At 37.8% G+C, this 144179-nt stretch overlaps 1 protein-coding gene, 1 non-coding gene and 1 pseudogene across 4 annotated transcripts; 2 read left to right on the top strand and 1 right to left on the bottom strand.

The window, feature by feature from the left end:
• Positions 1–23662: 23662 nt before the first annotated feature.
• UACA (uveal autoantigen with coiled-coil domains and ankyrin repeats) lies at positions 23663–143599 on the top strand. 3 transcript variants are annotated; one of them, XM_036274187.1, is made up of 19 exons: positions 23663–23806; positions 82429–82562; positions 86788–86876; positions 89015–89079; positions 89874–89931; positions 102073–102143; positions 102247–102353; positions 105175–105356; positions 106397–106434; positions 109177–109245; positions 111038–111145; positions 111693–111725; positions 112237–112335; positions 125139–125175; positions 125986–126038; positions 127737–130475; positions 134816–134968; positions 136747–136812; positions 143412–143599. In XM_036274187.1, the coding sequence occupies exons 1-19, from the start codon at positions 23732–23734 to the stop codon at positions 143481–143483; spliced, it is 4248 nt and encodes a 1415-aa protein (XP_036130080.1). In that variant the 5' UTR covers positions 23663–23731; the 3' UTR covers positions 143484–143599. The 3 variants fall into 3 exon arrangements, with proteins under 3 accessions (XP_036130080.1, XP_036130090.1, XP_036130101.1); XM_036274197.1 differs by lacking the exon at positions 23663–23806 and adding an exon at positions 80317–80375 and having other exon boundaries at positions 143412–143549; XM_036274208.1 differs by lacking the exons at positions 23663–23806; positions 82429–82562; positions 86788–86876; ... (4 more) ...; positions 105175–105356; positions 106397–106434 and adding an exon at positions 108613–108640 and having other exon boundaries at positions 143412–143549.
• Positions 100077–101123, bottom strand: LOC118638305 (annotated as a pseudogene).
• Positions 104052–104113, top strand: LOC118621968. The gene has a single exon (XR_004957855.1). It is a non-coding gene; the product is annotated as a U7 small nuclear RNA (small nuclear RNA).
• Positions 143600–144179: the final 580 nt, after the last annotated feature.

Genomic DNA, 144179 nt, shown 5'->3' with positions numbered 1-144179 from the left:
GTTCTTTCCACTATCTTCTACCCTGGAATTCCCTGACTTTTACTGAATGTGTCTAAAATGAGTTTGCCTGAGGCTAAGCCTTCCCACCACCTTCTTATTCTGATCAAATGCTAGGCTGGCCTTTCTTCTCTTGCTATGTAAACATGCCCTAATTAGAAATTAGAAGCAACTGCTGGGCCCAGGCCAATGCTTCAAAGAGACTGTGTATTGGCATCTGTTGTGCCAAAACCATCTTAATAAAGGAAAAACTGTTAATTACAAAATCCAAACCATTGCTTTGTGGGTTGTGGGACTCTCATAAATGTGGTGGGTAATGGGAGTCGTTTTGGAGGGGTCCTCTCCACTGCCATTAGTTTTCACCCACAACAAAGAGCTGCCTCCTTGGATACTATAATTAGGTTGGGACCCTTCCAGAGAAGCTGCCACTGTCTGGTGAATATCTGGGCAGCCTGGGTGATCTGAAGAGTCGGTGGGTGGGCACTGGGATACACAGACATGCCTTCCGACCAAGAAGGCTGAAGTCTCAGGAACCTAGAAAGCAAATGCCCAACCCCCTCCCCAGCCCCTGGCCATCTGTGGGCTGAAGTCAAGCTATTGGTTTATCCTGTTCCACTGTGACATAACTGGCCAATTCTTCGCTAAGAGGTCTTGGCCTCTCCTGTGTACTTTTCTTATCTTTGTGACAACTTTCTTCCTCACTGTCGTAGGTTCCCGGGCCTTTCCCAACAGATCCCTGCTCTCAGAACCTTCATTCATCAATCCATTCACATGACACCTACCTATCGTGCAGGGTTAACACAGTGTAGTCACTGCTTACCTTGACCATTGAGTGATGTGACTTCGCCTCTGATTCTGTGCTCACTAGTATGACCTGGGCAAGGCATTTCTTTCTCTGGTCCGTCTCCTGGTCTCTCCGGTCCAATCTACTCAACTATGAAGTGAGAGAGCTGCATGAAATGATCCCATTTTATTCTATCTGTATTATTCAAGGTCCAGTTAGGAGAAACCACACAATACTTGAACCGGAAGTTTAATATGAGAAAATTATTAACTAGTACAGAGAACTAGCTACTCAGGGGTAAAGTGAACTCTGAAGAATATTTGAATAGCAGATAGAGAGGACAACCCTAGGGCTGGGGCAGAGTACTCAAGGAAGGGACACATTTGGAGAGTCCCCACCCCAAGACCGACTTAAAGACCTTATAACCCTAACCCAACAACCGCATAGCCATTGCTGGAAGTGTTGCAGGCTGGGGCTGGCAGGCAAGGAGTCATCCACCGGGGCGCCAGAAAGACTCGTTGAGAAGCTGCCCATGGGGGTGCTGCTGCTCTCACTGGAAGGCAGCAGAAGCCCTTGTGGAACTCCACAGACTGCCTGGGGGCCCCCACCTTGTCCTCTGGCACAGGAGTAAGAAGCAAGCAAAGCACACCAGAATCAGGAAGACTGTCCTTTTCTCCTGCTGTCCTGCAGTAGCCCTCCAGACCCTGTACTGACAAAGCTTCACGTCATGCCACCAGGTGCACAGAACTGTTTACAGGGTCCAGCTCTAGTACCACACACTGAGCAATGCAGGGTAGGTTTGGAGATGAGAAGCAATAGGTCAATAATTGGCATGTTATCAATCTATAATATATGGTTTTTTGATTCATTCAATTTTAACATTAAAATTAAAATAGGTGAGCCCTGGCCAGTTTGGCTCAGTGGTTAGAGCATCAGCCTGCAGTCCAGAGAGACCCAGGTTCAGTTCCCGCTAAGGGCACGTACCTTGGTTGCAGTTTGTCCCCAGCCCTGGTTGGGTTGTGCGGGTGGCAGCCGCTCGATGTGTCCCTTTCACATCGATGTTTTTTTTCTCTCTCTCTCTCTCCCTCCCAATCTATCTGAACAAAATATGGAAAAATGTTCTCGGGTGAGGATAGAAAAAAAAAATTAAAATAGGTGAATATGAAATAACTGAATCACTTATATTGTACCTCGCCTAGACATTATCTTAGCCTATTTTTCTATGCCTTCCTCACTTCTATTCCTCAATAATTAACAAATTGTTTCAGAATGAAACATGCCATAATCATGTTTATATATGATTATAAATATGTCCATTTTTCATATATCATTACATAATTAGTAATTAATTATTAGTAACACCTGTGCCAAGGACAGAGGCGAATCTGAGCTTCCAGGGAAATGAGTAAAATATATCAAGTCTTTGAATATCCTCCCTAATGACAGCAAGAACTCAGAGGAAAAATAAGATCAAGAATGAGGTTAATCTCAAACCAGATATTACCGAGAACTAGATATGTGGCAGGAAATGTGATAAAAATGCAAAGGAAGGAAAAAGATCCATAGGCTGAAATGGTCGAGGAAAGCTTTGTGATGGCAGCCAGATCTGAGAAGAATGTTGAAGAACAGGCAGAAGTTGTATATCAGGTACAAAGGGAAGTGGCCAAGGTGTGGCTCAGAATGAGAAACGAACTAACTGGTCCCTTGACCCCAAATTCGCTAACCTAAGGTTTGAGCTGAGCCAGTCAGTGGCCAATGGATATGTAATGCACCTGGACAGGTGAGCCCAGCACAAAGGGCCTCCGAGGGTCACCGGATCCCACCTGGCCTCATTTGAGAAAACACCATTACACACAGCTTATCATTTAGATAAACCTGTGGTTCTCATATCAGGGGATTGAGCATTTCTTAGTATAGAGGATTTACTGCTATCATAATCGACTTCTCTGCACATTGTTTAATTGAAATATTTAATAACCAAGAATGAAGAACAAATAAATGTCCTAAGTAATTGTGATCAACTCTACAAATACCGCATTGCATTGGTGTGTTGGGTGCCTCACATTTATTTGCTCTCTCATGAATGAAGATTGAGCAGAGGTGTGGCTCAGAGTGTTTTGAGTTTTGGACAAGCTGTGCTCTGTGTGAGGATGATAGTTAGAAGGAAACTGGCTGTTGACTGTCAATGTCACTGCACTTGATATTTACTGACATTTAGCCTGTGATCCTAGAGTTTGCTGGCCTGTGCCTCCACCCATCCTCCAAAAGCTGCTGTTCTTCAGGCTCTGTCCTAGGCTTGAACCACTTCACACGCCTCCTGGGCCTTCTTGTCCATTCCTACGCTAAATTCTGTTTCTGCGTACTGACAGCATTCGACTTGCTATCTCTAGCTCCAGGCTGGAATCCCTCCTTGCTGCTGGATGTGGGCACATTACAGGCGACACCAGCTCAACATCCTCCAAGCTGCACAAGTGCTTACCTACAAGCCTGCTGCTGCTCCCATGTGCCCTTGCAGTGAAAGGCAACGTTGTGCCACTCAGGTGTGCACATTCAAGACCAGGACGTCATCCTCAACTGTCCACTCCGTCACCTACCGCCTCCAAATCAGCCATCGAAGCCTACTGATTATCCCTCCAAAATCTAAATTCAGCTCCTAGTTTCCACCCCACCCTAGTTCCTGTTTCAGACCTCTAACCTGGACTACCACAGCCTCTTAAATGGTTTTTAATCATGCAAATAGTTTACTTACTAAATAGATATATATGTTAAAAGGAATCCTGTCAGACCTAAGCTGAGGGAGTGTCCTCTGAATTGGTTTTGGTTTGCTTTTGCCAGGGGTGTTTGTGGCTTAAGAACAATTTTTAGTGCAGATTTCTTGGCTTCAAGGTGCCTAGTCCACGCAATTAGTATAGTTTCAATCCCCTCAAATGATGTGAGGCCAGACATGGGCTTAAAAATCCTTGGGGAAAACTTTCTTCTCCCCACCTGAAGCCGGCTAACTTTGACACACTTCCCTGCATCTCTTTGCTGGTGACTGGGGACCTTCCAGTACACCTGTCCATGAAGATCCAGCTTTCCGAGGGCTTTCCAGTTCCAGCTCCTAGCCCTTTGTTTTCCCCCAATATATTTGTTTTTCATTATAGAAAATGCTAGCAAAACTGGGGGAAATTTTTGTTGTTAAACCTCACTGAGGATAATTTTTCATTGGTTTTTAGAGAGAATGGGTGGGATGGGGGTGGGGGGAGGGAGAGAGAGAGAGAAACATTGATGTGAGAGAGACACATCGATTGGTGTCTCCTGCACATGCCCTGACCAAGGCCGGGGATCAAATCTGCAATCCAGGTACGTGCCCTGGACCAGAAATTGAACCCTCGAATTCTTCAGTGATGCTCTAACTGCTGAGCCATGCCGGCCAGGACAAAAACTGGAAAATGTGTTATGTTATAAAGTACAATCTTGTCTTTTGGTTGGATTTTAGATTCTGCCACAACTGCGCTTTACCTTAGTACAAAGGTTGTCAAGAGTCTCCTGTTTTCATAAAAGCAGCCACACTGATGACATCTTAAAGCACACAAATAGGAAGCAGGGCATCTCCCTCAGCCTTCCTGCACTGAGGACAGTCCGCTGCTCCCTCGGGACCCTCACAGCACATGGCCTGGGGCTCTGACCCAGAACACAAAGGATGTCACCTGTATCAGTCCACATATTAAACACAAGTGAAACTTAACTTTTTTCTTATTTAAAAAAAAATAGAAATACAAATTTCAATATTTTCTTCCTTTTCTTCAAAGGCTTATCCAGTGTACTCTGCAGTGTTCTCACCCCACTTTGTAGATCACTGCTTTATAGGAGGGTGGTACAGGTTGAGCTAGTTCCCCTTGATTTTGAACTTCCAGCCTCTAGAACCATGAGACAATACATTCCTGCAGTTTCTAGCCATGAAATTCGTGGTACTTGTTACAGAAACCCTAGATAACTAATACAAAAGGGGGTCCAGAGAAAAATCAAAGAAAGTTTAGAGATATAGCAGGAATAGCAGTCGGCCAGGTGACGCGGGAACTTGGGCAGGTGAGAGCTCAGGAAGGAGGGTGTGGCCAATGATTTCAAACGCATCCGGGAAAGTGGGAGGATGTGAGCAAAGCTCCAGGAATGTGCTTGGGAGGGGCGGGAGCTGGGAGCGGAGATGCACCTGCTCCAAGGGCTGGAGACTGGAGGCAAGTGCAGGAAGATGCACCTGTAAGGGTTGGGTGGGGACAGGCTGCCAAGGTCCCTGAATGCCTATTCCTTCTGCGGTCTTGGGCTTCCGTCTTTCAGCATTCGAATTTCTTCAGCTGCCTCCTGACAGTTGCAACCCTCTCTGCACTGCTTTTCTTAAGAGTTGCTTGTGACCCCTGTCCGGCTTCCAAGTCCCTCATCTACACCACAGTCCCCACCATTCCCTTTCCACACACAAGATCAGTCGCTTCACTCTGCCTTGAATGCCTGAAATTCTATCACATTCGAGTCACTGCTTTAGGGCCCTGGATATAAAGGTTTAATAAGTTGTTGAAGCTCTACTTAATAACATACTAAGCAGCTGTTGGGAAAAAGAAAACAAGGAGCAGGAAAGTTTGTCTTAGGATGCTTCTGCTGATATATAAAAGAGTTGTCTATGCATAGAGTTAGAATATACATAATTCTGTTAGATTAAACATAAGGGAAGGCAAGGAAAATAAACGGACCCTGCTCCCAGAGAGGGAGTCCTATTTCCCTCAAAGGGATCAGATATTATCTGTTGTGCTCAGAGAAGAGATTTCTCCCATAGCAGCTCACTTGAAAGAATAGGTGTATAGTTTTATTTATTCATTTAGTCATTCAGCAAATATTAATTAAGCACTTACTACACCCTGGGCTAAGTGCTCAGACTAGAGTGAAGAAGAAAAGTGAAACAGTTTCTGCTCTAAGAAAGAGTACAATCTTTTAGGGAACTCAGGCAATATAATGAATATCAAAAAGAGAGATGCGCCCTGGCCAGTTTGGCTCAGCAGTTGGAGCGTTGGCCTGTGGACCAGAGAGACCCGGGTTTGGTTCCTGCTAGGGGCACGTACCAAAAAAGAAATAAAATTGCATATGTTTATATTCTCAATGCTTATTCATCTACGTGTCAGTCACCGCATGTAATAGGCAGAATAATGACCTGGACAGATGTCTATGTCTTACTCCTCAGAACCTGTGAATATATTACTTTACATAGCAGAGGGATCTTTGTAGATGTGATTAAACTAAAGACTCGGAAATGAAGATGTTGTCCTGGATAGTCTGGGAGGGCCTGATGTAATTCCGGGCCTCCTTATATCAGAGAGCCTTTCAGGGTTGGTTTCTGAGTCAGAGGGAGATGTGACTATGGAGCAGGGTTGGAGAGATGCAGTGGTGCTGGCTCCGAAGATGGAGAAAGGGGCCACAAGCCAAGAAATGTGGGCTGCTCTGGAAGCTGGGAAAAAAGCAAAGAAACAAACGTGCTGCTGACACCTTAATTTTAGCCGAGTGACCTGCGTCAGACTTCTAGTTTACAGAACTGTGTTGTTGTAAACCACTAAGTTTGTGGTAATTTGTTGCAGCAGTGATAGAAAACCAATATACTGGATTAGCCTATGTGCATGTTAAGTTGAATAAAACAGGTCCCTGTCTTCAAGAAACTCTCAGCTTATTGGGGGAGAGAGATATGTAAAGAGTATAATAAAATTGCAAAGATTGGAGTGTGTACATGGAGCTATATATATAAAATTAATTTGGAGACATCCTGTCAGCCTCTACTCTCCAAGAAAAACTTTTCTTGATTTTATTTTCTCCACCAGCTAATGCCCCGTTTCCTAACTCCCCTTGGCACCCAAATTCCTTCATGGAATTATCATGTATCGTAGTTTCCAATTCTTCTCCTCCCATTTCCTCTGCAGTTAGACCTTTGTACATACTATCCCCTCATCTGCTTGTCTATGGTCCAGGTCACCAACGACCTCCATGATGCTAAACCCAGTGGGGATTTTTGGTCTTCACAGGTACAACTAACTAGCAGCATTGACATGGCTGGCCATGTTCTCCTCCTGGACACATTTCCTTTATTTGGTTTCCGGGACTCCACACTCTTGGTTTTCCTCTTTCACTGGATGCCACTTCTCCCAACCTGTTAATATTGGAGTGCCCCAGAGCTCAGTCTTTGGTCCTCTTTTCTTTACATTTCCTCTTTAGATGACCTCATAGAGTCTTGTACCAACTACATGCTGATGACCCATGTGTATCTTTCCATCCCTGACTTCTCTCTTGGACTCTAGTTGCATAAATCCAACCTCCTACTTGTCACCTCCACTTGGATATATGATAGATATCTCATACAAAACATGTCCAATACTGAACTCCTGATTTTCTCTAATCAGCCCACTCTACCCACAGCCTTCCCCACCTCAGTGGATGACAATCAATCCTTCCAGGTACTTGATTCATAATTGACTTTCTGACATTTTTCATATCAATCCATCAGGAATTTTTATTGGCTCAACCTTTAAAATATATCCTGAATCTGACCATTTCTCTACTTCTGCTATCCTGGTCTGGTCACCATTGCTTCTTGCCTGGGCTACAAAAAACCCTGATGTATTTTCCCATATCCCTCAGAGAACAGTCTTGTGTTCTTACAATATGCTACCAGGCACTATGTGATCTAGATCCCTGCTCCTCTTACTTCTCTCAGGTCATCTCCTTCATCTCTTGCCCTTTCTTATTCTGTTCCAGCCACACTGGCACTTATCATTTCTGATCTTTGTCCTTTAGGAACAATGATTAATCTCAACAAGTCTGAAAAATGCCTACCACTTAATAGGTATTCAAAAATTAATGAATGAATAAAATTTCTCAATCATAAGCACTCATGTTGCTTAATTTTCCCTTTTTAAATAATGCTGTTACTTCACTTGTTTTTTGGAGATATTTATCTCGAATCTCACTTTGCGATAGCATTAAATAGATTTTTATTTAAAATGACTGAAGAATTTAGTGTTCCTATAATAGCAGGTATATTGACATTAAAAAAAAAATCTAGTCATAATGTCTGAAAGAAAATTTGATTCCACCCTGTTTCAACCCTGGACTCTAAAACCATACTTGTTCTGACATGAATCAAAAATGGAACTGAAAGATATAATTCTGAAACTTCACATGACAATCAACCATGACTTTGTAATTGTACCACTTTGGTGAGTATTCATAATCTTAAACCTGAAACTAGAAGGTCAATGAATCCTTTGTTTAAGATGGCATTAAGCTAAATCTCTGTATGTGAATTGTTTTCATACAGAAAACTCAGTCACTTACATTATCCAATAAATCAACACCAACTTCTCAGGCACTTATTTGAGTAAGCGTATAACTACTGCTTAAGAACATAGGCCTGGAATTACACAGACGTGCTGCAACATGAGAAGTGACCACTCTGGATGTCTGGTGATTATGTCTTATTCCCTTAAGCTTTTCAATATTTTGGGAGAAAATACAAACACTTATCTATAACCTTAATGCCAAAAATACATTAACATCAGTACAATTTATGGCTGGAGTTCCTTTTTTATTTATTTTTATTTTCTATTTTTTTGGCCCATAGGAAGGGGGCTACGAGCTCGGATCAACTGAAGTTCTGAGATCTCACAGTTGTCCTTGCTGGACATACCTGAGGGAACAAGAAGTCTGGTGGTACCAGAAGGGGTCATGCCAGTTTCTTCCAGTGGTGTGCTGGAGCTCACACACAAGAGCAAAACAAAATTTGATTTTTTTTTATCCTTACCCGAGGACATTTTTCCATTTTTTGTTCAGATAGAGTGGGGAGGGAGAGAGAGAGAAACATCGGCGTGAAAGGGACACATCGAGTGGTTGCCACCCGCATGACCCAACCGGGGCAGAGGACAAACTGCAACGGAGGTACATGCCCGTAGCGGGAACAAACCTGGGTCTCTCTGGACCTCAGGCCGACCCTCTAACTGCTGAGCCAAACCAGCCAGGGCCAAATTTTTTTTTTTAAATCTGCACCCGAGGATATTTTTCCACTTACCCTCGGAGCGGAGTGGGGGAAAAACACTGATGCAAGAGAGACACATCGATTGGTTGGTTGCTTCCCTCAAGACCCCTTCCAGGGCCGGGGACTAAACCACAACCAAGGTATGTGTCCTTGACTGGAATTGAACCCAAGATTCTTTGGTCCATAGGCCAATGCTCCAACCGCTGAGCCAAACCAACCAGGGCAAGAGCAAATTTTTAAATATTTTAAAAATAACTTATGTGAGCTGATTGATGTCACATTGTTAGCTTGAACACCAGGATGGAAGTATTTACACCTCAGAATATGGGAATTACTACAAACAGGAATCCCCCTGCTACCTCTCAAAAGCCAGCTGTTAAACACTTTACCAATATATCAATGATTGAATCTCTCCTTCAATGGACTTTATGTCAATAGGGGTTTGTTTCTAAATTCCCATTTTTAAGTTTTAGATTTTCTATCTGAAGTATTTTAGCTTTCTATAGTAAATCATTTATAGGTATATGTCATCTCATTTAAGTTTTGGCCTTATAGTTTTTTTTTTTTCCTATGGGGAAATTATTTATAAGCATGAATACCTTATTAAGTTGTGGCTTTACGTTTATTTATATAACTCCATTCATAAGTACATGGTATGATTAATAATTGCTGACTCTCTGTCCTTCCCATCTCATGGACCACTTTATGAGCTCTAATATTGCTATAATTTAGCCTTTGTAAGCTTCAGCTTCATCATTTATAAAACTGGAATAATAGTAGTACATGCTGCTCATTTAGTTGCTGGCAGTATTAAAAGAAATAAGATATGTGAAGGACTTAGCACAGAATTTGGCATATAGTAACATCTCAATCAATTTTAGTTATTACATAGTAACATTAGCAGTCATACTTTGTGCTATGGGGTATGTACAAACAAAAGAGTGAGACTTGGTGCTTCAGTGCACAACTTTGTTAACCAATCCCTGTATAGTTAGGAACACGAGTTAACCAATGCTTGTTATTTGCATTAGATTAGATTTTTGGGGTCCCTGTCTGACCTGATCCCTTTGCTGATAGAAAGATATAAATTAAGAAATTGTTTCATGTTCTCAAAATAACACTGGGGATTTACTAGCTCAGGCATACTAGTTGACATTTTATTTTTTATTTTTTTTAATCCTCACCTGAGGACATTTTTCCATTTTTTGTACAGATAGAGTGGGAGGGAGAGAGAGGAAGAGAGAGAGAGAGGGAAACATCGATGTGAAAGGGACACATCGAGTGGCTGCCACCCGCACTACCAACCAGGGCCGGGGACAAACTGCAACCGAGGTACATGCCCTTAGCGGGAACCAAACCCGGGTCTCTCCGGACCGCAGGCGGACGCTCTAACCGCTGAGCCAAACCGGCCAGGGCCTAGTTGACATTTTAAAGTTGAAAGACTGAAAATATTGGCTATTTATTGCCTTCTCATTTCTCCTCAAACTTCCAAAAGCCCTGTTTCCTCACTGACCATCTTACTTTTAACTTATGATCATGATTCCTGAGAAAATAGAAGCCACCCAGTTGAGACCTTTTTCTTTTCTTTCCACTATATACACAAATTTATATGCAGCTGTACCTGTATTTTTTTTTTTTTTTTTTGCCTTTCTTCCTGTTACTACAGAAGGTGGGTCCAAGCTCTTATCTCAGGGAGCACATCCCTTTTACCTGCTCAAGGGCTCAACTCCTTTAGATGTCCCCTTCTCTACTTCACCAGTCCTTTCCCTCTGCTGGATCATTCTCCCCCTAGCTTATAACAAATGTTAATAGCTCACAACTTAAAATAAATAGATTTCTGGCCTCTTGTTGCCCTCCAGCCACTACCCCCATTTCCCTGCTCTCCTTCACACCACATTGGTCATAGTCTCCATTCCCATTCCCTTTCATTCTCTCTTGAACTTACTTTAGCCAGACCTTTCTCCCCAAGCTGATGGAAGCTGTTTTGCTAAGGCTATTAGCAGCATCAATGATGCTGAACACAATAGTCGCTCGTCTGCCTTTATGCTTCTCCATCTTTCAGCAGTATTTGGCAGAGCTAACCTTAGGAAAAACATCCTCGCTGGCTGCTGCATCAACACACTCCAGCTTCTGCCTGCTCTCTAACTGTTTCCAACCAGGCTCCTTTGCTGGTTCTGACTCCTCTGCTTGTTTCCTAAATGTTGCAGTACTCACATCTGGGCCATCGGCCCTCTTCTTTCATAACAGGTCTCTTCTGGTCTCGTGGCCTTCAATTCCATTTATTTGCTGTTAAGTCCCAAATCTGTGTCTCCATTTCCACCTCTCCAGTGAGTTTCGCTCTTGCTATTTAGACCGTCTTCTTCCTATAGTCCCACTTGGATGCTCAATGAGAAGTTCAAACTAGCATGACCAAATTAAGAATCTCGATTTCCCTTCAAAATGTAGCTCCCATAGTCACCCCCACCTAATAAATGGCACCACCATCCATTTAGTTGCTTAATATCTTACTCTGTATCCAATCTACCAGCAAGTTAGTTCTATTTCTAGACAACAGCCCAATCTCGTTCATGCCCTCCTGCGTTCCTTCTTTGTCATTTATGATCAATTCTCTCCCCAAATGCAGAAAAAAAATATAGTATATAAATAAGATCCCATTATGCCCTGGTTAATTAGGTTCTCATTAGAAAAATTAATTAGCTTCCTATCAGAAAATAATCCAAAATCCTTACTTTGGCCCATAGACTCTGTCTGTGTTGGCTCCAGCCTGCTTCTTCAAACTCATCTAGCTCATGTTCTTCTCCCACTGTGCTCCAGCCACACCGGCCTTCAGTCTGCTCCTGTGACATGCCAAGCTGAACCTTCCCTCAGGGCCTCTGCATTTGTTTTCCCTCTGCCTGGAGTGTTCTGCCACCCCATCTGTACTCGGCAGGCAGGCTCCTTTCCCATTCTGAGCTTAGTTCAAAGTCTCTTCTCCAGAATGACCTTCCTTGACCACCCAATCTACTTTAACTCCCTCCCTCTTTGGTTTCTAGCACATTACTTGTTTTTGTTTGTTTTTTTTTATCCTCACCTGAGGACACTTTTTGCATTTATCTTCAGACAGAGCAGGAGGGAGAGAGGGAGGAAGAGAAGCATAGATGTAAGAGACACATTGACTGGTTGCCACCTGCACAACCCCAACCGGGCCAGGGACGAACCACAACAAGGTACGTGCCCTTAGCAGAACCGAACCTGGACTCTCTGGTCCATAGACCGATGCTCTAACTGCTGAGACAAAACCGGCCAGGGCACACATTACTTGTTTTATTTTCCTCAAGTTCACTCTCTGAATTTATCTTAGTTACTTATTTGTTTACTTTGTTTCCTCCCTCCCACTACTCTTGCTGGAATAAAATCCTTGAGAGCAGACCTTTTGTCTGTCTTGTTCTCTGCTATTTTCCCAGTATTTACATATAAATTATATACAAATGTATTTACATATACATTTGCATATAAAAGATTTACATATAACTCATATATTACATACATCTCACAATCATTTGTGACTAACCAACAATTGCGGTAAGAATAAATAAATATTGTGGACACCTAACGAAGATGGTTTTAAATACTATGATGGCAAATGTAGTTGAGATTGTCTACTACATTACTCGCTGTCTTGTATGTAAAGCTTCACCCATATGAGAAATTTATTTTAGAATGTAGCACTGGGAAAACTTCATCTCTATTGAGAACTTGCTGTGCCTTCCCTTTTCCAGTGTTAACATTATCACTAATTGTTCCCATTTTTGTTTTGCCTTGCCTATTTGGAAGCTGAAAGCCAAATTTCAAACTCAAGGACAACAGTATAATTGTTCTAATAGTAAACAAAAATTCTTCCTTCCTTAGGTTTATTTCCTACTTTAAAAAAAAATCAGATTTATAATACTAAAATATGTTATGTAACCTCAACTTCTTTTTGGAGACAAATGTGATTTAAATAAAACTAATTGCAGTGTTCACATTCTGGCATAGGCTAGATAGCGTTGACGTGGAACAATGTGCTATTGGATGGGAGCTTTCCGGCTATAAGTGGTGATGTGGTAATATGAGTAATCTTTATTTTTGTAGAAGATTCATATTAGGGAATTCCCCAAGGTTACTTTAGTAGGGTTTACTTGCCTAATGAGATCCCAGCCTTCGGGGTGTTAGGGTTTTCAGGCTTATTTTGTTTACTTGATGAGTGTCACCTCAGAGTTATTAGCTGAAAAGTTGATTGCTCATGAGAGTTTATTATTCTTTCAGAGCGCCATGTCGCAGTAGAAGAAACATGCTTTTTAGTTTAGCCTTGATCTTAGGCAAATTCGAACCTACACCCTTTTAGGTTCAAAGGAACTGTTCTTAATTGCTGTTTAGGTTTGGGCACATTTTTGAAGTTTAAGGAACATAATAAATAATGCCTCTCCCTAGCATGGCAGTATTAAAAGGTAACTCTTTTAAAGTCCAGAATATGTTGGTATTTTAATATTTTAACTATTCTCTATATTTTGCTTGTGGCAACAGCATTCATAAAAAGCACACACTGATCCATTATTATTGAATATATTTTGATACTTGTACTAAATTGATACAGATGATGTAAAAATATATATGTGGTTAATCCATAAAGGCATAACAGTGGACAAATCTCTGTGCATAGTTAAAGTATGCTTTTAAAATAGCCCTGATGGCTTATGTGCAATGTGGAATAATGACTCTGTATTTAAGAATTATACCTTAATTAAAATTTTTCTCTCAAATTAGCATTATAATTAAGGATTATTTAGCAATTTGATACAAAATTATACTTTTATATGTCATTTAACTTTTAATAATAATTTAAACATTGGTGCAAGTAGTTTTGAAGAAGGGGCATGTGGAATTTTTTTCATGAGCTCTTTTTTCCAGAAAGCAAAAGTCTGAGTCATATAAATCATACGTACCTCATATAGACATCCTGTATGATACCATGCAAGAAACTAATTTTTAAGATTAACCTTTAAAAATACACACTTTACACACACACACACATATATATATATATGGGTTCATTTTTTAACATAATAATTAGAACTTGCATAAAGATGTATTAATTTATAAAGATATTTTATGGGGAGTTTCAAGATGTCAGTGAAGTAGGTGGATCTTTCTTACACCTCCTCCCAGAACCAAACTAGAAATAAAACTAAAATGGGGAACATTCACCCTGAATTACCAAGTGAAGACTAGCTGAAGAGGAGACTTTTTAAATAAGGAAGGGCACAGACCACCTTGAGATTATTCCTGTACAACAGCTCACACAACATGGTTGGGCTTGAGCCTCACAATCAGCCAACCTGATGGGTGATCCCATCCACAAATGAGACAACAACAATCAAGACCCAATTATAACAGGGGAACCCAAATAAACCACACAAGGGACATTCCTAGAGCATCCAGTTCAGGAGATCAAAGAGATTGCACCCCTGGGTTGCACAGGATATTTACTACATAAAGCCACCCCACAAACACTAGGAGTCATAGCAGTTCTATCTAATAAATAGAAACAAACACACAGATATAGCTAAAATGGAAAGATAAAGAAACAATCCCTAAGTGATGAAAAAGCAAAAATATACAGAGGGGGAAAAAAGCTAAATGAAACAGAGGTGAGCAATTTATCAGATGTAGAGTTCAGAGCAATGGCTATGAGAATACTCAAGGAGTTTAGGGAGATCTACAAGACACTTAATGGGAACTAAAAGTGAGAACTATATCAGCATGGAAAAAGACATAGAAACCATGAAGAATGACTCATAAATGAAGAATACCATATCTGACATAAGAATACACTGGACGGGACCTGGCCAGTGTGACTCAGTGGTTAGAGCTTTGGCCCCCACACTGAAGGGTCATGGGTTTGATTCCCAGGTCAAGGAAATGTACTGGGGTTGCAGGTTTGATCCCTAGCCCTGGTTGGGGCAGGTGCAGGAGGCAACCAATTGATGCATCTGTCTCACATCAATGTTTCTCTCTCTCTGTCTCTCTATTTCCCTCCTCCCTCCCTTCTACTCTCTCTAAAAATATCCTCAGGTGAGGGTTTAAAAAAAAGAATAAACTAGAAGGAATAAAAAGTAGCCTGGATGAAGCAGAGGAATTAATCAGCAATCTGGAAGACAAAGTAAAAAACAAAAACAAAACAAAAAAAAACACTAAAAAGCAACAAAAAGAAAAAAGAATTAAAAACATTGAGGATAGTTTAAGGGAACTTTGGGACAATATGAAACATAACAATATCCACATCATAGGGGTACCAGAAGGAGAAGAAAGTGAGCAAGGGATTGAAAACCTGTTTGAAGAAATAATGAGAAAACTTCCCTACCTTGGTGAAGGAAAAAGATACAAGATCAGGAAGTACAGAGAGTCTTAAGCAACATGAACACAAAGATACCCAAACCAAGACACATCATACCTAAAATTCCAAGCATTAAAGACAAAGAGATCATCTTAAAAGCAAGAGAGAAACAATTAGTTGCCTACCAGGGAGTTCCCAGAAGTCTATCAGTTGATTGCAACAGAAACACTTTAGGCAAAAAGGGCTGGCATGAAGCATTCAAAGTCATGAAAAGCAAAGGCCTAAAACCAAGACTACTCTATCTAGCAAGGCTATCATTTAAAATTGAAGGTGAAATAAAGAGCTCCCCAGACCAAAAACAAAGGGGGGGGGGGGGTTACTAAACGAGTCCATTGCCACCAAACTAGCATTGGAAGAAATGTTAAAGGGACTGCTTTAAGAATATGAAGAAATAGAGAAACAGAGGGGTGTGGGGTGGGGAACATGTGTATAAAGAGTATGGCAATAAGTAAGTACCTATCAGTAATAACCTTAAATGTAAACAAATTAAATCAAAGGACATAGGGCAGCTTAATGGATAAGAAAACATCATATATATATATATATATATATATATGTATATATATATATATATATATATATATCAAAAGACCCACCTTAGAACAAAAGATTCACACATACTAAAAGTGAAGGAATGGAAAAGAAATATTCCATGTAAATGGAAACAAAAAGAAAGCTGGGGTAGCAATACTCATATTTGACAAAATATGCTTCCAAAGGCCATAACAAGAGACAAAGAAGATCACTACATAATACTAAAAGAATTGATCCAACAAGAGGATATAACCCTTTAAATGTATATGCACTCAATACAGGAGCACCTAAATATATATTAAAAACATTTGCTGGACTTTAAGGGAGTAATCAGCAGCTATACAGTTCTAGTAGGGGACTTTAGCACCCCACTATCATCAATGGATAGATCTTCCAGACAAAGAAATCAACAAGGAAACAGTGACCTTGAAAAATACACTGGATCAGATGGATTTAATTGATATTTACAGAACATTTTCATCCCAAAGCAGCAGAATATACATTTTTCTCAAGTGCACATGTAATATTCTCAAAGATAGACCACATATTAGGACACAAAATAAGTCTTAACAAATTCAAGAAGACTGAAATCATGTCAAGCATCTTCTTGGATTATAAAGGCATGAAAATTAAAATCAACTGCAATAAAAGAAACTCAAAAACACTCACACATGGAGGCTAAATAGCTTGGTTATTAAACAAGGAAAGGGTTACCAGGGAGATCAAAGAAGATATAAAAAATTACCTGGAAATAAATGAAAATGAACACACAAACCCCCAAAATCTAAACTAAAGCAGTTCTGACAGGGAAGGTCATAGCATTACAGGTCTACCTCAAGAAACAAGAAAATCTCAAATAAACAATCTGACTCTACACCTAAAAGAACTAGAAAGAGTACATACAACAAGAAAAGCCCAGACCAGCCGGTGTGGCTCAGTGGATTGAACTTTGTTGTTGATTTGGATAAATGAAAAACAGTTAGCTGGTGACAGCATTTCAGGCGCAATGTGAAAAAGCAAAGATGCTGCAGGCTGACCTCCTGAAAGACAACCTTGAAATGAGTGCTTGAAGTGATTTATTTAAGGTTAGTAAGGGGTGGTTTGATAAATTTAAGAAGTGTTTGCTTATAGATTAAATACTATATTCAACATGTACTGATATATAAGAAAGGTTAAAACAATAAATCATTTGGGGGGTCTGGAAAGAATTAATTCAATTTACATTATTTCTAATGAAAAAAAAAAAAGATTCTGTTTTCAAACAAATTGCTTCTTGAAAAGCCTTCCAGATTGAATTAAGTTTGAGAACCGAGTTTCACTGTAAAGACCTAATACAATGCAACACTGGGAAGACAAACAATCCAATTAAAAAGTGGGCAAAGGACCTGAATAGGCACTTTTCCAAAAAGGACATACAGATGGCCAATAGATATATGAGAAAATGCTCAAGGTCACTAATTAACAGGGTAATGCAAATCAAAACTATAAAGAGATATCACCTCATATCTGTCAGAATGGCTACCATCAATAAATCAATGAACGACAAGTGCTCGTGAGAATGTGGAGAAAAGGGAACCCTAGTGCACTGTTGGAAGGAATGCAGACTGGAGCAGCCACTGTGAAAAACAGTGTGGAGTTTCCTCAAAAAAATTAAAAATGGAACTGCCTTTTGACCTAGATATCCCAGTTCTGGGTATATATCCTAAGAATCCCAAAACACCAATCAGAAATAATATATGCATCCCTATGTTCATAGCAGTGCTATTTATAGTAACCAAGATCTGGAAACAGCCCAAGTGTCCCTCAGTAGATGATTGGATAAAAAAGCTGTGGTACATATACACAGTGGAATTCCACGTGGCTATACAAAGAAGGAACTCTTACCTTTGAGACAGCATGAATGGACCTGGAGATTATTATGTTAAGCAAAATAAGCCAGTCAGAGAAAAGCAAATACCATATGATCTCACTAATATGTGGAATCTAATGAACAAAACAAACTGATGAACAAAACAGAACCAGAGGCATGATACATGGAACAGACTGACACATGTGAAGGGGAGGCTCGTGGCGGGTACTGAATAAAGGAAGGTGAAGTGATCAGCTAAAGAACACGTGTACATGGCCCATGGCATGGATACAGACAATAGTGTGGGGATGCCTAAAGGAGAGTGGGGGCAGGGGTTGGGTTGAGGGGCACAAAAAAGGGACAAATGCAATAGAGTCAACAATAAGACATTTTAAACAAGATTAAATTTTTTATTAAAACTCTTATAATTTGATGTCAGTCCTTATAGTAAACAATATAATATATAATATACATAATAGTCTTTACATATAACTTTATCATAACATCTACATATCCAATATTTTGCCAATTAGCTTCCTTTCAGTATAACTTAAACCCCATAGTAAATAGTAACTATTTTAACTTAGATGACTGTAAGGTCATTGTTAAACGTGCATCATAACAAAGCTTGGGTCATTTACCTAGTGCATTTGAACATGAGATTTACCTTGACTTATTCTGTCTGCAATGTTTTTTCATTAGAATAAATAGCAAAGATTGGCATGGAGAAACAAGAGATATAATTCACTAATTTAATTCAATCAAAAGTATTTACCTTGCCAGAATTTTAAAAGGCCCCTACAGAGCTGGAAGGAAAAAATGATAGGGAGAACAAGTAAAACTATCATTTAAAATCTATAGTGATCATCTTTATTTGCCATATTTTCAATTTAAAAGCAAGAAACTTTCCTATTCAAATTATCTGACAGTGCTAAAGTCTTAAGTCTTTTTGCTCATCGTTTGTGCATATCCTGGTATCCTGGCTAAGATAAGAAAATTCCAAGGTCCAGGAAAGTTTGTTATGGAGTCAGACGGTTACTGAACCCTGAACCAAATTCCTTGCATTTATCTGGGCTCCTGGATGAGTAGCCTGTTTGAAAAGAAGCAATCAAAAACGTCTGCCTTTGAACCATACATACTCAGGACCATCAATCTTTTCATTAAAGGGAAGCCGGCGGTCTTGTATAATCAAGACTTGATAACTAAGGTTAATTTTCACCAAATGAAACGGGTTGGGTTTTCTTGACATTAAACCTGAATTCAAAGAAATAATTATAGATATCTCAACTGCTTTTATGTGTAATGAGCTCAATTTTGCCAGGGAAGTCTAGTTTTATTTCCAACCATGCTTCCCGCTTTTTTGCTCCTTCTTTCAGTATTGAAACTAGTGACACACTTGATGTGAATGGCAGTCCGTACATGGCCAAAGACAGAAAAACAGGTGGAAAGAAACCTCTTAGGGAGATAACTGGTAGGTTCAAAACCGAAATAGCAGAGCATAAAACAACCCTCAGTGCGGGAGATTATAGAAGTTTCTGTACGAGGGAATTGGCATCTCAAGAAATTTTAGTGCTGAGTAACCAAGGAAACTCACACAAGTGTCTGTGGTTATATGGAGCAGAGCTAGCTCCTCTTCCCACTTTTCTTTTTCCTACGTTAGTTTTCCAGGATGGAATCATCAGACAGCTTACTAGAAATGCAGATGGTTTCTCAATTAGTGCCAAAGATGACTGATTTATTTTTTTTCTAAAACTTTCTTATGCAATGTATTTTAGTTTTTATTGTGCAAGAGGAGAGGGTGTGATAACTGTCTCAGGTTTTTATTCTTGGGGCTACCATTTGAGTTGTGGCTGGGGGTGCCCTCACTCATGACCCATGGCCACATGTGGCTCTCCCAGCTATCTGCCTTGGCATCTAAACTAAGAGAGAATGACTGATATCCTGGGCTCCTCCATGGAATTATTGACTGGTTTTGTTGGTCAGGTTAACTGGAGCAATGGAAAGCTCTCTCTGAACACGAAGAGGGAAGTAATTGGATATGAAATTCACAACTCAAACTGGTCTAGAAGGAGATCCTCGTGATTGCAAAGGGATCATTTTATGTGTAAATTTTCTATGTTATATGTTAATTTTTCACTCTCCTTTTTCTAAGGAATGCACTTGTCATCTTGTTGCCATGATCATCACATCATTATCAATGAACATCTCTCAAGGATGCTTTCCTACTTGCTCTCGCTGGTCCCCTGGACAATCTCTGCCTCCCTGACATTCCTTCTCGCCTAAGTGCACTCATGGAAGCTCCATCCAACCTTGACTTATCCTCCCTTCATGCAAACATATTTCTTAATCTTTTCTTTTCGTAAATACTACCCACATCTACTATCCTACCATACAGTTCAGTAAGTAGTTGTTCCTCAGATGAGCTATATGTTAGCTTTGTTCCCCAGTCTAGAATAGAAGTTCTTTGGTGGTAGGGGCCAAAGGATAGAGCTGGTAAGGAGACTAACTCTTACCCTTTTGTATTATTTGATATTTCTTTACATTGTATATACATAATTTGTTAAAACAATTTTTAAAAGGCATTTCCTTCCTGGTTTCATATATTGTAAAACATTAGAATTAAACAAAAAAATTCATGTAGATTCAGAATGGTAACAAGTAAAAACTTATCTAGATTTGGTAAGTGCTTTTTGTTCTAAGGGAAGACAGAAATAAATAATACTGATAGTAGTTTACAATACAAAACCAAACCTGTCTGGCTGAATGCTAATAATAGTGACTTTACTTCATGTAGGGGGCTTGTAGATCAACGTGGAAGAAAGCCTTACTGCATATTCAAACCAGTGCTATTTACTTAGCTGCTCTCAAATGGGAATAAACAGATATCAGCTATCAAGTTTCTAGCCTGGAAAAATCCATCAAGGCCACTGGACACAGACACCATGGGGACATCATGCAGACAGTTCATAAAAATAACTTGTCTAACATTTTTGGAAACTGATGCAAGCTGTACTTGTGGCTCTGTCTGTTGCTTTTGCTTTATCCAGTAACAACCGAAAAGCTCTGAGAACTTGGATACTACATGAGACACGCAGTACAGTAAACCCTCGATTTTGTGGACCTCGATTTAACAGACTTCAGATTTAAGGGACAGAATTTCTGGCTCGTATGTCATATGTGAAAATTAACACCCTGTTTATTTTTAAATGCTTTTAACCAAGATTTGCTTATAATTAAATTAACAGGTTATTTTTTATTATTATCAATTCACTTATTTTTAACAAATTTTAGCAACTAGGCCATATGTGGGAAAAAACACTAGTAATTTTGCTGACATATATAAATACTATATATCTACAACTACAGTCTACATATTTAAATCCAAGAGTCACCGCTCCTAAACAATATTTGGCAAATGATTAGCACGTGATCACACCACATCGCACTGTAATTGGTTCTGTTGTTGCCTGGCTGACTTTCTGCAGCAGTTTTAACGCATGCTGGCTGAAGTTCGGACCTGTGCTAAGCCACCGCCTCGGGTCTGGCTGTGTGCATTTCTTTACTCTCAGTGACTGTTAAATGCATACATTTACTAGACCTATTCTGTATAAATTTAAAATTACAGCAATACATATAGAAAAGTTTTCTGTGAAATTAAACTTTTCATACATACTTAATTTTAATTACATCAATGTGTCTACATAAATAAAAACAGGTAAAGTAACTAATTTGTCAATTTTTAAACATTTGGAAAACTCACTTTATTATATAATGGACTTTCAGTTTTAATGGACACCTTCACCTGAATTAATCCATTATATCAAGGTTTTACTGTATTCACAATAGGGGAAGTACCAATCCTGTGTTACATGAGTACAAAGAATAAACAACCAGGATTCATGCCAATAACCAAAAAGAATGCATCAATCTATTCAGAAGTATCTGTTGAACACCTAACACATGCTAAGCATTTTAGAGAATTCAAACATTATAATTTCCCTAGTTTTATGGAGGAAGAAGTCTTGTAGTAAAATAATGCTTGTTCAGAACAGATGTGTTGGTATCATATGAGAGGTCTAATTTAACCATTCAGGGAATGGAGAGAACACTTCCAGTTGAGTGATCAGAGAAAGCTCTATTAGAGAGGAGGGCATTTGAAATAAATGTACAATTAGAAAAAGACTTTTTGATTAAAGTAGTATATGCACATAAAATTGTATACATCACAAAGACTACAAGCTAACTGAATTTTCACAAGCTGAACACATTAGTTACGTACCAGATGGAATAGTATAACACTCCAGAAGTTCCCTTGTGCCCTCTTCCAGTCATTCTTGGGCAGGGAGTGGGGGGTAGGGAGTGGATAATTTTGTTAGATGAACACAGACAGAAAATTACTGGAGGAGGGATCAGCATGCATAAAGATGTGGAAGTTAAAAGGCAAGACTTGAGTTTGAGGAATGGGCTGAAGAGTAATTTGCTTGGAGTGTCAGCTGGTGGACAGGATTGGGTCCATGTTGTAGCCTTAAATGCCATATAAAAAAGTTAGACTTTATTCATTAACCACTGAAGGTCTTTGAGCAAGAGAAATATTTTGTGAGATTTTTGATGATGGTTGGTAATTTATTGGTAATGGGAGAGGTGAGACTGGAGGTAGGTGACAACTACTTGGGAAGCTTCTATAAAATCTAGGTATGAAAAAATTTGGGCTCTGCACTGGCAGGTGAAGACAGACAGTAACCATCCACAGACAGCCAACAAAAACGAAATGGCCGTGGATCTTGAAGAAGTATGAGAAGTCCAAGAAAATTTCCTTCTATAACTCAAGAGAAAATTGTTATTTACTACTTTGTCAAAGGTTAACACAATCTTTGAATGCTGTCTCTCCAAGAGAATTCGAAAAACTTTCTTACAGTATTTGAATAAAACCTTGAGTTATTCTAAGGAAACTGACCTTCCAGACATAAAGAGTTCTTTGTAGTCAGAAATGCGGATTGCTTGTCTTTTCATATAGGTGCATACTAGAATAAACATTTTGGTGGGAAAAACTCACTCCAAGGAAGACTTTTGAAGATGTCACATTAACAACAAATTATTGAGTGTTGTTCATCTGTTTATTCATTCTTCCTTTAAGTTATTCTCATAATCCAGATTTATAGATAGGATAAATTAATGTCATCATGTGTTTTTTTTTTTTGTTTTTTTTTTTAACCTGTGATGTGTTTCTACAGGAGTAAACATTTTTTGGAAGTAGAGGCCATATTTTTTTCTTTGATGGCTTCTTATATCACTTTGGCTATGTGGATCGTTTTTTATTAAAGGCAACCCCAGCATTCCACTCTTTCCCTTCAAAGCAGAGGGTTCTTGACTTAAATAATTATTGAGCACCTAACCTGTGCTTTGATTTACTATGAGATCTTTCGAAGTCTGTTCTTAACTGTCCCATACAACTGGCACCTTATTCCTGGAGGCTGTTTGTGGGGTCTTTGATACTTGTGGTTGTTCCAGGAACTGGAATTTGTGGAGTAAAACATCAGCAGATGGAAGGGAAGTTGCTGCTGAAAGCCAGTGCGTGTACGGGTAACCTGAAGTCCTTTCTGGGACCAGAGGGCATGAAGGGAACTTGACTTGGGAAGGAGAACGTGGGTGGGAAGAGGAGGGGAGTCCTGAAAGAGGAGAGCTGGCGTAGGCACTCCGCAGACCCGGGGCTCTACCACCCAGGCAGGCGGGCGCCGGTGGTCTGGAGCGGGGCTCTGGGATCGCGCCACGCCAATAGCTCTGCCCGTCTTCCCCGCTCCGCCAGCCGAAGTTCCAAACTTTTCCTCCAGCAGGGAGAGGAAGGGTGTTGAGAGAGTAAGGGAAGTCCCTCCCCCTTCCAGGATTCCGATTGGCCCAGGCCTACCCTACCCCCGGCAGGGCCGCGGGCGGATTGGCTGCGGGGATGCGGGGCCCCGCCGCAGGCCGGGAGCGGTCGGCTGCCGGGGGCCCTCAGGTGGCAGGTGGGGCCGGGACCGCCCGCCCCTCCGCGCGCTGGCGTCCCGCACACTAATTTGAAGTTTGCTGGCGGAGCCGGCGCGCCGCGCTCGCCGGGAGCGGGACTGCCCAGACTTGGCCATGAAGAGCCTCAAGTCCCGCCTGAGAAGGCAGGACACGCCCGGCCCCTCATCGTCCGGCGCCGTCCCCAGCGCGGTGAGTCCCGCCGCCCGCGCGCGTCCCGGGCTCCCGGCGCTCCTCCCGCGGACTCTCCCGGGTGCCGAAGGGCGCTCCTCCCTCGGCTTGGCCGCAGCGCGCCGCTCCGTCGGCCCTGGCGACTCCGCCTCCCTCGGGCTGGGGCTCCGCGTTGGCCCTGAGACCCTGGGGACCCTTAGCATCTACCGCCCTCGGGCCACGCGGGACCCCTTCCCCGCTTCTCTGCCCAAGTGTCCGAGCTCCTGGTGCTTCGGGATCAGATCGCCCTCTCCCCCTCGGGCGTTTCTGGGTTGTTCTCCTTCCCCGGCGACCCCCGGCTCTTGCCCCGCTCCCCAAGGCACTCTGTCCCGCCCCCGCTCCGCAGGGGCCTTGGCGGGTGCCGTGTCCCTGGGCCCCGGGGGGGGGGGTTGTGCCCCGTGTGCAGATGGTCAGGGCAGCGGACCCGGCACCTCCCGGCCCGGACTCCGGACCTTCTGTGAGTCAGAGACTCGGGGGATTGAGCGCTGCTCGGCCGGGTGGGTGTTTTGTTCTGGCCGCAGTCTCCTGTCACTGGGAGAGTGATTTCCCAGCGAGGCAGATGGAATCGGGCGTAGTTGGAAAGACAGAGCCTCAAATGGCTGGTAACTGGCAGTGGTGGTGAAATTGGGAAAGTGGCTGCCCTGTTGGGCCGTGTCTCACCTGTGGCACAGACCTCCACTCGGTGTTGACGTGCAGCCGGCCCTCAGTGCACACGCTAAGAAGTACTTAGGGCCTCTCTTTAGTTGGCAGGAGAACAGAAATCTTGAGAAACAGCCTGTCTGCAGATGTTGGGATTTAGATAATTTGGCAAATTCGAAGAATGGCTGTATCATCAAATTTTATATTACGAAATAAACGTTATTTAAAAGCCTTGAAGAGTTAGAAACGAAAAGGTGATGTGCTTGAACTGCCTAGTTGCCCGTCTGGAGTAATTAAAACGGACTTTTATACTTTATACATAGATTTTACCAAATGATTATGTGCTTTCTGTGAGAATACTAATGAATCTGCTTTTGCTTTTGAGTTAAGTTAGAATTGTGCCTTTCCCTCCACTGATTCATAGGGTGGTTTTTCTTGGACTTAAAGGAAATTGTGGTGAAACTAGGATATTTAATTCCCAATTTTTAAAAAAAGGATAGCTTTAGGTGGTATATTTTATCACTTGATGTTTATTAAAGCATGAATTTGTTTTGTAAACGTATAGGAGAGATTGTTTAACGTTATTTTAAAAAATCATTGTAAGAAATGTCATTTAGTGATGTCACAGGTCACTATAGTTGAGTTAAAGATTCAACTTATTTGTAGTACAGGTTGTGTTTTCAGCTTTAAAGATATACTTTTCTAGGTTTATTCACTATATTCTCCTATTTGATTTGCAGTCAGGATTCACATCCCACTTGAAGTTTATACACCTTAATTTTATCTTTTTTTTTCTTCTAGAAATGCAGAGTGGTTATTGGTACTATCAGCATGCCAGTTTGCATTTTATACATTTGGAACATCAAGTGCATCTCTTTGACCTCAAATCTTTAGCACTTGCTAAACTGAGCATTTTATTATTTTTCTTAATGGCATAAAAATAGAGAGAAACACATGTTATAAAAAGCAGAACCTATCTGATTAGAAAAGGTGAACCATTTCTCAGTCTAAGTTAAATATTAAAAAAGATTTTTAAAGTAATAAATGAAAATAAATGAGTGTGATGACCAATAAAACCAAACCAAGCACTGATAGACAAAAATAAATGTACAGGAGAAATAAGTCCCTTCTGCTTTTTAGTGTATAAACCATAATCCCTAATGTCAGATTTGGTCACATATGGTGCATGTTGTTATGATTGAGCATCTTTCTTTTTCCTTATTGCTTCCAAAAATATTTAAAATTTTATTTATTTGCTTAATAGATAATATAGCATATGGCTTAATATTTGAAAGGAACAGAAATATTTACAGCAAATAGTGCTTTCTTCACCCTTTCCTAAGAGACAACTTGTGTTCAGTTGCTTACATGTCACTCCAGAGAAAGTTTAGCAATTACAAGCAAATATAAATATTTTAATATAGTCTTTATAGAAATGGTAGCACATTCTACTCACTGTTCCATATCTCTCTTTTTATTTAACTGTAAATATCTAGGCCCATCCAGAGCATCTCCATTCATATTTTTTGCTATAATATACAATATTGTGATGAATAAGTGTGTACATTTTAGGATCAGTTCCTGAAAGTAGAATTGCTGGGTTAAAGGATACATGCATTCATATAGAATGTTAAATTTCCTTCCATGCATCATGTACCCAATGGGTGAGAATTATTAGAAATAGATTGAGGTATGTAAATATTTTATGACATAGTATGTGAAAATTAGCATATTAGTTTAATGTGTTAATTTGTAATTATATGCAGATTATGTACAGACAAAAGATATTTAAAATATGTGGAATTGTACCATGGTTATAAATAATGCCAGTGAGTTGAGAGCTTACTAAATGGATGTGTGTTTGCAATTTGTGCGTAAAGTAAATTTGAGAGTCCTTTACTAACCCAATCTGGAGATAGCTGCATCTTTTAATCATAAAATAAGACAATATTTATAGGTTTTTTTTTTTTACATTTATTTTTAATTACTAAAATGGAGCTTTAGTTCAGTTAAAAGGGATAATTAAGTGACTGTAAATGCTATTTTAGATGTAGTCAATTATTTGTACAGTCATTACATGTATAATTATGTTTACAATTAAAGTACAGTGAGAATAAGCATGTTTCATTTTTACCTAGTTCAGATTAGGAAATTTGAGTAATTGAAATTAAGGGATATAATTCCAGAACTAGTAGTAGTAATGCTACAAACCAATATTATAAGCAGACATTTTTGAAGGACTTCCCCTTTATTTTTTTTCTTTATTGATTTTAGAGAGAGAAAGAGAGAGGGAAAGAGAGAAACATCAATGAGAGAGAACATACCTCCTGCATGCCCCCCACTGGGAATTTGGCCCACAACTTTGGCATGTGCCCCAACCAGGAATCGGTTCGGTAACCTTTTGGTACATGGGACGATGCTTAGCTAATGAGACACACTGCCCAGGCAAAGGATTTCTCTTCTCTAAATTGTACTTATGCTCAACATTTGTAGCCAAGTAAATTCTTACTTTAAAGTAGTCTGTGACCTGGGATGTTCTGTAATGATTATTTTGCTGCCCTTTTGCTAGGCTACTTCAGAATAGTGTAATGGAATTTATAAATCAAAAACCAAATATGTTCTAAAGCATCTTATTAATGTCTCAGCACCCTGAAATAATATTGATATTTCTAAAAGCATTTAGAGTTACAAATATTGCAACTGAAAAATCTTCAAAATAACTTCTTTTGGTTCCTTGTAAGAACAGAAGTTTGAGGATGTTTAGAAAGCATACAAGATTAAATATAAGAAAGCATACAAGATTAAATATAAAACAAACCTTATTGTGATGTGAATGAGGGCTTTGTGTTTTCCACTCAGAGATTTAGGTGTGTTTTAAAAGATGCTCATGTTTTATTATTATAATAGTTTTGGGGTAACGTGAATAATTAAGATCACAAATTGTTATGTTTAAACTCATGATACTTTGGCCCTGGCTGGGTAGCTCAGTCGGTTGTAGCCTGTCCAGATACACCAGGGTTGCCATGGATCTCTGGTCAGGGGTCATGCAGGAATCAACCAATGAATGCATGGGTGGATGGAGCAACAGATCTCTCTTTCTCTCTCTCTTCCCCCCCCCCCCACCTTGAATCAATAAAACAAAAAACAAAAAAAACTCATGTTACTTAATTGAACACTGTTTATTCATTTTCATTAAAGATGCCAACCTTTCATTTAAAATGCTTACCTTAATTAAAACCTCATTCAGACAGTTTCTTGAGTTTATCCCTGCATTGTATTTCGTGTGGTTCTTATTTTTTTATTTATTATTATTATTTTTTTTTATCCTCACCCGAGGATATTTTTTTTTTTTCCATTTTTTGTACAGATAGAGTGGGAGGGAGAGAGAGGAAGGGAGAGAGAGTGAGAAACATCGACGTGAAGGGACACATCGAGTGGCTGCCACCCGCACGACCAACCAGGGCCGGGGACAAACTGCAACCAAAGTAGGTGCCCTTAGTGGGAACCGAACCCGGGTCTCTCCGGACCACAGGCCGACACTCTAACCGCTGAGCCATACTGGCCAGGGCTTTCTTGTGGTTCTTGAAGGAAGATCACAATGAAGAGACCCTCTTTTTATACTTTTGGATTTCAACCCAGCTGCAGTTTTGCTCAGGCCCTCATGCTGATTTGAATTGCTGACTTTTATTATAATACCAAAACAAAAAGTTGAGTTGCTTTGATTTGTCTTTTGATAAATGATGAGTAGCTAAGGATTTTAATTACTTCTTTTAATATGAGTGGAGTATTGTGTGTCTTTATTGTGCACATACACATTTTTCAAAGTTAAAATTATTCAAGAATTGGACCTTGCTCAGTAGTGGTCTTATTTAGTTTGAAGACATTTAGGCCATACATAGTTAGGTTCAAAAATGAATGAATAATAAAGTCATCTTTGAAGAAATGAATAATTCCAAGTTGGGCATAGAAAATGTTTTGCAGGATGGGTCTGGAGTCCTTTGTCCTGCTAGAAAGCAAGGAGTATATCAAAGTTTAGGACTTGGGAATCACTTGAAGCAGCTCCCACTTGACCAATGGTGGGACAGTTTGATCACCTGTAAAGATATTGCAGGAGTAGACTGAAATCTTTAAATTCATGAGTTCATAATAATGATTACCAAAAAAGAGAAAGAAAAAAACGTAGTTTTTGAGAATGTTAGGGAACTGATGTGTTTTTATTATCCAGAAAATCAAGAGAAAGAATGAAACATGCTTTATCTCATGGTAACCAAATATTCTTAAAGGCAAAGTTTCTCTTTTATAAAAGCTATTGTATCTTAGCTAATAGATGAAGACCGGATGATAGAATTAGAATATCACAATTTTGCAGCTCCTAATGAATTAATGGATCTGGAGTCTAGACATTGGTTATCAGTGGCTACTGATGTCTCAAAAAGAAAGACAACCAGACATAATTTATCTCCTAATGGAAATTGCATTATTGTTAACAGTCTGTAGATATGTTTATAAAATGTTTTGTCTTTCAGAAAAACATTTAGAAGTATACTATTGACAGGTGAAATGATGTGAAGTCTGGATTTACCTCAGAATAATCGGGGGGTAGTTAAAGTAAGTGGGGAATATATTTGAAATAGGATTGGATATGAGTTAATAATTGTTGTAACTATTGTATTTATTTGTGTGATACTACTGTATTTTTCATATGTTCTAAAATAGGAAAGATCATCATAGCCTTCAAGAATTTTAAGACTAATTAACATTCATTACTTCACTCAGTAAATCAGTTTTTAATTGAAAAAAAAAAAAAAAACTTTAAGAAAACTAGACATAAAATCATGTAATATTTTAAGAGCCATAACAGAGATGTGTATAAAATGCTGTGGGAGCATGGATGGATATGGTAGGGTCGGGGAAAAGGGTAGAAAGGTATAGCTTGAGCTTGGCCAGAAAGACAGTTTGCAGGGCTTTCCAAGCAAAAGCACAGCGAGTACAGTGATGTGGAGCTATGAGCTTATATAGCCCAGGGAGGGAGCACCAGGTATGGAAATGAGGTGTGGTGTTATGGTAGGGGGTGGCACAGATGAGGTGTGGCAAAGTGAATGTAAGGAGTTAGAGGGTGGCCCTGGGGAATACAGTCAAAGCAAGGTTTTCTTTTTTTGTTTTTTAACTTGAATCAAAATTTTGAATTCTTTTCCAAAACCACTGTTTAGAGAGCTCTCTGGCTGGAGCTGTAAAGTTTCATCTTCAGAAATTATCCTGTTAATGAGTTACCAAGTTCATCCTTCTTTTCCCTTTCCTGCCAGAGTTAGCTAATAGCCAACAAAATTTTGTTCTCATCAGCCCTGTTTAACTTGATTTTATCCTTAGTGAAGAAATCTAGATCCAAGGATATTCGATTTAAACATTAGAACTCATGTTTTCTCTTTAATTTCTATCATATGGAAGTCCCGACACCTAAGGGTTATCATAGGAAATTGTTGAAAATTTCCACCTGCATGAGCTTATTCATGCAAAGGAAATCCAACTGATTTCTATAGGAAACTTGCCTAAAAATGGATAGTAGAAATGTACTTCCTGAAATTATAAATGGAATGATAGGATAGTATATGCATATTACCTCATTTTCTTAAATCATAAAACAATTGAAAGCTTTATTTGCTTTCTTCTTCTAGGCTTAAAAATACAGCACAAAAACAAAAGAATAAATTCACATGTTTGTAGTCACAAAGCAGTTTTGTCCTTTGGACTTTTTTATTCTTAGGAATTCTGAATAATATTGACAGTGACTAGTTTATCCAAATGGTATAGTCTCCAGAATGATGTGCAAAAGATGAACTGATATAGTTGCATAACCAAAGCTCTGGGAGAGGATGGGATGTGATGACCTGGCAAGTGCCCTTGAGAGAGAGTAGTGCATGTATGCATGACTGAACCAGTTAGGAGAAATGGCTGTCTGTTGTTTTAAAAATCCTTCCCCCTCCATTAAAGTCATTGCAAAAAACAAAATATAGTTGAAAATAAAGAATAAAACAAGTCAGCCTAAATGCTATTTTCCATGCTATAAACCACTGGTTATATTCTTTTAAAAAATCCCATACTGCCTTTTTGTTATTCAGTTAGCATTTAATTTTGTTGATGCCACAGTAAATAATACATGTATAATTTTTCATCATATTTTATTCTAACAAGCTTTGTACTTCAAATAATTTGAAATGTTTGAGCAAATACAAATGTCCCATTAGGAATACTCAGTAAATGCTAGTGAATTACTTAAAAAGAAATTACTTATGAGAACTCCAATACCAAAAGCCAATATTTATTGAGCGTATAGGTCCCAAACATGTTGTAAGTGCTTTACATTAATTCAGTCCTCATAGCAACCCTAAGAAATGGGTACTGTTGTCATCATTTGGGAATGAAGTTAAATCATTTACTTGCCCAAGATGCCATAACTGATAAGTGAAGACCAGGTAGCCTGACTTTGGGAACCCATGTCCTTAACCATTGTGAACTGATATAATTTAAAATTGAAAGCTGTGGGATTTGTACCTTAACCCATATACCAAAAAATTTGGAGGGAGGGGTGTTTGGGGGAAAGAAGGCCTTTTATTGTAAGTCTGAAAACCAGTTTGTGTTCCTTCCCAGCTATCTATAAAATTGTTGCATTCCTTGTACCCTTAAAATAATGGACAATATTATTTAAAATGTATTTGTCATCCTCATAGAAAAAAATATTGCTTTAGTCCCTTGTTACTGATTTCTAGAGAGTATGAAAATATATCTATGCTTATGGCCACTTTCACTTCTTGTTTTAGGAATTATCTGTTCATGTTCTTTGACCATTATTTCTGTTGATGCCTCTTTGTTCAATAGTGATCTTTAAGAGCTTTACATCTTTATTTTTGCTGCTTGGCTAATTGTGGATAAGAGAGCAGTGTGTCTCTGTCACTATAGTTGTGTTTCTGTCACCTCTTATATTTCAAACAGTTTTTTGATGTACTTAATTTTGTAATAATTGGCAAAGTAAGGTCCATGTTATAAAAGTCTCTGATTTGTCCTAATATAACTGTTCTCTTGAATTTTACAATGTGTGTCATATTACCTGTCATATCTCTTTTGCCGTCTTGCTTTTTGGGTATGTGTATATTTACCTAGTTTATTATTTTATCATCTTTGGTTTTAGATAGATATTTAGAAAAATACTTAAGTAAAATAAGTCCTGAGAATTTGAACTAAAAATTATTGGCTGAGTATCTGGAGGTGTGTGTGTGTCTGTCTATCTTAAGGGTATACACACTTTTTTAGGGGGAAATGATGTTTTAAAATTGACCTTATTGATATGTTTTCAAAGTTTGACATTATCTCTATAGTAAGATTTTTCCCTTACAGGTGCACAAATATATATATTTTTAATCTCAGAGACTTTTGGTTAATTTTTTTCTTACCAGATTGTGACATTATTAAAGAGAGAAGGATGGGGGGAGGACATGTACATACATCATGCTTGCTAAACTAAAAAAGTGAGTGTGTAATTTCTTCCAGCTTGTTTTTGTTACTCCATGTTTTTCTCATCTGCAAGGTACTTACCCTATACAGAGGTTGGGATACTATGAAAATGAGTCTCCAGTGGGGAAGCCACATGGGTATGGTTCTAATGAGGCTAGCACATTCTGATCTTTTCAGCTGTGGATGTTGAGGAGCAGGCCACAAACGCTTGCTGATTTAGTGTTTTTAATGGGAGGGATTTTTTTTTAAATTGGATTTTAGGGAGAGAGGAGGGGAGAGGGAGAGAGACATCATGTGAGAGAGAAACATTCATCACATTCGGGGTATGTGCCCTGACTGGGAATCAAATCCACAACCTTTCGGCGTACGGGATGACACTCCAACCAGGCCACACCGGCCAGGGCAATGGGAGAGCATTTTAATGAGAGGTGTTTAAAATGGGAGATCTTTTTTATGATTTTTCTTTTTTTTAAAAAATAACATTTTGTATTTGAAAAAGTACTTTATGATATATAAACAGCATTCATGGTAATGGGTAGGTAGACAAATGTGGGAAAAGGAGTGTTTTCTCAGCCTTGGAAAAGGCAAATTGTGCCAAAGAATGTCCATTCGGAGTTTTTGAGCAGTGTGAAAGGGCAGGGTGATGTCTTAGTGTTACAGGGTCCAGCTTTGCAGTCTAGGTGACTTGGGTTTGAATCTTGCTGCTCCCAGTAACCAGTTTGTGACCTTAGTCAAGTTACTTAAATATATTTGTTTTCCTATTTGGAAAATGAGGAAGTAGTTAAGAACTCAATAAATGTTCTTACTAGTAACTGGAAAACCTCACCAGAAGTCATTTTATTTTTGTCCTTTATAATCAGATGAACTGCAGCCTTTTCTGATCTTCCTTTCTAATGCATGCCCTCATAGGCTTTTATATAATCTAGATCTTCAAAATGTCATCTGCTATAGCCTCCTGCCCCAAGGGAGATAAGTGGTATTTCTACTTCTTACTTATTAAAAAAAAAAAAATTTCTTGACGGCCTAGGCTAAGCACTGGGAGATGAGAAGATGAGGAAGATAAGAGGCTCAAAGTATTATGGGGGAGCTCTATGAACAATATGCGGTAATAACTATTGTGATAGAGCAATGTGCAAGGTGCTGATTCAGTCTGCTGCTGAGGAATCAGTGAAAGTGTTTTTGCAGGATGAGCTGCTGCTGCTTTCTGAAAAATTGAAAGGAAATTTATACAACATAAAATTAATCATTTCAAAGTGAGTAATTCAGTGACATGTAGTTATATTCACAATTTTGTATAGCCACCATCTCTATCTAATTCCAAAACATTTTTATCAACCCAAAAGGAAACACTCTGCTTCTTAAGCAGTTGCTTCCCAGCTCCCCTTCCTCTAGCCCCTGGCAATCACCAGTCTGCAGGGTACCTTTCTTAATCTAAAGCTAAAAAGAAGTGGGTTGGAGTGATCCAGGAAAGGATGAAGTTCCTTGCACAGAGGGAAGAGCAAGAGCAAAGGCATGCAGCTGAGAAATGGCATGGAGTTGGGGGAAGGAGCAGTTGGATTGCCAGCCCAGCTCTAATAGATTCTAGAATAATGGTCAATGGGATTGGAGTGGGGTGGGGGTGGGGGTGGGGGCTTAAATTTGTCCTTTTTTTTAAAGATTTTTGAACTTTGTTTTGTATATCCAGAAGCTGGGAAGTGCGTGGTCAGAAGTGTTTTATTAGATGTGTTACTGTGGTAGCTCTGTTCAGAATGGATTTGAGGGGTATCAGGCTTGGAGGTGGGTAGATCATTTATAATGCTGCTGCAATAGTAGAAGCAAACATCATTGAGGGCCTGAACCATTACAGTGCTGGAAGGATGGAGAAACATGAGTCATCTAAGGCCCAGAGAAGTTGTGACTTGCCAAAATCACACAGTCAATAAACAGGTTGTGAGAGCCCTTGCCTGCTAGCCCTGAGGGATTCCCACTAAGCCCCTTGGGCTTGATGTAGTGTGCGGAAGTCCCAGTCCCTGACTGGAGGTAATTACATTCTAAGTGAGAGAGGAAGCACTATCTCCATCTTCCTGGTATGCCAGTAACTTAGTGTTGTTGTAAAGTGCACCTATAATCAGCTTGGATGAATAGCTGATGTCCTGATGGTGGTTGAAAAATACTTTTGAAAGTTTAACTTACTATGTTAATAATCATTATAGTCACAGATTATAAGTAGATATCTAATTTGTTTTCTCTAACTTTTTATTATGAAAAATTGAAACATACATACATACATAAAATGAGATCTACCTGCTGACTACTTAGGTTCAAAAGTTAACTTGCTCTACATATGTATATACACATTTTTACTGAACCTTTTGTTTTTGTTTTTTTATCCTCACCCGAGGACATTTTTTCCATTTTTTGTTCAGATAGAGTGGGAGGGAGAGAGAGGAAGAGAGAGAGAGAAACATCGACGTGAAAGGGACACATCGAGCGGCTGCCACCCGCACAACCAACCAGGCCGGGGACTAACTGCAACCGAGGTACATGCCCTTAGCAGGAACCGAACCCGGGTCTCTCCGGACCACAGGCCGACGCTCTAACCGCTGAGCCAAATCAGCCAGGGCTTCACTGAACCTTTTGAAAGTTAGTTGCAGACATTATATTTTACCTCCTTCACTTAAGAATACAACATCTTTTTGCTTTTCTATGGTATAATAGTGATATTTTAAAATGAAACTTGTATTTATAGGTGAGGAAACTTAAGTGTTATATGACTTTTGAGGATGAAACAGATTTGGAAGAAGTAATATTTTCCAGTTCCTCCAAGTGCTGTATCTTATATATTATACATGATAATACGATCTCTCAAACTTAAGTAGTATCTTGATGATTTCTGTCACATTCATGGAACACTGTACTAATTGTTAACATTCTTTTTAAATGACTTACTTAAAAACACTTAAATATGAATATTTATTTAGAAAGGAAACTGTATGAAGAACAGGAAGAAAAGAGGTCCTAGTGGTCCTCTGAGCTGCAGAAATGATCTGTGAGATGAGCATCTCTAAGGAAGGGGCAGTAATACAGGGGTGGGGCAGGCTGGAAGAAGAGGCTAGTGTGCAGGCCTGTGGCTGCAGGCTCTGGGTGAGTACTTGCACTCTGCTGATCCTGTCACTTGGTTGAGAAATGAATCAGGGCTTTAGTTCTGGCTCCTGTTGGGAATTTTTCTTTTATTTCTCACTTCTTGCCCGAGGCCCCACTGCTGTACTTATGCCTGCTACAGGCTGATATTAAATGATCAGAAACCTTCCAAGGGTTGCCAGTAGACTGTGTCACTCACATTTGTTCTTGTGCCAGTGAGGTCTATACATCTGCATACTGGTGTACATACCATACTCTGAGAAATGCTCAATTTCAGTATTCTGCTACTAAGTAAATACTTTCTGTATGGATTGATTTTTTTTAAACTTTGCTTTATTGCTAAGAATTATAATTTATTGAAGTTCTTGATTAAATAATTATTATATAGTCATTTAAATTGGTGAATGTATATTTGTAAAAGTCGGCACATATTCTTTAGGTATATATGCTAGTTACTGTGTTGCCTAGTGAATATCAACAAAAATTTCAGTGTGTAGTCAAGATTATTGAAGTTTATTTTTATTCAATTATTTTTCTCTACACTTCGAATCACCTGAAATTATATTTAAGAATATAGCAAAACCACCCTGGCCAGTTTAGCTCAGCGGTTAGAGCGTCAGCCCATGGACCAAAGAGTGTCGGGTTCGATTCCAGTCAAGGGCATGCACCTTGGTTGTGGTTCAGTCCCTGGCCCTGGTTGGGGTCATGCAGGAGGCAACCAACTGATGTATCTCTCTCACATCGATGTTTCTCTCTCTCCCTCTGTCTCCCTCCCACTCTATAGGAAGAATATTGAAAAAATATCCTTGGGTGAGGATTTAAAAAAAAAAAGAGCCCAGCTGGTGTGGCTCAGTGGTTGAGTGTGGACCCATGCACTAAGAGGTCGTAGGTTCAATTCCTGGTCAGGGCACATGCCCAGGTTGTGGGCCCAGTCCCCAGTGGGGGGCATGCAGGAGGCGGCCAGTCAATGTTCTCTCTCATCAGTGTTTTTATCTTTCTCTTCCTCTCCCTCTAAAATCAATAGAGAAAAATATATTTTAAAAATTTTATATAAAAAAAGAATATAGCAGCACTATTTTTGTTATTTATTTATTTATTTTTTTATCCTCACCCGAGGACATTTTTCCATTTTTTGTACAGATAGAGTGGGAGGGAGAGAGAGGAAGAGAAAGAGAGGGAAACATCGATGTGAAAGGGACACATCGAGTGGCTGCCACCCGCACAACCAACCAGGGCCAGGGACAAACTGCAACCGAGGTACATGCCCTTAGCGGGAACCGAACCCGGGTCTCTCCGGACCGCAGGCTGACGCTCCAACTGCTGAGCCAAACCGGCCAGGGCAGCAGCACCATTTTTGAATAGAATATAAGTTGTTACATATTCATAATAACTTATATGAATGTGGAAATTATCATGTCCAAAATTTTTTTTGAATATACTAAAATATTCTAGTTTAGAGTATTAGATACATGGCCATTTTTGTTTTCCTTTATTGGCTTATTTCATTAGAATTTGTATAAAATCAGTGATTTTTAAAAATATAAACTATTACTTTACTTTTTCCCTGTATAAAGAGATGGAAAAATGTGGTGTAATTTTAAAAGTACCTTTTTTTTTTTCATTTTTATGTCAGCATACCATTTGAGTAGGCAAAATAGGTAAAACGTTCAGGAATGACAAGATATCAGAAAATCTGGTTTGAGTCCATGCACTTTCCACTGAAAAGCTCCATGACCTTGCACAAATCATTTTATCTCAAGAACTTTCAGTTCTTCTTCTTAGAAGATGATGATAGTACCATTTGCCTTTCAACCTTACTAGAGATTTTAGATACTGAAAATAATGAAAGCATTTTAGAAGCTGTAGAACAATACAAATAGAAATTTAAGCAGTAATGATTATCTATCAATTATGCCATTAAATTAGCTTTTATTAGGTGTGCCTAAAGTTGTACTGATCCAGTTCTGAAAATATGGAAAATGTTCTTTCCATCTTTATGAGGTGAAGGATAAAGTTTATTGTTTATATGTAGAATGAAAAGATATTCTGAATTGTAATTTTAATTGCTTTTTATATTGATTGCATGAGTGGGGAATAAGAAGAGTACAACTTCTGTTTCTGTACAAATGAGTTTTGAGTTGGTTAGCTAAATATAGCACAGTTGGGATGGAAAGATCCTTTGTAAGGTGACAAAATACATATTTTTTCCCAATGAATTTTCATTGTAGAAGAGAGCAATGAATGAAGAGTGTTTTGCAAGTTGTGGAAAACATTACCCTTGTGCATTCGATAAAGAGTTGAAGTTGTGGTTAGTGCTTTATAGTTATGGCTTTTATGAGCTTCTCATTCCATGGTATCATTCATAGCTATAAATGTGCTCTTTCTACTTACTGGTTAATACCAATAGGCAGAGACTTGGCTTATTTTCCCGAGAACAAGTCTTTGAGTTCTGTTAAGGGACACTTCTATCTTTGCCATTGTAGAAGTTGTAATTACTAAAAGTTCAGTAAAATTCAGTTCCAGTAATATGTGGCATATATATATATATTTTATCTTAACATTTGTCTGCCCTCATCTCATTTTCTCCTGTGAGTCCTAGGAACTGTTATCCAGCCCCTTGTAGATTGCTGCACCTTAGATCCAATGTCAGCATATCGATAGGCAGGTTGTTGGTAATTTTTGGCCCATTAGTAGCCGAGATTTAGAAAGAGTTCTCTTCTTTGTTTAGGGGGGTTAAGTTCCTAAAGGCTAACAAACATTTATGGTCCATTATATTTTACTTAAATTTAACAAATATTTATTAGGCACCTACTTTATGACCTTTTCTTCATGAGAGGTTATTACTAGAAAATTGCCCCCCCCCCAAAGGGGACAATTTTGCAAAAACATGCCTTTGTGTTTTTTTTAACTAGGAGAAAGTTCGACTCCCTTTTTTTTTTTTTTTTTTAGTCCTCACCTGAGGACATTTTTTGATATTTTGTTCGGATAGAGTGGGAGGGAGAGAGAGAGAGAGAGAAACATCGACGTGAAAGGGACACATCGAGTGGTCGCCACCCACACGACCCAACCAGGGCCGGGGACAAACTGCAACCGAGGTACATGCCCTTAGCGGGAACTGAACCCGGGTCTCTCTGGACCGCAGGCCGATGCTCCAACCGCTGAGCCAAACTGGCCAGGGCAGCCAAACTGGCCAGGGCTGACTCCCTTTTTTATTTAACTAATTTTTAAAATTCATGTAGTTTTATATTCTCTCCAAGCTTTAAAATAACCTTACATTTTATTTCTTTAATGTGTTTAAATATTAGATTTTTAGCATTTTAGGATTGGAAAGGACTTTGGAAGTTTTTAGTCCAGTGGCTAAATGACCTTTAAACTTTATGACTACCACCCACAATTAGAAATGCATTTTCTACTGTGATGCAGAGGTGTGATAGGTAGAATTCTAAAACTGCACACCCCACCCCCTACTCCATGATTTCCCACCCTAATTCCTAGGACTTTGTGATGAGAAAGTATGCCCATGATTATGTTATGTTATATGCTAAATGAGATTTTGTGGATTCAATTAAGGTTATAAACCACTTGAGTTAGCCAAAAAAGGGAGATTGTCCAAGTGGACCGATCCTAATCCACAAACCCTTTAAAAACATTTTTCTCTGGCTTGCAGTGGAATGGGAAAAGCCAGAGAGATTTGAAGGACTTGGGATGTTGTTGCTGGCTTGAGAATGGATGGGGCCAAGTGGCCTTAAGAAACTGAGAGAGAGGCTCTGCTCTGATAGCCACCAAGGAAACAGTCAGGACCTCAGTCCTGCAGGGAACTGAGTTCTACCAACCACCTGAATGAGCCTGGAAATTAATTCTTCCCAGATAAGAACCCAGCCTGGCTGGCACCTTGATTTTGGACTTAAGAGACCCTAAGCAAAGAACCCAGTCCATTTCACCTGGACTAATGACCTACAGAACTGTGAACTAAGTGTTGTTTTAAGCCTTTAAGTTTGCGGTAATTTTTTTACACAGTAATAGAACACTAATATGCAAGACTATTTTGCAACCATATGAAGAAATTCTATAGAAGATATGGAACTCTTATAAGTGAAAAAATCAGAATGAAAAATATAAGTTTTATATATATATGTATGTATATATATGTGTGTGTGTGTGTGTGTATATATATATATATATATATATATTCATGTAAAACATTCAAATGGGAAAAGGCCAGCAGGGGATATACAAAGATAATCATAGTTATGAATTATTAAATTTATATTGTCCATTTCTTTTTTTTTCTTTTTTTTTTTTATCCTCACCCGAGGACATTTTTCCATTTTTTGTTCAGATAGAGTGGGAGGGAGAGAGAGGAACAGAGAGAGAGAGAAACATCGATGTGAAAGGGACACATCGAGTGGCTGCCACCCGCACGACCGACCAGGGCCGGGGACAAACTGCAACCGAGGTACGCGCCCTTAGCGGGAACTGAACCCGGGTCTCTCAGGACCGCAGGCCAGCGCTCCAACCGCTGAGCCAAACCGGCCAGGGCTGTATTGTCCATTTCTTTGTTTTGTTGTTACTTTTTATAATTAAAATAGATTTATATTAATATAATTGATCATAGTAAAATTTAATTTAAACTAAGAACTTAATTTTACTTGGGCATTCATTACTGGAATCATGCATATTCATAGTTCTGAAAGACTCTTGCTGGCAAGTGTTACACATGAAAAACTTACGAGTGTTTTCCCTAAGATTGCTTAATTACTGTATATATCATTAAGGTAATTGATATCAAGAACTGTAGGTAATAAACTCAAAACCCTCTATTTCTTAACACTCACCTACTCACTGATTTGCTGAGGAAATAGCTTTGCTGTCCTGTGTGGAGGAGAATGCACAGGCCTGCATGTTTTTTGAAAAGACACTCTGTATAGAGGTCTAGAGTGGCTGTTGGAAAGATAGATTTAAAGTTGCTTATGTATGTCCTTTAAAATAAAGATGGTAAAGGACTTGTGCCTGTTATTACTTGTCTTCAAAACACTTTAAGTAATTTAGCCTTCTTAAAGAGCTTGTTGCAAGGGGTCCTGTAAGTAAGCTTTATTAATCACACATTGAGGACATAGAACAGCAGTCTTCCTAATTGCCTAGATCTAATTGCATTCCTGCTGTTGAACTGTTTTGATAGCTTGGGAAATGGTGAGTCACAAAGAAGGAAGGAACTATACTTAGGACCCATTCTAAACATTTCTGGGTGTGGTGGTGTGTTTGGGTGAACTTTGAAGATAAGTGAAGTGTTTTCATTTAATGTAATAAGGCTATCATGTAGAGTTTAATTGTTATTAACCTATAGGATAAACTTTTCCTGTGTGTGCTCCTGACTGCTTAGCATTGAAGTTAGACCTTAAAGAGCATCATAAGTAGGTAAGGAATAGTATTGTATTGTGAAGATAAAGCCCTATCCTGTTATTGTTTTTGTATGAAACTGAATTATTAAAACTAACATTCCTAATCACAAGGTGATAGCATTGATTCAGTTAAATAGCAACAATTAGAAAGATTGACTAAAATAACATTTCCATTAAAAATGTGAATACACACACTTAAAAATGATAAACTATTTTAAAACACAAGGCCAACTGTATAAAGGGCAGAGTTTTGGAGTTCCTAGGATGCCCAGTTTTCGACTGTCACAATGAGAAAAACTTTTAAGTGGTCCAATTGAATACGTATAGTGACCCTTTCTTTCTGCTGGGCTCCCCATTCCCTGTTTGGTACTGTTACTGGAGAAATGCATGGATTGCCTTTCTCCATTGCTAGTGGGAGTGGGGTTCTTATGATGTCTTGAGAAAAATAATTTTCTGAGACTCTCATGGGAGAATAAGTGATCTTTATTTGTGTGAAGTTATGTCCCTCAGTTTTAAAGTCCCAGTTTCCTTGAGCCAGTCCTGGAAAAGGGGCAGCTGTTGGTTTAGTAAAGCTAAAAGCAAAGCCAGTGTGTAGTGTTCATTTCCTGGTGGAGTTGAGTTCAGTGTAGCATCAGGCTAATCACAGATCATTAGTCCACTGTGTGAGGTCCACATGGCTGTGGGCCACGTGGATGAATATTCGCAGGAGCGTGAGAGCCTTGCAAGCTAGGATGGAGACACAAGCTGCAAGAGAACAAGAAGGGCCAAGAGGGCCAAGACAGGGAACTTCCTTTGAGCAGGAGCTTAATTATCTCAGGTTTCTGGCTAATAACCCACTCCTAAGTGTGACTGACAGGTAAGCATCTTCCCACATCACCAGACCTCAGTGGGCATTTGTCTATTGTCCAGTCCCTTCCCCCAGCTATCTGCAGGGAACAGACTTGGAGAGTGTAAAATTGCAGCTTTCTGGCAAAGTTGTATAAATGGCATGCCTATATTCTCTAGTCTCCCCTTTGTTCCTTCCTGTTATTAATGAATAACTAGGTTATTACAACAGTATCGGTAACATCACTCTAGCAGGCTAGACAGGCCCTGGGTTTCTTTGAGGGGACATAGAGATGATGATGAGTAAGGTATAAATACCAAGGCTTAATATAGGACAAACCTTGGGGATAAGGAAATCCCAGTGCTGATTTCTGCTGTGAAGTGCAATTCCTGATGGACTGGATGGAGATGGGATTAAAACAGCTGGCTCTTGTCTCATATTTTGGCTCATTGCCTGGCCCTGAGCGTTAGTCTTTCCTTAAATTTGGTGACCTAAGCACTTCACTCCTCTTACCCTGGTCCCAGCTCTGCTCATTTTCTTTTCTTTTCTCTGAAGGAGAAACTTATTTTTCACCCAGAGAATTCATGAGGGTCTGTAAGTGGATTCTTGTATATATGACTTCACTTGGCTGATGCTGTCACAGATTTGTACATTATTGTAACCTAGAAAATACTTAGCTTACAGAGACTCTCAAGATTTTCTGTGCATTTGAAGTTGTTTGATATATGTACCATTTCAAAAAATATAAGTATTGTGAAAACAGTTTAGATCAATCAATATTTCATGACTGTGACTGCTAGTTTTTCCAGTGTTTCCTAGTTTTCTTAGTATTTTGATGTTTCCCTCCTTTTTTAAAAAATTAATGCATTCTACTCCTATTATTTATTACAGAGGTTTTCTGAGGTATGTTTCACATTTATGATTGGTGTTAGAATGAGAGGTGGAATGGGGATGTAATTGCCATTGTCATGAAATGGGAAGAGACGAGGATTGGACATGACTTGTAGTTTTGAGACAGTTTTATATTTGGTGGTTGCAAGAGAAACAACATACTGATATTTATTATTTATTTATTTAAAATCAACCAGTTTGGGGCTTATATATGTACCACCTACCAAATTCTAGAGCCAGTAGTATTAATTTAGTTTAACTTTTGACACAATTACCTTCTGTTATATTGAATTCAAAATATGGTAATATTTTTGGTTAAATTTTATAATTATATAATTATATATTTAGGAAGCAACTTAGGTGTCCATCGATATATGAATGGATAAAAATGATGCAGTATGTATGTGTGTGTGTTTACATACATTTGTATATGTATATACAGTGTATACACAATGTATATTACTCAGCAATAAAAAAGAATGAAATCTTGCCATTTGCAACGAATGGATGGACCTAGAGGGTCCACTTATGCTAAGTGAAATACGTCAGACAGAGAAGACAAATACTCTATGATTTTACTTATATATGGAATCTAAAATAAAACAAATGAATATACAAAATAAACAGGAACAGACCTATAGATAGAACAAGCTGATGGTTGCCAAAGGGGAGGGGGAACGTGGGATAGGTGAAAAGAAAAATATACGTTGCATTTAATATATATTGTTGATTCATTATATGAATTAGCAGGAATCTAAATATTGTCACTGAAATTTAGAATTTTAAATATGTAAACTGTTAAGAATATGCCATACATCTTTTATATCTATAAAATTCTCATTCTGGAATCATTTGAACAGCCTTTTAAAGTAAAATTAGTTTAAATTGTCAGGAATAAGACCAAGTTGTCTTTACTTTAATTATTTCCTTTATAGCAGTGGTTCTCAACTATGGGTGATTTTGTTCCCTAGAGGACATTTGGAAATGGCTAGAAACATTTTTGGTTGTCACAGCTTGAGGGGTACTACTGGCATCTAGCCAGGGATGCTGCTAAACATTCTACAATGCACAGATCAACCCCCTTCCTCAACAAAGAATTATCTGTCCAGGAATGTCAGTTGTGCCAAGGTTGAGAAACCCTGCCTTATAGGATTCATAACAAAGTATGTGTTATGTCATCCTTTGTATTATTTTAATCTCACAGTAGTTAAAGTATATTAATTAATATGGAAACTATTTATTATTCCATGCCAAATTCAATTTATTCTTCATATACAGCTACTTAACTGATGCAAAATATAATGTGAAACATTCAGAATTGTTTTTAAGAATTATTAAATATTTCTAAAACACGAGAGTTAATTAGTTAACCAATTTAGAAATCTGGCAAATTAATTTCCAAACCCAAACAGTGTTTCTCATAGGTATCTATGAGTGCAATATTCATATTATTATCCCCAACGTTAAATTCTAAATTCAACTTCAAGTACTTGAAATAACAAAAATAGAAAAACTATAATATTTGTTATTTATCCCTTAAAAAAGTCTATTTTCTTGGATTATAGAAAATTGTAAATCTTTAGAGATTATTGTTTAGAATGTGGAAAATGTTCATATTTACATATATGTGTGACATGTCAAGATGTCCAAGAAATGTTTTTGTTGTGAAAAAGCAAATGGGAGGACATTTTATTAGTATAATTCCAGATCGTTAATAGAACTTTTTTTTTTCCATTTGTCCTCACAGAGAATATGTTTTATTGATTTGAGAGAGAAGGAAACATCAATTGGTTGCCTCCCATATGCTCCATGACTGGGGACGGAACCTGCTATCTAGGTATATGCCCTGACCAGGAATCAAACCTGAAACCTTTTGGTGTGTGGGATGACACTTTAGCCAACTGAGCCACCTCTCTGGCCAGGGCATGGAGAATTTTTTTTTAGTAGAAAAAATATACACCAAATTCTTCACCAAACTTTTAAAGATAGTTTCCTATGTGTACAGAAATATGGGATCCTCAAACATTCCTGTACCAACTTTGAGAGATGGATTTAGAAGATTGAGAGTGATGTCAATCTGCATTTTGAATAAACACACACACCAAATCATTTTGATGCATATGGTTGCATGCTTCATAATGTCTGAAGGGACCCTACCTTCAACAGAGCAATTCCTCTTTTTTTGTTCATTTCATTTTTTTTTTTTTTAATCCTCACCCGAGGACATTTTTCCATTTTTTGTTCAGATAGAGTGGAGAGGGAGAGAGAGGAAGAGACAGAGAGAAACATCGACGTGAAAGGGACACATCGAGTGGCTGCCTCCTGCATGACCCAACCAGGGCCGGGGACAAATTGCAACCGAGGTATGTGCCCTTAGCAGGAACCAAACCCCAGTTTCTCTGGACCGCAGGCCAATGCTCTTAACTGCTGAGCCAAACCAGCCAGGGCTCTTTGTTCATTTCAAAGAAAAGTAATGACTTATTTGAAGAAAATTTTTGAAATGAAAAAGATTTGAAAACTACCAAATGCAATAACTGTCATATCAAATAGAAGTCCTAGAACAGTTTGAGGTTGTTTAATAATTAAAATTTTAAACATCAATACCTTATGTATATTTGGTGGTTTTAGTTTTTGAGAACTCTTTCTTAATCACTTTTATTTTAGACAATTTTACCTGAGCAGAACCAATGAAAAATATAATGGTAATTAAAATATTTCTACCATGATAGAGTACAGTCGGCCCTTGTTTATGGTGGTTAATCAGTTCCAGACTCTACCGTGATAAATGAATTTCCATGAAGTAGGATTCTTTATTTATATACAGTCGTCCCTCGCCACTTCGCGCTTCAACTTTTGTGGCTTCACTCTATCGTGGTTTTTTAGTATGAAAAAACCCCGATAGAGTGAAACCGCGAAAAACGAAGCGCGAAGTGGCAACGGACAACTATCTGTATTTAAAATAATTTATAAATATGTTGCCAATCTAAATTTATCTGCTCTGTGGACAGTAAAGTTCAGGAAAATGTTTATTAAAATAGAACCAACCAATTAGAGTGCTTCATATTATTTCTATGTTATATGATATCAGATATTTTTAATTTAATTTTATTTTTTAATCCTTACCAGAGGACATTTTTGCATTTATCTTCAGATAGAATGAGAAGGAGAGAGGGGGGAAGAGAGAGAGAGAGAAACATCAATGTTAGAGAGACAAATCGAGTAGTTGCCACCCACACAACCCCAACCGGGGCTTGGGTACAAACTGCAACCAAGGTACGTGTCCTTAGCGGGAACCAAACCCGGGACTCTCCGGTCTGTGGGCCAACGCTCTAACCGCTGAGCCAAACTGGCCAGCGCATGATATCAAATAATTTTAAAGTATGCTATTTGTTTTGATTGTGTACATTTTCTAGTTTTTAAAAATATTTTTTCTTTATTGATTTTAGAGAGAGAGAAAGGGAGAGGGGGAGAGAGAGAGAGAAACATGGATGGGAGAGAACATCCATTGGCCGCCTCCTGCACGCCCCCTACTGGGGATTAGGCTCATAACCTGGGCCTATGCCCTGACTACAATTGAACTGGCAACTTCTTGGTGCATTGGTTGACACTCGACCACTGAGCCACACCAGCTGGGCTACATTTTCTAGTTTTATACAATAATTATTTAGTAATAAAATGAGGAAGAACTTTATAGATATTATGCTTTAAGTAATATATTTATGATTTTTATAAACATAAATCAGATATTTTCCTTTTATAGATTGCTTCTCCATCCCACACAAAAAAAAAATGCCAGGAAAGAAGAGAGAGACTTTCCCTTTTTTTGTTTTTATCCTCACCCGAGGACATTTTTTCATTTTTTGTTCAAATAGAATGGGAGAGAGAGAGAGAAACATTGACATGAAAGGGACACATCGAGTGGCTGCCATCCACACGACCAACCAGGGCCAGGGACAAACTGCAACTGAGGTACGCGCCCTTAGCGGGAACCGAACCGGGTGTCTCCGGACCACAGGCCAACGCTCTAACCGCTAAGCCAAACCGGCCGGGGCGAGACTGTCCCTTTTTATATACCCTTCTCTATACTGTTTGACCTTTCCAAAAACTGTGCATATGTATTCAGTTTGTAATCTAAAAATGTAAAATTCAGTCCTTAAGCAAAGGCTACCTGTTTTTCGGAGACTTCCGGCAAGATGGCGGGTAGGTAAACGCGGTATCGCGTCCTCCCACAAGCAGATCAGAGTTACAACTAAATTACAGAACAACCATCATTCAAAACCGCCTGAAATCAAGCTGACTGGAAGTCCTACAACTACGAAATTAAAGAAGCAGCTGCATTGAGACTGGAAGGAGGGGCGGAGGCAAAGGGGCTGGTCCCACACCCACGTGTGGTGGATAAAAATCAGGAGGATACCTCGGCTGGGAAGGTCTTCTCTGAGGACTGAGGGGTCCCTGTCCTATACCAGGCGCCCTGCTCAGGGTTCCAGTGCCAGGAAGAGAATCCCCATAACCTCTGGCTGGAAAAACCAGCGGGAACTGAGGCTCAGGGAGGCTGAGGCAGCCGGAGCCCCAGGCGGCTCCTCTTAAAGGGCCCACGCACGGATTTATCAGACTCACTCCCTCTAAGCTTGGAGGGGAGGCAGCTGGAGGGGCACCACAGACATACAGGGAAGAACTGAGCTGTTTGGCACTGGAGCGAGGGCTGGAGAGGGGGCTTCGTCGGGGACAAACGTGCTATAAGAGGCCTTTGTTCCTTTGGTGAGCCCTTCCCGGGGGCGGCAGACAGCCCCCATATCTGGGACTCCAGCAACCTGGCTCACACTGGTTGCCCGGCCCTGGTGACTCCCTGAGGCCCCGCCCCACCCAACTTTCAGGCCCACCCAAGCTGTTGCCAGTTGCTTAACCATAGGATTGGCCTGTCTTGGATCCTGCTTCAGGTTTTCCTAAATTCTTTCAAACAAGCAGCATCTGGTCTCAGATAGCCCATACCTCTCGTTAAGTAATACACAGAAACAAACACAGGGAGGCAGCCAAAATGAGGAGACAAAGAAACAGGTTCCAAATGAAAGAACAGAATAAAACCCCAAGAAAAGAACTAAGCGAAATGGAGATAAGCACCCTAATAGATGCTGAGTTCAAAATACTGCTTATAAGGATGCTCAATGAACTTAGTGAGGGCCTCAAGAGCATAAAAAAGGACCAGTCAGATATGATGGATGCAGTCAGAAATGAAGGAGGCATTAACTGAAATAAAGAATAATTTACACAGATTCAATAGTAGAGTACATAAATCCAAGAAGCAAACCATCGATTTGGAATATAAGAAAGCAAAAAACACCCAATCAGAACAGCAAAAAGAAAAAAGAATCCAAAAAAATGAGGATAGTGTAAGGAGCCTCTGGGACAACTTCAAGCGTGCCAACATTCGCATCTTGGGGGTGCCAGAAGGAGAAGAGCGAGAACAAGAAATCGAAAACCTGGTTGAAACAGTAATGGCAGAAAACTTTCCTAACTTGGTGAAGGAAACAGACATACAAGTCCAGGAAGCACAGAGAGTCCCAAACAAGATGAACCCCAAGAGGCCTACACCAACACACACCATCATCAAAATGCAAAAGGTTCAAGACAAAGAGAGAATTTTTTTTTTTTTATCCTCACCCGAGGACATTTTTCCATTTTTTGTTCAGGTAGAGTGGGAGGAAGAGAGAGGAACAGAGAGAGAGAGAGAAACATCGATGTGAAAGGAACACATCGAGTGGCTGCCACCTGCACAACCGACCAGGGCCAGGGACAAACTGCAACCGAGGTACACGCCCTTAGCGGGAACCGAACCCCGGTCTCTCGGGACCGCAGGCCGACACTCTAACCGCTGAGCCAAATCGGCCAGGGCCAAAGAGAGAATCTTAAAAGCAGCAAGAGAAAAGCAGTTAGTTACCTACAAGGGAGTTCCCATAAGGCTGTCAGCTGATTTCTCAAAAGAAACTTTGCAGGCCAGAAGGGAGTGACAAGAAATACTCAGAGTGATGAAAAGCAAGGACCTACAACCAAGATTACTCTATCCTGCAAAGCTGTCATTTAGAATCGATGGCCATATAAAGAGTTTCCCAGACAAGAAAAGTTAAAGGAGTTCATCAGCACCAAACCATTATTATATGAAATGACGAAGGGCCTTTTTGAAGAAAAAGATAAAATATATGAACAAACAAAATGGCAATGAATACATATCTATCGACAATGGAATCTACAAACAAAATGAACAGGCAGAGCAAAAACATTCTCATAGACACAGAGAACATTTTGTTGGTTGCCGGATGGGAGGGGGGTTGGGGCAATGGGTGAAAAAAGTGAGGGGATTAAGAAGTACATATTCATTGCTAGACTGACAAACCTCGAAGGGAAAGAGGTTGGGGGGTGGGAAGAAATAAACCAAAGAACTTATATGCATAACCAATGGACATAGACAATATTGTGGGAAAAGGCAAGAGGAGGGCGGGAGTGGGGAGGAGGGGGGTCAATGGGGGAAAAATGAGGAACATCTGTAATACATTCAACAATAAAGATTTCAAAAAAAAAAAAGCTACCTATTTTTCTAACCTTCTTATACCTGAACCACAGCCTTATACTTAAAATGGAAGAAATGTGGAGTTTAAGATGGAAGCAAAAAAGAATGTATATAGTTGATTATGAGAGTGGAAAGATGTAGATGGACTAGAGATCAGCAGTGTGTTAGGCAGAACATTGTTGGAAAGCTCCCCTTCTACTCTCTTCTTGAGGTTACTAGAACAGAATTCCCTCCAGGACCACCATCTAGCTTCAGACTTTTTAGGGCTCAGCTCAATTGTGGTTCTATTACTTGATTTCTGTGAGATTCCCTAGTGGCCCATTGTATAGCTTTATGATAAACCTGTTTTTTGTTTTTAAGGCAACTCAAAGGATATTTGTTTCTTGCAGGCAAAGACACCCAAATACAACAATATTCATTGCAGAAAATTTAGAAAATATGGAAAGTATAAAGAATCTAGGTCTTCTATAATCCCATTTAACTCTTTATTTCCTTCCAATTTTTTCTTAATGTTTATCCTTAAAATTGTCATCTTATAAACTGGATAAATATTTACATGCCTTTTCATTGTACTGATCTCTGTGATCTTATTTCTAGTTCAGATGAAAATTAAGCTAAGTAGCCCTGGCTGGTTTGGCTCAGCATAGAGCATCGGCCCGTGGACTGAAGGGTTGAGGGTTTGATTCCCTGTCAAGGAAAGGTACCTGGGTTGTAGTTTTTTAAAAACATTTATTTTATTTTTCTTTATTGATTTTAAGGAGAGACGAAGGGAGAGCAAGAAAAGAGATAGAAACATCGATGAGAGAGAACATGGATTGGCTGCCTCTTGCATGTCCCCCACTGGAGATTTGGCCCACAACCTGGGCATGTGCCCTGACCAGGAATCAAACTGGCGACCTTTTGGTGCATGGGTCAACGCTTAACCACTGAGCCACATCAGCTGGGCTGGATTGCAGGTTTGATCCCTGGCCTGGTTTGGGCCCTGTGGGAGGGAACCAAGTCAATGTGTCTCCCTTACATCAGTGTTTCTCTCTCTCTCTCCCCCTCCCTCCCATTATATCTAAAAATTAATGGAAAAATATCCTCTGGTGAGGATTAACAACAACAACAAAAAGCTTAGTAAAAGGAGACACAATTGGAGAAACTATTTAGTGGATATGTACTTTCAAACCTGAATTTTGGAGAGATTTAGTATCATGAAAAGAACAGCTAATAAGCTAATGAGAAAAAAATCAATGCTGTTACAGTTTTCTTTGTGCTGCTCATATATATCTTGTAAAAGTTAGAGTTAAAGTTTTGTTAGGGGAGACCAATTCCCTGTTGCCAGGGGAAGGTGAAGGCCTTTTGTGACCTTGATAAATTCACTTTAGGCTTATTTAAGATGAAATTCAGTGTTGATTGGATTCAAAGATGCTGAGTTACAATGAAAGTTCACTGGGGTATTAAATACCATCTTATTAATGTATAATGAGAACTGATTATCTGACTGATGGGCTGGATACTTCATCCAGTCTCTCCATATAGAAAAGCAAGTTTATCAGGAGCTTACTTGATGAAATCAGTATCAGAACAACGGGAATGAATGATATGACTCAGATGTTTAAAGCCATGGTGTTTTGATGACTTGGTATCCCCATCACCTTCCTTGTGTTGTTCCTGCATGGTCAGTATCAGAATTCCTAAAATGCACCTCTGCTCTCGTTCAGTTATATTCATGGGTACTTCATTTGTGTCCCCACTCTTGATTCCTCTTTCTTGGTTAAATGATAATATAGAAAATATATTTTTGTGTTAGATCCACCTCCATTGAATTTAAGAGATCCTCCTTAAGGTTAGAAGGACATTGTAAAAGTTGAAAGATTTCCATTTCAAACAGGGAGGAGGGATGTTTACCAGTTGTTGGCTGTCTTCTTGCACAACCATTGGCAGCAAACCTTCCCTGTGGCAATGAAAATGACCCTGCTTTTCTTACTTTATTGACTACTGCTTATCTTCAGGGACCAGGAGGTCTGGGGACGTTCTTTTTGGTCAAAAGGGGAATGCTAAGATTGATTTATACATATTTACTATGGAAGTGGCCACATAGAATGTTAAGTATTTGCCATTTCTGGACTGGATGATCCCCTAGGGCAGTGCTTCTCAACCTTCCTCATGCCGCGACCCTTTAATACAGTTTCTCATGTTGTGGTGACCCCCAACTATAAAATTATTTTTGTTGTTACTTCATAACTGTAATTTTGCTACTGTTATGTCTTAGGCGACCCCTGTGAAAGGGTCGTTCCACCCCCAAAGGGGTCACGACCCACAGGTTGAGAACCGCTGCCCTAGGGGCTGGTGTCTATTCTATATGAGATATATTTTAAAATTGAATTTCCTTTAATGTAACAAAGGAAGAAATTAATTTTTAGATTTTTCTATGCAATATAATGCAGCTTTTGGGGAAAATGACAGTTGCTGTTTTGGAGTCATAGGATTTGCTAAAAATCTATCAAAGATAAAATGTATTAAAAAATCTATTAAATATCTTATCAAATAAAGATTTGACTCTAAGAGATGTATTATAAACCTTGTTGCATTTTTTGGTTTTGTAAATGAATAGAGGGAAAGCCATTGGGGCCAAAATATACAGTATACTTGTGAATACTTACTATGTAAAGAATGAGTTTATGCTCTTTTTTTTAAAAATTCTCACCCAAGGATAGTATTTTTCCATCTATTTTCAGACAGAGTAGGAGGGAGGGAGAAAAGGAGGGGAAGAGAGAGAGGGAGAGAATCATCGATGTGAGAGAGACCCATTGATTGGTTGCCTCCCGCACAACGCCTACCTGGGCCAGGGACCAAGCTGCAACTGAGGTACATGCCCTTGATTGGAATCAAACATGTGACTCTTTGGTCCACAGGCTGACACTCTAACCATTGAGCCAAACTGGCCAGAGCTGAGCTTATACTCTTTTAAGTTCACATTCTTTAAGGAATTCATAGCTTTGCTTTGGTTTAAAATAGTGCAGTATGGCCCTGGCTGGTTTGGCTTAGTGGTTAGAGTTCAGCCCTTGAACTGAAGGATTGCAGATTAGATTCCTGGTCAAGGGCATGGTACCTACATTGCAAGTTCCATTCTGGAGGCAACCAATGGCATCTATGTTTCTCTCCCCCCACCCCTTCCCTCCCTCCCTTCCACTGTCTCTAAAAATCAGTGGAAAAAATATCCCTGGTGAGGATTAACAAAAAAATAAAACACAATAGTGCAGTATGCATACTTTCCAAAGAAACCACGGAGCACACCTTTTAGCTCTATTCATTTATTTACCACTGATTTCCTGGAAAAGTAAAACTGTACTATAATATAAAGCACTCAGTTTTAGACCAATTTTTAGTTGAATATTTGTTACAAAAACAAACCACACACATTAAAATTATTAAAAAATTTAAATCAAAAGTGTAAAAAGGACTATCATATATTTAGGTTTTTGTCTTCTTACATATTCTTTTTTGTTGAAGGGCGCAACTTTCAGTGAGTTTATGTGTTAAAGATGTTTCTGTGTATTATTTTTAATCAGATTTTATGAACACTAGCTAGCCTGAGAAACAGTACAAAGCAAAATATTTGTAATATTATTTTACACTTTTATGGCCACCTTTAACTGAAGTAGTCATGTTTAGAAAGAATTCTTTCATTTCAGTATTTGTTAATTTCAGTTTGTTTAGTCATTCTACAGATACTTAAGTGCCCACTCCATTGTACATAAGTGGCTAGCTTGTGAGGATACAGAGTACTCCTTGCTCTTGAGGGATTTGTAGACAGCCAAATGGGGGTGACAGTATTACCATGCTAACACATTTAAAGATAAAACTTCAGCTCTAATTAATAAGCTGTGTAAAGGAGAAGCATACCAGAATATATCCCAGAGAAGGCCTGACTTGGTCTTGGAAATCAGAGAAAGTTTCCCTGAAAAAGTTGAGATTTAAAAAATAGAGTTATTATTAAGTAGCATACAGGAAGGGAATGCTATTCCCAGGCATCCTGTGAGGGAACTCGGTAGTTTTGAAGAACTTCACTATGAAAGAGATTGGATGGCTGGAGGGAGGGTATCCAACTTCAAGACTACACTTCTGAGGTCAATAGGGGCCAGACTGTGAAGAATCTTAGAAGTCATATAAAGATTTTGATCTTGAGAGTAATAGGAAGTTATTAAACAAGTGTAAGTCCAGTTAGTTTATATTTTAAAAGTTCATCTGTTTGATTTTGATAGCTGTATAGTAATTATTTAGTAGTTATACAACCTAACCATAACTCAGCATCTTGGTAGCGGTGTGGTAGTAGTAACGGTAATGCTTAACTGCCGTTTATTTTGCACTTACTTCGTACCAACACTTTGGAGCATACCCAATTATAAATATATTAACTCTAATTCATATAACTAATGAGGTAGTTTATTATAGCTTTATTTTACAGATGTAGAAACTGAAGCTCAAAGAATTAAGTAATTTGACCTGGGTTCTTAGCAAATATGCAATCAAGCTGGGAATTCAGTCCAGGTTTTTCTGATGCCAGATTGTTGCTGGCTAATAGGAATTTATTAAAAAATTGTCCATTGTAAACTGTCCAGCCAAATTGTACATTCAGACAGGTTCTTGAAGATGTTTTTAATGATAAATTAGTGCCTCTCTGAGTTTGATAATTTTTCAAACCACATTGAATTTTTAAAAACCTTCTCTTAGTTGCCAGCAGAGGGAGCTAGAAAGATTATTTTAATAAGCTTTGGAATTCTCCAAGTTGGAAAGTCAGTCATTCATAAGCAATTCTGTTGAACTCATATTAAGCATAATAATTTAAATGAAATATGTATGTGGTATGTTATTTTGATATAAAGTAAATGTGTATCTAGGTATTGAAAAGAAATCTGGAAGGCCGTGTAACAAAATATAGTTATTGTTAAGATTTATGGCAGTTTTGCTATGTTGTCTTTTCCTCCTTTTTTTGAATATGTATTAGTCTTGTCTAATTTTTCTGCTATTAATATTTATTATATAATTAAGAAATAACTTGTATTTGTAGTTTACATGAGCAGTGTAAGTACTATTAAGTGGTTTATAAAATGTTTAAAATTTTTGTTCTTTTAGTCTAAAATGCATCACCCACCAGTTAATGCATTATTACAATACTTGGGAAATATTTTTCATATTGACAAGGTAAATTTAGGTCATTGCTTATTTGAATCTTTAAAATTCTAAAATTTAGAAATAAGAAACATATTTTAGATTCTTGTTTGCCACAATAACAAGAACATTTTAGAGTATAAAAGAAAAATCTATTATGAATAATACCTTTAATAGGAGTCACACTTAGACCTGAATTCATGTTAATCAGCTTTTTCCTACATCTATCTTATAGAATTGGTAAATAGTATAAAATTAAGTTAATTACTTTTATGTAACAATTACTAAAAAAATCTGTACTTTTGTTGACAGCATGATATAGAAAAAAAGTTAAAGTGAAGAATTAGTCTTAAATTTGAATTTTAATTCTGTTACTTGGTAGCTATTTAATGTTGGCAAGTTACTGAACTCTAAGTTTCTTTCTTTTTATATGGAAAATGAAGATGGTAATAAAAGTCTTTTTTTTTAATATAGTTGAGGACTATGTGAAGTGTGTGTTAAATGATTATTATTATTATTTTTAATCCTCACCTGAGGACATGCTTAGAGAGAGGAAGCGGGGGTTAGGGAAGGAGGGAGAGAGAAACATTGATTGGTTGCCTTTCATACATGCTCTGACTGGGTACCAAACCCACAACCCAGGTATGTGCCCTGATCCTGAATTGAACTAGCGCAACCTTTCGGTGCACTGGATGACGCTTAACCAACTGAACCACTCTGGTCCTGCTGAAGTGTTTATTATTAACAAGAAATGTTAAAATATGAGGTTACAACCTTAGATTTATCTTTGTCACAGCATCACCTCCAACACTAACCTGAACTGATTTATCCTTTATAGAATCTTATTTACCCCCACCCAAAGCTGCTATAGAAATGTAGATCCTGTACAAATTGTGCTTATTTATAACCATAGGCATCTCACACTATTTTCAGCAACCCAGATAATAGCTATGCATCATGTAATTTCTCCTTTTTTTTTTTTTTTTTTTACCATTTGTTTCTTCTGATTTCTGTATTAATCAATTTTGCTACAGAAACAAATAACTCTCAGATCTTGGTGGCGTATCACAACATTATATTACGTATGGATTTTGGGCCTCCTTTGCAGATTGGCTCAATTCCACATGTTTTTATTCTAAGACCTAGACTTAAGGAGCAGCCTCTGTCTGGACCTGCCATTTGCTTGGTAGTGAGGATTCAGTGGGCTGGCTGAAACTTGTGATTACCTCTTAAAGCTTTGGCTCAGTTGTGAAGTGCTTCATGATTTCAAAATCATGTCACATGGTTAGGCTGAAAGTCAGTAAGGCACAGGTAGGCATACTCTTCGCACTGGCGGTATAGGCAAGTTATAAATCAATGGGGAGGGATGTATAACCTCTTCCAAGGATGGGGGTGGTAAATAGTGAACAATAACATAATTTACCACAATCTGACCTCTTGATCACAACTATTGACATTTTCCCCTTCTGCATATAAAATGTATTTATCCTTTTCTCGAGGAAAATACCTCAAGAATTTTTCTCAGTCACAGGCTTGAAGTCTAGAACCTCATTAGAATTTCTACATTTATGTATGTAGATTTTTTTTTATCCAAACACCAGTTATCTTATACCTTCCGTGTCTATAAGATATAGTAATGGAGCAGGGACAGGATATCCCTGTTAAGAAAGGGGAAGAATCACCCTGGCTGGTGTGTGTCTGCCCACACACCGAAGGATTTCAGGTTTGATTCCCAGTCAAGGGCATGCATACCTGAGTTGTAGGTTCCATCCATAGCCCCTGTCATGGCACATGCAAGAGGCAGCCAAACCATGTGTCTCTCTCACATCAATATTTCTCTCTCTCTCTCCGTCCCTCCTTCCCTTCCACTCTGTCTTTGGAAAAAATACCCTCAGGTGAGGATTTAAAAAAAAACAGCAAGAGAGAGAGGGGAAGAATAGAGGCACACAGCAATCACTGGTCCCTGGCACTTGTAAAAATCCTGCTGGGTAAATGTAATGAGAGCTCTTTGGCACTAGAGGGATGTTCCCTGAGGAGGCCCTGGTTTTGCTCCTGTGTATAGCTCCCCAGTCCATTGTTTTCCATGGCTCTTTGCTGTGCTCTCCAGGGGATGTTTCCTTTAATACATCATCCTTGTTCACATTTGAATAGAATATTGGAGGATATGCCTTTCTTGGCTGGGGAATGAGGTAAGGGTTGAACAGCTTTCCCAGACTGCTTCTTGCCTGCAGAAATCTAGGACCAATGATGATCAAGAAGAGTACCAAACCCTTAGTTCAGGCTAGGGTTGGTTTTGGAAGTTGTCTTTTGTCTTTTTATCTATTTGATGTGAGTCAGATCCACTTGCTAATAATTATATTATCAGTTCTTTGAGGTGTGTATTTTTCTCTATACGGATTATCTTGAGTTTATAGGGCTTCTGTGGGACCACATCCTTAGTCTTTTCCTGTGGGGAATTTCCCTCCAAGTCATTTTGTTCCACTGGAAAGGGCTTACTGGGTGAAAGGAAAACACTTGTTTCCTTTGCTTACTATTCACTGAATACTTTCATACTCCAAGTGTGCATGGGTTTTTCCGTACCAAGCAATTCTCTGTTGGCATCGACTGGGTATCCTACAATTTAACGCAGTCTGACACTAACTACCCAGAGTTAGCTCAGACCCCATAGGTTAAGGGCTCAGCCCCACAAGGCTGTCCCTCTCCCACTTGAGATGCCAATAACAAATTTAGTCTTTTCACCAAGTTATCTAATTTTTTACACATAACAGTTTTGTTTACCATTATGATATATGGTTTTCCAATTTTCTAATCTTCAGTAACGGTTTCTTTGCTGCCTGCCACCTGGCTCCAAAGGTGACATCATATATTTTTTTTATTTTTGGAGATGGTGATTGTTAAGATAGCACCCTACTTATATACCAATTTCTGCAGTGTTCAGCTTTTTTCTAGTAATCTCCTCTGATTTCAGTGACTTCTCAAAATAACAAAGTTCCATTTCCTACTAACTTTATGTTGTAGGCTTTGGGTCAGCTCTTTAGAAACAGTCTGTGGCTCCCCTCCAGAACCAAGGCTGAAGGAACAACCCTTATATGAAGTATGCCAATCTCTTGTCAAAGTACTGACTCAAGAATTCAGATTGCTGCTTCAGGTTTTGCTTAGACATGATGTATATCACATCTGTTCGCATTCTTTCGGCCAAACACATCACAGGGGTGATCCCAAAATCGATAACCAAAAGATGTCCATTCTTACCCTATGAAATGTACACAAGTCACATGTTTACATAGGGTATTTATATATGTGTATAGATATATGTATAGTCATCATCTTGTAAGGAAGCAGGACAATGAATAATATCAAATAATAATACAGTCTACCACAACTTTCTCACATAGTTTTGGATGATACACAAAAAGATCAGAGTATATTCTTTTTTAAATTTAAGGGCATATTACATTAAAGTAGGCATTAGTAGATCTGTGTATCTGCACCTATAAAAGAGATATTTAAAAGAATTGGCTTACGAATTGTGGGCTGGAAAACCTGAAATTTGTAAGGCAAATTGTTACAGTCATGGGGCAGAATTGTTTCTTCTTTAGGAAACTTTAGTTTTTGCTCTTAAAGTCTTCGAGTGATAAGATGAGGCCAACTCACATTATCAAGGGTAATCTCCAAAGTCATCTAATTTTAGATGTTAATCATATCTACAAAATACCTTCATAGCAACATCTAAATTCATGTTTGACTAAACAACTGGGCACCATAGCCAAGCCAAATTGACACATAAAATTTACTGTCATCTATACATAGCATTATTTTGCAGATAGTAGATAATAAATACAGAGAGTACTTTCTAATAGGTCTCATAGTAAGGCAGCATATTAGCTTGATCACAGCTAATAGACTCGGTGTGTTTTTGCTGAAGATAATTGAGCACCTAAAACAAGGGTTGGCAAAGTATGGCTCATTTCCTGTTTGTTTTTTTAAATACATCCCACCAAAGTTTTTTTTTTAATTTTTCTTAATTACAGATGCTACTCCTTTTCTCCCACCACTGACACATTCTACCCACCCCCACCACCTTCACTGCACTGCTGTCTGTGCCCATAAGTTCTTTGATTTATCTCTTCCACCCCCTCACACCCCCTTCCCTCTGAAGTTTGTCAGTCTGTTCCCTACTTCCATGACCCTGGATCTCTTTTGTTTGTCATCTTATTTTCCTGTTTTTATGAATAAAGCTTCATTAGAACATAACTTCGCTTAGTCTTTATATATTATTTATGGCTGTTTTCATTCTACAATGGCAGAGTAGTTACAACAGAGTTGAGTGGTTAAAATAGAGACCACATGACCTGTGAATCTTAAAATACTTAAGTCTGACACTTCAGAGAAAATGTTTGCCAACCGTTAGAGAATACATAGAAAAGGCACCTGTGGTTCTTGCTCTTTCATGGTCCTAGTTTAGCATTTTCATTCAAATATGAATGTATACTCATTAAACATTATAGTAGCAATGTTTTATTGTTTAAAACCATACATTTTACTATATTTATAAAATTAATATTTTCTTAATGTTTTTTTTTGTTGCACAGCCATTCAGATTTTCTTTTAGATCACATGGTGAGTTCAGTTTTTGTGGATGAAATATATATGAATGTTATTAGTTTTGAGATGAATACTTGTGTATCTTTCACTTTTTCTTCAAAGAAATGTTTTTTTCTTTATTGCTTTTAGAGAGAGAGGAAGAGAGAGAGAGAGAGCTAGAAACATCTATGAAAGAGAACATCAATTGGCCACGTCCTGCATACCCCCCACTGGGGATCAGGCCCACAACCTGGGCATGTACCCTGACCAGATATCAAACCGGTGACCTCTTGGTGCATAGGTTGATGCTCAACCACCAAACCACACCAGCTGGGTGAAAAAGTACTTTTTCTGTAAAATTGTATGAGCTTCCAATTATAATTACAGATTTCAATGTATGTATCTATTTTCTTTCTTATAAGTCAGTAAAAAGGCATTTTTTTAGATAATGAATAAAAATGTAAACAATTATTTCTCAATTTTATTGCTATTGCATAATATCTTTAAAATTGAATTAGACTACAAAATGTATTTGTTTTCAAACCAAAGAGTAAATTGCAGCTTTAGTTTGTGGATAGAGTCTAGGCTCTGGATTCAGACAGTCCTAAGTTTAAATTTAGTGGCTTAAAACAACAGCTATTTTATTTGCTGCTAACTTCATGGGTTAGAAATTTATTCTGGGCTTTGCTAGTGGTTGTGCCTCTGGTCTTATTTGAGGTTACTCACATCTGATAGCTTCCTTAGGGTTGGAGGGTCTAAGATGGCCACACTGTAATATCTGGCTAGCTGGCATGGCCTGATGGCTGGGTTCTTTCTCTCTTTCTCTCTCAAGATTTCTACTGCTCCAGGAAGCTAGCTTGTTCATACTGTACAAGCACATCCCAATAGGATGGATGCTGAGACCTATCTTTAAAAGTCCCATAAGGTCACTTTTGCTGCATTCTGTTTGTCAAAGTAAGTTACAAGGCCAGCCTGGATTTAATGGATGAGGAAATACATGTCATCTCTTGGTAGCAGGCACTGCAAAGTCATGGACCTACGGGAGTGAAAGGAATTAATAGCAGGTTTGCAACACACCACTGTAAATTGCTTATTTTCTTATGTCCCATTTGGAAAGTTGAAATTACAATATGACTTAAAGAGTTCTTAAAGTTTAATAATTAGGTATATAAAGTACTTAGAAGTATTTTTTAATTCTGAAATTGAATTCTATATTTTAAAAAAGTTTTTTTTTTATTGATTTTTTTTTTTTTTTTTTTTAGAGAGAGGAAGGGAGAGAGAGATAGAAACATCAATGTGAGAGAGAAACATCGATTGGCTGCCTCCTGCGTGCCCCCTATGGGGGATCGAACCTGTAACCCAGGCACGTGTCGTGACTGGGAATTGAACCAGGACCTCTCAGTCCATGGGAACATGCTCAATCCACTGAACCACACTGGCTGGGCAAATCCTAATTTTAATCTTTTTTTCTTTTATTATAGACCTAAATATAATGAAAGTATGAATTCTTTCTCGTTAATTTGGTCAAGTAGTTTTAATATGGGAGATATATTAAGGCTCACAGGAAGGAAATAGCTGTGTGGGAAGAGTTATATATTTGTGTAGACCTATTTTTTATTTAATAAATATAAAAAAAGAGCAACTAATATCTTTATAGAAACATACCTTTTCCTGTAATCCTCTGTTTTTATATACATATCTTTTTATACTTTCCATTTAAAAACTAAAAAATATTGGATTGTAGTGTAAGGTTTGTTATCAGTTTAATTCTTGAAGAATCTTGAATTCTAGCAAATATATTTTTGTTTAGCTAATTTTTTTTTGCAAAGCCAAGGAAAAATAGAAAGCCAAAGAAACAAAAATACCTTTTTATTTTTTACTGTGGTCAGACCCCATCAGAGGCTCTTTTATTAGTGTATCTGTTTTGCTTTGTCAGGAACATAGAATGCTTATGTCCTGTTTTGAGATATCAGACATTGGCAAAAATGTTTGTTTAAACTCACCAGAAGTATTCTGTTCATTGATATATGTAGGGTGGGGTAGGGAGCATAATAGACCCTCCTTCATTTTAACCTTTGTAATTGTAAAAATTTCACCCATGACATTTAGGCATTTTAAGAACTCTAATTTGAATACCTTTTTCTATAAAATTTTCCAATTACAAAGCTTATAATTTTTCCTGAACAGTTAATGTTTTGAAGGAGATCCTAAACAAAATCTTACTTATCCAGCCTGAGGGCTCTATTCTTGTTTGATATACATTATGATGTATTGTGTTTAAGATCCATGTATATATTTACTTTGGAATTTAATGCTTCATCTAGTGAAGAGGGGTTAAATAAGTAATATTACATAACAAATGACACTTATTAACATCGGGGAGACAATTCCCTGTGTATAATTTTAATAAACTCTTTTGGGTGTCTAGACAATTCTAATAAAGGAACAGATACCTGCACTAGGGAGTAGTAGACAGTCTGGTATTTATACAACAGACTAGAATAGAGTCGAACTGGGTCGTTAGAAAGTCTTGTTAAGACAGTGCTTTCTGAGTCTTTCCTACTCTACTTCTTTAAAGTTTTTTTTTTTCTTCCAGATTTCATAGCCACCTTCAGTCCTAAAGATGTTAGATTTATTATTTATATAATACTAATTATTATCATTTTGTCCTTGAAATTTTTATGTAGAAAAATACAGTAAAGCAGAATAAAGCCCGTTATTGTATTGGACAGGAAAATCATTGATGCAATATAATTTTCCCTTTCCTTTATTTGTTTCACTGAATCCTAGCTATATACTTTCAGATCATATAGTGGAAAGCTTGGGAGGATAAGAGGAGTGGATGGGGCATAATTAAATGAGGATAAGGAAAAAACAGAAAGGGAAGAGTGAGTTGGGGTTTGGTGAGAAAGAAGCTAGGTGTACATCTTTTGTTTTCCTGGTTTATTTTAACATTTTTCTTTTTCTATTGTGTAAGTTCAAGTTTGCTGTTACATAAGAGGGAGGGATAAATAACCTGTGGACTAAATGGAATGAGGGAACTATTTCTAATTATTGTCAATGCAGTGAATTGTTGAACAGTTCTTAATTGTGCAGCCTAATCTTTAAAGAATGTTCATGCTTGATGAGCTTTTCTTTCTGCTGTTTGTTCAGTTTTCAGTTGTGGTAGAGCGTGTCTCAGGTTTAGCAGTGGGGAATGTTGATAATTGTAGGGTAGTTTAGAAGCCTGTTGTACTTGGTTTCAGCTAAATGTTTTAGGGGATTTGCCTAAAACATGTTGTTTAGTTTTTATTTAGGATTTTTTTTCCCTTGGAAAAGACTTTATTTAGTTCTTTTTCTTTTCTTTTTTCCTTTATTGATTTTAGAGACAGAGGAAGGGAGAGGGAGAGAGAAACAGAAACATTGATGAGAGAAAACGTCCATTGGCGGCCTCCTACATGCCTCACACTGGGCATTTGGTCCACAACCTGGGCATGTGCCTCAACTGAGAATTGATCCGGTGACCTATTGGTGCATAGGTCCATGCTCAACCACTGAGCCACATCGGGCAGGCTAGTTCTTTTTTTTTGAAGATCCTTATCTTGAGGATGTGATTGTGAAATTTTTTTTTGTGGTGCTATTTTTCTTTTATGGATTTTTAAGTGTAGTTGATTGCACAGTTTGTTTAGGTTTCTAGATCTGTGGAGAGTGATAGAGATTATATGATATTATGTTAAGAGAATTGATTAATCTTATAAATATTTCAAGGCAAATTAAGATTGAGCAGTTATTGTTCAATATAAATTTTTATTTATTTTTTATTTTTTTAATGAATTTTTATTTATTTTTTTGTTACAGATATTTTACCTTTTTACCCCATTGGCACCCCCCACCCCACCCCCTCCACCCTGTCCCCGGCTTAGTTGTCCATGTCCATTGGTCATGCATACATGCATATAAGTTCTGTGGTTTATCTCTTCCCACCCCCCCACCCCCAATCCCCTCTTCTGAGGGATGTCAGTCTGTGCCCTACTTCCATGTGTCTGGGTCTACTGTATTCCTCAGACTGTTATGTTCATTATATTCCGTATATAAGTGAGATCATGTGGTATTTGTCTTTTTCTGCTTGGCTTCTTTCACTTAGGATAATACTTTCCAGGTCCCTCCATGTCGTCTCAAAGGATAAGAGATCTTTCTTTCTTACCGCTGCATAGTACTCCATTGTGTATATGTACCACAGCTTTTTGATCCATTCGTCTACTGGTGGACACTTGGGCTGTTTCCAGATCTTAGCTATTGTAAATAGTGCTGCTATGAACATAGGGGTCCATATATTCTTCCTGATTGGTGTTTCAGGCTTCTTAGGGTATATTCCCAGCAGTGGGATCACTGGGTCAAATGGAAGTTCAATTTTTAATTTTTTGAGGTAGCACCATATTGTTTTCCATAGCGGCTGCACCAGTCTGCATTCCCACCAGCAGTGTATTAGAGTTCCCTTTTCTCCACACCCTCGCCAACACTTGTTGTTTGATGATTTGTTGATGGCGGCCATTCTGACAGGTGTGAGGTGATACCTCATTGTTGTTTTAATTTGCATCTCTCGGATGATTAGTGATGTTGAGCATTTCTTCATATGTCTCTTGGCCATTTGTATGTCCTGTTTGGAGAGGTGTCTATTCAGCTCCTCTGCCCATTTTTTAATTGGGTTCTTTGTCTTCCTTTTGTGGAGTTGTGTGAGCTCTCTGTATATATTGGAAATTAACCCCTTATCTGATACATCATTGGCAATGATGTTCTCCCATACAGTGGGTTGCCTTTCCATTTTGATGATCGTTTCTTTTGCTGTGCAGAAGCTTTTTAGTTTGATGTAGTCCCATGTGTTCATTTTCTCCTTTATTTCTGTTGCCTTAGGTGATGTATCAGTGAAAATTCTGCTCCGTATGATGTCCGAAATTTTGTTGCCTACATTTTCTTCTAGAATTTTTATGGATTCACGGGTCACATTTAAGTCTTTTATCCATTTTGAGTTTATTTTTGTGTATGGTGTAAGTTGATGGTCGAGTTTCATTTTTTTGCATGTAGCTGTCCAATTTTCCCAACACCATTTATTAAAGAGGCTGTCTTTACTCCACTGTATGCTCTTGCCACCTTTGTCAAATATTAATTGAGCGTATTGCCTTGGGTCCATTTCTGGGTTTTCAGTTCTGTTCCACTGGTCTATATGCCTGTTCTTGTGCCAGTACCAGGCTGTTTTGGTTACAGTCGCTTTGTAGTATAACCTGATATCTGGTAATGTGATCCCTCCAACTTTGTTCTTCTTTTTCAAGATTGCTGTGGCTATTCGGGGTCTTTTTTGGTTCCATATGAACTTTTGAAGTATTTGTTCTAGTTCTATGAAATATGTCGTTGGTATTTTGATGGGGATTGCATTGAATCTATAGATTGCTTTGGGTAGTATGGACATTTTAATTATGTTAATTCTTCCAATCCATGAACAGGGTATGTTCCTCCACTTTTTTATATCTTCCTCTATTTCTTTTTTCAATGACCTGTAGTTTTCTGCAAATAGGTCCTTTACTTCTTTGGTTAAGTTTATTCCTAGGTATCGTAATTTTTTTGGAGCGATGGTAAATGGGATTGTTTTTTCAGTTTCTCTTTCTGTGAGTTCATCATTGATGTACAAGAATGCCGTCGATTTCTTGACGTTAATTTTGTATCCTGCTACTTTGCCAAATTCATTTATTAAGTCTAATAGATTTTTGATGGAGTCTTTAGGGTTTTCTATGTACAATATCATGTCATCTGCAAATAATGACAGTTTCACTTCCTCCTTTCCAATTTGGATCCCTTTTATTTTTTCTTCATGTCTGATTGCTGTGGCTAAGACTTCCAGTACAATGTTAAACAAGAGTGGCGAAAGTGGACATCCCTGTCTTGTTCCTGTTCTTAATGGAAATGTTTTTAGTTTCTGTCCATTGAGTATGATGTTGGCTGTAGGTCTTTCATATATGGCCTTTATTATGTCGAGATATGATCCCTCTATTCCTACATTGCTGAGCGTTTTTATCAGAAATGGATGCTGGATTTTGTCGAATGCTTTTTCAGCATCTATTGATATGATCATGTGGTTTTTATTCTTCATTTTGTTTATGTGGTGTATCACGTTTATTGATTTGCGAATATTGTACCAGCCTTGCATCCCTGGAATGAATCCCACTTGGTCATGGTGAATAATTTTTTTGATGTATTTCTGGATCCGATTTGCTAGTATTTTGTTCAGGATTTTGGCATCTATGTTCATCAGGGATATTGGCCTGTAGTTTTCTTTCTTCGTAGTGTCTTTTTCTGGTTTTGGAATTAGAATTATGCTGGCCTCATAGAACGTGTTTGGAAGTCTTCCTTCTTCTTGAATTTTTTGAAATAGTTTGAGGAGAATGGGTGTTAGTTCTTTTTTGAATGTTCGGTAAAACTCCCCCGTGAAACCATCTGGGCCTGGGCTTTTGTTTGCTGGGAGAGTCTTGATTACCTCTTCAATTTCCTTAGTTGTTATTGGTCTGTTCAAGTTTTCTATCTCTTCCGGGAATAGTTTTGGGAGACTGTGTGTTTCTAGAAATTTGTCCATTTCGCTGAGATTGTCGAATTTGTTGCCATATAGTTGTTCATAGTAGTTGTTAACGATCTTTTGTATTTCCGTGGTGTTGGTTGTTACTTCTCCTCTTTCATTTCTGATTTTGTGTATTTGGGTTCTCTCTCTTTGTTTCTTGGTGAGTCTAGCTAAGGGTCCATCAATCTTGTTTATCTTTTCGAAAAACCAGCTCTTTGTTTCATTGATCCTTTGAATTGTTTTTTTGGTCTCTATGTCATTTATTTCTGCTCTGATCTTTACTATTTCCTTCCTTCTACTTGCTCTGGGGTTTTCTTTTTGTTTGCTTTCTAATTCTTTAAGTTGTGAGGTTAGACAGTCAATTAGAAATTTTTCTTGTTTTTTGAGGTAGGCCTGTAGTGCTATGAACTTCCCTCTCAGAACTGCTTTCGCTGCATCCCATAGATTTTGTGTTGTTGTGTGTTCATTTTCATTGGTTTCCAGGAAGTTTTTGATTTCTTCCTTGATCTCCTCGGTGACCCATTCATTGTTTAATAACATGCTATTTAGCCTCCATGTGTTGAAATGTCTTTGCATGTTCTTGTTGCAGTTGATTTCTAGTTTCATGCCATTGTGATCTGAGAAGATGCTTGATATGATTTCAATCTTCTTGAACTTGTAGAGATTTAGTTTGTGTCCTATCATGTGGTCTATCTTTGAGAATGTCCCATGTGCACTTGAGAAGAATGTGTATTCTGTAGTTTTGGGGTGTAATTCTCTGTAGATATCTATTAAATCCATTTGGTCTAGTGCTTCGTTTAGAGTCTCTGTTTCCTTGCTAATTTTTTGCCTAGAGGATCTATCCATTGCTGTCAACGGGGTGTTGAAGTCCCCAGCTATGATTGTATTGTTGTCGATTTCTCCTTGGAAGTCCTCCAGAAGATTTTTAATATATTTTGGTGCTCCTATATTGGGTGCATATATGTTTATCAAGGTTATATCTTCCTGTTGGATAGATCCTTTCAATATTATGTAGTGGCCGTCTTTGTCTCTAGTTATGGTCTTCATTTTGAAATCTATTTTATCAGATATGAGAATTGCTACCCCAGCTTTTTTTTGCTTTCCATTTGCTTGGAAAATTTTTTTCCATCCCTTCACTTTCAACCTATGTGAGTCTTTTGTTGAGAGATGGGTCTCTTGTAAACAACATATAGATGAGTCATGCTTTCTTATCCAATCAGCTACTCTGTGTCTCTTTATGGGAGCATTCAGTCCATTTACGTTTAAGGTGATTATTGATATGTACTTATTTATTGCCATTTTTGTTTAGTGTGGTTCTATTTTTGTTCCCATTTCTACTGCTAATTACAGCAGTCCTTTTAACATTTCTTGCAGTGCTGGTTTGGTGCTAATGTATTCCCTTAGCTTTTTTTTGTCTGGGAAGCTCTTTATTTGATCTTCTATTTTGAATGATAGCCTTGCTGGGTAGAGTAGTCTTGGATTCAGATTCTTGTTTTTCATGACTTTGATTACTTCATGCCATTCCCTTCTGGCCTGTAGTGTTTCTTGTGAGAAGTCAGCTGAGAGCCTTATGGGGTTCCCTTTGTAGGTAACCTGTTGCTTATCTCTTGCTGCTTTTAGGATTCTCTCTTTGTCTTTAATTTGTGGCATTTTAATTACTATGTGTCTTGGTGTGGGCCTGTTTGGGTTCTTCTTACTTGGGACTCTCTGTGCTTCTTGAACTTGAATGCCTTCTTCCTTCACCAAATTAGGGAAGTTTTCTCTCACTATTTTTTTGAATATATTCTCTATCCCTTGCTCCTTTTCTTCTTCTTCGGGGACTCCTATGATGCGAATATTATTACGTTTCCAGTTGTCCCATAGTTCTCTTAAGCTGTCTTCCTGTTTTTTAATAGTTTTTTCCTTTTGTTTTTCTGATTGGTTGATTTTTTCTACCCTGTCTTCTAATTCGCTGATCCGGTCCTCAGCTTCCCCTACTCTGCTTTTTAAACCTTCCAATGTGTTTTTCATTTCGGATATGTCATTTTTTATCTCTTCTTGTTGGTTTTTAATTTCCATTTGGCTTATTTTCAGTGTCTCTATGTCCTTACTCATGCTGTTCAGCTTCCTCAAGATCATGGCTCTGAATTCTAGCTCTGTTAACATGCCTAATTGCTCCACATTGATCTCATCTTCGGTGGAGGTGGTTTGCTCTTTCATTTGGCTTCTGTTTCTGTGTTTCACCATTTTGGCTATCACTGTGGGCTTTGGAGCCTGTCAAGTTCTCCCTGTGGGTGTTGGTGTTCTGCTGTTTGTGGCTCCCTCTCTTGTGTTTAGATGAGCAAGGGAGGACCCACGTTAAACACCACTGTCAAGTCTTACTTTCCTGGTTAAAGTTGCCAGCCCAGGAAAGGTACTGTTATCCTCTAGCTTTTTGCCTGGAAGCTAGCAGTCTAGGTTAATTGATGAGTTTTGGGTTGTCAGTTGATTGAAAAACTCCCTCTGGTGCTCAGCCAAGCGGCTTTCACGAGGGTGGGGCAGATGCTGGTCCTTAGTGAGCCTCAATTAACACTTCAATGGCCCACAGGGTGGGGTTGGATCTCCGAGGGAGGGGCTGCTGCCTCTCTCAGAGCCCTGGGAAGAAGCAATGTGGCCACCGTCCTGAGTGGCTGCACTCAGCCAAAGCTCCGAGAGCCCTCCAAACCCCGAGTGTCCCGACACAGTTCCAGTCCAGTGTGCCCTCCCTCCGCCGGAGCCCAAGGTGAGTGGCTGTGGCTGTTTCAGCCTCTGTCCCGGCTGCGCTGCGGGGCCGCCTGGGAGTGTAACCCGCGGGCGCCGCTTATAGCTAAGGCCGCTGCCGAGCTGCCGACCGTGCGCTCCCAGCCCCGTCTCGCGCCTTCGCAAGCCTACCGGGATGGAGTCAGTGTCCCTCGTTGTATGGTCCTCGCAAGCTGCTTTTCTGTTGGTTTTTCCCGTCGATTTGTCTGTGTTATAGTTGTAATTCCAGTTTGGTTCTGGGAGACGGTCTGTGTAGCTCCGTTCACTCCGCCGCCATTTTTCGGTCTCTCAATATAAATTTTTAGAAGTGAAAACAATAATAGTACATTGGGATGAATAATTTTTTTAGACTTGATTCCAAAGTGGCCAAAAGAACTTTATGAAAAGGAGCTGCCTTAGTTCCTGAAGAAGCCCCTTTTGAAAAGTTTTCATGAGAAAACTGGTAAATTCCCCATGTTTTCATCTCATTCTGTGATCCCTCTTGCTCCTTGTGTGTCAGCTATACTGGCCTTCTTTCAAACATGCCAGCCTCCTCTCACTAGCTGTTCCCTCTGAAATGTAAATTATCATTGGCTGGCTCTTCCTTTTCCTCAAATACCATCATCAATATCACCTTCTCAGAACTTTCCAGGTTACCCAACCTACCAGTTTATCCCCAGCATTCCCATCACATCTTCTTCCCTATTCTCACCTGATAGTTTCTTGTTTTCCTTAGTTGTTTCTCTTGTTTTTTCCCCATTAAAACATCAAATTCTACTAGAAGAGAGACCTTGATCAAGGTGGTAATAGTTTCACTGGTATGTACTTATCCCCAAAGGTGTAAATATGTACACCTTTTTACATATCAAACATATCTCAATAAAGTGCTTTAAAAAAGAGACTTTGATTGTCTTATTCATTGCTATATCCTTAGTGCCATACATGACACGTAGTAGGTGCTTCAAAAGGTTTGCATATGCAGATATGGACGTTTTCCGTATTTGGACATCTAAGTTTATGATTAATTTTTTAAAAGATACTTGCATTTTTACATCAAAAATTCATTTTCAGATGATTAGAGAAATAGAAATAGTTTAATTAGTGGAAAGCACTGGACAAGAAATCATAATAAGATTATCTAATCATTCTGCAACTAACTGCAATTGCCTTATAGTGGACAAAATCTCATAATCTCCTAGTGACTCAGTTTCTTCATATACAGCAAGAGAAACAGTGTTAATGTTTCATATGATAAGGCTGAGGAGGTAGCAGGGGCAATACTGTTCAGGGACTGTGGACTCTGTTAAGGAATTTTGTTTTTATCCAAAAGAAAAGAAAACTGAAGGATTTTCAGTGAAATGGGTCAGGTTATATGGAAGGGAGTGGTGGGGTGATTAGATTTCCATTTTGGAAAAATCACTCAACCTGCAGTGTGGAGAACACAGAGGAAGGGACTAGAATGAATATGGACGGACCCTTTAGTAGATTAATGTGGTCACCCTGGTGAGGGATGGTGCTAACTTGAAATAGAGCAATGTTGGCGGGCATGGAGCTGAGCAGGTAGAATTGAATAATGAGGAGGCGAAATCACCAGGATTTTGTGATAGAGGACCAAGAAGAGAAAAGATTGATTTCTAGGTTTCTCTCTTGTACAACTAGACGGATCATGGTATCATTTGCTGTGTTGGTGAAAGTTGGAAAAGGATCAGATTTCAGGAGGAAGAACATGATTTGGGTTTGGGACATGGAGATACTTTTAGGACACTAAAGAAGAACTGTCAAGAAGGTAATTGAATACATTTACCTGGAGCTTAAAGAAGCCTGGGTTGCAGATTGTGAGTCATTTGTGTATAGATTTTAACTGACATGTCATGAATATGAAGTGCTTTGTAAACCATAAATGACTACAACTTGTGTTTGTAGTTTCATAATTTGTGGTGCTATTTCAAACCTGGTAATTTTCTACTAATTTTTTACTAGGTGTTTTAGTCATTTTTTGTACAGAACTTTTCTGATTTTCTCTTTCGAAGTACTTATATACCTTAGACATAACTATCATGGTATTATTGCAGTGTATTATGATTATGTGCTTGTGTGTGTGTGTGTGTACATGTCTGCTTTGTTTCCTATGGTATATCCAGCACCCAAAATATGGCATGGCACTTTCAAATGATCATACGTATTTGCATGTTGAATGAAGTATTTCTATTCCTTTACACGTAGATGCTCAGTAAATATTTTTAATGTTTTTTTCTTTTTTATTGTTTAGAGAGAGAGGAAGAAGAGAAAGAGATAGAAACATCGATGAGAGAGAACATTGATTGGCTGCCTCCTGCATGCCCCCCACTAGGGATTTGGCCCACCATCTGGGCATGTACCCTCACCCGGAATTGACCCAGCGATTTCTTGGTGCATGGGTCGATGCTCAACCACTGAGCCACACCAGCTGGGTGATGCTCAGTAAATTTTTATTGAACACGTAAATTATCCAATTTGCAATTATTACTTATATTATAAACATTATATAAAATACAAAACTCTCACCCTAGCCAGTTTGGCTCAGCGGTTAGAGCGTCGGCCTGTGGTCCAGAGAGACCCAGGTTCAGTTCCCACTAAGGGCACGTACCTCGGTTGTATTTTGTCCCCTGCCCCGGTTGGGATCATGTGGGTGGCGACCACTCGATGTGTCTCTCTCACATCGATGTTTCTCTCTCTCTCTCTCTCTCTCTCTCTCTCTCCCTCCCTCCCTCCCACTCTATCTGAACAAAAAATGTCCTCCGGTGAGGATAAAAACAACAACAAACTTTTAAGTTATTTCCTTTATGTTGATTTAGAGTTTAAAGTTAACATCCAGTATGGTCTACCTAGTGAAATAAGTGCTTTGTGTTAAAATGCTATATTTATTCTCTAGAAACAGTTGTATTTCGACTCTTACCATAGGTACTTCGGCTTGCTGCATTCTGAGTTTGATGAATATCTCCTTTTCGAAGTAATGCAGTGCCCTAGTCTAGAAATGTACTCATTATAATATATGGTATACATTAATGTGCCTTAAAAATCTTACTGCTTCTTTTTAGAATGCTTTCATTTGCTATCTTGGGACTTATCTCATAAGTATATAACTGTTGACTCACATAGATATATTGAAATGGCAGTAGCTTCGTTTTAATCCAGAGAAAACTGAGCACATCCTGTGCTGCATTTCCTGCCATATTAATGAATCAGTGAAGGGCCTTGGTGATCAGCATGTAATGTAGTTTAAAACTGTATTCATCAACCAGATTTAAGGGACCATGTATCAGAAGTGCATGAACTATACAGAATGTGAAAGAATAGTTTAGTATAATCCCAGATGAATCTGTAACTCAGTTTTAACAGTTATTAACCTATGGCTAACCTTACTTCATCTATACCCTGACCCACTTGATTGTTTTTTTAAAAACTGTTAATTCATATTAATCATGCTAATAATACTGTGAGAGATTACATTTCTTTTATTTCATAGTTTTTATTTTTAATTGTGGTAAAAAACATACATTTTGCCATTTTTTAAAGTGTACAGTTCAGTAGTGTTAACTATGTTCACATTGTTGTGTGATTGATTACCAGAGTTTTTTCATCTTGTGAATCTCAAATGCTATACCCATTAAACAACAACTCTCCCCATTTCCCTCTTTTCCTAGCCCCTAGTAACCACCATTCTACCATTCTACTTTTTTTTTAATCCTCATCCAAGGATACTTTTTCCATTGATTTTATAGAGACAGTGGAAGGAGGGAAGAGAGGTAGGGAGGGAGAGAAGGAGAGAGAGACAGAGAGAGAGAGAGAGAGAGAGAGAGAGAAACACCCATGTGAGAGAAACATGTTGATTGGTTGCCTCCTGCACACCCCCCAACCAGGGCCAGGGATTGAATCTGCAGTCTAGGTACATGTACTTGACTGTGAATCGAACCCATGACCCTTTGGTACAGGGGCTGATGCTCTTGGTGGTTACCAAGCATCACTGGAAAGGACCTACTTTTTGTTTCAATGAATTTGACTATTAGTGGAATCATACAGTATTTTTCTTTTGGGAACTGGTTTATTTCACTGTCCTCAAATTAATTCATCTCTGTCATGTGACAGAATGTCCTTCCTTTTTTATGGTTGAATGATATTTCATTGCATGTATATACTATATTTTGTTTATTCATTCATCCATTAACAGACATTTTGGGATGTTTCTAGTTTGTGATTATTGTGAATATGTTGCTATGAACCTGAATGTGCATATACCTCTTTGAGACCCTGCTTTCAATTCTTTCAGACGTATACCCCAAAGAGGGATTGCTGAATCATATGGTAATTATAGTTTTAATTTTTTGAGGAACTGCCATCCTGTTTCTCCTAGTGGTTGCACCATTTTTCACCCCCACCAACAGTGCATGAGGGTTCCAGTTTCTCCACACCCTTGTCAATACTTAATATATATATATATTTTGTAGTAGCCATCCTAATGGGTGTGAAAAGATAACTCACTAGATTTTGATTTGCATTTTTTTGTTGTTGTTTATCCTCACCGAGGACATTTTTCCATTTTTTGTTCAGATAGAGTGGGAGGGAGAGAGAAGAAGAAGAGAGAGAGAGAAACATCAACGTGAAAGGGACACATCGAGTGGCTGCCACCTGCATGACCAACCAGGGCCGGGGACAAACTGCAACCAAGGTACGCACCCTTAGTGGGAACCGAACCCGGGTCTCTCTGGACTACAGGCTGACGCTCTAACTGCTTAGCCAAACCAGCCAGGGCAATGATTTGCATTTTTGTAATGATTAATAGTGTTAAGCATATTTTTATATGCTTGTTGGTCATTTGATTGTCATCTTTGAAGAAATGTCTATTCAAGTCCTTTGTTCATTTTCTAATTGGGTTATTTGTTTCCTTGTCATTGAGTTGTTGGTGTTCATTATATACTTTGCATACTAGCCCTTTATTAGACATATGATTTACACATATTTTCTCCCATTCCATAGGTTGCCTTTTTACTGTGTTAATGATATCTTTTGATGTGCAGAAAATTTGAAGTTTAATATTGTCCCATTTGCCTATTTTTGCTTTTGTTGCCTGTGATTTTGGTGTCATCTCTAAGCAATCATTGTAAAATTCAATGTCATGAAGCTTTTACCTGTTATTTTCTTTTAGGAGTTTTATAATTGTAACTTAAATTTAGGTCTTTAATTATTTTGAATTAAAATTGATCTTTATTGTTAAAAGTATTACAGAATCCCCCTTTTTCCGTACTCCCTCCCACCCCCAGGCCTTCAGTGCACTATTGTCTGTGTCCATAGGTTATGCATATGTGCATATAAATTCTTTGGTTAATCTCTTCCTCCTGCCAATCCCCTTCCCTCTCAGATTCATCAGTCTGTTCCATGCTTCCATGTCTCTGGATCTATTGTTAGTCAGTTTATTTTGTTTTTAAGATTCCACATATAAGTGAGATCTCTCTGATGATTAGTGACTTTGAGCATTTTTTCATATGTCTATTGGCCATCTGTGTGTCCTTTTTGGAGAAGTGTCTATTTAGGTCCTTTGCCCATTTGTTAATTGGATTGTTTGTCTTCCTTTTGTTAAATTGTGTGAGTTCTTTATATATTTGAAAATAAACCCCTTCTCAGATGTATTATTGGCAAATATGTTCTCCCATACAGTGGAATCCCTTTCTCATTTTGTTGGTTTCTTGTACCGTGCAGAAGCCTTTCATTTTGATGTAGCCCAGTTGTTTATTTTTTCCTGTGTTTCTTCTGCCCTAGGCAATGTATTGGTGAAAATTCTGCTACATGAGATGTCTGAGATTTTGCTTCCTGTGGTTTCTTCTAGGATTTTTGTGGTTTCATGACTTATATTTAAATCTTTTATTCATTCTGAGTTTATTCTTGTGTATGGTGTAAGTTGATGGTCTAGTTTCATTTTTTGCATGTACCTGTCTTAATTTTTCCAACCCCATTTATTGAAGAGACTGCCCTTTACTTTACCGTATGCTTTTGCCTCCTTTGTCAAATATTAATTGAGCGTAAGCCCTGTACTCAAAAAACCACAGGATATTGAAAAAACAATAAAGGAAGATACAGACCAGTGGAAGCATATATTGTGTTCATGGATTGGAAGAATTAACATCATTAAAATGTCCATACTACTCAAAGCAATCTATAGATTCAGTGCTAAAATACCAATGGCATATTTCACAGATCTAGAACAAATACCCCAGAAATGTATATGGAATCAAAAAATACCCTGAATAGCCACAGCAATCTTTAGAAAGAAGAACAAAAAGTAGGTGAGATCACAATACTGGATATCAAATTATACTACAAAGCCACTGTAATCAAAACAGCCTGATACTGGCACAAGAACAGGCATAAAGATCAATGGAACAGAACAGAGAACCCAGAAATTGGCCTAAGCCATTATGCTCATTTTGAATTATTTTTGTATATGGTGTAAGATAACTTCACTCTTTTGTATGTGGATATCCAGTTTCCCCAGCACCATATGTTGAAGAGACTGTCTTCCCCCATTGAGTGGCTTTAGTACTTTTGTTGAAAATCATTTGACCATACATATGAGGGTTTACTGTGGGCTCTCTATTCTAGTTCATTGGTCTGTCTTTATGCCAGTGCTATACTGTTTTAATTACTGTGCCTTTGTAATATGTTTTGAAGTCAGAAAGTGTGAGACATCCAACTTTGTTTTTCTTTTTCAAGATTATTTGGCTATTTGGGGTTTCTTGAGATTCAATATAAATTTTAGTGTGATTTTTCTATTTCTGCAAAAATATGAAAAATGGAATTTTGATAGGGATTGTGTTGAATCTGTGGATGACGTTGGGTAGTATTGACATATTAACAATATCAAATCTTCTAATCCGTGAACACAGATGTCTTTCCATTTATTTGTATCTTCTCTAATTTCTTTCAGTAGTGTTTTGTAGTTTCAGTGTACAAGTCTTTCACCTTCTTGGTTAGTTTTATTTCTAATTATTTGTTCCTTTTGATGTAAGTGAAATTGTTTTCTTAATTTTATTTTTGGATTGTTCATTGTAAGCATATGGAAACACAATTGATTTTTGTGTGTTGATTTTGTATCCTATAACTTTACTGAATTTATTTATTAGTTCTAACAGGTTTTGTTTTTTTTTAATGTGGAATTTCTAGGTTTTGCTACATACATATAAGATCAGGTTATCTGCTAAAAGATAGTTTTACTTCTTCCTTTTCAAGGTTAAGTCTTCCAATATTATGTTGAATAAAAGTAGCCAGAGGAGGCATCCTTATCTTGTTTCTGACCTTAGAGAAAAAGTTTTCAGTCTTTCACTACTGAATATGATTTTAGTGGTGTGCTCTTCATATATGGCCTTTATTAAGTTGAGATTGTTTTCTTCTATTTCTTGTTAGTTGAGTGCTTTTTAATAATGAAAGATGTTGAATCTTTATCTTCTTATAACATCAGGATACACATTACTAGACCAGATCAAAGTGGTGGCTGACGGATATGTTTTCATAGACCACATGTTACACCACAACATGGAATTGGTGCCCTAAACCATACACCCCAAGAATAGTATGTGAGTGGACCTATTTCTTCAATTTCCCCATCAGCATCCCATGATGAAAAGGTGGTTATGATAAATTAAGTGTGGAAATAGATTTATTCACATGCTGATGCCTTTATTTATACTTTAAATCTGGAGGATAATCTTCACTCTTCATAACATCATCCCCAAAGCTTCCTTTTCAGGCAGACTGAGGAAAATTTCTGGGTGTCCTGAACTATTAAGTACAGAGGTATAGCCTGCGTAGGTCCTGCCACATACCCACATCGAAGTCCATCTCCTCCACATTATCCCAGTATAAGCTTGCCTGCTGGTGCTGATGAAATCCTCTGTCGTGGGGAGAGACATGTGAAGTGAAGAAAGGAGTAGAAGAGGAACAATCCTTCATGGTGCCTGAGAAAACATCAATCACATTGCTTTTGAGTTCTCATCTTCCTCAACACACAGACACAGTTCCCTTTCTCCCTTTCCACAAACTACGAGAGAGGGGACACACACAAAAGGTAGCCCCTTTGAGAGAGACTCCTGGCATGAGTGGATTCCAGGATCCTCCAGTGTCAGACTCTGCCCCTAATTTTGGGGTGATGTCACCTCTCAGATACCAGGACATGGGTAGAGCATACTGCACCCAGAGATCACACAGAGTTATAACTCAAATCCAACTCTGTGTGGAGCACTTTCCCATGGCACACAGTCTCAGACTAAAGACACACCCCAAGACATACCAGAGATGGTGTTATTGGAATGGTTTCTTAGAAACAGCTACACTTTTGCAACCCAGGAGCAAGCATGGACAGAAACATATTGGCAATCTGTGCACACACCTTTGATTCCCATGTGAGGACACAGGGAACAAGGTTGACCCCCCTTCAAGTCCTGACAGTCTTTCTGCAGAAAAGATAGGTGCTCGGCTAACTAGGGCAGCATACAACACCTTCCAAGTCTTGGGGAAATTTCTGATGATGAGATATCAAAGTGTAAAGAATGGGTGAAAAATGAACTTCAAAAAATAAAAGTGCACTGTGGTTTACTGGGTTGAATGGTGTCCCTCCAAAATTGTCCACATAGAAATACAGAATGAGATCTTATTTGAATATCGGGTTTTTGAAGATAGTATTACTTAAGAAGAGGTTGTACTGGGGTGGGGTGGGCTCAGAATCAACTGATGTCATTATAGGAAATGGGTTATTAGGAGCTACATAGACACACTGAGAGGAAAGAAGGGCTTGGGAAGACGGAGAGGGAAATTGGAGTGATGTGGCCACAAGCCAAGGAGTGCTAAGGATTATGCAACCACCAAAAGCTGGAAGAGGCAGGAAGGACCCTCCCCAGAGGACTTCAGAGGAAACCTGGTCCCAATGCACTCAGAAGTCACCACAGAGCTAAAACTAAAGTCCTGTTGTGCTCAGCACATGGCTCAGAAGTCTCAGACTAATGTTACACACGTTGACACCTTGATCTGAGATTTCTGCACTCCAGAATGAGAGAGAATACATTTCTGCTGGTTTAAGTAACCCTGTCTGTGGTACATTTTTAGGTCAGCCCTAGGAAACTAATTAACATGGTGTTGAGAAATAAGGCTACACGTGTTTATATGATATATTTAAAAGGTTTAGCTAATGTTTAAAAAAAATTTTTTTTCTTTATTGATTTTAGAAAGAGAGGAAGGGAGAGGGAGAGAGAGATGGAAACATCGATGAGAGAGAATATCAACTGGCTGCCTCCTGCATACCCCCCACTGGAGCTAGGGCCCACAACTTGGGCATGTACCCTGCTTGGGAATCGAACCAGAATCCTCTTGGTGCATGGGCCGACCCTCGACCACTGAGCCACACCTGCCAGGTATAGCTAATGTTCTTTTGGTCATTCTTTCTAGAGCTCACCACCTTGGGAAGAGCATTAGGAGATAAAGGAGTTGGCCCTATGTGAAACCAGCCATAGAGCTGCATATGCAAGGCAAATATGGTTCTGTTTCTCCCACATTCTAAATTTGTATTGTCTCCACCTGGGCTATGGGGTAAAGATGATGCTAATAATCAAATTACACAATGTACTTGAATAAAGAAGATATGGTACATATATACAATGGACCATTACTTGGCCCTGAAAAAAAAAATGAAATCTTACCATTTGTGAAAGCATGGATGAACCTAGAGGGTACTTTGGTAAGTGACATAAGTCAGTCAGTCAAAGAAAGACCAAATACCAAGAGATTTCACTTATATGTGGAATTTAAGAAACAAAATAAACAAACAAAACAGAAACAGATTCATGGATACAGAGAACAGACAGAAAACTGTCAGAGGGGAGGGTTTGGAGGATGGGAGAGAAGGGTGAAGGGATTAAGCAATGAAAAAAGACTCTTGGACAGAAACAACAGTATGGTGATTGCCAGAGGGAAGGGGGGGCATAGAAGGTAAAGGGTAATCAATGGTGACAGAAGGAGAATTGACCTGGGATTGTAAACACACAATGCAATATACAAATAATGTATTGTAGAATTGTATGCCTGAAACCTGTATAATTTATTAGGCAACGTCACCCAAATAAATTTAATTTAAAAAAAAAAAAGATGTTGAATCATGTCTAATGCGTTTCCTATAATTGAGATGATCATTATGTGATTTTTGTTTTTAATTCTGTTAATGTGTTGTATTACACTGCAGTTTTTATATGCTGTAAATCCCATTTGGTCATGGTGTATAATGGTTTTAATGTGCTGTTGAATTTGAAGCAAATATTAGACATGGGCAGTAAGCTAATAAACAGATAAACCTATGATATAATGGCAGATACTGATAAGCATTATGAAGAAAAGTAAAACAGGGCAGGAAGGTAAAGGACAGCAGGAGTCGAGTGGGGCTGGGGCTATTTAGATACAGAGGTTTGAAAAGCCTGAGAAAGTGACATTTGAGAAAAACCTGAATGAAGGTGAAGGAAGAACTTTAAAGGCACAGGGGACAGGAAAGGTAGGAATTTACCTGGAGTTCTTGGGAAATATGTGGGAAGGAGGGTGTGAGAGTAGGAAAGGAGATTAAGTTACAGAGGCTGGGGAGGCTCAGGACATCTGCAGTACAGGAGGGCACGTAAATCCTGTCTCCTGAGCCTTAGCATGGACGGCTCCTTATATGGCTTTGAATATGTGTTACAGGTTTCTCCTTTTCTTTTTATTTCCTTTGCCTTTGCTGTCCTATTTCTAGAAGGAATGTGCTTGCTTTGTTAACCAAAGGACAGACCCTGAGTTCTATTCCAGATTTCCTTTGAAGAAGGATGAAATACAGTGGGTGGAGACTCTGGGTCCAGCCAAGAATTCATTGTGATGTCTAATGTGATTTGAGAAAAAAACAAATCATTGTTTCTGAAATAATGCATTATGGTCTATGACCTTATATAGTTTATAATTAGATTATGTGCCTAATATTTTAAATTTAAATAGTAGGAAATGGATTTCTTGATGAAGTTCATAACAATTTTTAACTGGCAGCATGGTCTATAGTATAGCAGTTAACTCCTTCATAAAAACATTTGTGTTGGAATGTTTCATATTCCTATGAAACACTTTTCCAAATCTGTGTTTTTGGAGGAAGTATAAATTATTCTCATGCTGTTACAGTAACTAGAAGGTAAAAACACCCTGGAGCTTGCAGATGTTTGTTGTGGTCCTTGATAATGTAAGGAATGTTGGTACAAATATGCTAAACATTATCGGGAATGTGGAGAAATTATCTGCTTTGTCCCCAAATGGAGTTTTATTTACAGTCTAGCTCAGTGTTTAATACACATTTACCTCCTTTAGTGTTTAATCAGTTTGTTTTTTTTAATCCCTGAATCCTGATAATTTGAGTTTCCACTGATAAAATGTTTATTTGTCATATCAGGCAGGGCTCTAAACTTGGAAATTAAGAGGACTGAGTTAAATTTAAAATTTGTTGAAAAGTATTCATCATGATGCCGTCTATTTAATGTCTTGGCAGTGCCTCTGGCTCTTCTCATTTAACATGTTAGGAGACAGGCTGGCAGCAGTTGTAAACTGAAACCTGGTTGTGTGCAGGAGAGTGACAGAGGTAGGAAAGAAAATGGACAAAATTTGAAAGTGTTACTGTGTGTGTGTGTGTGTTTCCTTAAATTAAAGTGTGACACATTCACTTAAAATAGAATTTTATATTCTGTTTATTAAGGCTATTATAAGTTCACAATAAGTGATCTTAGGACAAGCTGATTTTAAATATTATTTTGTAGAATAACCACATTTGACTCTTAACAATATTGTCATAATGTCATGCAAGTTGTTTTGATATAGTAAACATGTTTTACAATATGTTTAAGTCACTTGTCCCCCAGTAGACCTGAAATTTATTACTCAGAGGAGAAGCATGCATTTACAGTATATTCTTAGCTGCTGCTTTCTGTCACTCAGCTGTCAAGTCCTATGGAATCTAAAATAGACCTGACCAATGGGAGAGAGCCTCCACACTGTTTACGGAGTATTCGGATGTGAACAGTTTTATCATGCACTGCAGTGTCTGTGTTGCAGTGTTGAGGCAGCAGGATGCAGAGTGCACTTCAAATTTTCCACCGGAGTCCCTGAAAGGGACAGCTTTGAAGGACAGTTTCTAAAGAATAAGAAATACAAGTTACAGTACCTGACTTGGGGCTGCTCTTATTCAAGTTCTGCACAGCAAAGAAGATAATTTTCGAGCGTTATGAAGGCGGAGAAGGATCCCGAAGATGAAGAAAATATCGTTAGAGATCCAAGCTAAGTGCAGCACAGCAGGAGGATTGTAGAACAGGAAGAGTCATAAAGAGGGACGAGTCACTGGTTAGGAGCTTTTCTGTCGGCTTACTTTGTGAGCTACAGAGATTTGTAACTTAATGCGACGTAGTTTGCCTTTAGCAACAAGAAACTAAATCCTGTCTATGATGAACTGTTGGTTTTCTTGTGCTCCTAAGAACAAAGTAGGTATCCCTGTAGTCCAGTGAACAGAAGATTCTCTGTTAGGTTTTCTGAACTCTGTTTTTAGGAATTTTGGTTTCTTTGTCTCATATTCTTTCTGATTTATTTGATTAACAGATTGGAGTTAGTAATACAACACAAAAGTTCTTGTTACTTTTTCTAGGTTTAAAAAGTACATAATAGAATCTTAATAATTGAGCAGTAATTTTGTTACCTGACATTGGAGCAAAATGGAAAACTGTGCTTGGTGGAGTAAAAGTGAGAATCACATGATAATATGAGACTCTAATCACCTTTAGTTATCTTTCAAAAAGGCTTTTGGATTTTACCATTTTTTAGTGTTTTAAGTAACTCCTTTCTCCACGAGCAAATTTACTTGGAAATAAATTTGAGACTGTTTTAACTGCAAGGATAAATTAATCAATTTAGATTGTATTTGTGTGACTTAATCCCTTTGGTATTTGAAAAAGTTTCCTCAGCCTACATCTACTACCACTCTCCAGTTTAAAGTCAGTAAACTGTTTTCTTTTAAAGCTAAAGAAAGCAGGTACCTAAAATATAGTTTAGACTTTGAGCCAATAGGTAGGGCTCTCTCTACTCATAGTTGTCAGTTTGAATTTTTGAAGTTAGAAGGAAGTGGGTTCATCTCCAAATTTGATGAGTTTCGAGACCATTCTGATGTCTTTGTAGGTACTTGAACCAAATTCTATTGATATATTACATTTCAGGAGTGGGTTAAATTTTAATGTATTCATATTTAATTTTCATATTTATTTTTCACTTGAAATATTTAATAAATACATTGCTTATTTAGCCAGAAAATTGGTGTATTTTTTTCCTTTTGCTTTGGAGGGGGTAGGACATAAAATAATGATACTGGTCAAACATTTAGAGGATAGGCTTCATATAAGTGATTCATTTTTCCCCCTAGAAATTTATTACGGTATTTATGGACATAGGAATTGCTCTGTCAAGTTAAAAATATGTACTTTTTTTTGCTCTAGAAATAATACTGGACTTAACACAAAATTTAACAATAAGTTAACTTTATAATATTTTAAAAGACTCAAATAATATATATTTTAGCTCTGGGTTCTACACGTCTGCTTACTAAGAGAAGATCCAAGTTATTGGCTTCAGAATGTCTTGATGAATGTGTTTTCTCCAATCAAAGCTAAAGATAGCCTTGATACAATTAAAATGTGTTTTAAAAATTGCCTTTGCTAATCCTTATAAATATATGTGCGCTGAGTTTTTGTTAAAATTAAAAATCTTTTTAAAAACAATATATTTTGAATGTAAATAAGAAGGAAGAAAATGAAAGTCACCTGTAATCTACTATTAATCTATTAAGATTTTACGTAGTTGCTATTTCAGGGTCCTTGTTAAAGTTTTTTCTATGTAGAAGTTTTTTTTATCCTAATATAAGCATAATGAATTGCTTTCTTTATTGCGTGTGTGTGTAATTTGCCTCCATAATTATATTTCCAGCAGTACTTTTTAAACACGTTTGGAAGGAATTTTTTAAATGTGTGCAAAATTCCGCTGCATGTAAGGGTTTTGAGATATAACCAGAACCAAATCTGAAAGCATGAGTTAGAGAAGAGGAAAAGCACACTGACTTTGGAAATCATGAGAAGTCATGGTTGGGCTTGGCCACTTAAATCATTTAATATTCCTGGAGCCTTGACTTTCCTCATCTGTTAATCGGGGGTGATAATTTTAGTTTACTAGGTTGTTTGAGTGATTCATGCCTGGCATAGGGTAGGTGTTCAACAATTATTAATTTTCTTTCTTTGTTCTGAAGGCAAAGACAATAAAACAAAGAACATGAGAAACATGCTTTTTCTCAAAAGTCTAATTTAAAATATTTCTTGGCTATCATGTGTTTTGGAAAGGTTCTCTGTGAAATTAGCACAGCAGGGAGAAGGACATTTGGGATGCAATTGGAAACAGTGATATATTATGCATTGCTGCTTTTCCTTTTTTCTTTAGAAATTCTTACTAGTATAGTACATACAGTATACTATGTTTACTATTTTTTTAATTTTTTAGCATGCAGCAGATTGGAACAAATATGATGACCGATTGATGAAAGCAGCAGAAAGGGGAGATGTAGAAAAAGTGTCCTCAATCCTTGCCAAAAAGGGGGTCAATCCAGGCAAGCTAGATGTGGAAGGCAGATCTGTGTAAGTATTACTGATGACAATTTCCTAAAGGGAATTTGGGAAGACTCTTGGGATACAAATGAAGTTTGTGAATTGTGGTTATCAGTTTTTTAAATTAAGAAGTCTTTATCAAAACTCACATTATAAAATCTTTCGAACGTCACTTTTAAACATTCTGGACTAATGATTGTTCCCAATTTGGAAGATTTCCAAGCTAGAGAGAGAATATCAAAGTACTGCTAGTGGTCTAGTTCTTTATGTCCTGTGGCAAACCACAGTCTGCATTATTTAGTGCATTTCCTCTATAAGCTTTTTTGTATTCCTTATCATATTTAATTCTCCCAGTGGCCCTCTAGAAGAAGTAGGAAAAGTTTACAGAGCTGAGATATGAAACCAAGTTTTCTGTCTTGAAAGAGTTCTGTAAATTGCACTGCCTTTTCCTCACAACCCCCAGTTCATTTGTATATTTGTGTAAATGAGAATTAAATTTATTTTAAATGAGAATGATTATAGCAGAAAGGGAGGAAAAATAACTTGTGTGCTTAGGGAGACATAGGTAATGGTCCTATCCTTTGTTTTTGTGTTACTGAAGACTACTGGCTTGCTTACATGTTTATCTTTTCTCCTCACCCCACCCCCACCAGTCTTCTTCATTTTCCTTCCTGTTTAGAATGAGGATCAGTTGAGCTAAAGGGTAAGCTCAAGGTTCTGTTACTATCATCTATAATTATAGCAGTTACAACCAAATCTGGGAAACCTTCCAAAGTTAGAGGTGAAAAGTCTCATTTCCTGAAATTCCTCTCAGTCTTGTACTTGCATGAATTTATTTAGAATATCATGACTGGAAACCAGATACTAAATATAGAGGTGAATACTAAGAACTGAAGAGTTAATTCTTGATGTGGGTCACTACCCTAGAATGCTTAGATATTTGAGAATAGTAAAAATAAAGCATGACTTAAACATTAAATAGTTTTCAAGAATAATAAAGTTTGAAGTTCCAATTTTTCTATACTGTTTTAATTTTATCAAGTAGACAATTTGATAGCTACAGAAACATTGGTTATTTTGAGCCCTGCTCCTATTTTGGCTAAATTTTAAGTTATTTATAGAACTCACAGTATAAATAGTGAAAACGTAAAATTTAAAAGTGACTTTGGCCCTGCTGATGTGGCTCAGTGGATTGAATGTCAGCCCATGGACTGAGAGGTCCCTGTTTGATTCCCAGTTGGGGCGCATGCCCAGGTTTTTATCTCGATCCCCAGTGGGGGTTGTGGAGGAGGCAGCCAATCGATGTTTCTCTTTCACATCAATGTTTCTGTCTCTTCCTTCCTCTCTCTAAAAAAATCAATAAAAACATATTAAAAAAAATAAAAGTGACTTTGTTTTTCATTTTCTTTCTTTCCAAATACCAAGATGTTAAAAGATGAAGGGAATCTTTTTGTGATTGAAATCTTCACTGAAACCTTTCTTCAGTTCTGCCCATCCATACTTGCAGTGTTTTGAATGAATGGTTGCTTGAGGTTTTGTTCAGATTTTTTTGATCTAGGTCAGTTTTGAGTGAAGTTATTTGTATTAGTGATCAGAATTATAAAACTGTGGTATAATTTGATGAACTATGAACTTTATTTTGTGAAATATTGAGTATTTGAGGTTTTCAGTATAGGAAAAAGAATTCTCTCTGAGGTTTATAGGATGAAATATTTTACTTTTGTTACTCATACACAAACTCTATTCTTAATTAAAGCATTTTATATTAAATCAAATATGCAACCTGTTACAAACATATTTTCTGTATTATCTAAAATTATAAAAATAATTTTATTTTGGATAATTGGAGGGTTTTAATTTGTAAATTTAAGACAAAAGCAACACGTGCTTCTTGATCTCAGTCCAGTTTTAAAAACGAATTGTTTGAAGCCTGGTCATTAGTCACAGCAAGGATCTATTTTCTTCCTATTCACTTTTCTCTTAGGTTGTAGTCCTTTGTCATTGAAAAATGGGGCAGATTAACCCCTTAGCATTTGGAGAGCTATGGATTCCAATTCCCACCTCCCCAAACCCTTTAACTGTCAGAAGTGCTGTTCAGCTTCTCAGCAGTTTTCTCTGGGATCAGCAGTTGCCCCTAGCCAAAAATGGCCTCAAACACCAAACTCCTCTTTCTGAGACTCTGTCCTTCCCTGCATCTTGGCCTCGTAATTTTTCACTATCTTGTTAGTTCACTGATGACTTAAAACATATGTCTTATATTTTATGCACCTTTTCTAGTTGTCCTCAGGGATAGGGATTATCCAAATTATCTGCATTTTCATTATGGAAGTAGAAATATAAGTCTTATTTAAAAAAGAAAATATACTGACTTAATTTTTGTAATGCAGTTTTTGTTTTTGTTTTTGTTTTTCCAAAATTTCCTTTACAACTCTTTGCATACAATTTAATGATTACTCTATCTTCTTTCTGACACACATCTATTTACAGCAAGCACACCAGCATCAATAGTGCACTGTGGATTGTTGTGATTTCTGCCCTTTAGTACATCATTAGTGTATAATGTTGATTTAATTTGAAGAAAGAAGTCTTCCAAATTTGGTGAGCTAAGAAATGAAAACAAGCAAACAAAAAATATCTCTGAGATTTTTGGGAGAATAAAAACCTGTGCTTGAAGAAAATGACTATTCCTCAAAAGGTTCTAATGGTTCATCGCATTGTATAATTCCCTCAATCTTATAGCATTTTAATTCTAGTATAAGGATAACATATCCAACTCTTGAGAATACTATATTACTTTTATCAGAAACATCTCTTTCTCTCTAATTCAAATTGTACCAAATCTGTTTCATGAGTAGTGCTTGGTCTCTAGTTTGCATGTATAGCCATCATAGAGATGCATGACTGAATGTTGTAATATCTGGAAATGAATTTGTAAACTCTCCATATTTTGTTTTTAAGCATTCAGTTATTCAAATATTTGAAGACTCATCTGACTAGTACTTAGGTTGCTTCTGGGAATATCATAGGGAACAAAACATACAAAAAAAATCCTTGCTTTTATGGAGTTTATTATTGAGTGGGAAGAGATTGATAGACTATAAAGAAAGTAAATCCTGAATTTATATATTATATTAGAAAATGTGTAATTCTTTATAGAATAATAAAGATGGGATTGTGAACTAGAGTACTGAGGTTTCAGGGAATGAGAAAATGTAAAAAGTTTGAATGATGTGGTCAGGAAAGATCCCTGCTGAGAGTGGGATACCCATTGTGTTATACAGGCACCTTGCTGAGCACTTGCTCCTCCTTGATCTCCTGCCATCTTCACAGTGGTTATTGTTTGGGGCCTCAGTTCTTTTTCAGCCTGAGTTTTATGTCCTTTGCCATCAAGTCTTACTGTATTTACTTCCCAGTTTGGATTTGGTGGAGCACAGTCAATGTTAGTTTTATTGCACACAAAATATTTCTGTAAATATTTTTTGATTAACACAATGTTAGATGATCAAAGAATCATTGGGGTATTTTATCTTGTGTCTGGAATACTTGATGGCTTCAAGTTAATTTTTAAGCAGGCTTTACTTGCCTTATGGGGAAAATTGTTCGATTATGTCTGTTTATGTGTAATTTCAACCAGTCATACAGGTCCATGAGCAAAAGTAAGAATTAGGTTGTAGTTATTGGTACTTTTGGAGAAGATGATGCTAGTTTTTTTTATGGCTTTCAGGTGTAGTTTAGTTTGTTGTTCTGAAGACTTGTCTATGCCAGGTTTAATTTTATAATTCTAAAAAGAAGGGATAGAATTGTGATCAGTCTTTGGCCTTAGTATTCTGCTGTAGCTTCATTTGTTCGGGCAGGTTCAGAGTATTCGAAACTAAACAAAATAGATATTTATTATATTTATATCACCACTGATAGAAAATTTTCAATGTATTTAAGTTTCAAGCACTAATACCCTCTATTGAAATAGTAAACTATAGCATTAATGATTTATAGTATAAATTTCCATTATTAATACTATTATTAGAATATTCTATTGGATCTAAGGAAGTATTTCTAGGAAGTATTGGCCCCTTATGTGTATTTGGGTTAAAATGATTTTTTCAGTAATACAGGATGGATTTTTTTCTTATATTAAATATATCGGTGCTCCAGCCTTTAAAATCTGTGTCTGTTGAATAAAGGGTGACATTAGTATAACATTTCAGTTGATTTTTAGTAGTTTCCATGGCATAACAAATATTTTCTTTTTATTTAGCTTCCATGTGGTGGCCTCAAAGGGGAATCTTGAGTGTCTAAATGCCATCCTTATACATGGAGTTGATATTACAACCAGTGACACTGCAGGTATGTTTGCCTTCATAGTCAGTTACAAAATAGAAAGGAGATGCAAGCATTGTCCACTGCTAATATTCTTATTCAGACCTAAATGTGATTTTAAAAGAGAAGTCCTTAATTTTTTGTTTTTTAAGTAGTTAAGAAAAGGTTTACTTCTGAGGTATTGGAAAGGAGAGGTCAAGTACAGAAAATTTAGTAGAAGGGATTACTGAACTGATGAGCAGTTGAAGACCTGAAGTCCAAAATCTCAGGCTTTGAGGAACCATAAGGGGCCATTTAGTTTATACTCATATTTTATTCAGTATATGAATCCTCTGTGTTGTAAGATCATTAGGCATTTGATTGGAAATGTCTTGTGATGGGGAAGTAACTGCCTCATAACAACAGCATTACCAATAATGATCATAACAAAAATGGCTGACACTTATATAATATGCAAGTGCTTTACGCGTAGTAACTCCTTTTATCCCTACATCATCTGGATGAGGCTTTGAGCCACTGGGTCCTTCAGTGGATACATTGCCGTCAGTCTTGTTCTTAATTATTATGCCTCATAAAGAAACCTGTTCTGTGTTTGGTTGCCTAATTTATAGAAAAATTATTTCTTACAGATAGTTCATGTCTATCCCTTACCATGTTTTCTGCTTAAACTTAGTTGTACCTATGTCTGTCTTTTGAAATCTTACAGCGTAATTCTGTGCTCACATCACAAGGGTAGACCTTTAAGTATTTGAACACAACTGTTGCTTTTCTTCAGTGTATGAGTTTTCTATTCATCAGGATAACCATTCTCAGTTCTGTGGGCTCTTGACAATTCATTTCTCTGCATTTCTACTTTGTTATTCAATTAGACAGGAGGTGACTCAGAACAGAGAATTTTCTTAACAACTTCAATATTTTATTCTATGAGGCCATGCCTAGACAAATAAATATATTCGTATTAATCAGCACTGTGTTTAGAAATGTAAAGGAGGGAGAGGGAGAGAGAGATCACAATTGAGTTAATGAGAAAAATCTTTACCTACATATATATATTAAATTATATATTGAAGACCAAACTATTTGCTACCTTTGAAGGAACAAAAGAATGGGTCTATTACTTATATATGCATTCCATTGATGTAGAGGAATATTTGGTTTTAGAAACTTGGACTAATCATTCCTTTTTGGGAATCTTAAGACTTTTTAAATTTATTGTGTTGATTCAAGTATCTTTCTTGGTTTTATCTGTGTTCATTATGCTCTGGACATTTTTACCTCGTGGTCAGTCTAGTAACTTTTGCCCTCCTCCCTTCTGTGCCCGAGTGCTTTCCCAAGCTCAGCAGACTATTCCAACATACCCTGCTTAACTTTGTCTTTTGTTTTTGTTGTTTAGTCCTACTTTTATTTGCTCTGTTTTATTTGTCCTTAGAGTTGTTCTTTTCTCACTTGTTATATTGTTTGTTATAATCTAAATGTAGATATTTGATTACAATTTTTTGACTTAAAAAACCTTATGCATTTTATCTTAATTTCTTTATTTGTAAGCAATATGAAAATATATTGAAAAAAATCAGATTTCAAGTTAATATGGTTTTGAGGTTTTTGTGACCCTCGTCATTTCTTTTAAATTGTACATTTTTAACACACATAGTTGAACAATACTGATTTTAAGAGACACAGTCTCTTAATGAACTTTGAATTTCAGTTGAAGCATAGAAATTAGAGAATACCCATTCTTTGGCTTATATCTCCTTACTTCCTCCATTTTAGAATTCATACTGCCTATATGGAAATGTTAAGAAAAATTTAGGTGTCTTTGTCTTCCTTTTTTTCTCATTCTGTTTTTCCCTTTCTCTTTTGACCCTCTCTCCCTCCCTTCTTTGCTATGCCAGTACTTAGTTATTTACTCTGTCTCAGGCACTGCTGTAGGTGTTGGAGATACAGGGCAAATAAGTCAAAGTACTTGTTCTTAATGCACTTGTATGTTTAATTTTTATTCCCACCTTTATTGTTTTGGTTTGTACAATTATATCTTATTAAAATATCAACATGAGTGAAACATCTTAGAAACTGAAAGCTTACAAATTAAGTATCCTGTCAATTAAATTGAAAAAAATAAACACCTGTCTATAGAAAAATCATGTTTTAAATTACTTCTTTTATAGGAAGAAATGCTCTTCACCTGGCTGCAAAGTATGGACATGCATTGTGCCTACAAAAACTTTTACAGGTAGTAAAATTGGTTAATATTTTGACTTTATTATTTTGACTGCAAATAATAGATGTTTTTGAAATTTGAGATCACAGAAAAAGTAGGCTAACCTTGACTATTAGCTTATATAATATTTTTTCCATCATTTGTGAAATAATGTGAACAATAAAGAGCAAAAACTCTGAGGGAAGTGAATTGAATAACTCAGTGAATTAAAAATAAATAACAAAGACATGATCTTTCTGTTGACATTAGCTAGAGACTGGAATTTTCTGTTGTCTGGTATACAATATAAGATAAAGTGAGACAGCATAGGATCTATGTATTTCTAATAAACATCAGTAACCTACACTAAATAATATTAACCATCATTTAAATATGTAATCAGGCAGCCACAAAATTCTGTGAACTAGTGGGCTAAGGTTTCAGTTAAAGGATCTAGCCATACATTTCCATAAACATTTTTACCACTGAGTTTAACAGTAGAACTTACTTGTTTTTCTGATTCAGTTGTTCAAGTTTTAACCCATGCTGAAAAACAAAACCAAGCCCAAACAATAGCGTTGTTTCTATATCCCAGGCTATTGTAATGTACCACATGTTTTCCTGTTTGGTGAATATTGTTAAATTTACAGTATAATGATATTATATTTGTTTTATGTCAAAATATGTAGTGGCTTGTCTAGTAGTCTTTTTTTGTTGTTTTGATAAATGAAATATTTTAAGATTAAATAACAGATGTTAATCGGAGCTCAGATATTTAATTTTAAAATAAAACTCTTCTAGATGACTAAGTTTCTATATTTTAACAGTACAATTGTCCCACTGAACATGCAGACCTGCAGGGAAGAACCGCACTTCATGATGCTGGTAAGCAAAGGTTGCATTTGAACAGAAAAACAACAAAATTTGTTAAAGTGGCTAGGCACTTATAATTTCAGAGTTTTGACATACATATATTTGTGTGGAGAAACAGAATATTACAAATATTTTTATTTGAATTTGAATTTTATTTTTTAGATTATATAGCTTTAAAAGATTCATGCAGTCAATATATACTGTTAAGTTTATTAGATACTAAAAGTCCAAAGATAAATAAATCAAAACAATCTCAGGGACCTCCAAGGGGAAGTGGCAGAGAAAGAGAAAGAAAGAAAATGAAAATGAGAGTTAGTGAGTTAGTTTGGGAATTGGCAGGAGAAATGGAAGGGCGTAAGATGTTTCACTTTCTTGAAAACTACATTTACCTAATTAACATGTGTGAACTACAGTTTTCTCATCTTCAAAATAAAGCTGCAGTAAGTGGTTATAATTAAATCATAAATAGTACCTGGCATGTGGTAATTTCTTCATTAAGGGTGGTGGTGGCTGGTTAGAGGTGTCAGTTTTGAATTTCATCTCACTGTAATGTGCTATATTTTTAAAAAGACTTGTACTAATAATGTCACAGATTTTATTATTCATAGTTGTGTATCTAAACTTACCTGTATTATTCTTCAGGTGTCTTAAAATGCTTAGAAAAAAAGTTGAATATTAAATATTTGTGAAACGTAATGTCTGACCTCTGCCCTGACTCTTCTAAGCCTGACACTCTTACAGTTTATTAGAAGGCCAAAGAAAGAAAATAATACTTACCTTCTCTTTTCACATATATGACTATCTGCAGTAGATTAAAGTGGTTTGTGTTAAACAGGCATTGTACTTCAAATTTCCTTCAAACTTTTATGCCTGAATTTTCTTTTAGTTTTATTCTTTTTACATCTTATGTGCTTTTTTATAAGTTTAATTATTTACACAATACATTTTTTCTTTTCTTTTTGTGTAGAATGGTATTATTTGCAAAGCATTTTTATATACATTATTACTTCAGCCTCATAATGATCCCATGAGTTACTAGATTTTATTTTATTTATATTTTTTTTATAATTTATCTGTTTTTATTACTGATGTGTTTTCTTGTTTTCCCCATTGTTATCCTCCTCTCTGCTCCCATACCTCCCCCCTGCTTTCACTGCACTATTGTCTGTGTCTATTGGTTATGCATATATGCATATACGTTCTTTGGTTTTCTCTTCCTGCTCCTCCCCCCATTTCCTCTGATGTTTGTCAGTCTGTTCCCTGCTTCCATGTCTCTGGATCTATTTTGTTTATCAGCTTATTTTGTTCATTATATTCCACAAATAAATAAGGTCATGTGATACTTGTTTTTTCTGACTGGCTTATTTCACTTAGCATAATACTCTCTAGGTCTCTAAACATTGTCTCAAAGGGTAAGAAAGAGATCTTTGTTTCTTATAGCTGCATAGTATTCCATTGTGTAGATGTACCACAGCTTTTTTATCCCCTCATCTACTAATGGATACTTGGGCTGTTTCCAGATCTTAGCTATTGTAAATAGTGCTGCTATGAATATAAGGGTGCATATATTTTTTCTGATTTGTGTTTCAGGCTTCTTAGGATAAATTCCTAAAAGTAAGATCACGGGGCCAAATGGCAGTTCAATTTTAATTTTTTTGAGGAAACACCATATTGTTTTCCATAGTAACTGCACAGTATGCATTCCCACTCTAGCAGTGTACTAGAGTCCCCTTTTCTCCACACCCTCGCCAGCACTTGTTGTTTGATGATTTGTTGATGGCAGCCATTCTGGCAGGTGTGAAGTGATACCTTATAGTTGTTTTACTTTGCATCTCTGCTGATTGGTGACGTTGAGCATTTTTTCATATGTCTGTTGTCCATTTGTGTGTCCCCTTTGGAGAAGTGTCTATTCAGGTCCACTGCCCATTTTTTAATTGGATTGTTTGTCTTCCTTTTGTGGAGTTGTGTGAGCACTCTATATATTTTGGATACTAACCCCTTATCCAAGGTATCATTGGCAAATATGTTCTCTCATACAGTGGGTTCCCTTTTCATTTTGATACTGGTTTCTTTTTCTGTGCAGAAGCTTTTTAGTTTGATGTACTCCCATTTATTATTATTTTTTCCTTTGCTTCTCTTGCCCTAGGCAATGTATCAGTGAAAATTCTGCTATGTGTGATGTCTGAGATTTTGCTGCCTACCTTTTCTTCTAGGATTTTTATGGTTTCATGAGTGACATTTAAGTCTTTTATCCATTTTGAGTTTATTCTTGTGTATGGTGTAAGTTGATGGTCTAGTTTCATTTTTTTTGCATGTACCTGTCCGATTTTCCCAACACCATTTACTATAGAGTCTATCTTTACTTCATCGTATGTTTTTGCCTGCTTTGTCAAATATTAATTGAGCATAATGTCTTGGGTCAACTTGTGGGTTCTCTGTTCTGTTCCATTTATCTATATGCCTATTCTTGTGCCAGTATGAGGCTGTTTTGATTACAGTGGCCTTGTAGTGTAACATAGTATCTGGAATTGTGATTCTTCCAACTTTGTTCTTCTTTTTCAAGATTACTGTGGCTATTCAGGGTCTTTTATGGTTTCATATAAACTTTTGGAGTATTTGTTCTAGATCTGTGAAATGTGCCATTTGTATTTTAATAGGGATTGCATTGAATCTATAGATTGCTTTGGGTAGTATGGACATTTTACTGATGTTAATTCTTCTAATCCATGAACATGGTATATGCTTTCACTTTTTAAAAAAATATGTTTTATTGATTTTTTAGAGAGAGAGGAAGGGATAAAGAGATAGAAACATCAATGTGTGAGAGAGAGAAACATTGATCGGCTGCCTCCTGCACACCCCCTGCTGGGGATCATGTTCACAACCCAGACATGTTCTTTTGCCAGGACCTCTCAGTCCCTGGGACAATGCTCAGTCCACTGAGCCACACTGGCCGGGTGCTTCCACTTTTCTTCCTCTATTTCTTTTTTCAGTGCCCTGTAGTTTTGTGAGAATAGGTCTTTTACCTACTTGGTTATGTTTATTTCCAATTATCTTAATTTTTTTGTTGCAGTAGTAAATGGAATTATTTTTTTGTTTGTTTCTCTTTTTGTATGTTCATTATTGGTATATAAATTGCTGGTGATTTCTGAATGTTGATTTTGTATCCTGCTATTTTGCCAAATTCATTTATTAAACCTAGTAGTTTTTTTTTTGTAGAATTGTAGGATTTTGTGTGTACAATATCATGTAATCTATGAAAAATGGCAGTTTCACGTCCTTGTTTCCAATTTGGATGGCTTTTATTTTTCCTTCTCATCTGATTGCTGTGGCTAAGACTTCTAATACTATGTTGAGTAAGAGGGGTGAAAGTGAACATTGTTGTCTTGTTCCTATTTTTAAGGGAAATGCTTTCAGTTTTTGCCCAGTGAATATGATGTTGGCTGTAGGTTTTTCATATATGCATTTTATTTTGTTGAGGTATGATCCTTCTATTTCCACTTTGCTGAGAGTATTTATAAAAAAATAGGTGCTGGATTTTGTCAAATGCTTTTTCAGCATCCGTTGATCTGATCATATGATTTTTATCTTACATTTTGTTTATGTGGTGTATCACATTTATTGATTTGTGAGTATTGTGCCAACCTTGCATCCCTGGGATAAATCCCACTTAGTTGTGGTGTATAATTTTTTAATACATTGCTAGATCCAATTTGCTAATATTTTGTTGAGGATTTTGGCATCTATATTCATCAGGGATATTGATCTATAATTTTCTTTCATTGTAGTATCTTTATCTGCTTTTGTGATTCGTATGATGCTGTCCTCATAAAAAGAGCTTGGAAGTCTTCCTTGCTCTTGAATTTTTTGGAATAGTTTAATGAGAATAGGTGCTAGTTTATCTTTAAATGTTTGGTAAACCCCCCCTCCCCTACCCCCCCGTGAAGCTATCCAGACCCGAGTTTTTTTGTTTGCTGGTAGTTTATTGATTACTGCTTTAATTTCCTTAGTTGTTATTGGTGTGTTCAGGTTTTCTGACTCTTCCCTGTTAAGTTTTGGAAGACTGGAAGACCATATGATCCTAGGAATTTGTCCATTTCACTTAGGTTGTCTAATTTGTTGACATTAAATTATTTGTAATATTTTCTTACAATTCTTTGTATTTCTCTGGTGTCAGTTCTTCACATCTTTCATTTCTGATTTTATTTATTTGGGTTCTCTCTCTTTGTTTCTTAGTGAGTCTGGCTAAAGGTTCTTCAGTCTTGTTTATCTTTACAAAGAACCAGCTTTTGGTTTCATTGATCTTTTGTATTTTTTTTTAGTCTCTCTGTCATTTATTTCCACTCTTACCATTATTATTTTCTTCTTTCTACTAGCTCTGGGTTGTTCTTGTTCTATTTTTTGTTCTTTAAGTTGTAAGGTTAGATAGTTTATTAGAAAATTTTTTTTTCTTGATGTAGGCCTGTATTGCTATGAACTTCTCTCTCAGGGCTGCTTTCTCTGTGTCCCATAGATTTTGTATTGTGTGTTCATTTTCCTTATTTTCCAGGAAGTTTTTTATTTCTTTATTGTTCTCTTTGGTAACCCATTCATTGCTTAATAACATTTTTAGCTTCCACATGTTTGGATGTTTTTGAGTGTTTTTATTGTAATTGATTTCTAGTTTCATGCCACTGTGATCTGTGAAGATTCTTGATTTTATTTCAATCTTCTTGAACTTGTAGAGACTTAGTTTGTGTCCTAATTTGTGGTCTCTCTTTGAGAATGTCCCATGCGCTCTTGAGAAGAATGTATATTCTTCAGCTTTGGGGTGAAGTGTTCTGTAAATATAAATTAAATCCATCTGATCTCATGCATCATTTAGGGTCTGTGTTTCCTTGTTAATTTTTTGACTAGAAGATCTATTCAGCGGTGTCGGTGTGTTCAAGTCACCTACTATGATTGTATTGCCGTTGATGTCTCCCTTGAAGTCCTCCAGAAGTTTTAAATTATATTTTGGTACACTTATATTGGATGTATACATGTTTACCAGGGTTATATCCTCTTGTTGGATTGATACCTTTAATATTATGTAGTGACCTTCTCTGTCTCTTATCAGATATGAGTATTGCTATACCAGCTTTTTCTTTTTCATTTCCATTTGCATGGAAACATGTTTTCCATCCCTTCACTTTGTTCCTGTGTAAGTCTTTTGTTCTGAGGTGGGTCTCTTGTAGACAGTATATATATATATATATATATATATATATATATATATATATACATACACACACACACACACACACACACATATATATAATGTTTTCTTATTTATTCAGCTACCCTATGTCTTTTGATTGGAGCATTTAAGCCATTTACATTTAAGGTTATTAGTATAGCTACTTATTTGTTGACATTTTTATTCTTTATGTCTGTATTCTTTTCTTGCTCTCCATTTCTTCTTACAACAGTCTCTTTAGCATTTCTTGCAGTGCTGGTTTGGTGTTAGTAAACTCCTTAGCCTTTTTTTGTCCGCAAAGGTCTTTATTTCACCTTCAATTTTGAATGATAGCTTTGCTGGATAGAGTAGTCTTGGATTCAGACTCCTTGCTTTTAATTACTTTGTATACTTCATGCCACTCTATCATAGCTTGCAGTGTTTCTATTGAGACATCAGCTAATGGGAGCCCCCCGTAGTTAACTTTCTGACTCTGTCTTGCTGCCTTAAAGATTCTTTCTTTAATGTTTGCCATTTTAATTATGATGTATCTAGGTGTGGGTCTTTTTGGGTTCATCTTGATTGGGACTCTTTGTTTTCTGAATGTGTGTGACTTTTTCTTCACCAGGTTAGGGAAGTTTTCTGTCATTATTTCTTCAAACAGGTTTTCTGTTCCTTTCTCTGATTCTTCTACTTCTGGTACCCCTATGATGCAAATGTTGTTACATTTTGTGCTGTCCCAAAGCTCCCTTATAGTCTAATTTTTTATTTTTATTTGCTGCTCTAACTGGGCATTTTTTTTGTACCTTGTCTTCTAACTCACTGATTTGGTCTGCAGCTTCTTCTAATCTACTGTTAAATCCTTTCAAGGTATTTTTTTATATTAGCTATGTCATTCTTCATTTCCACTTGATTTTATTCATAGCTTCTACCTCTTTTTTTTTTTTTTGTATGCTGGTGTAGTTCTCATTAAGTTGCTTGTAATTCTCACTAAGTTGATTGAGTACACTAAAAACCGTTCCTTTCAATTCTTTATCTGACAAACTGCTTTCCTCCATTTCATGTAGTTACTTTTCAGGAGATTCCTTCTTTTCTTTCATTTATGGGTGGTTCTTTTTTTCATCATTTTAGTGGTCTGGTAGTTGGAGCCAGATGAGGCATATTGGAATGCATCAGTCAGTCGGTGTATACTACCCAGCACTGCTATGTCTCTCAGTCTTGGTGTGGTGGCCTTCTCTTGGGACCCAGTGGAGTAGTATCCTTGATCTTCTCAGCTGAGTGCTCTAGGGATGACCCTTGTGTGGGTTATTTGCACTGTTCTGTTGAATCTGCATTTTGATTGCTATTGTCTATTTGTAGGTGGCCTCAGCTCTCAGGGTTGTTAATTGTGAGTCTTAAGCCCTACCCTGTCATATTGATGTTGACAGATCAGTACAAAGCAATACCCGACCCAACCAAAAAGATACTCCCCCCCAAAAATCAGCATCAATAATAATAAATCGCCTCATCAAAAAGATTGAAAGACACACAAACAAAAGCATACTCACACACAAGAATAATACTAGAAGGTACAAGACCAAATGAATTTAGAAGAGGGAGGATAGAGGGGGAAAAAAGAAGAGGAGGAGGAGAAGGAAGAAGAACTAGAAGGAGGAGGAGGAGGAGCCTGTAACTTCTAGGAGAGGCAGGCAGTTTCTTCCTCTCCTAATGCTTCAGCTCTGCCTGGTTTGCTGGCAACCCCTGGTAACCCCCCACCCCCACCCCCACCTCCAAGCAGGAGAGAATATAAATATATATATATATGTGTGTGTGTATGTATGTATGTATAAAAAAGGAGAAGAAAAGAAAAATAGTGCCCTGCTTGGCTCTTTAATCTTTCAGCATGGCTGGCTTCACTGGGCAGAGCTTCTGCCCAGGCTCCCACGTGGCCAGAAGTCTGAATCCCCAGTTTTGCCCTGCTTCTGGGTTGCCTATTTGCAGCCCAGCACTGTTCCACAAATAGGGTAAAGGATCCTCCTCTTCGCTGGAGGTAGGGAGGACACTGGCTAGCCCCCATCAAAGTTCTTTCAACAGATACCTGGCCCCTCAGATTTACTGCTTTATTTTCTACTCAGACCCCTTCTCAGGTGTGCCATTCTGCTTTGTGTACTCTCGGCTCCCACAATCGGGAGATTGCCAGGCTGGTGGTGTAACCATGCACTGGCTTTTGGCCTGGGATAGTGCTGCATCCCTAAGGTGGGCCACATCACCTCTAATTTCCACTGTCTGATGGAAATCCCCATTCCTTCTCTGGATCTCTTTGTGGGGCTGAGTTCCCCTTCTCCCAGGGGGCAGGAGCTGTGTGCCGCTGGATGTTCCCTCCATCTTCCCAGCCGCACCATGCAGTATGCGAGTTCATTCACCCACTCAGTGACTTCTCCTGTCCCCTCTCCATGCTCCTTGCTCACAGTATTTCCAGTCAGCTATTTTCAGGTGGTTTTTCAAGTTGAATGTTCTGCAGTTTAGCCTTAGGCCCAGTCCTGTGCTTAGAGCAAGCAGATGCAATTTTCCTTAGGCTTCAGCCATCTTGTCTCCGTCCACTATAGATTTTATTTTAGATGATAATTTTATATGGCTACCTAAATAAAAACAACCTAGATTAATATGTGATGTGCTTATCAAACTTGTACAGTTATAGAATCTTCTAGACAAATTTACAAATTAAATTTAAAATCATTTATAATTTATATTTATAATGCTAATTTACTGTGCTGAATGAATTTTTTAAATGATTTTGCTGTGTTCTGAAGTATGAATATGTGACACATGATATTTCTGTTTTCTTACCACCTTTTCCTAGTTTTAAAAAATTAATCCAACATTATTAATAATCATTTTTTTCTTTAAGAAGACCCTTCAACATTTCATATACTACTGGTTTGGTAGGGATGAACTTCTTTAGCTTTTTCTTTTTTTTTTATTCTCACCCAAGGACATTTTCCATTTTTTGTTCAGATAGAGTGGGAAGGAGAGAGGGAGAGAGAGAGAGAGAGAAACATCGACGTGAAAGTGACACATCGAATGGCTGCCACCTGCACAACCAACCAGGGCCAGGGACAAACTGCAACCAAGGTAGGTGCCCTTAGCGGAAACCGAACCTGGGTCTCTCTGGACCACAAGCCGACGCTCCAACTGCTGAGTCAAACTGGCCAGGGCATTTTTAACTATTAATGATGGAAATTTTCAAATATACATGAAGATTGAGTTTTATTAAAACACCTACACTCTTTTTTTTTTTTTTTTTTTTTTTTTTTTTTTTTATCCTCACCCGAGGATATTTTTCCATTTTTTGGACAGATAGAGTGGGAGGGAGAGAGAGGAAGGGAGAGAGAGAGAGAAACATCGATGTGAAGGGACACATCGAGTGGCTGCCACCCGCACGACCAACCAGGGCCGGGGACAAACTGCAACCGAAGTACGTGCCCTTAGCGGGAACCGAACCCGGGTCTCTCCGGACCGCAGGCGGACGCTCTAACCGCTGAGCCAAACTGGCCAGGGCAAAACACCTACACTCTTTACTAAACTTAGACAGTTGTTAATATATGCCCAATTTTTGTTCATTTATACCACCATACATTATTCTCTTACTCCATTGGCATCTTTTATATTAAATCCAAGGCATCATATAATTTTATTCATAAATAATTCACTTTGTATCTCTAAAAGATAATGTTTCTGTTTTGTAGCCTAAATATAATACCATTATTACACTTAATACATTTGAAAATGTTTTCAATGTTGTCTTGTCAATGTTCAATTTTCCCCAGTTTTTATTTTTAGTTATGCCTGTTTGAGGTACAATTATATACAGAAATTGCACATAATTGATACACAATTAATGTGCACTTTATAATAAGAGATTAGATATCATGTTTAGTATTCTTACCTGTGGGAGACTTTTGCATGGCATCATTTTGTTATAATCTGCTCTGCCATCTCCTGCCCCAAGGCAGGATACCTCTGTATACAATGTTTCTGCATTCCTTTAAGTGGACCAGTTATGCTCTGTTTATCTTTTCTTCAACCCGGGATATTTACGTGATATTTACCTGAAATTGCTTCAGGGTGGTTACCACAAACTTATCCCTTGGCAACAAATGTTCTTGTTTTTCTGCTTCTTGCCCTATATATACTGTGGATCTCCCCAGAATAAACAGAGACTTGATCAGAGGCCTGTCTTGTCTCCATTTCTGTGTCTCTTGTCCCTTCTCATCCTCACTCCCCCTCTAGAGTCCTCCTCGCTCAACCTGCAGGGTGGGTCACTTACCATATACAAAAAATTAAAACAAACTACATACACAAGACAAAAATTTTGGATATGATGAGTATGTTTAGTACTTACTCAAGGGTGGCAAAAAAAGGCAACTTTAAAAAAGGAGCATGTTATTAAAGAGCACCAGGTGGGAACATGTTTTTAAACTAGATCTAAGAAGTAGAATGTGTAATAATTCCATCTCCTTAAGAGTTGTCCAATGGTTAATGAATTTTTTAAAAATTACTAATAAAAACTACCCCCCATATTCCCTCCACACTCCCTAAAAAAGAAAAAAGAAACTGATGTCCCAGATTACTCTCCAGAGTAGAACCCAGGAGCAGCTTTAACAACCCAAATTAGGCTGTTACATAATCAATACAAACATGCTTGTTTTTAAACAAAAAATAAAATATTTGAAACAACAAAGCAAAAGCTAGTACTGATCACTTTTTTGGCAATATACAGTTACTCAAAGTTAACTAATATTGAGAAGGGGAAAAGGGCCTTTCCTATGGGCATTGTCTCACATGAGTGCATATGGGTAAGTGCAGGGCATTTGTCAGTATTCCAAAAATGAATTTTAATTTTTAATCTTTAGTTTGATTTAAACATTGCTTTTAGTGTGATGCTGACACCAGTTGTGCAGAAACAGCGCTGGAAAGATGTTCATAGGAGTACACATCTATGGCTCTTCTTTTGTTCTGGAGGCTCCAGGGTAGCCAGTATTGCTTTGTCAGATACATTCTTTAAGCCTTTCTGTGTGAAGGCAAAACACTCCATGTAACTTGACGGCCTTCAGGTCATGGGACAGCTTTCCAGATGTCTCTGGAGTGATAGGCTTCTGTTTATTCTTGGCAAGTTTCTCGATAGGAGAGGGGTCATCTCTGAAATCAGTTTGGGTCTCAACAATCAAGAAAGGAGTCTTTGGACAGTGGTGAGTTATTTTGGGTACCTATTTTTCTTTCACATTTTCAAATGAGAATGGAGAAACCACTGAAAAACAGACTAGAAATGTATCTGTCTGTGCATAATTCAGTGGTAGTAATCATAATCTTGTCCTGCAGTATCAAAAAGTCCTCCAATTATAGTTGTGACTGCATAATTGTCAGAAACAGTTGGTACATACTTAGATGGAAATTTGTTGTGTAGGATATCAGGAGACATGTTTTACTAACAGCGCCATCACCACAACTCACTTAATTGTCTGCATTGCTGAAACAGTTTTCTATCCACTTGAAATATTTCAGATCCGATGATGACCTCAGCTTCTCCACTGGGGTGTTGACAGTACTCCAGAATTAATTTCTTTCATGTTACAGCCCTGTTGTTCAGATTAGCTTGTGCCTCTGCTCCATATGGTCATTCAGGGATCCAGATTTCTTTTATTTTGCAGGCCTACCATTGCCTAGGGCATTGGTCTCATCTTTAAGACTGAAGCTGATAGTTGGCACCTCTGTTTTCCTACTGATAGGAAGGTGAACAATTGTGCAGGAATATATATATAACCATTCTTTTAAGCCCTAGAGTCAGAAGGTAGTACACATCACTCCTGTCATGTTCCATAGGCATGCTCTAACTCATGCAGTAATACATACAAGCAGGGGATACGGGGAACTGTGGTCTTTAGGTGAGCCACCATGTGCCCAGCCTACTGTACTGCCATGGAAGAAAGTGCCGTCCGTCAGAGTTTGGTGAACAGCTGGTGTGCTCCATCACAGCACCTTTAATAGTGACTTTATTTGTTCACCATATCATAACTCTAGAATTTATCATGCTTTACATTTTGCATTCTTATTTTTAATTGGGCCTGAATGGTTCTTAATTTTATAATTTCTGAATTAATGTGTTCAGTTGATCCTTTTTTAAGTTTGATTATATATTTTATATAAAAGATTTGCTGTATTAAAGACATCCAGAAATGAGCATTTACTTGATTTTCTTATGTATGTTTTGTTTTGTTCTATTGAATTCCACAAAAGAAAAGAATGCTAATTTTGTCATTATTTTCTGTGCTAATAATCTAGTATCAACACATAGGCTTTAAAAAAATTCAAGGGGAGTATAAACACAGTCCTATTTTATGAATTTAACAATAATATTTTCCTAATTCAAATGAGAACTCTAGTGTTGATCAGAGAAGAAACATCATGCAATTTTATAATTTTTAGTAAAATGGCCTTGCTTTGCATCATTAAAGACAGACATTGCAATCTCTGCTTTTGAAAAGGAATATGAATTGTATGAGTTATGCTTTTTCTACTATGGCTCTTCTGTATAAAAGTGAATATGATTCTTTAATAAAAACTCAGCTAATACTTCATGGATCAAGCCAGTTATCATGTTTAAAAACTTAATATAAATAGAAAGTTGAAGTGATTTTTATTATCTGTGTTCACCCTTAGAGAGCAGTAGTATATTCTTGTTTTCTACAAGGATGATAATATAGGTTGGTCCTAATAACATATATAAAATTTATAAAATGATTTTTGTCTAATCTATTTTAAGACAGAAAATTGATACTTATAATGCTAAACTGAGAGTAAATGATGTGAAGCTTAGTAGTTTAGAAAATGAAGAATTTATTCCTTATATGGACTTAGCAAAACACCACATGTCTTACTAACAGCTGTTCATCATTTATCATTTCCTTTGTTCCTCAAAGCTATGGCAGACTGTCCTTCTAGCATACAGCTGCTTTGTGACCATGGGGCCTCCGTGAATGCCAAAGATGTAGTAAGTCAATTTATATTTATTCTCATTTCAACTCATAAGTTCTAACTTTTATGTTTTGGGTGATTTGTTGTCTTAATACTGTTTTATTTTTCTTGTTGCTCAGGATGGGAGGACACCGCTTGTTCTGGCTACTCAGATGTGTAGGCCAACAATATGTCAACTGCTGATAGATAGAGGAGCAGATATTAATTCCAGAGACAAACAAAACAGGTAAATTTTTTTTTCATCACAACTCCCCACATACCAGCTACATGCACAGTGATTCTGAAATTCTGCTGCTGTGATGGCCTTTCCATCCCTTTTGGTTCACCCCTTCCTTGGAATTAGCACCACTTATTTTTTTTCAAAGTCTGCTGAAGAAGGATGCAGAGGGACGTAGGGGAAGATGATGGCTAAATACAGAATACAAGCAATGATTAGGGCCTATGTTTGAGCAAAGAATTGAAGAAAGAGGATCCCAGTTATTTTAAGCTTTATGAAAATATTTAATGAAATGGGCTCAAATAAGATATAAGGAAGAAGAATAAAAAATTAGATCTATAGTCCATTTCTTCATTAGTACTCTTTGGGGAGTAAAAATTATACCTATAGTTCACTTCATTAGTGAGTCGTTTGGTTCATGGATGTCCTGGAGCTTGACATGTTTCAGGACTGATTTTCTCAAGGTGTTTTCTCTCCTTACCATGCCCAGGCACAATGCCACCTCCTTTTCTGAAACAGAGTTCATTTTCTATCCCAAGATTCCCTTTGTTTATTTTTGCTTCTGTATTTGATGCTATTTTAGTTGGTCTGCACTTACAATTTCTATCTGTGATTCTCCCTTTCCCCTTTTCATGGTGCTTATTATATTATAATTATGGTGTTTATGGTCATGAAGTTTTGGACAATAAAGTAACTGAAATATAGCTCCTCCACTAATTGAAGCATTACAATAATTTATAACAAGTTGCTGGGATTTTATAGATGATTACGAATGAAGTTGTTGGTTTTTTTTTACTTCATTTTCTTCTTCTAAACATGTATCCTGTTGTTTGTAGTTCATTGGAAGTGGAGCAGTATAAAGGCTTTAGATGTCAGATTTTTTAGCTCTAGCTGTTTTTATTGTTCAGGCATCTCAAAGGAAGAAATTCTTAAGCAGTTAAATCATTGACATGATTATTAAGAAAGTGGCTTTTTGTATTACTTTGTTTTGCAGATACTATAATCTGGTTCCAAGCATGACTAAGAAAATTTGATTTAAATAAAAATAAATTTTGGTATCAGAGAGGGATGATTTGGTTGATCCATATATAATGTCTTTTTTTTTTTTTAATGCTCTTATATTTTTCCAAGCATGTTCATCTGTTTTCTCATTGGAATTTCACCAAAAAAATCAATGAGGTAGGGCAATGTGTATTATATAGAGTAGATAGCAGATGGTTTTAAAAATAAATTAAAATCTTAGATTCTGACAATATATTCAAGTTGTTTTTTTTAAATTTCGTGTTCTACCTATATATAGCACTTTTTTCTCTAATAACAAACACTTTGTTATGCCTATTTTATATAAAATTGCATACAGTAACTATTTGGGGAGTAGAAAAGAGAAATAGAGCATATATAGCAGAGTAAAGCAAGAATCAGTTTCCTTATGAAATCCAATATTCACAATTGAAGACAGTTAGATATAGGCTAAGTCATTTCTTTTCATTAGGTGTTGATTTCCTCAGCAACAAAAATAGAGCATGGGCAAAATAATTGCTAGGATCCTTCTAAAATTGTATGATGATTTGTTTTGTTGCATTATTACTGTTTACTGAGAATACTGTTAAGTGTTTAGTGCTGATGATTCTATCATGGCAGAATAAACCAGTGGGCCATATTAATGGGGTTAATTTGAGGAAGCAAGTTTTAAAATAAGGTGAGAAGAAGTGCTTACAGCTCTTTTGAATTTGTCTAGTAGGTCTTCCAGTTTTTACTGGAAGGCCCTAAAAAATAAATTAAATAAATAAATAAAAAATAAAATTAGGTGTGAAGATCTCCAGGTAGGAGAAACAAGGCTCTTCTAAAAAAAAAAAAAAAAAAAAAAGGAAATCAGTCCCAGCCTGCGTGGCTCAGTGGTTGAGTGTTGACCCATGCACTAAGAGGTCACCAATTCGATTGCTGGTTAGGGCACATGCCCAGGTTGTGAGGCTGATCCCTGGTCGGGGGCATGCAGGAGGTGGCCAGTCCATGTTCTCTCTCATTGATGTTTCTCTCTCTCCCTCTCCCTTCCTTTCTCTCTAAAATCAATAAAGAAAAAAAAATTAAAAAGAAATCAGGAACAGGAATTTGGTTCTTGTTTTGTTTGGAGTAGAAGAGATTCATTAGGGAGGTTTTCATATTGTGCTTCAATTCATGAAGGGACTTGAATAGTTTGGATTTATTGTTGTAGGTTTTGAGCAGGTGGGGTGACAGTATCAGTTGTGGAAGATTTCTGTGGTGATTTACTTGTAGGACATAGGACAAGAATAAAGGGAGTTAGTTTGGTAGTAGAAGTAACAAATGCATATAAAGTGATAAAAGAGTTTAACTTTGCAAATTAAAACACAAAGCAAATGTTTTTATAAATCCAGTGAAGTTAAAATACAAGATTAAAATATAGAGTGAAATTTGAATTTGTAATAAGTATGACTTTTTTTTTTTTTTACTCCTCACCTGAGGACATTTCTTTTCATTTTTTATTCAGATAGAGTGGGAGGGAGGGAGAGAGAGAGAGAGAGAGAGAGAGAGAGAAACATCGACACAAAAGAGACACATTGAGTGGCTGCCACCCGCACAACCAACCAGGGCCGGGGACAAAGTGCAACCGAGGTACATGCCCTTAGCAGGAACCGAACCTGGGTCTCTCTGGACCGCAGGCTGACGCTTTAACCGCTGAGCCAAACCGGCCAGGGCGTAAGTATGACTTTTTAAAGTAATATTTGTTCTTCAAAAACAGGCTCTGGAAAAAGATTTCTGAAGGATTTTCTTGGATCTTTCTCAAGGTTTTTTTATTCTTCCATCTTTTTAGGACTGCTCTCATGCTAGGCTGTGAGTATGGCTGCAAAGATGCTGTAGAAGTCTTAATTAAAAATGGTGCTGATGTAAGCTTGCTGGATGCCCTTGGCCATGATTGTTCTTACTATGCAAGAATTGGTGACAATCTGGACATTCTAACTTTATTGAAGACTGTATCGGAAAATACCAACAAAGGTACCAGAAATTTTCTGTAACTAGAAAAGTCCAGGATAATTAGGAGCAGCTTTTAAAGATTTACATGGTAGAACTAGTTTATAACAAGCAAAATATTTGATACCAAGGCAGTGTGTGTGGCAAATATTATTTAGTTTATCAGTAAACCCTACTATACTGTGGAGTAATTTATGAACTGAGTAGAAAGAGTCAAATCAGGTGTTTTAGTAATACATATTTTTTGATTGGGAGGGAGGTGAAGCTCTTAGCTTTTATACTTACAGTTTTAAAGAACCATTGTTCAAACCTGTATATAAAATATTCAACCAATATTTATTTAATACTTGTGCCAAGTATTTTTCTATCTTTATTAAAGGGAAACTGGGAAATATAGAAAAGTATAACAAATAAAATTAGTCACTCATCCTACTACTGAGGAGCCTCTGTTAACATTTAGAGGACTATCCTTCCACTCGTCTCCCTGTGCATGAAATCAAGGTCACCTGGAGTGAGCTGTAGATTACCTTCCGTGTAATGTAATGTGTAGGCTTTTTCCTCATAAATAAATGTATTTTCTATGGTACAATTTTTATTGATGCACAAAATTCCATCTATTTAAGTTTAATTTAATAATTTAGTGACTGTCCTTATGCATAACTATTTCAGCATTTTTTTATTATACCTTTAGGATCAATTTGTATAAATTGAATGATGGAGTTTCAGGGTATATGCATTTCTTTAAGCCTTTAATGTATATTGACAATTTGCCTTTCAATTTAGGAGTGTTTTAAATATTACATTTTTTAACCTGTCTCCCTCCCCTCCCTAGCATTGAATATTATCTACCTGGATGTTGTCATAGGAAAAAACAAAAACAAAATTCTGCCAGTTTGAGATGCAAAAATGATATTTTGCTATTATTTTAACTGTGAAGTAGTAAGCATTAAAGGAAACTTTAAAATTATTTTTTTCATATTAACTCAATTGTATAGAGAATTCATATCTACCCAAGTTAACCTGCTGTTTCACTGTTTCTCTTCCTCATCTCTTTATATCTTCAGGGAGAGAACTTTGGAAGAAAGGACCATCACTGCAACAGGTAGATCTTAATTTTAATTTTTAAAATTATGTATATTATTCAATTAAAGTAAAGTACTTAGTAAAAGTGTTTAATGATTATATATCACTCTTCTGAGTTTAAATGTGTGCTCTTCTCTCTGCCCAGTTAATCATACCCATGTAGAACCTAGGTATTAAGATCTGGAGGCTTTATCTAAATACTATCACTCAGCGTGAGACAGTGGATTTTAATTACAGTGAATGTATCCAGGGGGAAATAAATAGCTTCCTGATTGCTGACCTTGAACATCCAGCCCTTTCAAGTATGGGATATTGCACTTTGTTGAGATTCTTAAATGATGACTCTTAGCCTGGCAGATCATAGATGGCTTACCTGTTCTCCCTTAATAACAGATCAAATATTTATTGTTATGCGAAAATTCTTCCAACATAAGAAATGAAGAAAACAGAATTCAAAATTGATTATATATTGTTATTTCAATACTACTGTTAACATTTTGATTCCCTTTTTTATTCTGCATATATTTAATTTAATGAAGACTTTTCTTTAAAAAAAAAAATAAACACAGTACGTGAAATAATTTATACCTCGCACTAATTTTATTATCAAATCACTGTTTAACCCTGGTTTTGTGACCTAAACTCAGTAAATGTCATCATTTTGCGCTAATCTCTTCGAGTTCAAGTGTGGTTGGTTTACGGTGCTCTAGACATCTTGCTCAAAAGCTAGTGTAGGCAGCTCTCCTCTTCTGCTGGCTGTTTCCTTCCAGGCTTTCAGCTTTTCTCTAGTGAGAGGAACCTGAGCACTTCCAAACCCTGAAGAGAAAGTAATCAGGTACCTTCTGAGCAGTTCTGATCATCATTCTGTATCATTTCTCTACCTCTCACCTGAATCTGAAAGCTATATTAAAGCATGTTTTCCATTTTAATCCACCAGAATTAAGTAATACATTCATGCATGGATCATGTCTGCTGTCACTTTTGTTTTCCACCTGGAGCAACTGTTTCAACTTTCTCTCTCATTCCTCAGATAACCTAAGTGGGGGTAGAGGGAAATAAAATGTGCACCACTGTGTCTGTACCAGCCATCTCATATAGAATCAGAGAAAGTGATTTCTGAAATGTATAGATACTTAAACTATTGAATATTAATATGGAAATGAAAAATACATGGAGTTAATAAAGTTAATATTCTGCTAGGAACTGTAAAACTCATTTGTTTCCATTTTTTTTTAATACATTAAAAATATATTCTGTAAATAGGATATTTTCCAGTGTTAAGGGGCATATATATAATCCTTGTTTTTAAGACTACAGTATAGTTTTTAAAAAGGAACTTATTTGGTTTGCTTAACAGATATCTATAGAGCACCTATTATATGCCAATTGCTGTTCTAAGTGCTGGGAAGATCATAGTGTTCAAAGTTTCTGACTCATGGAACTAACTCCCAGCCTAGTGAGAGAGATGACTGGTAGGTAGACAAGTATTTAGGATCATAACAGATGCTTTGAAGAATAGTGCAACAGGATTGGGAGGTGAAAAGGGAGAGGGCAGGAAGCTGTTTTAGATTGTGTGGTCAGCAAAGGCCTCTCCCAGGAAGTGACATTTGAGCAGAGATCTGAAGGAAATGAGGAGGGAGCCACAGGGCTCTGTGGGAGATGCCTCACTGAGAGAAGAAGGGGCAGATGCCAAGCCCCTGAGGAAGGTGCATATTTACCAGGGCCAGAGTGACAGGAGTGACATGCACTTCGTGGAGCAGGAGAAGTGATAGGGCAGGTAATCAGGTGCCAGGTTCTAAAGGACCCCTGAAGGGAGGGCAGGGAATGAAAGTGGTTATGAGACTAGTAGTCATATTCCACATGAAGAACACTTCTTTCGTAAAAGGACAGAGGCTAGAATTGTAGTTTGGGCCAAATTATAGATACAGGATATCTTTTTAATGGAAACTTGTCTCTCTGATTCTAAATCTAAACTCATTACAATAATAGTTTAAACTTGATTAAACAAAACTCAACAAATAATACAAAATGTAAAAAATTATCTTGCAGAATTAAAACTTTATCTTTTTTTTTAGCTCTCAAATAGGAAGAAAGAAGTGGCTTTCTAAATTATTGTGTAAATTTAAAAGTCAGTTTGGATGAAAAAAGGAGGTTGTTTGCTCTCTTGTTTAATAATTATGTTTTTATTAAAGCAGATCTCTAAGCTGGAATAAGGTTTCAGACCAGTAAGTGTATAAAATAACACATACCCAACCAAGTCATTAGAGATCTTTTATATAGCTCTGGTCAGAGGATTGTCTGTCTCTTACTTACATGCCCATTGATATTTTATTGCATCAGTGCTCAAAGAAAGAAATAATTTTCATATTTTCTTTCAACATTGTGTATCTCCTTCTCCTCCTTGTTTTAAAAACTAAATTCTTTGTTTGGGAATGGATGATGATGCTTTATGGCACAACTTTAGTTTTCTGTCTAATACAAATTCTCTCTTTCACAGTTTGGTGACTTTGGCTAAAATAAATCCTTAACAATAAGGATTTTAAATTGTTATTTTTTAGTATTTTAAAATAAATTATATTTGATTTATTTAAAACCAATATCTTTAAAGATGCTTTCCATTTGGCATTTTAAATGGAAGCACTGTGTTATGTACACCAAGATTTAATGTTGGATAAACTGAAAATCACTAATTGGGTTTACTGCCTATTTATTTCTGTATTCTCATACTTGCTAACCTGTGTTCTCGTTTGTTTTACCAAAGCGAAATTTGACACACATGCTAGATGAAGTAAATATGAAGTCAAATCAGAGGGAGCACCAAAGCATTCAGGTAAAAAAAAAATGGTATCTCCCTTTGTAAAGAATTCCAATGTTTTCTGTAGTGGGGTGGGGAGAAAAGGGAGGGGACAAAAAACCGGCAGGGGAATGAGTGAGGAAAGCAAAGGTGGCTTGTTATGTTTTGTGATTCCATTTTCTTATTCAGTCCCTTCTGAAAGAATTGACTTCTGATATGAATGTTTGAGTCAGTACTATCTTACAGAAAGTGTAGTTTTAATATAGAATAGGAAGCAAATTATTCAATAACTTCACATAACTTCTTGTTCATTTAAATATATCTGTTTTGGGCCATAAATCATAAATTGCTGTTCATTTTAAGTAACTAATTATAGTGATAAAATGATGGTTGTTAATGTAAATAAAATAAAATCTGAACTTCTGAAAGTATTTAAAACATTTTTTTTTCTTTATTGATTTTAGAGAGAGAGGAAGGAGAGGGTGAGATAGAAAGAAACATTGATGAGAGAGAACATGGATTGGCTGCTTCCCGCATGCCTCCCATTGGGAATTTGGCTCACAACCTGGGCAGAAATTATCCTAACCAGAACTTGAACCGGCAACCTCTTGGTACAGGGGTCGATGCTCAACCACTGAGCCATACTGGCCAGGCAAAAGTATTTTTGTTTTGATTAAGAAAAATAATTTTGGCCGTGGCCAGTTTTGCTCAGTGGTTAGAGCATCGGCCTGCAGACCATAGAGTCCTGGGTTCAGTTCCTGCTAAGGGTACATACCTGGGTTGCAGTTTGTCCCCGGCCCCAGTTGGGGTTGTATGGGTGGCAACCACTTGATGTTTCTCTTTCACGTCAAAGTTTCTCTCTCTCTCTTCCTCCCTCTCTCCCTCCTGCTCTATCTGAAGATAAATATAAAATGTCCTCAAGTGAGGATAAAAAAAAAAAAAGAAAAAGAAAATTAATTTTGTTAACAACAGAGTACTTTTGACCTTTTATATATGTCAGTGTTCAAAAAATAATTATTGGATTATATTATATGAAAATCCCACAATTAAATAAGATAAACCAATAAACCAGTTAAATGGTTTATCTTATGACTGAAATATTATTAAAATATAAGTTGAATAGCTGTTTTCCATATGCTAAAACAAAAGTATTTTATTTTGTTTTTTTTTTCTTTATTGATTTTTTTTGAGAGAGAGGAAAGGACAGGGAGAGAGAGAGAAACATTGATGAGAGAGAACATTGATTGGCTACCTTATGCATACACCCCACTGGGGTTTTGGCTTACAACCTGGGTGTGTGCCCTGACTGGGAATCAAACCCTTGACCTCTTGGTGCATGGGTCGATGCTCAACCACTGAGCCACACCGGCTGGACTTATTTGGGTTTTATAGTTTACTATTTAGGGGTTAAAAAAGTGAAACTGTAAATGTTTTTTTCTAGAGCACTGAAATGATGATTAGTTTAACAAAAGTATTAGAATATTTTTTCTTGTAAACTTCAGAGGTGTTAAACAAAAGTTAAAATGGCATATTCTTCTGCTACTTTCTATTTACAGATGATGCTTTTACTTTTTATTAGAATCATGATGCTTTGCTGTCTTGTATATACTTGTATTCACTGGATATCATAAGACTGTAATTTTCCATATTATTTCCAAACTATGGATTTAAATCATTTGAATGTCATTGAAATTATTGAATTTTTGTACTTAGAGCTCTTTTACATATGTATATGTCAGTCTGTGATAGCAAACTGCTTTTTAAAAATTCTTCCATAAGAATTGATGTTTTAAGGTTGGTCTAGTACCTGTTATCTTTACTATTTAAGGATCTGGAGATTGAAAATGGAGATTTGAAAGAAAGGTTGAGAAAAATTCAGCAAGAACAGAGAATATTATTGGACAAAGTCAATGGTTTACAACTACAGCTAAATGAGGTAAATAATCTGCATAATAAAAAAAAAATCCAAAACTATTTTGTTACCAGTAGTCACCATTGATAATAAATTGTTAATAATCACCTGTCAAATCAAGTTAGAGTACTAGGTGCTAAAGGAGCTAAAATCGGATCGTTGCTCTTGAGGACCTGTCTTACTGGGACCTTTATATGAAGCTTTTAATGCTTGATATAAGAACAGGGAATACTTTTGGTGTGTAGTAGTAACAAAGGACTGAACTATAGTTGGAACTGTTGGATTGAAGAGGAAGGCGTAGAGAGAAAATGTGACAAGGAAGAACAAGTAGGAATTGATCATTGATGGGTTCTTAGAAGAGTCAAAGGTGCTTGTGAACCTGGAGGGTGAGAAGAATGAATGACAGTTCAGACAGCAGAATTGGTTATGATACACAAACACTGAGTGGGGGCATCCTTGTTCCCACTCTTAAAGACATGTGCCAGTCTTTAAAAGATATTTGCCAAGTTCAAGTCTTTTCAAATACACTTTCAAGAATGAAAACACATTTCTTCTTTTTTTATTAATTTAGGAAGTAATGGTTGCTGATGATCTGGAAAGTGAGGTAGGATGATAAATTTTACTTTAATGTTATATAAATTGAAGGTGATACTGCAGTAGAGGTTTAAGTCCTGAATAGAGATGGAGACTAGGATTCTATTTCTGCGTATTGCTCAAAGGGAAAAACAAAACCTACATGAGACCATAAAAGTATGTTTTGAATATAGTGGCATTGATTAGTGTTGACATTTTGTTGTTATTGCCTCTGAATATCTCATTTTCCATGAAGTTTTTCATGAAAAGATGTAAAATTCTAAACATTTTAAAGGAAATGTCTGAAAATAAGATTTAAGAAAAATAGAAATTTAATTTTTAATATTATTTATATATATTATATATTTTATTAGTATATTTATGGAAATTTTCAACTCTACTAATAGTTAAAAATCCTCCAGACTAGAGAATTCATTAACAGCAGTCCTCAAAATAATTCTAACTCATGTTTCCTAAAACATATTTTTAACCCAGTTTCAAGCAGTGTGATTTTGTTCTGTATTTATTTCTTTCCATTTCAGAAAGAAAAGCTGAAGTCCCTTTTGGCAGCTAAAGAAAAGCAGCATGAAGAAAGCTTAAGAACTATTGAGGCTCTGAAAAATAGATATAAATATTTTGAGGTATAGTGTTAAAGGGCTTGAGTCAGACTTGAATTTGTATCATCATTCTTTTCTTTATAGTTAAATAAATTGGCCTTGGTCAGTTTTTTTATTTAAAATTTCTGAGCATTGTTACCTTTTGACAAAATTGGAGTAATTGTGCCTTTTTCCAGAGTTGCCGTAAAGGTTAAATGGGATCATTGAAATTGACTAGCATGCATGTATCTGACATTTAGTTTAGTTCCAGTTTCTCCTCCCCAACCGTCCCCATTGTCCTTCCTTACCATTTAAAGAATTTATATTTTTGCCTGTAAATTTAAATGATTATGATGGCAATAATAACAAAGCATCAGCCCTGGCCGGTTTTGCTCAGCGGTTAGAGCATCAGCCTGCGGTCCCGAGAGACCCGGGTTCGGTTCCCGCTGAGGGCATGTACCTTGGTTGCAGTTTGTCCCTGGCCCTGGTCGGTCGTGTGGGTGGCAGCCACTCGATGTGTCCCTTTCACACCGATGTTTCTCTCTCTCTCTCTCTCTTCCTCTCTCTCCCTCCCACTCTACCTGAACAAAAAATGTCCTCGGGTGGGGATAAAAAAAATAAAATAAAATAACAAAGCATCATATCAATGAATAGTGGTATTTCCAGGATTATCTCAGAAAGAATGCCATACACATGTGGATTAAGTAGAACATATTGTTTGGTGAAGAATAGGGTGTTATTAATATAGCTCAGCTCATATACTCTTCTTTGATTGGATCAGTTAACTTTTAGTTTCTGCAAGGTCATGTTTTTTTTTAAAAAAAAACCTATTATTGAAATATTAAAAAGTACACATGATCAAGTGTATAAATTGAAATCTTTTCACAAATTGAACATACCAGATCAAGAAACAGCATTATCAGTATCTAAAAGCCTCCTCACACTTGCTTCCTGACACTACACACACTCTGTGCACCAAGGGTGACCACTCTTCCAACTTTTAACTGTATACATTCATTTTGCAAGGCCATCATATATATTTTATAAATGTCATTCATCACTGGGGGTCACCAAAGAGGATGACTTATTCAGCATCAGGAATATATCTCCTAGGAACATAACAAAAGTAATTTTTCTTTTTTGATTTTTTAAAATTTTATATTATTTTATATTAGTTTCAGGTATACAGCATAGTGGTTAGACAATTACATAATTTATGAAGCGATCCCCTTGATAATTCAAGAACCTACCTAGCACTGTACATAGTTATTACAATATTATTGACTATATTCCTTATGCTGTACTTTACATCCCCATGACTGTTTTGTAACTACCAATTTGTACTTCATAATCCCGTCACCTTTTTCACCAAGCCTCCCAACCTCCTTCCTCTCTGGAACCATCAGTTTGTTCTCTGCATCTATGACTCTGTTTCTGTTTGTTCATTTATTTTGTTCTTTATATTCCACATATAAATGAAATAATTTGGTATTTGTCTTTCTCTGTCTGACTTACTTCACTTAGCACAATTCCCTCTAGTTCCATCCATGTTTGTCACAGACAGTAAGATTTCATTCTTTTTTATAGCCAAGTCATATTTCATTGTGCCTATGTACTACATCTTCTTTATCCACTCATCTAGTGATGAGCACTTGAGTTGCTTCCATATCTTCGCTATTGTAAATATGCTGCAGTGAACATAGGGCTGCATATATCTTTTCAAATTAGTGTTTTTGGTTTCTTTGGATATATACCCAGAAGTAGAATCGTTGAGTCATTAGGTAGTTCTGTTTATAATTTTTTGAGGAATCTGCATGCTCTTTTTCATAGTGGTTACACCAATCTGCTTTCTCACCAAGAGTGCACGAGGGTTCCCTTTTATCCACATCCTTGCCAGCACTTGTTGTTTGTTGGATTATTGATGATAGCCATTGTGACTGGTGTGAGGTGTTATCTCATTGTGACTTTAATTTGTATTTCTCTGCTGATTAGTGACGTTGAGCATCTTTTTACATGTCTTGGCCATCTGTATGTCCTCTTTGTAGAATTGTCTGTTCAGGTCCTCTGCCCATTTTTTAAACACACTCTTAGATTTTTGGTGTTGACTTGTATGAGTTTCTTATCAGATTTGGATATTAAACTCTTATCTGATGTATCATTGGTGAATGTCTTCTTCCATTCAGTTGGTTGTCTTTTCATTTTGTTAATGTTTTCTTTTCTGTGCAAAACATTTTTAGTTTGATGTAGTCCCATTTCTTTATTTTTTCTTTTGTTTCCCTTGTCTAGGGAGATATATTATAAAAAGTATTGCTAAGAGAAATGTCAGAAATTTTCCTGCCCATATTTTTTTCTAGGAGTTTTATGGTTTTGAGTTTATTTTATATCTGGTATAAGAAGGTGGTCTAGTTTTATTTATTTACTTTTTTGCATGTATCTGCCCAATTTTCTCAATCCTATTTATTGAATAGACTGTCTTTGCCCCATTGTATGTTCTTGCCTCCTTTGTCATATATTAATTGAACATGTAGCCATGGGTTTATTTCCGGGCTCTCTATTCTGTTTCAGTGATCTACGTGCTTGTTTTTATGGCAGTACTGTGCTGATTTGATTACTCTAGTCTTGTAGTATAATTTGATATCAGGTAGCACAACACCTTCAACTTTGTTCTTCTTTCTCAAGATTGCTGTGGCTAATCAGGTTCTTTTGTGTTTCCATATAAATTTTTGGATTATTTATTGCAGTTCTGTGAAAAATGCCATTAGTGTTTTGATAAGGAATACTTTGAATCTATAGATTGCTTTGGATAATATGGACATTTTAATGATAATTCTTCCTTTCTATGAACATGGTATATGCTTCCATTTATTTGCATTTTATTCAATTTTTTATGGGTCTTTTACTGCCTTGGTTAACTTTATCCCTTGGTTTTGTTTTTGTTTTTTTTGTGGGTTTTTTTTGATGCAATTGTAAATGGGATTGTTTTCTTAATTTCTCTTTCTGATAGTTCATTATTGGTGAATAAAAATGCAACCAATCTCTGAATATTTATTTTGTATCTTGCTACTTTACTGAATCATTTATCAGTTCTAGTAGTTTTTTGGTAAAATCTTTAGGATTCTCTACATATAGTATCATGTCACATGCCAATAATGACAGTTTTACTTCTTTCTTTCTAATTTAAGTGCCTTTTATTTGTTTGTTTGTTTGTTTGTTTGTTTGCTATGACTAGGACTTCCAGTAATTATGCTGAATAAAAGTGGTGAAAGTGGATATCTCTGTCTTGTTTCTGAGCTTAAGGAAAACACTTTTAGCTTTTCCCCACTGAGTATGATGTTAACTGTGTGGGTTTGTCATATATAGTCTTTATTATGTTGAGGTATGTTTCCTGTTTTCCCACTTAGCTGAGAGCCTTTATCATAAATGGATGCTAGATTTTTGTCATATTCTTTTTCTACATCTATTGATATCATCATATGATTTTTATCTTTCATTTTGTATATGTGGTGTATCACATAAATTGATTGGCAGTTACTGAACCAGCCTTGCATCTCAGAAATAAATCCCACTTGATTGTGGTGTATGATCTTTTTTATGTATTGCTGGATTTGATTTGCCAATATATTGTTTAGGATTTTTGCATCTGTGTTCATCATAGATACTGGCTTATAAATATTTTTTTTGTACTGTCTTTGCCTAGTTTTAGAATCTGGATAATGCTGGCCTCATAAAATGAACTTGGGAGACTTTCCTTCTCTTGAATTTTTGGAATAGTTTGAGAAGGGTAGATGTTAATTCTTATTTGAATATTTAGTAAATTCACATGTGAAGCCATTGAAGGACTTTGTTTGTTGGGAGTTTTTTGATTATTGATTTGATTTTGTTGGTTGTAATTGGTCTGTTCAGATTTTCTGTTTCTTCTTGATTCGATCTTGGAAGATTGTATGGTTTTTTGTTTTGTTTTGTTTTTAATTTATCTGTTTGTTGACATATAATTGTTCATAGTGTTTTCTTATAATCCTTTATATTTCTGTGGTGTCAATTTTAACTTCTCACTTCTCATTTTACTTATTTGCATTCTCTCTCTTATTTTCTTGTTTATCTTTCAAATAACCAGCTCTCGGTTGCATTGATCTTTTGTATTGTTTTTTGTTTGTTTGTTTTAGACTGCATTTTATTTTTACTCTGATCTTTATTTCCTTCTTTCTGCTCACTTTGGGCTCTGTTTGTTGTTTGTTTTCTACTTTCTTTAGGTGTAAGGTCAGATTGTTCATTTAACATAATTCTTATTTCTTGAGGTACTATGCTATGAATTTACCGCTTAAGACTGTTTTCACTGGGTCCCCTAGATATGGGGTGTTAGTATATTTCATTTCATTTGTCTCAAGATTTCTTTTGATATCTTCCTTGATCTCATTAACTTATTCAGGGTTCGGTAACATGTTATTTAATCTCCATGTGTTTGTGTGTTTTTCAGTTTTTTTCTTTTAATTGATTTCTAGTTTCATACCATTGTGGTTGTGGAAGATGCTTGATATTATTTCAGTCTTCTTAAATATATTGAGACTTGCTTGGGTTGTAGGCCCAATCCCCTGTAGGAGGTGTGCAGGAGGCAGCCAGTCAATGTTTTGACCGCACATTGATGTTTCTCTCTATACCTTCCTCTCTCTAAAAAATAAAATTAAAAAAAATAATAATGAGACTTGTTTTATGGCCTGATTTCTGGTATAGCCTAGAAAATTTTCCATGTACACTTGAAAAGAATGTATATTCTGATGCTTTGGGGTGAATGCTCTGAACATATCAATTAAATCCATCTGATCTAATGTGTCATTTAAGACAGCTGTTTCCTTATTGATTTTTTGTCTGGAAGATCTATTCATAGATGTCAGTGGAGTGTTAAAGTCCCTTACTGTGGCTGCATTACTGTCAATCTTTCCTTTTATGTCCATTAATATTTGTTTTATATGTGTAGGTGCTCCTAAATGTTTACAAGGATTTATCCTCTTGCTGGATTGATTCCTTTATCATATGTAATGTCATTCTTTGTTTCTTATTATAGCCTTTGTTTTAAAGTCTATTTTTTTCTGATATCAGTATTGCTACTACAGGTTTTTTGCTTGTTTGTTTCTATTTGCATGAAATATTTTTTTCCATTCATTTACATTCAGTCTGTTTGTGTCTTTCGATTTGAAGTGGATTTCTTGTAGACAGCATCTTAATGAGTCTTGTTTTCTTATTATTTGGCTGTCTTATGTTATTTGATTTGAGGATTTATCCATTTACATTTCAAGTGATCATGGATAGGTATGTAGTTGTTGACATTTTATTCATATTTATGTTTCTTTTTTTTCCTTATTTTTAAAGAAGTCCCATTAACATTTATAGTAATACTTGTTTAATGACTATGAACTCCTTTAGCTTATGTTGTCTGGGAAGTACTTTATCTCGCATTCAGTTTTAAATGATAGCCTTGCTGGGTAGAGTAGTCTTAATTATAGGTCCTTGTTATTCAAAAAATCACTTTGAATATTTCATGTCAGCCCCTTCTGGCCTAAAGAGTTTTTGTTGAGCCCTGCCGGTTTGGCGCAGCAGTTGGAGCGTCGGCCTGCGGTACTGAGAGACCCGGGTTTGGTTTCCGCTAAGGGCACGTACCTTGGTTGCAGTTTGTCCCCAGCCCTGGTTGGTCGTGCAGGTGGCAGCCACTCGATGTGTCCCTTCACATCGATGATTCTCTCTCTCTCTCTTCCTCTCTCTCCCTCCCGCTCTATCTGAACAAAAAATGGAAAAATGTCCTCGGGTGAGGATAAAAAAAAAAAAGAGTTTTTGTTGAGAAATCAGCTGATAGTCTAATAGGAACTCCCATGTCTTTCTCTTGCTACTTTTAAGATTGTCTGTCTTTAACCTTTGCCATTTTAATTATGATGTGTCTTGGTGTGGGCCTCTTTTGAGTTTATCTCAGCGCTTCGTGGACTTGTGTATCTTTTTTCTTCACCTGGTTAGGGAAGTTTTTGGTCATTATTTCTTTTTATTTTTAAATTAATTAATTTATTTTTGTTACAGATGTTTCTCCTTTTCCCCCCACTGATTCTTCCCACCCTGTCCCCAGCTTTGTTGTCCATGTCCATTGTTCATGTATACATGCATATAAGTTCTGTGGTTTATCTCTCCCCCACCACCCCCTCTTCTGGGGATTGTCAGTCTGTACCCCACTTCCACGTCTCTGGGACTACCCCATTACTCAGACTGTTGTGTTCATTATATCCCACAAATAAGTGAGATCATATGATACTTGTCTTTCTTTGTTTGGCTTGTTTCACTTAGGATAATACTTTCCAGGTCCCTCCATGTCATCTCAAAGGATAAGAGATCTTTCTTACAGCTGCATAGTACTCCATTGTGTATATGTACCACAGCTTTTTTATCCATTCATCTACTGATGGACATTTGGGCTGTTTCCAGACCTTAGCTATTATAAATAGTGCTGCTATGAACATGGCATTGCATATATTCTGCTAGTGGGAATGCAGACTGGTGCAGCCACTATGGAAAACAGTATGGTGTTTCCTTAAAAAACTAAAAATTGAACTGCCATTTGACCCAGTGATCTCACATCTAGGAATATACCCTAAGAAGCCTGAAACACCCATCAGAAAGGATATATGGTCATTATTTCTTCAAATAGGCTCTCAATCCCTTGCTCTACTTCTTCTCCTTCTGGTACCCCTGGTACCCCTATGATGTGGATGTTGTTATGCTCAATGTTGTCCTAGAGGTCCCTTAATCTACCCTTATGTTTCTCATTTTTAAAATTCTTTTTTTTTTTTTTTTTCTGCACCCTTGTCTTTCAAATTGTTGATCCGACCCTCTGCTATATCTGTTCTGCTGTGGATTCCTTCTAGTATATTCTTGATTTTGGTTATCGTATTCTCCATTCTGATTGGTTCCTTCTTATGGTTTCTATGTCTTTTTTAATGCTTGATATCTATCTCTTTGTTGAAGTTTTTTTCTAAGTTCCTTGAGCATCCTTATAACCATTGTTCTGAACTCTGTATCTGATTGATTCTTGCCTTCATTTTATTTAGTTCTTTTTATAGAGATTTTTTTTCTCTTTTTCCATTTGGGACATGTTTATTTGTCTCCCCATTTTTGCCGCCTCTCTGTGTTTGTTTCTATGTATTAGGTAGATCTGCTGCATGTTCCAATTTTGCAGGGTGGTCTTACAGAGTAGGTGTCCTGTGGGGCCTACAGGACACCTGATCACCTGAACACATGTGTGGGTCATGTGTTTCCTTCTGTTTAATTGAACATTGTTTGCTGTGGGCACATCTGAGGGTGGGGTTGATCCTTAGGCTGCTGGCTAAGAGGATTGGCCACAACCATAGTGTACAGGCTGCTAGGCAGGGACTGACCACACAGAACAGAATTCACCATCACATAGTATGTTGGTTCTGGGGCCTTTGGGGAAGAACTCTGGTGCAGGTTAATGTCAGGTGCTGCCTGTGACCAAGCCATGGGCTACCTATTAAGAGCTACAAAGTGCCCTGGCTGGTGTGGGTCAGCGGTTAGAGCGTCGGCTTGCGGTCCAGAGAGACCCAGGTTCGGTTCCCGCTAAGGGCACGTATCTCAGTTGCAGTTTGTCCCCGGCCCTGGTTGGGTTGTGTGGGTGGCAGCCACTCGATGTGTCCCTTTCACATCGATGTTTCTCTCTCTCTCTCTCTCTCTCTCTCTCTCTCCCTCTCTCTCCCTCCCACTCTATCTGAACAAAAAATGAAAAAAATGTCCTCGGGTGAGGATGCAAAAAAAGAGCTACAAAGTGGTCCATGATTGATAGCTGCTTGTGCTGGTCCTGGGTGCATGTGAAAGGTGCCAAGCTGTGATCCAAGCTGGCTGCACCAGTACCGGGCCTGGGGAAGGTCAACAGAAGGCCCAAGGTACCCTGAGACCTTCTGCCTCCTGTAGGCTGCCTGCAAGGCTCAGCCACTGATAGATCCTGGGGTGTTACATGAGTTGGGTGAAGCAGTTCTCAGTGAGTCACCAGGGGTAGTGTTATGTGGTGTTCACCAGATTGAAACAGATTCAGACTCGGCACTTTACTGGATCTGAGGCCACTCAGTGAAAGTCTCAGTGTATATACCGAGGCCAGTCTCACCTGCCTGGGGCCTATGAACCTTTGCGGTGGGGTTTCAGGGATTCTACAGATTGGTGGTAGAGTTCACCAGACTAATGCAGATTAAGATTCCGCTTTGTGGAAAGAGGGCTCAATAGAGGAAAGGTGGTGACTAACAGCTATGCAGGAAGATGGCCCTTGCTCTAGAGTAACACAACTCAGTTTAACCTTGTGTGTCTCAGCAACCCCAGAGCTTGATCAGAATTTCTTGAGAATTTTTTAAGACAGACTGCAGTGCAGGCCCAGGCTGGTTGCAGCAGACAGAGCCTAAGTGGTACACAAGTTGGATAGGGCAGGGCCTCAGGGAGTTGTCAGTGCGGAGCTAGTGTAGCTCACCAGTCTAATGCTGTACTGGGGGGAGAGCCCGACCCAGGAAAGGTGGGCCTTGGGCTAGGCGGGAGGAGGACTTAACACAGAGACATTGGCAGCTGTCCCTCTGTCCCTCACCCTGAAACCACACACCTCAGTCTCTCCCAATATGACTGCCAGAGCCCAGGGTGAGTGCCTGTGAGTGAGAGTTTGTGTGTTGGCCCTTTAAGAGGATGCCTGGATGCCCTGGCTGGTTTGCCTCAGTGGTTAGAGTGTCAGCCCACAGACCAGTGAGTCGTGGGTTCGATTCTAGTCAAGGGCATGTACCTTGGTGGTAGTTCATCCCTGGCCTGGTTGGGGTTGTGCGGGAGGCAACCAGTCGATGTGTCCCTCTCATGTTGATGTTTCTCTCTCTCTCCCTCTCTCTCTCTTTCCCCCTCCCTTCCACTCTGTCTGAAAATAAATGGAAAAATATCCTTGGGTGAGGATTTAAAAAAAAGAGGATGCCTGGATTTAGAGCAGCTTTCTGTCTCACCCTGATGGAAAAAATCCCCACCAGTTTTCACAGACATATTTTTTGGCTCCTCTTCCCAACACTGGTGCACCAGGATGGGGAGCCCAGCATGGGGCTCAGGCCCCTTGCATAGCAGGGGAGACCTTTGCAGCTGAGATATCCCTCCCAATTCCCAACCACCACATGTGGGTATGGGACCAGCCTGTTTCATGTCAACCCCACCTACTAATCTTGATGTGGCTTCTTCTACATATACTTAGTTATAGGTCTTCTGTTCAGCTAGTCTTCAGATGGTTACTCAGGTTGATTGTTGTATAATTTAATTGTAATTTTGATATGATCATGGGGAGAGGTAAGTGCAACTTCCACCTACTCCCTTCTTGGGTTCCTCCATGGCTAATCAGTAATTTTTTTCTTTGTAAATAAAATAAAATAGATGTATAGCTATGTAAAAGAATGTAAAGACATGGATGAATCTCATAGACATAATGTTGCATGAAAGAAATCAGACACAGCCCAGCTGGTGTGGCTCAGTGGTTGGAGCATCGACCCATGCACCAAGAGGTCACTGGTTCGATTCCTGGTCAAGGCACATGCCCAGGTTGTGGGCCCTATCCCCAGTGGGGAGTATGCAGGAGGCGGCCAATCGATAGTCTTTCTCATTGATGTTTCTATCTCTCTCTCTCTCTCCCTTCCTCTCTCTTTAAAATCAATAAAGAAAAATTACTTTAAAAAAAAAAAAAAATCAGCCCTGGCCGGTTTGGCTCAGCGGTTAGAGCGTCGGCCTGCGGTCCTGAGAGACCTGGGTTCGGTTCCCGCTAAGGGCACGTACCTCGGTTGCAGATTGTCCCCGGCCCTGGTTGGTCGTGCGGGTGGCAGCCACTCGATGTGTCCCTTCACGTCGATGTTTCTCTCTCTCTCTCTTCCTCTCTCTCCCTCCCACTCTATCTGAACAAAAAATGTCCTCGGGTGAGGATAAAAATAAAAATAAAAATAAAAAAATCAGACACAAAGAGTACATACTGCATGATTCCACTTTTATGAAGTTCAGAATCAGACAAAATAAATCTCTGGTGTTGGAGGTCAGAAGAGGCCATCCTTTGGTGAGGGGTCACTGACTAGGATGGGGCAGGAAGAAGCTTTCGGGTACTGGAAATGTATATCTTATCTGAGTTGGGATAACACAAAGTATGCACATAAAGTCCATTGCACTGTACACTTAATATTTGTGTACTTTATTGCAAGTGAGTTATGCCTTGATACATTTTTAAAAATGAAACAAATATTGTAATTTTGTTTACATGACTAAATTTTGAAGATGATTCAAAAACAGTTTTATAAGATAAAGAATGATCTCATATGATAACTTCTATCTTTGTCATATTTGAAGATATTTTAATGTTAATAGTGAACCTAGTAATAGCTAACATTTCACGGTACCAATCATGTGCCAGAAATTACTCTGTGCACTTTATGTGCATTTGGTAAACACATCAAATTTATATGGTAGGTTTTATATTACTGCCACTTCATAAGTGAGGATACTGAGGCACAGAGTGAACTTCCCATGAGAGGTTTTACAAATAGTAAGTGGAAGAGCCAGAACTTGAATCCAGGTAGTCTGGCTCCTTTATGTTCTTAACTAGACTAGTTTCATGCTCAAAATAGCTTGGATGAGAAAGTACAGACATGTGTATGGGCCCTCTGAAGTGTTCATCAAATAGTGCCCATAACTGGGCACTATCTATGTATTACTTTTCTTCTAATGGTAGACTCTCATGTGTTAAGAATAAAATCTTTTTCTGTAGCTTTAGACAAAATTAGAGTCAAGTCTGTAACTTTCAGTGAGATTATATTTACAGAAAAAAATACTTTTATAAAAACAATGCATATTTATTTTAGAAGAATTAGAAAATGTAGTTAAACTAAAAGCAGAAAATAAGCATTCCTGTAATACAGCACTCTTAGCAGCCGACTGATGCCCTTTCAGACCTTTTCTTTGTGCATACCTTGTGTTTAACAGTTGGGAATATTGTGCATCCTCTTTTGTAATAACTTTTTTCATTCAAAATAATGGGGACATTTTGTCCAGTTAGAACATATTTATTATGATGAATTTTTATGCTGGAAATGATTTTTTAATTTCAAAAAGAAAATTACAGGGCCCACTTTATATGTGATTCGATATTTATGAAAGCTGCCATTAAAAACTAAGAATTCATCATTTACTAACATTGAATATCCTCTACTGTATTATCTCACGTGCTTGAAAATCTTTATAGACGCCAATAGAATTGCAGTGTTATGTGTAATATTTAGTAGGTAGGCATTTCCCTTTATGTTTATAGAAAAATATGAGAAAATGTGGATTTCTTAGAATGAGACTAATTTTGTTATAATGAAAGCATTCATTTTCATTTACATCATCAAGGAAAAGTAATAAACCCAAACTAAGTTTTTTGAAACCCTTATGTTCCTAGGCCATTCCCTACCCATACGTGGATGAATCTCCATTGTAAACTCTAGTATTAAATATTTCATAGAACAAATAGCTTGACTAAGTTTACAGACATATTTCCATACCTTTGGGAGAGTAAGAATTAGTGGAGGTGGCATTAATTTAGTTATAGAACAATGGACCAGACCTGACCAGGTAGCTCAGTTGGATGGAGTATCATCTTGTACACCAAAAGGTTGTGGGTTTGATTCCTGGTCAGGGTACATACCTAGGTTGCATGTTTGATCCCTGGTCGGGGTGCTTATGGGAGGCAGCTGATTGATGTTTCTCTCTCACTTTGAAGTTTTTCTCTCTCTCTGTCTCTAAAAAATCAGTAAATGCATCCATGAGTGAAGATTAAAAAAAAACAAACATGGACCACTTTTATTGTGGTCACCTATATCATAGTGTGACACATGGCTGTTAGCACTAATGAACACAAATATACCAACATGAACTACATCTGCATATCTTCACTCTTGAAGCTATAATATTTAAAATGTATATGTTAGATTCTTTGTATTTGGCTCCCTTGGAAAAAGGAACAATCCAAATATATTTTGATTCAGAGTATCTAAAGTTTCTCTATTTTCCTTTTCCTGATGCATTGATGGGTTTATTACTGAGTGTAGGTCTTTGCCTCAATTTCATTTCCTGTTCTCTGTCTTCTTTTGCCTTCAGATTTAACGGGTATTCTATAAATTCTGAAAGAACTGGTTAATGTTAATATTTCACAGTCAATGAAGTAAGGTTCCTGTTCCAATAGTGGTAAAGTAATATTGTGTGAATGTGACGTTTTCTTCCTTTGGAGGAAAAGAAGCAACAAAGAATAAGCATTGAAAGTTACTTCAGTTCACTTGGAGCTCACTTTTATTTTTCTTTTGAGCAATAAAGTTTTTCCTTAAACACTTGGCCGCTTTTATTAAAATGCTTAGTGAAGTAGTTTATTCCCAGCCTATCTTTCTAATTGTTGCTAGTGCTGTGTCTTTGTGGGTTCCAGTAGAATAATACTCAGAAGAAATAAGGCATGTTGAAAATGTGGTTCTGCCTGGCTGGTGTGACTCAGTGGATTGAGTGTTGTCCCTGGACTGAGAGGTCCTTGTTTGTCCCAGTCAGGGCACATGACCAGGTTGCGGGCTTGATCCCCAGTTGGGAGCATACAGGAGGCAGCCGATCAATGTTTCTGTATCACATCAATGTTTCTATCTCTCTCTCCCTTTTGCTCTCTCTAAAATATCAATTTAAAAAATATTTTTTTAAAATGAAAATATAGTTCTGATGACTGGATGGTTTAGAGCTAAAGTAGATACAAAATCTAACAAAATGACCTAAAATGTTTTAATTTATACTTCTGATTTCAGAGTGATCATGTAGGATCAGGAAGTCATTTCAGTAACAGTAAGTATAAAAATGTACATTATCATTACAGTCCACCCAGTTTAACAAAGAAGAATGTTTATGCCTATTTATTTTGTATAACTGTATATGCTACTCCTGCTGCTCAACTTCATCCAACTACTTGTGTGCTGTATATACCTCCACACCTTGGAACTACTGTAGCCTCTGACATAAAATTTGGTCATCACTGAGGCTCTGACTTTCCTTAGTCCCTGTTTTAAAAATTGTATATAGTATGAATTACCAAACTTACCTTGTTTATTAGTAGACATTCATCTTGTGATATTTGGGACTTCTTTTATGGAAATAAACATAGTTTTCTGATTTGGAGAAATCTTTGGATATAGTTTCATTGCAGGTAATAATTTTTAAATTAGTTAGAAGTTCCATAACAGCTACTTATTTTAAGACTATACATAATTAATCTTTGCTTTTGTTTATTGTTTTCCATTTTTAAAGTGTCTCTAGAATATTTTATTTGCTTCTCATTGAATATTAATATTTATCCTGTAAATTGCAAGAAAATTTTCATTTTGACTGATTATAAGATACATATTTTAAAATAATCATGCAGCTTATATATTTAGTCTAACAGTGTTATATATTTCTAAAAGTGAACTTATTATCTATTCAGAAGAATATGGATACTTCCCTTCTGTACAAAGAAAAAAGGAAAAATACAGATATTTTAGAACAGGGATAATTTTATACTTTAACTCCTTTTGTTTGAAAAATAAAGGAGACATAATTACACTAAATTAACACTTAGCCTACTTTGGAAGTTGATATCATTTGTTTGGATTTATTTAGGAAAAGAAGATATGCTTCTTAAACAAGGTCAAATGTACATGACAGACTCACAGGTAACACTACTTTTTTAATAAAAATAATAATAAAAGTACTTCGGCCTTTAAGAAAAAGAACAATTTGTATATTAAGAATGTATACATTGAATATGGTTTTCATTATTTTATAAAAGTTGGTTTTGTATTATTTTAATATAAGCAGACATTGCTGTTTCTGGTGCCCCCTAGCGTGTTTTTGATGACAGTGACTTAAATAAGAGGACTGAATTACAATTTCATGGTCTTTATCTAAGTCTGTATTACAGCAGATAGTCAGCTCTTCATATTTTCCCATTAAAAGGTAAAGACAGGTATGAATAATTAAAAAGTCATTTGTTTTGGCTTTGAAATATATTTTTCCTTGCTTTCAAGTATGCTATGTTTTAGAAATTCACCTCAAAACAAGTAAAGCTTCCAAGAGGGAATATTGTCTGATTTTTTCACTTGTTTATCTGTTCCTCGCTTTCAGTTTCCAGTAGACACAAGGTTTACGTTCCTAGTACCTATTATGGACTGCAGGACTGATAGTATTTGAGCTTTAAAGGCCGTTTTACATGCCTTCATCTGTAGGCAGAATGAATTCGTGTACATGATGTCTAAGATCACGTTAAACTGGAAACTTTTAAGACTCTAAGTTGAGAGAACAAATATCAATCAACTGAATAATATTGAAGAAGATTAGATAACATTTGATCGTAGTAAAACAAATATGTGAATTATGAAGCTGTGTACGTAACTTGTTGGTAAATTATAAGTAGTCTCAGTTAGTTTCAGTAAGTTGAAAGATAATTAGAAATAGACTGAGTCTGGGAAATTGTTACATGTTGTTAATTTTCTTTTTGACCCAGGGGAATGCAATGTAGATTGAACTGACAACACTAGATAGTGGAATGTACTCATACACGTGGCTTTCATTAATTACTTAGTACTTGTAAAGAGCCCTTGTTGTAATAGGCTGTATGAGAAAAAATATAAACAGTTAAATTTAATCTTTCATGATTATATGTTCTGATATTTATGAACTATTTCACTGAGTTTAATTACACTTCTTTTTGTCATCATTTAATTGAGGGAACAAGGTATCAATCAAATTTTATAGTAAGATTATATGCAAAGTTCTAATTTTTTTGTTTGTTTCAGAGAAGTAAACTTTGTGTGTGTGTGTAGTTGATTAACATCATTCTCTTGACTACTCTCATACAAGCTAGGTTTATTTTGGTGGTATTTTTATAACTTAAGAACATTACAGTGCAGTTAACAATGAGGGTACTCAGAAGTCAGATATTTTATTAGAAATTAAATAATATATCACTTTTTTCCAAGGGTTCTGGTGGCTTCAGAATTTGAAGTTCTAAGGACAATATGTGCCATAAAACATAGAAGTAATAAATGTGTTTTGATTAAGTTGACTTTCATGTGAGGGGTAGATATTGTGAATGGGGAGAGAGAAAATAGTTTCCAGAGGCCACAACTATTTTTTGTTGTTGTTGTTCTCCCAGAAGTACACTTAAGCAATGACATTTTGAAAGTCTGTTCACTTAAGTATGTTTTAAGGAAATCATTCCCAGAACTGTTTTTCTTAATTCACAAATTTCTTAATTCCAAAATACTAGTCTGAAAACTCTTTGACTACTGATGATGTGGATACCTTATAAGTTTGGCAAATAGGTGTCTTCTTTAGGCTTTTGTGATTGATCTTTTTTTTTTCCTTTTCAGTGTAGTCCCACAGGTGTGCCAGCTCATATGCAAAGCAGATCTATGTTAAGACCGCTGGAGCTGTCCTTGCCCAATCAAACTTCATATTCTGAAAATGAAATTTTAAAGAAAGAGTTAGAAGCAATGAGAACTTTCTGTGATTCAGCAAAACAAGACCGACTCAAGCTCCAAAATGAACTGGCTCACAAGGTGGCTGAGTGCAAAGCGTTAGCGTTAGAATGTGAAAGGGTCAAGGAGGATTCAGATGAACAGATAAAGCAATTAGAAGATGCATTAAAAGATGTTCAGAAGAGGATGTATGAGTCCGAAGGGAAAGTTAAACAAATGCAAACACATTTTCTTGCCCTTAAAGAGCATCTTACAAGTGAAACAGCTACAGGGAATCACAGACTAACTGAGGAACTGAAGGATCAGCTGAAAGACATGAAAGCAAAATATGAAGGCGCTTCAGCAGAAGTGGGGAAATTAAGAAACCAAATTAAACAAAATGAGGTGTTAGTAGAAGAGTTTAAGCGGGATGAAGGCAAGCTGATGGAAGAAAATAAGCGACTGCAGAAGGAATTCAGTATGTGTGAAATGGAACGAGAGAAGAGGGGGAGAAAGGTCACAGAGATGGAAGGCCAGTTAAAAGACTTGTTAGCCAAGTTGGCTCTTTCCATTCCAGCAGAAAAATTTGAAAACATGAAGAGCTTATTATCGAATGAATTAAATGAGAAGGCAAAAAAATTAATTGATATGGAAAGGGAATATGAAAAATCACTTAGTGAAATTAGACAGTTAAAGAAAGAGCTTGAGAATATTAAGGCTAAGCTTTCTCAGCATGTCAAACCAGAGGAACATGAACAGCTCAAGAGAAGATTAGAACAAAAGTCAGGAGAACTTGGGAAGAAGGTCATTGAGTTAACATCTAAAAACCAGACCTTACAAAAGGAAGTTGAAAACGCTTCTCTGGATAATAAGCTCCTCAGCCAGCAAGTACACAGCTTAACAATTGAAATGAAAAATCATTATGTTCCTTTAAAAGTAAGTGAAGAAATGAAAAAGTCATATGATGTAATTATCGATGATTTGAATAAAAAGCTTTTAGATGTAACACAAAAATACACAGAAAAGAAGTTGGAAATGGAGAAATTGCTGATAGAAAATGAAAGTTTAAGTAAAAATGTTAGCCACCTGGAAACTGTGTTCATACCTCCTGAGAAACATGAAAAAGAGATAATGGCTCTGAAATCCAATATTGTTGAACTGAAAAAACAGCTCTCTGAACTTAATAAGAAATGTAGTGAAGACCAAGAGAAAATATATTCACTCATGTCTGAAAACACGAACTTGAAAAAGACTGTGAGTAATCAGTATGTGCCAGTTAAAACCCACGAAGAGGTTAAAACTGCACTGAGTAGCACATTAGATAAAACTAACAGAGAATTATTAGATGTGAAGAAAAAATTTGAACAGGTAAATAAAGAACTGATAAAAATAAAAGATGAAAATGAAATATTAAGGAGAAACCTGGAAAACACTCAGAACCAAATCAAAGCCGAGTACGTGAGCCTGAGGGAGCACGAGGAAAAGGTGAGTGCTGTCAGTAGGAGCATGAGGAAGGTGCAGGATAGCAGTGCAGAAATACTGGCCAACTACGAGAAAGGCCAAGAGGAGATTGCGACACTGCATGCTGAAATCAAAGCCCAGAAAAAAGAACTCGACACAATACAAGAGTGCATTAAACTTAAATATGCTCCAATTGCCAGCTTTGAAGAGTGTGAGAGAAAATTTAAAGCAACAGAGAAAGAACTAAAAGAACAGTTATCAGAGCAGACACAAAAGTATTATGTCAGGGACGAAGAGACCAAGAAGTACAAACAAGAGAATGACAAGTTAAAGAAGGAGATTTTCACTCTTCAAAAAGATTTAAAGGACAAGAATGCTCTCATTGAGAATTCTCATGAAATGGAAAGAGCATTAAGCAGAAAAACAGAAGATCTGAACAGACAGTTAAAAGACCTGTTACAGAAATACACAGAGGTAAAGAATGAGAAGGAGAAGCTAGTAGAAGAAAATGCCAAACAGACTTCTGACATCCTTACAGCACAGACACTTTTGCAAAAGCAGTATGTTCCATCGGAACAGATAGAGGCCCTGAAAAAATCTCTTAATGGCACAATTGAGGCTCTAAGGGAAGAACTGAAAAACAAGCAAAGGTGTTATGAGAAGGAGCAGCAGGCAGTGACCAAGCTGCAGCAGCTGCTGGAGAACCACAAGAACTCTTCTGTGCCCCTGGCAGAGCATTTGCAGATGAAGGAAGCATTTCAGAAAGAAGTTGGAATCATAAAAGCTAGCTTGAGGGCCAAGGAAGAAGAAAACCAAAACAAAACTGAAGAAGTCTCCAAACTCCAGTGGGAGGTTCAGAATAGTAAACAAGCATTACAAAAATTAGAGACCAGAGAGGTAGTTGATTTGTCTAAATACAAAGCAACAAAAAGTGATTTGGAGTCACAGATTTCCAACTTAAATGAAAAATTGGCCAATCTGAATAGAAAGTATGAAGAAGTATGTGAGGAGGTTTTGCATGCCAAAAAGAAGGAACTATCTGCAAAAGACGAGAAAGAATTACTACATTTCAGCATCGAGCAAGAAATCAAGGATCAGCAGGAGCGATGCGATAAGTCCTTATCAACAATCACAGAGTTACAGAGAAGAATACAGGAATCTGCTAAGCAAATCGAAGCAAAAGATAATAAGGTAGGTCTGCATGGCTTTGCATTGGAAACCCCAGAACAGAACAGGGCACTATTTGAGCATCCTACAGACAGATTTACAAAAGCATTACCACAGTGACTATTAAATGCCTGCTTTCTGTTTGACTACTGGTGTGTGAAAAATTTAGAATTGAAAAAAAAAAATGTATAATCACACAAAAATAAAAAACACTTTGCTGCATTGTTCCCTCACCTGGTACAGCGAAGAATTGAGGAAAGACAGGGTTTGTGTACCTCATAGTAAATCAAGTGGGTTTTAGGGTCCCTGAAGAATAGTGAGGTAGGGGAGAGAAAAAGCTATGTTTCTGGCCTACAAGAAACCAAGGATGCTGGGAGCACCCCAAACTTAATGTTGGCACTCACCCACACCAGCTCTTTCGTTCACTGTACATTCTGTCCCCATACCTTTCTACAGATTAGTCCCCTTACGCAGAATGTGCTGCCCTCCATTGTTCTCAGTCAAATTCTGTTCATTTCTCAATGTCCATGCCAACACTTATCCTCCTTCCAGAAACCTTCACTGTCCAGTCTAGTCACAATAAACTGTTCTTTCAAAATGCATGTTTTGTTTTGGCTGTGCCATCCTCTTAATGATAGATAGATAGATAGATAGATAGATAGATAGATAGATAGATAGATAGATTACAGTGTTAGAATTACGTAGTTGATCTTTCCAACCAGTTTTTAAGAGAAAATTTGTAACTTATCTTTTTTTCTTATCATTCATTCTCATGGTATCATTTACAGGATAGATGCTCAACAATATTTTCAGAACTGGGAGTTGTATAAAGTGTTTACTGTGAAGATGAGAAATCAGAGAGACTGAGTGTAGTTTTACCAGTCTGACAAATAATTTTTAAATGCCTTCTGCACACCATGTACTATGCTTAGTGCTGGGGACACAGCAATGAGTAAAAGTAGACAGAGCCCCAGCCATCCTCAGCAGAGAGATGCAAATACTAATCTGACACTTCTGCTCAGATGAACCAGAATTTGAGTGGTTAATGGAATGTGGTTATAAAATGAATACTATACTATTAGAATAGCAAGTTATTTATATCTACTTATACTTGTTGCCATTAACTGAGCATGTACTATGTACCAGGCATGCTTTTATGATAGCATTTGATTTTCTTTATGAGAGATTTTTTTTTCCCTCCTTTCACTGATAGTGAAATTAAGGCTTAGAAAAAGAAAGAAAAGCAGACAAGCTCACACAGCTAATAAACATCACATTTGTGTAATTTAAAGACTTAAAGATTGTGTTCTTGTCACTGTTATGAATAGCCTTCCTATCTTTTTCACCTATTTAAGACAAAGTAGTCAAAAATCATATATTCTTGAAAGGAACAAGGCACATAAGTTAATGCTACATGTACATGAAGCATGCTTGTTTACTTTCCCAACTTTGTTGTAGAGAATCTTCTCTTCTTCCGGTGACCTGGAAGATAGTCTAAAGAAATATAACTTCATAGGTACTTATGTACTCTCTAAAAATAAGAAACCTGGGGTCACACATAAATCTTAGGAGATACCCATATTTATTCTTACTTTATTTTTTAAACTAATCTTTATTGTTAAATGTTTTACAGATGTCCCTCCTTTCGCCCCATTGACCCCCTCCTCCACGTTCCCACCCCTCTCCTGCCTTCCCCACACTATTGTCTGTGTCCACTGGTTATGCATATATGTAAAGAAATTCTTTGGTTTATCTCTTCCCCTCCCCCTTTCCATTTGAGGTTTGTCATTCTGCCAATTTGAACTTTTCAATTCCTTCACCCTTTTCACCCATTATCCCAATCCCCCTCCCATTGGGCAGCCAACAAAAAGTTATCTGTATCTATGAGTCTGTTTTTGTTCTGCTTGTTCATTTTATTTGTAGACTCAATTCTTGATAGATATGTATTTATTGCCATTTTATTGTTCATATTTTTAATCTTCTTTTTCTTCAAGAAGACCCTTCAACGTTTCATATAATACTAGTTTGATGGTGATGAACTCCTTTAGCTTTTTCTTGTCTGGGAAACTCTTTATATGGCCATTGATTCTAAATGATAGCTTTACAGGATAGAGAAATATTGGTTGTAGGTCCTTACTTTTCATCACTTTGAATATTTCTTGTCACTCCCTCCTGGCTTGCAAAGTTTCTATTGAGAAATCAGCTGACAGTCTTATGGGAGCTCCCTTGTAGTTAACTAACTGCTTTTCTCTTGCTGCTTTTAAGATTCTTTGTCTTTAACCTTTTGCAGTTTGATGATCATGTGTCTTGGTGTGGACCTCTTTGGGTTCATCTTGTTTGGGACTCTGTGCTTCCTAGACTTGTAATTCTCTTTCTTCTCCAAGTTAGGGAAGTTTTCTGTCATTATTTTTTCAAATAGATTTTCAGTTTCTTGCCCTCTCTCTTCTCTTTCTGGCACCCCCATGATGCGAATGTTGATACACTTGAAGTTGTCCCAGAGGCTCCTTACTCTATCCTCATTTTTTTGGATTTTTTTTTTCCTTTTGCTGCTCTGATTGGGTATTTTTTGCTTCCTTATATTCCAAATAGATGGTTTTCTTCTTGGCTTCACCTACTGTACTATTGATTTTCTGTAAATTATTCTTTATTTCAGTTAGTGCCACCTTCATTTCTGACTGGTCCTCTTTTATACTCTTGAGGCCCTCACTAAGTTCCTTGAGCAGTCTTATAACCAGTGTTTTGAACTCTGCATTGTCTCCATTTTGTTTACTTCTTTTCCTGGAGTTTTGTTTTGTTCTTTCATTTGGGACATGTTTCTTTGTCTCCTCATTTTGTCTGTTTCCGTGTTTCTTTCTGTGTGTTAGGTAGAGTTGCTATGTCTCCTAGGCTTCCAAGGGTGGCCTATTGTAGTAGGTGTCTTGTAGGGTCCCATGGCACAGCCTCCTAGATCACCTCAGCTGTACCCTCAAGGTGCAACCTTTATGTGGACTGTACACCCTTTGGTTGTAATTGAGTCTTGATTGCTATTGGCACATCAATGGGAGGGATTTACTCAGGCTGATCCGCTGCAAGGACTGGCTGTACGCACTGACCTCTGACTGACTTGGATGATCAGTGGGGCAGGGGCCCACCACACAGAGAAAGACTTACTTCGGCAGGGCTCTGATACCCCGAGTCACTGTTCTAAATAGACTTCACTTGTGGAGGTGGTTGGGTGGTGGTGCTTCAGTGTGGTCTGAAGCTGTCCACTGGGTGTGCTGACTCTGGGGCAAGGTCAGCCACTACCTGTGCTCTACTCGGGGCCACCAGGTATAAGCTACAAAGCTATCTGCAGATGGCTGCTTCTTGTGCTGGGCTGAGAGATGCCCAGGCAAAGCCAACTTGTAAACCAAGGCTGGCTGCTCCTAGTGCCGGGCCTGGGGCCATTTGGTGAGGGGTATGGGGCTCACTAACGCCAGATGCTTCTTTTTTGAGAAAATTTAGGAAAATCTGAAACAGGAGCCAAGACAGGCCATTCCTGTGGTGAAGCCACTGGCAACAGCTTGGGTGGGCCTGAAAGTTGAGTGGGGCAGGGCCTCAGGGAATCACCAGGGCGGGGCAAACAGTGGGAGCCAGGTTGCTGGAGTTTCAGATATGGCGGCTGTCAGCCTGCCCTGTGGGGAAAGGGCTCACCAAAGGAGCAACTGCCTCCACCAACACGTCTGTTTGGGAGAAAGCTGCCCTCCAGCTCATCCCAATGCCAAACAACTCGGTTCTTCCCTGTGTGTCTGTGGTGCCTTTCAAGTTGCCTCCCCCAATGCTGGAGCCTGGAGGGTGCAAGTCCGAGTAATTCCGTGCACGGGCCCTTGAAGAGAAGCTGCCTGGTGCTCCAGCTACCTCAGTCTCCATCAGCCTCAGTTACCGCTGGTTTTTGCAGCCAGAAGTTATGGGGACTTTCTCTTCCTGGCACTGGAACCCTGAGCTGGGAGCCTGGTGTGGGCAGGGACCCCTCAGTCCTCAGGGAGGCCCTTCCCACCTGAGGTACCCTCATGATTTTTATCTGCCACAAGTGGGTGTGGGACCAGCCCATCCGCACCTCCGCCCTTCCTACCAGTCTCGATGTGGCTTCATTAATTTCATAGTTGTAGGACTTCCATTCAGCTCTATTTCAGGCAGTTCTGAAGGATGGTTGTGTTATAGGTTAGCTGTAATTTTGATGTGGGAGGAGGCAGGTACTGTGTTTATCTTCTCACCCCATATTCATTCTTAATTTGGTAAGTAATTTCTTAGAGGAATGTAATTCAAGAAATTAAATGTAAAAATGTTCATTGTAAATGTGCAAGTAATAACATCTTTCTCCCACAACTTTTTTCTTCTTTTATTAGATAACTGAGCTGCTTAATGATGTAGAAAGACTAAAACAGGCACTGAATGGCCTTTCCCAGCTCACTTACACAAGCGGGAGTCCCAGCAAGAGACAGAGCCAGCTGGTTGACACTCTGCAGCAGCAAGTGAGGTCCCTGCAGCAGCAGCTGGCTGTGAGTACCCCCAGGCCTGAGGGCTCTGTGCAGCGGAGTGCAGGGTCACATTAGCTGCTTTGTTTATAAAAGCTTATTTAGAAATCAGATTGATTTGTGTCTGTGTTCAGATCCAAGAATGCAATCATTTTTGCTAAAAGTTACTTACATTAGTGGTATAATATACTTTATTTAGTGCCTGCAATCTGCCAGGCACTATACTATACATTTTACATACTTTAAATTTTATCTTCATCACAATCTTACAGGTTTTATTCTCCCATTTAACATTCCATGTTAAGGAAACAAAGATGAAAATACTTTTTGCCTGGAGTCATACAGCTCGGATTTAATCTTGAGATTCGCTGACTTCAAATCTGATATCTTTCCAACTGCAGCACACTCTCTGAAGTGTTGGTCCATGAAACCAAAGGGAGTTGTTTAATAATCTTTCATCTTTATGAGTAAAGACAGACATTCCTGTGGTTTTAGACCTTACATCATTGTATAGTGAAAGGAAACATCTCGAAAGGAAACATCTGGAAATATATATCCATATAGGTACCTATATCCTTATAAATACCTATATGGATGTATATCTCCTGTATATATTAAAGGAAACATCTGGATTTAGAAGCTGAAGATGGAAGCTCAGTTCTAAGCCCTGCCACTGAAGGGCGAGTGACATGGAAACATTACCCTTCACTTGGCTTCCTCATCCATAAAATAAGATAATAAAACTGATTACTTGTTCCTTTGTTTGCTTTTTAATTGAATGAGCTAATGTAATATATATGGAAATGCTAAGTAAAACAAAGCCCAATCAAATGTAAATTGTTGCTAATATTTTCTTGTTCTATAGGTATTTGTTATTAATTGCTTTTGAGGAGAAGAAAGTTATTTTTAAAAAGTATCCATTTTAGAACACTGTTGGCCTATAGCAATTTGTCAAAATTGCTGATTTGGATCTTATCAAAGGGATACTGTAGTCCCTTCAGTAATCATAAATATTTTTTTTATTTATTATGGTCATACCACTATGTCAAGCTCCGTCAGGAACAAAGGAGCATACAGTTCTTGGGATAATAAGTCCCAGGAAGGAAAGATTAGTATGTTAGGAGCTTGTTTCAAAGAGGAAGGGACTAACTGGCCTGAACTTGTAAGATAGATGGCATTTTGATAGGTTAAAGGAAACAGAATCTTCAGGCAGAGGCAGTAGTGTGAAGCAGGGCTTGGAGGTGGGAGCAAGCGGCCTGCCCTGGGACAGTAAAAGGCCCATCAGCCTGGCCAGTACCGGGAGCTGTATTTGCAGCCAGATGGTGGAGGCTGTTGAGAACCAAGCTGATGAGTTTGGGTTCTCTTATGTTCGGTTTTTAAGCCAAAAGTGATATGAGGAAAGAGCTGCCTCTATCTACAAAGCATGATAGAGAGTAAGTCTAGAGATGGAGACAAGATGAGGAGCTTTTGCAGTGATGTAAAGTATAAGCTGGTAAGTGTCCAGATGATTCTGTGGCATTAGATGTGAACTAAGGCACTTATTTCCCATGACCTAGGATAAGTAGAATTGCTTTCACTATGAATATCCCCACACATTCAGGAGAAAAGATCACACTGTAGTCATGCTGTGGAATTGTGCATGTGATGGGTCCAAGGTTGTTTGTTAGAAAAGCATTAGGAGCACTTTAATAATACCGCTGTTTTGTAGCCTCAAGTCCTATGACAGCAGTGTCACCAGCCTCCATGTGTTTGAAAACATAAATGCTGATATTTCTAATCTGTCCATCTTTTCACATTTCTAGGATGCTGACAGACAGCACCAAGAAGTAATTGCAATTTATCGGACACACCTTCTTAGTGCTGCACAGGTAAAGAACTGTTTCTCCTTTGTGGGAGACTCTTTGCATGGCATCCATTTTGCTAAAATCTGCTCTGCCATCTCCTGCCCCAAGGCAGGATACCTCTGTATGCAATGTTTCTGCATTCCTTTAAGTAACCATTTACTCAGCCAGTTATGCTCTGTTTATCTTTTGTTCTACCTGGGATATTTACGTGATATTTACCTGGAATTGCTTCGGGGTGGTTACCACAAAGTTATCGCTTGGCAACAAATGTTCTTGTTTTTCTGCTTCTTGCCCTATATATACTGTGGATCTCCCCAGAATAAACAGAGACTTGATCAGAGGCCTGTCTTGTCTCCATTTCTCGTGTCTCTTGTCCCTTCTCATCCTCACTCCCCCTCTAGAGTCCTCGTTGCTCTACCTGCGGGACGGGTCAACTGGCGCCTGCCTGTCTTAGGTCACTCCTTTGCAAAGGATAATATTTTAGAGAAAATACTTTTTCATGTTCAAGTAAATATATGTAGAAGTCATGTTTCAAGTAGTTGTAACCCATACGCATATTTAAAAACAACCGTCTTTCTTTTAATCATGGTTTGCATATCTCCCAGAGAAATTTACAAAGTGATGTGGCAATACAACATCTTAAATTTAGTATTATCTCCATCTGTTTGTCACTCATTTTATAGACAGTTTGGCAACATGTGATGGCAGCACACATTGATGGTGCTGCTCCTGGAGAGGTTGCCTTGACAGCCACATGTGACTGTCACCAGAATAGGGGAGTGGAAAAGGCATCCTTGTTTCTCGTAGCTCAGAAGTAGTTCTTTGAAATGTAGAGATTACTATAAAAGTACAAACATGGCCCCGCCAGTATGGCTCAGTGGATTGTGCATCGACCCATGGACTAAGAGCTTCCGGTTCGATTCCCAGTCAAGGCACATGCCCAGGTTTCGGTCTCGATCCCCAGTGGGGGGCATGCGGGAGGCAGCCAATTGATGTTTTTCTTTCACATTGATGTTTTTCTCTCCCTTCCTCTCCCGTTTTTTTTTATCCTCACCCAAGGACATTTTTTTCCCCCATTTTTGTTCAGATAGAGTGGGAGGATGAGAGAGAGAGAGAGAGAGAGAGAGAGAGAGAGAGAGAAACATCAACGTGAAAGGGACATATTGAATGGCTGCCTCTTGTATGACCCCAACCAGGGCCGGGAACAAATCGCAACCGAGGTACATGTCCTTGACCAGAATCGAACCCGCAACTCATTGGTCCGTGGGCTGACACTCTAACTGCTGAGCCAGACTGGCCAGGGCATTCCCTCTCTCTCTAAAAAAAATCAATAAAAACATATTTTTTAAAATGACAAGTAGTTCACAGAATTGTAATAATTTAAGGAAAAACATGGATTCTGTTAGGAGATTATCAATATTTATTGAGCCTTAAACAGTGAAGTATAAGATTAAGAATTTCCTTCATTGGATGTGTAATAAGAAAGCTATTTAAAAAATAAAAAATAAATCATACTAAGAAAATGTTTAACATATGAAGGATACTGTACTTAATGCTCTGTAGAAACCCTATGGTCAGTTTCTCCAAAATTCTCAGAATAGATTTTTCAGGAAGATATCCTAAAAGAGACAATGTTAGAATAGCAAGTGAGATATAAAAGGATCATTTATAATTTGAAGTGCCTCAGGCCACAAAATTAAAAGAAAAAAACAGGCCCTGGCCGGTTTGGCTCAGCGGTTAGAGCGTCAGCCTGCGGTCCGGAGAGACCCGGGTTCGGTTCCCGCTAAGGGCACGTACTTCGGTTGCAGTTTGTCCCCAGCCCTGGTTGGTCGTGCGGGTGGCAGCCACTCGATGTGTCCCTTTCATGTCGATGTTTCTCTCTCTCTCTCCCTCTCTCTCCCTCTCACTCTATCTGTACAAAAAATGGAAAAATATCCTCGGGTGAGGATAAAAAAAAAAAGAAGAAAAAAACAGTTGTTGTGAGAATACTTCACAGAAAGGTCTTTTTTTTTAAAAGAGTAGGTAAAATAATAAAAAGGAAGAGAAGAAACTATAACATCAAATTCTTAAAATGAAAAAGCTAGCCTGTTCTATAAGAGATGAACGGGAAACTAATGGGAAAAAGTGAATGGTATGATAGAAAATATCTTGAGCTACTTTCTTTTGAGTAGGTAGAAGATAAGCTGGGACTGGAAAGTATATTGCAGTTATTGGAGAAGACTCTTGAGGGACCATGTGGGAAGTTTAGGAGGGAAAGAGTAGAAAAGTATAGATCTACTTCCGGTCAAGATGGCGGCGTAGGGAAACGCAGTATCGCGTTCTCCCACAACCACATCCAAGTTACAACAAAACTACAGAACAACCATCATCCAAAATCACCTGAAATCAAGCTGAATGGAAGTCCTACAACTACGGAATTAAAAAAAAGAAAAAAAGCAGCTACATCCAGACTGGTAGGAGGGGCGGCGGCGCGGTGGCGCGATGGGCTGGTCCCACACCCAAGTGTGGCGGATAAAAATCAGGAGGCTCCCGCGGCTGGGAAGGTCCTTCCTGAGGACTGAGGGGTCCCCGTCCCACACCAGGTGCCCCGCTCAGGGTTCCAGTGCCAGGAAGAAAATCCCCATAACTTCTGGCTGGAAAAACCAGCGGGAACTGAGGCTCAGGGAAGCTGACCTGGCTGGAGCCCCAGGCAGCTCCCTAAAGGGCCCACGCACGGACTTATCGGACTCACTCCCTCTAAGCTCGGAGGGGAGGCAGCTCGAGGGGCGCCAGAGACATACAGGGAAGAACTGAGCTGTTTGGCACTGGAGCGAGGGCTGGAGAGGCGGCTTTCTCCGGGACAAATGTGCTGTCAGAGGCCTTTGTTCCTTTGGTGAGCCCTTCCCTGGGGCGGCAGACAGCCGCCATATCTGGGACTCCAGCAACCTGGCTCACACTGGTAGCCCCGCCCTGTTGACTCCCTGAGGCCCCGCCCCACCCAACTTTCAGGCCCACCCAAGCTGTTGCCACTTGCTTAACCATAGGATTGGCCTGTCTTGGATCCTGCTTCAGGTTTTCCTAAATTCTTTCAAACAAGCAGCATCTGATATCAGCTAGCCCCATACCTCTCATTAAGTAATACACAGAAACAAACACAGGAAGGCAGCCAAAATGAGGAGACAAAGAAACAGGTCCCAAATGAAAGAACAGAACAAAACCCCAAGAAAAGAACTAAGCGAAAAGGAGATAAGCAACCTAACAGATGCTGAGTTCAAAATACTTATAAGGATGCTCAATGAACTCAGTGAGGGCCTCAAGAGCATAAAAAAGGACCAGTCAGAAATGATCGCTGCACAGTTAGAAACGAAGGAGGCTTTAACTGAAATAAAGAATAATTTACATAGCTTCAATAATAGAGTGTACGTAAATCCAAGGAGCAAACCATCGATCTGGAATATAAGGAAGCAAAAAACGCCCAATCAGAAGAGCAAAAAAAGAATCCAAAAAAATGAGGATAGTGTAAGGAGCCTCTGGGACAACTTCAAGCGTGCCAACATTCGCATCTTGGGGGTGCCGGAAGAGAAGAGAGAGAACAAGAAATCGAAAACCTGTTTGAAACAATAATGGCAGAAAACTTTCCTAACTTGGTGAAGGAAACAGACATACAAGTCCAGGAAGCACAGAGAGTCCCAAACAAGATGAACCCCAAGAGGCCCACACCAAGACACATCATCATCAAAATGCAGAAGGTTCAAGACAAAGAGAGAATCTTAAAAGCAGCAAGAGAAAGGCAGCTAGTTACCTACAAGGGAGTTCCCATTAGGCTGTCAGCTGATTTCTCAAAAGAAACTTTGCAGACCAGAAGGGAGTGGCAAGAAATATTCAGAGTGATGAAAACCAAGAACCTACAACCAAAATTACTCTATCCTGCAAAGCTGTCATTTAGAATCGATGGACATATAAAAACTTTCCCAGACAAGAAAAAGTTAAAGGAGTTCATCACTACCAAACCGTTATTATATGAAATGATGAAGGGTCTTTTTAAAGAAAAAGATAAAATGTATGAACAATGAACATAACAGTCTGAGGAATACAGTAGACCCAGAAACATGGAAGTAGGGCACAGACTGACATCCCTCAGAAGAGGGGATGGGGGGGTGGGGGGGGGTGGGAAGAGATAAACCACAGAACTTATATGCATGTATGCATGACCAATGGACATGGACAACTAAGCCGGGGACGGGGCGGAGGTGGGGTGTGGTGGGGGTGCCAATGGGGTAAAAAGGTAAAATATCTGTAACAAAAAAATAAATAAAAATTCATAAAATAAAAAGAAAAGAAAAGTATAGATCTGCCTTAGAGAGGGTGAGGAACTCACTCAGCTCTGATACTGGCCAAAGGAGGGAGAGCGTGCTTTCCTGAAAGACACTGCAAACTAAAAGGTTTTTCAACTTTGTATGTATGCTTCTGAAGTTATTTTCTGCTGACTCCTAATGAAACCTAACAAAAGCAGTTGCATCTGAAATAGTCTTGCCTCTGGCATCACAAACTTAACTAAGAAATTCAGTTTAGTCAACTATGGATAATGTTTGAAATTTAAACATCCTGCTGTTATAGAAACAGATTTTGGAAAGAAAAATTTCTGTATTAATAGGAAGCATTATGCTGAAACCGATTCAAGTGTCCAGCAAAGAAAAAGATGGGGGAGCTGTAATAAGCCCACCATAACCATATCGACTTGATCAACCTTTTTGCCATCTTTTTAAGTTTGAAGTGTTTCTTTCTAGTTATAAATGGCTAATGTTCAAGCCGGGGTAGCTTAATGGTTAAATCATCAGCCCATGCACCAAAGGGTCGCAGGTTCAATCCCCAGCCCCAACATGCAGGAGGCAACCAGTCCATGTGTCTCTGTCATATCAGTGTTTCTCTTTCTCTTTCTCTCTCTCTCTCTCATTCCTCCCTCCCTTCCACTCTCTCTAAAAATCAATGGAACAAATATCCTTGGGTGAGGATTTACAGAAAATAAAAATAAAATAAACATCTCAACCTTACCAGTAAAGGGGGAAATGCAAATAAACGAGATACCATTTTTCACTTATGGGGTTGACAAATATTAAATAAGATGGTGGGCTACAGAGTCGGTTAGGGCATTGTGGTAAATGGGCATTTATTCCCTGTTGGTGGGAATGTAAATTATTATAACCTCTATAGAAGAAAACATTGTACTACTTAGCAAAATTAAAAATTGAGCATGCCCTGGCTGATTTGGCTCAGCAGTTAGAGCGACAGCCCGTGGACCGAACAGTTGTGGATTTGATTCCGGTCAAGGGCATGTACCTGGGTTGCAGGTTTGATCCCCAGCCCCGGTTGGGGTCATGTGGAAGGCAACCAATTAATGTGTCTTTCTCACATTGATGTGTCTTTCTCACATTGATGTTTCTCTATCCCTCTCCTTCCCTCCTTCCCTTTCACTCTCTCTAAACTCAATGGGAAAAAAATATTCTTGGTGAGGATTAACAATAACAAAACTGAGCTTGCTTTTTGACCCATCAATCTGTTTTCTAGGAATCTGCTCTTAAGATGGGAAACACCTTAAAATGCCCATTCCTGGGGGAATGGGTAAAGAAATTATGAAACAGCCCGGCTGGTGCAGCTCAGTGGTTGAGCATCGACTCATGCACTAAGAGGTCGCTAGTTCAATTCCCGCTCAGGGCACATGCCCAGGTTGTGGGCCTGATCCCCAGTGGGGGCATGCAGGAGGCCGCCAATTGATGTTCTCTCTCATCTATGTTTCTATCTCTCTCTCTTCGTTCCTCTGTCTCTAAAATCAATAAAGGAAAAAGTGAATAAATAAGAAATTATGAAACATCCACACCATGGGATATGATATAATATTTTTAAATAATTAGGGAAATAACTTGGGATAGATTTCTATGACACCAGGTGAAAAGGCAAATTGCAAAATTGTATATGAGATTTGATTTATGTAAAATATATAAGTGTGGGGATTTTTCATTAATTACTTTTCTAATTTAAAAAAAACTTTCAACAGCAGCAAGAATAAAAATTTCTTTGGCCCTGGCCGGTTTGGCTCAGCGGTTAGAGCGTCGGCCTACAGTCCTGAGAGACCCGGGTTCGGTTCCGCTAAGGGCACGTACCTCGGTTGCAGTTTGTCCCCAGCCCTGGTCGGTTGTGCGGGTGGCAACCACTCGATGTGTCCCTTTCATATTGATGTTTCTCTCTCTCTCTGTTCCTCTCTCTCCCTCCCACTCTACCTGAAAAAAAAAAAAAAAAAAAATTTCTTTGTAGTTTACTTTGTTCATTTATAATTCATTCTGTCCTTTATCATCCGAGCTGTTAGAAGAGAGAAGTATGTCCATCTGTTTTCTAGTAATAGATGTTAAGAGCAACTGGTGTGCACTACTTTTAAATTGTTTTTTTATTTCCAATGTATAATTTCTAATGTAGAATTTATTTCCAATTCTTCGTTTTCCAATAAATCCTTTAGATTCTAACGTTTAGAATATAACCAAGGTAGTGAGGATTTGGCACTAGGCCTTATTGTAAAGCCTTGTCTGTAGTTAGAATTCTTGTGTAAATGAAGATGACATAAAACATTTCTCCCATCTCTTCATTGTCTCAAGGGTCACATGGATGAAGATGTGCAGGCGGCCTTACTCCAGATTATACAGATGCGACAGGGGCTTGTGTGCTAACGGTTCATGCCAGCCTGCTGTCCACTTCATCTGCTGGTGCTGAATATCCTGTTGCAACTGCAGGCCTTTCTAGGCCTTCCTGTGCTGGTATAATTGAAATAAAATGCAAATTGTTCCATCAGTAGGTTTTTAAAAATTAGATGAGTATATTACTGAATTTTTCAGTGTCAGTTCAAATCTTATATTCCGCATATGTTAATTTTACAGTTAGGCAAACAACATAACCCTTTGCCTTGGACTGGCCACATTCAAACCAGTGAGACCCTGATAAAACATGAGCCATCTGAGTGGGGTTGAAGAGGGGTTAGGCTGAAAAAAATTGTTTAAAGATTTCTTTCAGAAAAATTAATTTGGTCGGTGGCCACATTTAAGTTGATCAAAAGATCTTTCAGCTCTGGTCTGAGCTGGGAGCCCTCATGCGATTCAAGGCATGCATTGTAACTTGGCGGGCCAAGTTGTGTTTTTACTGGAGTAACTTAATGCGTGCCTTTGACTTCTTTTGGAGGTACAATTTTTTTTCTTTGTACACTAGTAACTTTTATGCCTCTTAAAATAAATTTATTTTCATAATGGTTTGCAGTGCTAAATTACATTTAGATTAAGAACAGTCCAGGGTGGACTATATCAGGAATTTATAATAAAATTTCCTCGTAATCTCCACAACACTCTCTTTATTTTCACTGTGGTGACTTTTCT

The sequence above is a fragment of the Molossus molossus genome, unplaced genomic scaffold (genome assembly GCF_014108415.1).
Source record: "Molossus molossus isolate mMolMol1 unplaced genomic scaffold, mMolMol1.p scaffold_m16_p_1, whole genome shotgun sequence".
Taxonomy (NCBI): domain Eukaryota; kingdom Metazoa; phylum Chordata; class Mammalia; order Chiroptera; family Molossidae; genus Molossus; species Molossus molossus.
Note: the sequence above shows the minus strand (reverse complement) of the source record. Positions and strands in the feature narration are given on the sequence as shown.

Bases quoted from the DNA above. Each gene is read 5' to 3' on its own strand.
- UACA (XM_036274187.1), top strand. From the start codon at position 23,732: ATGAAGAGCCTCAAGTCCCGCCTGAGAAGGCAGGACACGCCCGGCCCC. The intron at 102,354-105,174 runs GTAAATTTTTTT...CCATCTTTTTAG, and splicing joins TCCAGAGACAAACAAAACAG to GACTGCTCTCATGCTAGGCT. The intron at 105,357-106,396 runs GTACCAGAAATT...TTATATCTTCAG, and splicing joins ATCGGAAAATACCAACAAAG to GGAGAGAACTTTGGAAGAAA.